Raw genomic sequence first — 144,179 nt, forward strand, 5'->3', positions numbered from 1 at the left:
AATGTGACGGCTGCATTGCAGGCCCTGTTACCCTGCAGCTGAGTCTTATGTAGCTGATATGTACTTCAGTCACTTTGCATTTGGCATCTGATAAGATTTGCAAATACTCTTATAGCTCTCTGCTGCCAACATGTGGTCATCCTGCATATTACTGGACTTTCTCCACTCTCAGAAGCTCCTGTCCTCTCACTGTTTCCTTAAGGAAAGAAAAGCAAAGCATTTTCCCTGCAGGAAATGTTTCATATTCCCTGGAAAGCCTCCGTCATATTAACCCTGTCTGTGTTGAGTCTCTTATAGAAATCGCAGCAGCTTTTAAATGTGTCCAGAGCAGTAGGTGAATAGTTACCATCTATGAATAAGACTCCTGCTACCTGCAACTAGCTTATTCCCTGGGTATTACCAGTGGACCTCTTACATGCCAACATACGGCATGGGAAAATGAGGACACAGTCTCATCTGTGGTCTGTCAGCCATGGACCAATGAGGTATGATAACTGCCAAGTAGGGTTACCACTTCATCCCTTTAATTCTGGACACATATTAATTACACAGGTTCTGTGGCTGACTGACTTCAAGACTCCATTTCACCTGGTTTTAATCAGCTACAGAACCTGTGTAATTAATGTGTCCAGAATTAAAGGGATCATTAGGTGGTAACCCTACTGCCAAGAGATCCGTAGACGTTGTCCATTTTGTCACAAAAATCACGACAGTCGGGGGTTAATTTCCAGGGAAGTAAATGAGGACCTGGTGGTAGACTTCAGCGGTGACCCTGGCTTATCATGTCTAGTGCTGGGCAGTGGAACATAAGGGGGAACTCGTACTCTTTGCCACACTGATTTTTCCACTACCAGTGTAGGCTTCAAGGAAAAGGGCTTGTTACCATATGGGAGAGTCCAAACGTCATTTTTTACTAGTCTTGCAATTTTGAACATAGAAGCCTGCACAGGTCCCTGAGATATATACGGTGCAAGACTTGTTATCAGTGCTGACAATAATATGATGCAAATCTTTGTATGTAGCAAATACAGGCACAGGGATTTTTCTCTGTGACCGGTCAGGATGACCGCAGACCACTATCCTTCATGCTGTAACTGTTCACGGCCCTATCACTACCTAACAGAGGCCCTCATTAAGCCTGGATTGCAAGCAATTGACGGCATCACTGTTCGCATGTGCACAGAGTGAATTGCGCATGCGCGAGCGGATACAGCCACAGCGAACGCATGAAAATAGTAATCGCAAAAGCAGCAAACAGCACCAGTAAAAAGAGGAGTTTCGGGGAGTGACTGAGGTGGGACTGAATTAACATTACAAAAGTGGGCGTTCACGTGGGCGTACACGGGTCCAGTGTGGGCGTGCATACATTAGCAACTGCATATTTAGTCTCAGATGTCCGCGAGAAGAGCAGACAACTGCAATCCATTTTCTGAGTAGCTCCTGGGCCCTCGCAGGCTGTTCTCCATGGTTCCACAATGGCTACTTTTACTGCAACCATCGGTGTTGGAGAAAGATTGCACACCTATTTATACCGGTGATTAGCCTTTCCGATTAATTCAGACAGTTTGCAATGGCCCTCATTCCGAGTTGATCGGTCGCAAGGCGAATTTAGCAGAGTTACACACGCTAAGCCGCCGCCTACTGGGAGTGAATCTTAGCTTCTTAAAATTGCGACCGATGTATTCGCAATATTGCGATTACTAACTACTTAGCAGTTTCAGAGTAGCTCCAGACTTACTCTGCCTGTGCGATCAGTTCAGTGCTTGTCGTTCCTGGTTGACGTCACAAACACACCCAGCGTTCGCCCAGGCACTCCCACCGTTTCCCCGGCCACTCCTGCGTTTTTTCCGGAAACGGTAGCGTTTTCAGCCACACGCCCCTGAAACGCCGTGTTTCCGCCCAGTAACACCCATTTCCTGTCAATCACATTACGATCGCCGGAGCGAAGAAAAAGCCGTGAGTAAAAATACTTTCTTCATAGTAAAGTTACTTGGCGCAGTCGCAGTGCGAACATTGCGCATGCGTACTAAGCGGATTTTCACTGCGATGCGATGAAAAAGAACGAGCGAACAACTCGGAATGAGGGCCAATGTACAGTATATGTTCACTAAAATGGACTTTCCTCAGTGAGGTACACTGGTATTCCACAGAGAATAACATCGGGGTGTAGAGTTGGATCTTGATCCGAGGCACCAACAGGCTAAAGCTTTGACTGTTTCCAGGATACCTTGCACCGCCTCCTCTATAACCCCGCCTCCAGGCACTGGAACTCAGTTTGTAAGTTGGTGCCTGCAGTGCAGGCAGCTAACAGGTGGGGCTCCGCTAGGCAGCCCTGAAAAGAGCTTTTTTAAAGAAGAAAGAAGACTTCAAGGGCCGCAGCACAGGCACTATATGCTATATGTCACACTGACATATGGTGCTGCGCCTCCATCACCTCCCTCAGCGGCGCTGTATACTCCCACACCCTGGTTGCCGCGTACTTACAGCGGAGGCGTTCCAGTTCCATTAAGGCACACATCACCGCTGCTGCTCTATTGGATCGCGTGGCCGCACTTCAGGGAGGAGGTAAGAGGGTCCCCTAGCTGGGACCCGCCAAAATCGCGATTCGGTCGCGGTCCCAGGAGACGGGCCGCGCTGCTGGCGTAGACACTGGCAGTGCAGGGACCCCACTATATCCACCATGGCAGTGAGCATAGGTCGGATTTACGAAAATCCGTTTCACATAGGCTCCATAGTACCCGGTGGTGAAGTCCAGCAGAGGGGATAAGGCGCTGACCTGTAGCCCCTCCCCCAGCTCCAGGCGCCATCTACAGCAGGTTTTCCCGCCCTGGAGCTGCATCTCTCTCTCTCCCTCTCTCCCTGTCAGTGTTTGGGCGCCATTACACAGAGCTGCACTGATCCTGGGACTGCTGGGCTCTGTCTCCTCTGTAAAGCCGCCTGTCTCATCAGCGCTGTGCATTTACAGGATACTTAAGTATTCTGCATTATTATTTTTATCCTTTATTTATATGGAGCCACAAGGGATCCGCAACGCCCATTACACAGTACATAATAAAATGAGCAAATAAGAAAAACGCACTTACAGTACAGGACAATATAGGACAGGTATATAAAACCCGAGGTTAGGTGCCATCAAAGGGAGTATGGAGTATAAGATAGTGTAAGTAAGAGAAGGCACACGAGGAAAGAAGTCCCTGCTCTTGTGATGTCATTTAGACAGCGTTAGTTAAGAACAAGTGCACTCTATATGAATATTTAGTACAAGTATTCTGTGATATACAACCAGTGTTTACTGTGCATTGTTTATATATATATATATATATATATATATGTATATATATATGTATGTATATATAGTATTACTAGTCCAGTGCAGTTTTATTTTTGTGCAGTTTTATTTTTTATATGTAATAATTTCTGCATTGTACATGTGACTATGTGTGCCTATAGCTGCTGTGTGGTTTCTATTTCTGTGTATCACAGATATTGCTATCTCTATATTCTGTACCCTGGGGCTCTAAGTATGTCAGGGTCTCATATACCATATAGTGTTCCACAGGATATACTGTTTAGTATTTTTCACTGTGTGTTTCAGTCACATGATATAGCTTAAATCCTCTGTTGTGCTGTGAATTTGCGGTCACATAATGCAGGTTTTTTTTGTCAGGTATTGTGTTTGTCTGGCTATATTGTACTGCCACGCCCTATGGTTACATTCCCTATAATGTCTGCTATACAAGGCAGGAAATCTGCGGATGCTCCTGCATCATGCAGTGCCGACGTCACGGATTTATCTGAGGAAAAGATTTCTGTTGAGGGTTCAGGTAGAGGGTGTTCTGCTACCCCCCCCCCCCCCCCCCCCCCAATCAGCCCGCAGCACCTGTGGTACATCAAGACCCACCTTGGGCTGCATTTTCCAATATGCTGACTATGCTTGTAACACGGCTTACGCCACATGTGGGACCTCCTGTGCCTTTACAGCCACATATTGTCCCTGTAGTTAACCCACCATGGGCGGATACTCTGTCAACTCAGTTACAGCAATTAAATCAGTCCTTTATTAAACAAAAACCTACCCCTCGCCCTACTGGGACCAAAGGGTCATCTAAGCGGGCCATTTCTTCCTCACAATCTACTAATATTTCGGATTCTTCCGATTCGGATGGGGAATATACTGATCCATCAGACACTGATACAACTGCTTCTGGTGCTGATTCTACATTACAAGTTGATGTCCCTGACCTAGTGGAGGCTATCAAGCTGATTCTTCAGACTGATGATTAGATTGACCCTCCTGACATGTCTAAGAAACCTGATAAGTTCAAACGTCAGAAGGTTACTAAATTAGTTTTACCACATTCTGACCATTTAATTGACATATACGTCAAGATTCCTGGTCTTCTCCAGGAAATACATTTTCCCTGTCTAAAAAGATGCTAGCTCGTTATCCTCTTTCTGCGGAGTTGAGTAATAAGTGGGAAACCCCGCCACCAGTGGACTCGCATGTAGCCCGTCTTGTGGTGTCATCTACTCTGCCTGTCACCACCGTCACCTCTTTGATGGAACCGATGGATAAACGTGTGGAAGGTTGCTTGAAATCATTTTACACCCTTACAGGTGCTGTACATAGACCCACTATGGCAGCCATCTGGGCTGCAAAAGGCATTGAAGCATGGGTTCAAGCTATTGAGGAAGAGCTACCTCTTAATTTTCTCTTACGTCCTAGAGGATGCTGGGGACTCCGTAATGACCATGGGGTATAGACGGGCTCCGCAGGAGACATGGGCACTACAAAGAACTATAGTATGGGTGTGCACTGGCTCCTCCCTCTATGCCCCTCCTCCAGACCCCAGTTAGATCCTGTGCCCAGAGGAGACTGGGTGCATTACAAGGGAGCTCTCCTGAGTTTCTCTGAAAAATACTTTTGTTAGGTTTATTATTTTCAGGGAGCACTGCTGGCAACAGGCTCCCTGCATCGTGGGACTGAGGGGAGAGAAGCAGACCTACTTAAGTGATAGGCTCTGCTTCTTAGGCTACTGGACACCATTAGCTCCAGAGGGAGTCGGAACGCAGGTCTCAGCCTCGCCGTTCGTCCCGGAGCCGCGCCGCCGTCCTCCTCACAGAGCCGGAAGATAGAAGCTGGGTGAGTATGAGAAGATAGAAGACTTCAAAGGCGGCACAAGACTTCTGATCTTCTATGAGGTAACGCGCAGCGGTAACGCTGCACGCCATTGCTCCCAACACACACACACACTGGCGACACTGTATGGGTGCAGGGCGCAGGGGGGGCGCCCTGGGCAGCAATTATTAGCCCTCTGGGGACACTGGCATAGATATATACTGCGGAGGCAGTATATTGCAAAACCCCCCGCCAGTATAAAGATTTGAGCGGGATCGAAGCCCGCCGGTAAGGGGGCGGAGCTTGATTCCTCAGCACTAACCAGCGCCATTTTCTCCACAGCACGCTGCAGAGAAGCTGGATCCCCGGACTCTCCCCTGCTGAACACAAGTACAGAGGGCAAAAAAGAGAGGGGGGGGGCACATTTAATTGGCGCAGTGAGTATATTTATAAAAGCGCTGTACTGACTGTGATTTATTCCAGTGTCCGGTGGCGCTGGGTGTGTGCTGGCATACTCTCTCTCTGTCTCTCCAAAGGGCCTTATTGGGGGACTGTCTCCATATATATATATATATATATATATATATATCCCTGAGTGTGTGGGGGTGTCGGTACGTGTGTGTCGGCATGTCTGAAGCGGAAGGCTCATCTAAGGAGGAGGTGGAGCAGATGATTGTGGTGTCTCCGTCGGCGACGCCGACACCTGATTGGGTGGATATGTGGAATGTTTTAAATGCAAATGTGTCTTTATTACATAAGAGAATGGACAAAGCAGAGTCCAGAGAAAAGACAGGGAGTCAATCCATGGCTTTGGCTGTATCACAGGGCCCTACAGGGTCTCAGAAACGTCCCCTGTCCCAAGTAGCAGACACTGATACCGACACGGATTCTGACTCCAGTGTCGACTACGATGATGCGAGGTTACACCCAAGGGTGGCCAAAAGTATTATATAATTATTGCAATAAAAGATGTTTTGCATATCACAGATGACCCCTCGATCCCTGACACGAGGGTATGCATGTTTAAGGAAAAGAAACCTGAGGTAAACTTTCCCCCATCTCATGAGCTGAACGCGTTATTTGAAAAGGTTTGGGAAACTCCAGACAAGAAACTGCAGATTCCCAAGAGAATTCTTATGGCGTATCCTTTCCCTGCACAGGACAGGTTACGGTGGGAATTCTCGCCCAGGGTGGACAAGGCTTTAACGCGCTTGTCCAAAATGGTGGCGTTACCGTCTCCAGACACGGCAGCCCTCAAGGATCCTGCTGATCGCAGACAGGAGACTACCTTAAAATCAATTTATGCACATACGGGTGCCTTGCTCAGACCGGCAATAGCGTCGGCTTGGGTTTGTAGCGCTGTAGCAGCTTGGGCAGATACCTTGTCATCTGACATTGATACCCTAGATAGGGATAGCATTTTATTGACCTTAGGTCACATTAAAGACGCAGTCTTATATATGAGAGACGCTTCGAGAGACGTTGGGCTGTTAGGTTCGAGAGCCAACGCCATGGCAATTTCTGCTAGGCGAGCCCTGTGGACCCGCCAATGGACGGGTGATGCCGACTCAAAGCGACATATGGAAGTTTTGCCTTACAAGGGTGAGGTTTTATTTGGGGAAGGTCTCGCGGACCTGGTTTCCACAGCTACCGCGGGTAAATCTACTTTTTTACCTTATGTTCCCCCACAGCAAAAGAAAACACCACAATATCAGATGCAGTCCTTTTGGTCGCATAAGTCCAGAAGAGGTCGGAGCTCTTCCTTCCTCGCCAGAGGTAAGGGTAGAGGGAAAAGAATGCCTGCTACGGCTAGTAGTTCCCAGGAGCAGAAGTCCTCCCCGGCTTCTACTAAATCCACCGCAAGACGCTGGGGCTCCTCTGAGGGAGTCCGCGCCGGTGGGGGCACGTCTTCGACTCTTCAGCCACGTCTGGGTTCAGTCAGACGTGGATCCTTGGGCGATGGAAATTGTATCCCAAGGCTACAAGCTGGAATTCGAAGACGTGCCTCCTTGCCGATTTTTAAAATCGGCTTTACCAGCTTCTCCCCCAGAAAGGGAGATAGTTTTAGCTGCAATTCAAAAACTGTGTCAACAACAAGTGATTGTCAAGGTTCCCCTAGTGCAACAGGGGAAGGGGTACTATTCAACCCTGTTTGTGGTCCCGAAACCGGATGGCTCGGTCAGACCCATTCTAAATCTAAAATCCCTAAACCTGTACTTGAAAAAGTTCACATTCAAGATGGAATCGCTCCAGGCAGTTATTTCCAGCCTGGAAGGGGAGGATTTTATGGTGTCACTAGACATAAAGGATGCATACCTTCATGTCCCCATATATCCCCCTCATCAGGCATACGTGAGATTCGCTGTACAGGACTGTCATTACCAGTTTCAGACGTTGCCGTTTGGGCTTTCCACGGCCCCGAGGATTTTCACCAAGGTAATGGCGGAAATGATGGTGCTCCTGCGCAGGCAGGGAGTCACAATTAGCCCGTACTTGAACGATCTCCTGATAAAAGCGAGATCGAGAGATCAATTGCAGAAAAGCGTGTCGCTCTCCCTGAGAGTGCTGCAGCAGCATGGCTGGATTCTAAATCTACCAAAGTCACAGTTGATTCCAACGACTCAGCTATCTTTCTTAGGCATGATTCTGGACACGGAACAAAAGAGGGGTTTTCGCCCGATGGAAAAAGCCCAGGAACTCCAGAACATGGTCAGAAACCTGTCAAAACCGAAAAAAGTGTCAGTCCATTAATGCACTCGAGTACTGGGAAAAATGGTGGCGACCTACGAGGCCATCCCCTCGGCAGGTTCCATGCGAGGACATTTCAGTGGGACCTTCTGGACAAGTGGTCGGGGTCCCATCTACAAATACATCAGAAAATAAGCCTGTCCCCCAGGGCCAGGGTGTCTCTCCTGTGGTGGCTGCAGAGTGCTCACCTTCTCGAAGGTCGCAGGTTCGGAATTCAAGACTGGGTTCTGGTGGCCACGGACGCGAGCCTCCGAGGATGGGGAGCAGTCACACATGAAGAAATTTTCAGGGACTATGGTCAAGCCAGGAGGCTGGTCTACACATCAACGTACTGGAATTGAGGGCCATATACAACGGCCTACAACAAGCGGAGAATCTTCTTCGCGACCTACCGGTTCTGATTCAATCAGACAACGTCACAGCTGTGGCTCATGTAAACCGCCAAGGCGGGACAAGGAGCAGAGTGGCAATGGCGGAAGCCACCAGGATTCTTCGCTGGGCGGAAAATCACGCAAGCGCTCTGTCAGCAGTCTTCATTCCGGGAGTGGACACCTGGGAAGCAGACTTCCTCAGCAGACACGATCTCCATCCAGGAGAGTGGGGACTTCATCAAGAAGTTTTTGCAGAGATAACAAGTCAGTGGGGACTTCCACAAATAGACATGATGGCGTCACGCCTCAACAAGAATCTTTGGAGGTATTGTGCCAGGTCAAGGGACCCTCAGGCAGTAGCGGTGGACGCCCTGGTGACACCATGGGTGTTTCAGTTGGTCTATGTGTTCCCTCCTCTTCCGCTCATCTCAAAATTACTGAGAATCATAAGACGAAAAAGAGTGCAGACAATACTCATTGTTCCGGATTGGCCTCGAAGGGCCTGGTATTCAGATCTTCAGGAAATGCTCACAGAAGATCCGTGGCCTCTTCCTCTCAGGGAAGACCTTTTGCAGCAGGGGCCCTGCGTGTTCCAAGACTTACCGTGGTTACATTTGAAGGCATGGCGGTTGAACACCAAATCCTACCGGGGAAAGGTATTCCGGAGGAAGTCATCCCTACTCTGATTAAGGCTAGGAAGGAGGTGACGGCGAAACATTATCACCGCATCTGGAGGAAGTATGTATCTTGGCATGAAGCCAAGAATGCTCCTACTGAAGATTTCCATCTGGGCCGTTTTCTCCACTTTCTACAGACAGGAGTGGATATGGGCCTAAAGTTAGGCTCCATTAAGGTACAGATTTTGGCCCTATCAATTTTCTTTCAGAAGGAATTGGCTTCTCTCCCAGAAGTCCAGACTTTTGTAAAGGGAGTGCTGCACATCCAGCCTCCTTTTGTGCCCCCAGTGGCACCATGGGACCTTAACGTGGTGTTACTGTTCCTAAAATCTCGCTGGTTTGAGCCTCTTCAAACGGTGGATTTAAAATTTCTCACTTGGAAGGTGGTCATGTTGTTGGCCTTGGCATCTGCAAGGCGGGTGTCCGAATTGGTGGCTTTGTCTCACAAGAGCCCCTATCTGATTTTCCATGTGGATAGAACAGAATTAAGGACTCGTCCTCAATTTTTGCCTAAGGTGGATTCATCTTTTCATATGAACCAACCTATCGTGGTGCCTGTGGCTACGGGGGACTTGGAGGATTACAAGTGCCTTGATGTAGTCAGGGCCTTAAAAATGTATGCAGCCAGGACGGCTCGGGTTAGGAAAACAGAGGCACTGTTTGTCCTGTATGCAGCCAACAAGCTTGGCGCTCCTGCTTCTAAGCAGACTATTGCTCACTGGATCTGTAACACGATTCAGCAGGCTCATTCTACGGCTGGATTGCCGTTACCAAATTCGGTAAAGGCCTATTCCACTAGGAAGGTGAGCTCTTCTTGGGCGGCTGCCCAAGGCGTCTCGGCATTACAGCTTTGTCGAGCGGCGACTTGGTCGGGTTCAAACACTTTTGCTAAATTCTACAAGTTTGATACCTTGGCTGAGGAGGACCTCATGTTTGCTCAATCGGTGCTGCAGAGTCATCCGCACCCTCCCGCCCGGTCTGGAGCTTTGGTATAATCCCCATGGTCCTTACGGAGTCCCCAGCATCCTCTAGGACGTAAGAGAAAATAAGATTTTAAACCTACCGGTAAATCTTTATCTCCTAGTCCGTAGAGGATGCTGGGCGCCCGTCCAAGTGTGGACTAAATTCTGCATGACTTGTATATAGTTATTGCTTACATAAGGGTTATGTTACAGTTTTGATCAGTCTCGGGCTGATGCTGTTTTGTTTCATACTGTTAATGGGTTCGTACGTTCCAAGTTGTACGGTGTGGATGGTGTGGGCTGGTATGTATCTTGCCCTTAGATTAACAAATATCCTTTCCTCGTACTGTCCGTCTCCTCTGGGCACAGTTCTCTAACTGAGGTCTGGAGGAGGGGCATAGAGGGAGGAGCCAGTGCACACCTATCTAAAGTCTTTAGAGTGCCCATGTCTCCTGCGGAGCCCGTCTATACCCCATGGTCCTTACGGAGTCCCCAGCATCCTCTACGGACTAGGAGAAAAAGATTTACCGGTAGGTTTAAAATCTTATTTTTCTGACACTGCCAGACAATATCTGTCATATATTACCACAGCCTTCCATTATATTCAGGCGACTGCGCAAGATTGAGGAGGGCGAATTAGACCAGCTGTCTAATGGTGAAGATTTTGACAGCCCAGGCATTGATAATCTCATCAGAGCTGTGCGTCAGTCTCTGAAGTTTACGGAGACTGAGGAGCCGCTGACAAATGATGAAGTCGTACTTACTAAATGACAAAGATCTCCAATGTGTTTTCCTGTTTCGGAATCTCTTAATAAGATGTTAGTTGAAACACGGTAGAATCCGGATAAACGGTTTTCTATACCTCGCCGATTTAAGTCTAGTTACCCGTTTCCAGAGTCTGTGACATCTACATGGGAGAATCCGCCAATGATGGATTCGTCTGTGTCCAAGCTTACGAAAAAATTAACCATACCAGTACCAACGGCTACTACGCTTAAAGACCCTTCAGACCGGAAAATAGAAGCTATGCTTAAGTCCATGTATATAGCAGCAGGAGTGTTGCTTAGACCTGGGTTGGTTGGCATTTGGTTAACTGAGGCGCTAATGGCATGGATAACTGAACTCAAGTCTGGTCTACATGACGATCACCTTATACTTCTGGCTGATCAAATCTGTGAAGCTGCTGAGTATCTATGTACAGCTTCTACTGACGTCTGTCAGCTCACTTCTCGTATTTCTTCGTCGCTAGTTACAGTACGATGAGCACTCTGGCTGCGTTCTTGGCAAGCGGAGGCAGAGGTCAAAAGAGGTATAGAGGCGTTACCTTACGGTGGTGAGAAATTGTTTGGTCCTGAATTGGACAAATGGATTTCTGAGGCCACGGGAGGAAAATCTGTTTTCCTACCATTGCCTCCAACGGTACCTAGACGGAAATACTCTGGCCCGGCGTTCAAATCCTTTAGACCTCAGCCCTTTCGAGGCCGTGGTAGAGGAACAGCCACGCCTGGTAGACGAGGTCGAGGACGTGTTTTCCACCAAACCAACACCAGTCGGCAGGACGCTAAGGTCACCGACAAGCCAGTGGCATGACGGGCTCCCAGCCCATCTCGGATCTCCAATTGTGGGAGCACGCCTTCAGACGTTCCATTTGGCATGGTTCCAGACATCCACAGATGGGTGGATCCGCAATTTAGTGTTAAAAGGTTACAAAATAGAGTTCCACTGTCTCCCGCCACTGCGGTTTTTCAAGACAGGACTGCCTCTGTCGGACGACAAGAGGGCGGTTCTCCAAATTGCCATTCAGTCCCTGCTGGATTCAGCAGTTTTAATTCCGGTCCCTGCACAACAACAAGGTCAGGGTTATTATTCCAGTCTGTTTGTGGTACCAAAGCCGGATGGCTCCGTCAGGCCAATATTGAACCTAAAGGGTCTCAATCAGTATGTCACTTACTACAGATTCAAGATGGAATCTCTGCGGTCAGTAATTGCAGGTTTAGAGCCACAGGAATTCATGATTGCGCTAGATCTCAAGGATGCGTACTTACACATTCCGATTTGGCCACCTCATCAGAGGTTCTTGCGTTTTGCGATACGGCAGAACCATTACCAGTTTCAGGCTCTACCGTTTGGCCTCTCGTCAGCGCCTCGGGTATTCACCAAAGTGATGTCTGTGATGATAGCTCATCTCAGATCCCTGGGAGTGATAATAGTTCCGTACTTGGACGATCTGCTCATCAAAGCTCCGTCTCAACAGATGCTCCTCCAACATGCGTTGCTAACGTACAATGTACTAGTTCAGCACGGTTGGATTGTCAATTTCAAGAAATCACATCTAATTCCGTCTCAACGACTTCAATTCCTAGGTATGATTCTCGATACGGTTAATCAAAGAATTTACCTACCAGAACAGAAAGTACAGATTATTCGTCATCTGGTACAATTAGTACTCAAGCCACGCACAGACTCGGTACATTTGTGCATTCGCCTCTTAGGCACAATGGTGGCAGCTTTCGAAGCGCTTCAGTTCGGAAGATTTCACTCACGTCCTTTTCAACTGGATGTGCTCGCACAGTGGTCGGGCTCGCATCTGCAGATTCACCACAGGGTGAGGTTGTGGCCACGGGCCAGGGTATCTCTACTCTGGTGGCTCAAAGTACACAATCTAACCGCAGGGAAATGGTTCGGCGCCTGGAATTGGATAATTCTAACGACGGACGCGAGTCTCAGAGGATGGGGAGCTGTAGTCCAAAATTGTCAGCTCCAGGGTCTCTGGGCGGATCACGAAAGATTGCTGTCTATAAATGTCCTGGAACTCCGGGCAATTTACAATGCGCTACGACAAGCAGTGCACATGCTTCGTCTCAGACTGTCCAGGTGCAGTCAGACAACGTGACGGCGGTCGCGTACATCAACAAACAAGGAGGAACGAGAAGCCGCATGGCAATGCGGGAAGTAGCTCGAATCCTCAATTGGGCCGAGCATCACCAAGTGATATTGTCGGCAGTGTTCATTCCGGGAGTGGACAACTGGGAGGCGGATTATCTCAGCCGTCGGGATTTTCATCCAGGAGAATGGGCATTAAATCCCGAAGTGTTTCACATGTTGGTCCAGAGGTGGGGTTACCCTCAAGTGGACCCGATGGCATCTCGCCACAATCACCACACGCCCCAGTATGTGTCCAGAACGCGAGATCCAAAGGCAGTGGCAGTGGATGCTCTCACAATCGCGTGGCCGTACAGCCTCGTATATCTGTTTCCACCGTTTCCGCTGTTCCCTCTGTTGCTAAAACGAATCAAGAGAGAGTCCGCCACAGTCATACTAGTGGCGCCTCATTGGCCTCGGAGAGCTTGGTTCTCGGATCTCCGCGGACTACTCGCAGACGATCCTTGGCCGCTCCCACTTCGTCCGGACCTGTTACAACAGGGTCCGTTCCTTTACCCCGATTTACCGCGGATGCGTTTGATGGGGTGGCTGTTGAGACTGCCCTCTTAAGAAGAGAGGGCATTCCAGACTCGGTTATACCAACCATGTTACGAGCTAGGAAGCCAGTTACGGCAGCTCATTATTACAGAATTTGGCATGCCTATATAGGTTGGTGTGAAGCTCGGAAGTTTCCGACATCATCTTTCAAGTTATCCCGTCTTTTGCTATTTCTACAGATGGGGTTAGATGGAGGACTGCATTTATCTACACTAAAGGTGCAGGTATCTGCTTTGTCAATTTACTTTCAAAGACGATTGGCTCTATTGCCGTCTGTACACACCTTTCTGCAAGGTGTCCTCAGAGTACAGCCTCTTTTCATTCCACCTACAGCGCCATGGGACTTGAATCTGGTTTTAGATTTCTTACAGTCTTCATATTTTGAACCCTTACAACAAGTGGATATTAAGTTTCTCACTTGGAAAACAATTTTTCTCCTAGCCTTAGCTTCAGCAACGCGTGTTTCAGATTTGGGTGCCTTGTCATGCAAGCCACCGTATTTGGTGTTTCATGATGACAGAGCGGAACTTCGGACGAATCCCGCTTTCTTACCAAAGGTAGTGTCATCTTTTCACATCAATCAACCAATAGTAGTTCCTGTGTTAACAGAAGATTCTGGAACTTTGGATGTGGTACGCGCATTACGCGTTTATGTATCCCGAACGTCTACAGTTCGTAAGACGGATATGTTGTTTGTTCTCTATGATGCTGCCAAGATGGGTTGGCCAGCTTCTAAGCAGACCTTATCCAGATGGATAAAACTGACCATACGTCAGGCTTACCTTCATGCTAGGTTACAGCCGCCTACATCAGTAACAGCTCATTCCACACGTTCTGTGGGAACTTCATGGGCAGCTGGTCGTGGGGCTTCTACGACGCAGCTTTGACATGCGGCTACATGGTCATCAGTGCACACGTTTGTGCGCTTTTACAAGTTTGATACGTTTGCGGCATCAGCATCTAGCTTTGGCCGCCTAGTGTTACAGGTGCCAAACAGCTCTCCTGCCCACGGGGGAAGCTTTGGTACGTCCCAAGAGTACTCCAGTGACCCCTAGTGGATGAAAAAGAAAATAGGATTTTGGTACTTACCAGGTAAATCCTTTTCTTTGAATCCATAGGGGGCACTGGACGCCCACCCAGAGCAGTTTTACCTGGTTTGTGGTAAGTTCAGGGGATCTTATGGTAACACATTCTCACCGACTGGTTCAAAGTTTCAAATTCTATCGGTTATGGTGTCAACTGTTTAGTTGTCAGTAACGTTATGTGTCAACTTTATTGTTGTCTGTTATGATATATATGTAATTCTCCATTGTCAACCTCTCTATAAAAACACTGAGGTACTCTGGGATATGGAGGGGTGGAGAGTTCTAAATTTTAATATTCAGTGCCCTGTTCCTGCGGAAGCCGTCCATATCCAAGAGTACTCCAGTGCCCCCTATGGATTCAAAGAAAAGGATTTACCTGGTAAGTACCAAAATCCTATTATTACCACAGCCTCCCATTATATTCAGGTGGTGGCCTCTGATGCAGGCGTTGTGGTGGCTAAGGCATCTACTACGTCAATCCTAGCTCACCGAATTCTGTGGTAACAGTCCTGGTCGGTGGACCTGGACTCTAAGAAGACCTTGGTGGTGCTCCCTTTTAAAGGAGATATACTATTTGGGGAGGATCTGAACAAAATCGTGCCCCACTTGGCATCAGCCAATACTGCATTTCTCACAAGTACTAATCCTTCGGCTCCGAAGGCTAAGAGTACTACTTTTCGTTCCTTTCGCCCACCAGGTAAAGCAAAGGGTCAGGTGCACCCGAGACAGTCTCGACCCTCCAAATCCTCTAAGCTCAAACCTAAACGTTCTTGGGCCACCCGTCAGCCTGCTTCCAAACCAGACAAGCCTGCTGCATGACGGGGCGGGCCTCCCCCTGGGAGACCCCAGGGTGGGAGGCCGTCTTCTGCGGTTCGCCCAGGTATGGTTAAAGACCACTTCGGACGCCTGGATGCAGGAAGTGGTTTCTCACGGGTACGCGATCTCCTTCAGGAGATGTCCCCCTTGCCGGGTTTGCTTGACGATTATTCCTTCGAATCCATTAAAAGCACAAACTTTACATTTGGTTGTACAATCCCTCCTGGATACTTGAGTGATTGTGCCGGTGCCTCTGTCTCAGAGAGGCAGGGGATACTATTCAACGCTGTTTCTGGTTCCAAAGCCGAATGGATCCTCCTGGCCTATACTCAACCTCAAATCTTTGAACAAATTTGTCAGGGCATCCAAATTCCATATGGAAACCCTGCACTCTATTGTACTGGCTTTGGAACACAAGGATTATATGGTATCCCTGGATATACAGGATGCTTACCTACACATACATATTGCCATGTCGCATCAGCAATATCTGCGGTTTGCTATTGGCAACCTACATTATCAATTCCAAGCCTCACCTTTCGGACTGACATCGGCTCCTTGGATCTTCACCAAGGTCATTGCAGTCATGACAGCCCTTCTCCGCCATTAGGGTATCAGGATCCTGCCGTATCTGGACGACTTGTTAATCCTGGCGAACTCCCAAGAGGTTCTTCTCCGTCATCTGGAACTGACGGTCCAATTCCTACAAGCGCACGGGTGGCTTATCAACTTGAAGAAATCCTCCCTGGTCCCTGCTCTGAGTATGGTGCACCTGGGAGCGTTGCTGGACACACACAACAAACGTTTGTTCTTGTCTCCAGAGAAGGTACTGAAACTTCAGGACAGGATCAGATACTTCCTCTCTCGCCAGAGAGTGTCGATACACTCGGCGATGCAAGTACTAGGCCTCATGGTATCGGCTTTCAACATGGTAGAGTACACTCAATTTCATTCCCGCCCTCTTCAGAGGTTAATCCTTTCCAAGTGGGACGGCCTGCCTCACCGGATCAGGTCTCAAATTATCTCCTTGACTCCGGAGGTCCGTCTTTCGCTGAGCTGGTGGCTACAGGACCAACAATTGAGCAGGGGTCGTCCCTTCTGGATCTCCAACTGGGTCCTCCTAACGACCGATGCCAGTCTGCGGGGTTGGGGCACGGTGTTGGAGCAACACTCTCCTAAGGGTCGGTGGACTAGGGAGGAATCTCTCCTCCCTATAAATATTCTGGAATTGCGGGCAGAGTTCAATGCACTAAAACTTGCCTTGCCTCTGGTACAGAACAGTCAGACAACGCCACCACGGTGGCATACATAAATTATTAAGGCGACACTCGAACCCGCAGGGCAATTATGGAAGTGTCATAAATCCTTCAATGGGTGGAACGCCATCTGCCGGACATATCGGCAATGTTCATTCCGGGAGTCCTCAACTGGGAAGCGGACTTCCTCAGTCGCCAGGACGTACACGCCGGAGAGTGGAGTCTTCATCTGGAAGTCTTTCAACTCCTAGTGGACAAGTGGGGCCTACCAGATGTAGACCTGATGGAGTCTCGACACAATCACAAGGTTCTGGTCTTCGGAGCAAGGACAAGGGATCCTCAAGCAGCGTTTGTGGATGCACTGGCAATTCCATGGAACTTTCGGCTGCCATACGTGTTCCCTCTGGTATCTCTTCTGCCCAGTGTGATACAGAAGTTCAATAAAGAAGGAAGAATACTACTTCTAGTCGCTCCAGCGTGGCCCAGACGGCATTGGTTCTCAGACCTGCAGGGTCTCTCGACAGAGCGTCCTCTTCTACTTCCTCAACGACCAGACCTCCTCGTTCAGGGCCCTTGTGTCTACCAGGACCTGGCACGACTGGCTTTGACGGCGTGGCTCTTGAAGCATCACTCCTGAGGGCCAAAGGATTCTCTGAGGCAGTCATTCAAACTATGTTAAAAGCCTGTAAACCTGGTTCGGGTCGGATTTATTATAGGGTCTGGAATTCTTACTTCACCTGGTGTGCTACTAAGATTTATGATGCATACAAGTTCAGCACTGCCAGACTTTTGGCTATTCTTCAACAAGGCCTGGACTTAGGTCTTCGTTTGTTCTCCCTCAAGGTTCATATATCTGCCTTGTCGGTGTGGTTTCAGAGAAAAACTGTGTCTCTTCCTGACGTCCATACTTTCACTTGGGGTGTTTTACGGATTCAGCCTCCTTATGTCCCTCCTGTTGCTCCATGGGATCTGTCTGTTGTTCTGAATGCCCTGCAAGAGTCTCCATTTGAACCTCTTGACTCTGTGGACCTTAAATGCCTTACATTTAAGGTAATTTTTCTGTTGGCTATTGCCTCTGCTAGGAGGTTGTCGGACTTAGGCGCTTTGTCCTGTCGTCCACCCTTTCTGATTTTTCACTGTGGCCGTGCAGTTCTTCGAACTTGCCCTGATTATCTACCCAAGGTGGTGTCATCTTTCCATCTTAACCAAGAGATTGTGGTTCCGACCTTTATCTCTCCTGCTTTGTCTTCCAAAGAGCGGTCTTTGGATGTGGTAGGGCTCTCCATATATATGTGGAGAGAACTGCCTACATCCGGAGGTCAGATTCTCTTTTTGTTCTTTTTGTTTTTCACAAACGTGGCTAGCCTGCAAATAATCAAACTTTGGCCAGATGTATTAGATTGGTGATTGCACAAGCTTATGCGCAGGCTGGGCTCCCAGCTACTGCTGCTATTAAGGCCCATTCTTCTCGGTCTGTTGGACCTTCTTGGGCGGCCCACCATGGCACGTCCCTGGAACAACTTTGCAAGGCGGCTACGTGGTCCTCAGTGAACATGTTCATCAGGTTCTATGCCTTTGATACTTCCGCCTCCCAGGATGCTTCCTTTGGATGCCGGGTTCTTGTACCCGCTACAGTGCGTCCCCTCCCATGAGAAACTGCTTTAGGACATCCCTGATGTTATTCCCTGTGGAATACCAGTGTACCCTGCTGCAGAAAAGGAGATTTATGGTAGACTTACCATGGTTAAATCTCTTTCTGCGAGGTACACTGGATTCCACAGGGCGCCCACCCTGATGCACTTAGCTTCTCTGGGTTTATATGGCATTAGCCGCTGGTACCTTCTCCTGTCATGAAAATGTGGTTCTATGTGGCTAACATCTACCGTCTCTATTTTACCTGCTACTGCATTGGACTGGATAATGAAACGGAGCTACAGTACCTTGAGGCGGGGTTATAGAGGAGGCGGTGCAGTGCATCCTGGGAACAGTCAAAGCTTTAGCCTGTTGGTGCCTCGGATCAAGATCCAGCACTCCACCCCATGGTTATTCCCTGTGGAATCCAGTGTACCTCGCAGAAAGAGATTTAACCATGGTAAGTGTACCATAAATCTCTTTATCTATACAGTATATATAAAAGGCAAATGCCACTGACCCATCACAAAATCTCCTGAACCATAAAGACTAGGAACTTGAAATTTGGACAGTACTGTAGCTGGCTTTTGTGACGTAGGCACCCACTAAGAATGGATTTTTCAAAAATTCCACCCACAAAGGGGTTAAAAGGGGTGAGATGATTATTGGGAATTCCCCGCTCACAGAGGAGAGTTTAGACAGCCTACCCAGCCGGGGCTATAAAGAATGCATGGTGCCGGCGATACCAAGTGGCGGACGCGGGAGAACACAATGCTCTGTTCATGGACTTCCTTGCCAGTGGCAGTTGCAGAGCAGTTCATTATTCAAATATTTCCCTATTTGAATAATGGACAGCTCTGCAACTGCCACTGGCAAGGAAGTCCAGCCTTATGGTTCAGGAGATTTTGTATATAGTGTATTTCAGATATAAGTACTTAACCAACCTATTTTCAGTCAACAGAGGATAGTGTATCAATTATCAGAGGTTAACCTGTCACTTGAACTAAACATTGCTGAACCTTTCAGAGAGCAATAGGATGAAAGGAGATATAGATATTTTGACTCGTAAATGCATCAGAGGAAAGCTTGATAGTCAGGAACTGCTTATCAGCTGTGAACTGACCGCTCTCCCAGTGACCTTAAGTGCGAAAATCTTTACCTTTTTACCTAAAAGGAGGAGCCCTAAGGAGAGCGGGAAGTTAAGCAAGGAGACCTAGGGCCCTTTGTTATAGAGTCAGCCTACCCCTGAAAACCTTATATATTTAACATACAACGGACGGGCCCAGCATTTACAGTACTGGCAGGGCAGCATCAGAGGTGGGACGTGGCAGAGAAGGAGACGGATTATTCTCCTCAGCGCCAGCCTTTTGACAGCATCAATCCGGGCAGGGGTTAAAGTGAGACGGAATGGGGCAGAACTGAGTTCCGTCAGTTCCATTTGGAGACAGAATGCAGTTCCGGCTCACCTAACCTAATGTCAGCCCAGCGCTGAAAGGAAATGCTGGGCGCCTGCTGAGATTGTGTTATCAGCGGGCGCCCGTCTCCTTCCTCACAGCGGCAGCCGGAGGCAGAAGCTCATTACTGAGCTCCTGCTACAGAATCCCACAGCGTACACTATGGGAGAGACATCATGACGTCTCTCCCATAGTTCCGAGGAGCGGGCGCCAGAGCAGACGGAGGGCAGCGGCCGGAGGCAGGAGTGGGGTTTTAGGTATGTATTGTTTTTTTTCTTTTTGTGTGTGTGTGCAAGGGGCAATACTAAAGGGGGCACTACCAAAGGGGCAATACTAAAGGGGGCACTACCAAAGAGGCAATACTAAAGGGGGCACTACCAAACCAAAGGGGCAATACTACAGGGGCACTACCAAGGGGGCAATACTACAGGTGCATTACAAGGGGCAATACTATAGAGGGCATTGCTAGTGGCACTACTACAGGGGGTATTTCTAGGGGCACTACCAAAGGAGCAATCCTTCAGGGGATATTACTAGGGGCACTACCATAGGGGGCATTACTACTGGGAACACTACTACAGGAGGCATTACTACTTGGGGAACTGCATAAGTGGCATCACTCCTGGGGGTATAAGGGGCACTGCATAAGGGGCACCACTGCTATGAGCTCTGCATCAGGGGCACTACCACTGTGTGCATTGCACAAGGGGCACTACTGCTGTGGGTATTATGTGATTAGTGGCACTAATACTGTGAGCATTGTGCATAAGGGGCACTACTGTGTGTCATAACATGAATAATTTGGTGTAGTGTGAATAAGATTGTGCTACTGTGCAGTGTAATGTGAATTGGGGATACTATTGCGTGACCATGCCCCTTTAGTTTTGAGATCACGCCCCTATGGCGTGTGCAGTCTCTTTATTTACTAGGCGCCGGGGAGGGGTGAGTTCCACCACTTCTCTAGGACCACTTTAAGCACTGAATCCGGGGAAAGCCCGCTCAGAGGTGCGGGCTGACAAAGATTGGCAGCGGCGGCCGGAGCATGTCCTGTTGTAAGTTTCATTGCTGGTCTATGATAAACTAACCAGTTAACTTTAGGTATATCCCGTTGTCCAGAAAATAAGACACAGAGACTACAGATTCCCATACGATAAAATCCATTTATTGTTTTAGTGTGTTCTCGGGCAGTTTCATGGAGGACACTTTGATGCTACCAATTCTCAACAACATCCTACCACAAGTGGGCCTATGGAATGTGAACCATAGGTGGTCATTCCGAGTTGATCGCACATAGCAACTTTTTGCTGCTCGTGCGATCAACTAGACGCTGCCTATGGGGGGGGGGGGAGTGTATTTTAGCATAGCAGGGTTGCGATCGCTTGTGCAGCCCTGCTATGCTAAAAAAGTTTCCTGCAAAACAAGACCAGGGTCAGACCTACTTACCCTGTGCGACGGATCCAGCGACGAAGGTCCAGGAATTGACGTCAGACATCCGCCCTCCAAACGCCTGGACACGCCTGCGTTTGGATCTCCACGCCCGGAAAACGGTGAGTAGACCCTCCAGATCGCCTCCTCGCTGTCAATCTTCTTGCGATCGCGCTAGCGATCATTTTCTTCTTTGTTCTAGCCACTGCGGGCAACGCCACGCGTGCATGTTGCTCCCGCCGCGCATGCGCAGTTCCGACCCGTTCGCACCGCAGCGAAGAACCGCTGCTTGTGAACGGGTCGGAATGACCCCCCATGCCCGTCCCCCTCCTTTCATCTCTTTTATACTCAAAGCACAGGTCTTCAGCTAGTAAGATTATATTTGTCACATTCTGGTTTAAGGTTCTCGTTGTAACATTTTATTTTAGTTTTTTCAAAAATTTTTATTGGACATCCACAAAAAGCATACATTACAGTATATAGTAGATTATTGTAACAACAGTGACTCAACATGGTATATTGCAAAAATAAAGGAGGGTGACCTAGGGTAAGCAGTTCAAGATTGTACCAGGTAGTATGTTTTATAGCCTGTCGAAGGGGGATCTTAATGACGTCATCAAGCATCTGCACGTAAGGAAGCCAAATATCAAAGAATTTTTCGATTTTACGTTCTTTATCAATTGACATTTCAAGCCACTCCATATGGAATAAGTATGATAATCTCGGTAACAACAAAGCCAGAGACAATAAATCAGTAGCTATCCATTGTGACAGGATAGTCTTTTTGCCAGCAGCCGCTATTTTAGTCAACAGCATGCGCTGGCCAAGGGACAGTTTAGGTGTGTAAGATTGGCAGTGTATGTCCCAGATAGCCCAATCAGGGGAGGCCACCATGTCGATGTGTAGTTTATTTTTGATAAAGATTTGTACCAAACCCCAGAACTTGCTGACTTCAGGGCAGCTCCATAAACAGTGATATATATCTGCCTCAGGCGCTCCACATTTAAAGCATTTAGAGTCAGGAGCCGTGCCTATTTGGAATCGTAATTTCGGTGTAATATAGGAGCGGTGCAATATTTGGTAGTTCATTTCAGTATATGATGCTGATATGACAGTTTTGTTGATTTTATTAAATGCTGTAAGCAGGACAGAGGTGGTAATAGTTGGGAAGTCCAACGCCCATTTGGCCATTCCTGATTGTGTGTTCTCCCAGTCTATGATTTTTTTGAGAAATGTATAAAGGAAGGCTGTGGAATGGTGAACCCTAGGTGCTGCTGGGTGTGGTATGGTATGCCGGCGGCCGGGCTCCCGGCGACCAGCATACCGGCGCCGGGAGCCCGACCGCCGGCTTACCGACAGTGTGGCGAGCGCAAATAAGCCCCTTGCGGGCTCGCTGCGCTCACCACGCTGCGCTCACCACGCTGCGGGCACGATGGCGTGCTATCACGCTATTTTATTCTCCTTCCAGGGGGGTCGTGGACCCCCACGAGGGAGAATAAGTGTCGGTATGTCGGCTGTCGGGATTCCGGCGCCGGTATACTGTGCGCCGGGATCCCGACAGCTTGCATACTGAAGACCACCCATGTTGCTTGTAGAACGGCATCTAGATTGTTAGACTTGTCTTCCACTGTCATTGTGGCTAATGATTTATGGAGATAGCTACGAATCTGAAAATATACAAATAGTGGGATTGGAAGTTGTGGAAATCTCTTGCAAAGGGTAGTGTATGCGCACATCTGATAGGTGTCTCGATCAATCAGCTGGTACGATAATCTAATGCCTTGGTTTGACAAAGCTACCAACGTGGTGTATATAGTTGTCCTGCGAAAATCTGGATTATGTGATAAGGGGAGAAAGGTGGTGTTATGGCTGGAGACGCCCATCCTAGAACGTCCCTGTCTCCAGGCCATGCATGTTGACATTAGTAGAATATTACTTTGTATCTGAGGAGGAAAGGAGGACGGACGTGCTTGTAGTAAGCTAACTAGTGGGGTCTCAGGACAAAAGGACTGCTCCAAGCCGGTGTTAGCAAAGACTTCCGTCTCATGTATCCAATCAACAGCGTAACGATAAATTGCGGCTAGCATATATCTTCTGAGGCAGGGTAGGTTAACACCGCCTAACGTTTGCGATTGACAAAACTTGAGTAGTGAGATTCTAGGTTTTTTATGTGCCCAGATAAATTCACTAAAGGACATTAAACAATGTGTTTGTTGCAAAGAGGCAACAAAGAGAATGGATTGCTTTTTGGAGCACTCTTTTTTAACAATTTTTATGCAGTTCAATATGATATGATTATAAAAGTTAAAACGTAACCTTTAATCATTACTCCTAAAATAGATAAGGGGGTTGTTAGTCGGTGACATATATTTCGTATGACGGTATCAATCCATGATTACATCAATTTATCTACATCCCCTTATAGACACACATTTTTTTATATTATTTATACATTATTTTATGTTCATCAATGATCCAAGAGTTAATAAAAATCTTTGTGTGGTGAGATATTATTTTGTATTCAACCCTTAAGTTTACTTAAGTTTCTAAATCTCAATTTCATACATGGATTACAGCCAGGAGAGAGATGTTAAAGAACCTACCATGATAAATTTATTCAAATACATGTCTATTATACCAAATCCTATTATGGTCAGATTCCCTGTCATCTGCACCTGTGAGCTCAGAGTCTATGTGACAAAAAGTATCAGTATTGTTCTTTGCCAAGTTCTTAGATACAAGTATAAAATATGTTGCCTTTTTTGCTCTTATCGTTCTCCCTGCAGTTTTTACAGCCTGTGTGTGACACACACTTCATTTCATTTTGGGTAGCCCTAGATTGCATTTCTCACATGGTCATTAAAAATTCCTCTCTATCTTTATGCATAATTGCACATACCAGTGGGTATGAACCTGAACACAGATTCCTGCTATTGGATATTCAGTGGTATACACCAGCCCTATAAGTTAATTGGACTGATGTTAATGTAACCTTTATATCACAGAATGTCACTTCAAATTTGCATGTTCATTATCCCGAATATATCAAGCATGCCAAAAAAAAGGGGGAAGTACAATCCAAGATGCCGTCTTCCTCATCTGCTGCCCATTATCTTCATAGAGCGGATAATGAGTGAGAGTAAGGGTTGTTGCCAGATTGATGGAAAAGATAGATTCGGCGTCACTCTGTTACTCTGTACCTGGTGTTAGGTGGACCCTGATACCTTTTGGCATTGCAAGATCCAGATTCGCCAGCAGAAAAACAGGTGAACGCTAGAAAGTTACAGATAGATAGTGCAGGATGTCTGGTGTGGTTAGAATAAATACCACTGTTTAAATCTCTATGTAAAACATCAAACACATAGCACCTGTGCTATTTCTGTGGTCAATACATTTCTAGTTGGCCTTCTGATGTCAGGTTATAACATGCGGCTGCTGCAATTTTAATGGAGAACTAAATTCAAATGAATGTGAACCAACCACTAAACTTTTAAGGTCCTAATTGACTGCACTATCTATCTGTAACTTTCTAGCGTTCACCTGTTTTTCTGCTGGCGAATCTGGATCTTGCAATGCCAAAAGGTATCAGGGTCCACCTAACACCAGGTACAGAGTAACAGAGTGACGCCGAATCTATCTTTTCCATCAATCTGGCAACAACCCTTACTCTCACTCATTATCCGCTCTATGAAGATAATGGGCAGCAGATGAGGAAGACGGCATCTTGGATTGTACTTCCCCCTTTTTTTTGGCATGCTTGATATATTCGGGATAATGAACATGCAAATTTGAAGTGACATTCTGTGATATAAAGGTTACATTAACATCAGTCCAATTAACTTATAGGGCTGGTGTATACCACTGAATATCCAATAGCAGGAATCTGTGTTCAGGTTCATACCCACTGGTATGTGCAATTATGCATAAAGATAGAGAGGAATTTTTAATGACCATGTGAGAAATGCAATCTAGGGCTACCCAAAATGAAATGAAGTGTGTGTCACACACAGGCTGTAAAAACTGCAGGGAGAACGATAAGAGCAAAAAAGGCAACATATTTTATACTTGTATCTAAGAACCTGGCAAAGAACAATACTGATACTTTTTGTCACATAGACTCTGAGCTCACAGGTGCAGATGACAGGGAATCTGACCATAATAGGATTTGGTATAATAGACATGTATTTGAATAAATTTATCATGGTAGGTTCTTTAACATCTCTCTCCTGGCTGTAATCCATGTATGAAATTGAGATTTAGAAACTTAAGTAAACTTAAGGGTTGAATACAAAATAATATCTCACCACACAAAGATTTTTATTAACTCTTGGATCATTGATGAACATAAAATAATGTATAAATAATATAAAAAAATGTGTGTCTATAAGGGGATGTAGATAAATTGATGTAATCATGGATTGATACCGTCATACGAAATATATGTCACCGACTAACAACCCCCTTATCTATTTTAGGAGTAATGATTAAAGGTTACGTTTTAACTTTTATAATCATATCATATTGAACTGCATAAAAATTGTTAAAAAAGAGTGCTCCAAAAAGCAATCCATTCTCTTTGTTGCCTCTTTGCAACAAACACATTGTTTAATGTTCTGTATACTTTGATTGCAGGAGCACCTCCAGCACTTGAAAGGTGAAACTTAGTAGTAAAAGGTATTATCAGCTGGTTTTTTTTAATATATTATCATTATCACTGTATTTAAATTTTTGAGTCTGGTGCGGGATATATAGTAGAGTAGCCAAATTCACTAAAGGCCCTGTTGAGAGTTTTCAGGTCCGTCTCAGATATAAATAAAGGTAACATTTGAATGGGATATAATAATCTCGGGAAGGTGATCATTTTGATCAATTGACATCTTCCTAGGTAGGAGAGGGGTAGGTGCTTCCATGCCTGGAAGTCAGCTAGGGTGCGTGCAATGACTCGCGGGAAGTTACATCTGTATAGATCAGCTGGTCTAATGGGTATTTGGAGTCCTAGATATGTAATCGTCTGGTTTGCCTATCCAAAAGGGAATTGGTCGTTCCAGTTGTGAGTTGCACGGGGATGTAGGGCTAGAGCTTCAGTTTTTGATTTGTTGATCTTAAACCCGGAAATTGATTAAAAAATTGTCAATAGAGATAATAATCTAGGGAACGCATCCTGGGGGTTCGAAAAGTACAGCAGTAAATCATCGGCATAGGCCGTGACCTTAAGGTCATGATTACCAACTTTGATCCCACTCCAGTTGATATTAAGGTGACAGTGTCTAATGAGTGGGTCTAAAGCAAGGTCAAATAGAAGCGAGAATAGGGGACATCCTTGCCTCGTGCCTCTGTGCAGCATAAAAGTGTCAGTGTTCATTCCATTCACCATCAGCAATGCGTGCTATGCATTGTCTTTAGCGTAGTGTATGAAATTAGTCTCCAAGTAGGTCTTGAATTCAGGAGATGTGTATAAGTAAGAGGGAAATCTCCAGTTAAAGGAAGTTGTTTTGGGAGACTGCAGGTCTAATGTGAACCATGTGTGTGCGTGATCAGAGATGGCAATGTTTTCTACTTTAGAGTCACCCACCCTAGAGAACAGCATATCAGAGAGCATCCAATAATCTATCCGACAGGATGCTGATGTCGCCAAGAGTCAACTAAGTTAAGTGAGGACGATAGAGATTGTAATGCGGCTGGTACAGAATATGTCCGTCCACTAGATGTATCTGATCTGTCTAAAGTCGGATGAAGTGTAGAATTGAAATCTCCCCCAATAATCAGCCTACCCTCAGCCCAGTCCTGAAGTCGGACATAGATATCTGTAAAGAAAGCATTGTGTTCTGAATTAGGTGCATATAGAGTCACAAGGGTATAAAGTTCCCCTTCTAATTGTAGTTTTATAAACAAAAACCAACCTTCTTCGTCAGTACAGGTATCTAATATGGTATATCTGAGAGATTTGTGAAATATAATTACCACACCCCTTTTTTTTTTAAGGTAATGAGGCCGATTTGTAGTCTCGAAACCAATTGTCCCTCAGGACATTAGGGTCCCCTAATTTCCAGTGTGTCTCTTGCAACATCGCAACGTCTGGCCGTAGATGCTTATGGTGTTGTAATATCTTCCTACGCTTAATCGGAGTATTTAAGCCTTCAACGTTCCTAGTGAGGAACTTTAGGCCCGTCTTAGACTCTGTAGATACCGCCATTTCAAACCAAAATCAACCAATGCCTGTCCTGATGGAAACATAAAACATTAACAAAGTAAACCGTGTGGCTCCCCCCATCCCAGCGAGTAGGGAGGCCCAACTATTGAGAAAACTTATAAATCTATACCATGTGATCAGTAGTGAAAACAGTTGTACGCAATATGTAGTAGCGTGTCCATTTTCCAATAACTTTTTTTGAACCCAAAACAGTGGTCCAAAGAACACTTTATGAACTAAACATATTCCTATCCAGATAGAGAGGAGGGGGAAGAAAGGGGGTCAGGGTTAAGAAGAAAGGGAAAGGGGGTAGGAGGAAGGGTTGAGACACCCAGGAACAGTCTATTCCACAAATATACTGGCTGCAATAATCATAATGGTAAAGCAATTTGTAATCAACCATACGTTACCAAACATGAAATCAATAAGAAGGATGATTTATACACTGAGTCCATGGGAAACACGTTATAAGTCCTTATCTCTAGAGGCTGGCGAGGACGGACATCGCAACGATTCCGCAAACGTCTTGGCCGCTGAAGAAGTTTTGAACAGGTACATTTTTCCATTGTGTTGAGCACGGAGCTTTGCTGGATAAAGCAGGGCGAAACGGATTCCCTCTTCAAACAGGATTATGCAAGCTGGGGAGAATTCCCGCCTTCTCATGGCCACATTATCCGAAAAGTCTTGGAACAAAAGCAACTTATCGCCGTCATAGGCGAGGCCCTGTGCCTTGCGGTATGCTTCCATCACCTTGACCTTGTCCGTGTAATTAAGAAATTTAAATATAACTGGCCGGAGTCTGCGGCGATCCGCCTGGAAGTCAGGACCTATTCGGTGTGCTCGCTCAATCATCATGGATTCGCCTTCCATCAAACAACCCAGTTCAGTCGGCAGCCAGGCAGAGACCAAGGACATCAACTCCCGAGGTTTAACAGATTCCGATAGGCCAATCAAACGGAGGTTATTTCGACGATTACGATTTTCTAAGTCCTCAAGCTTTTCCTGTATTGCAGAAATAGCGGACGCTTGAGTGTTGACGACAGAACGGGTCGCTGTCAGATCATCTTCCAGGTCCGAGACACGTTGTTCGGCCTCATCTAGCCTGGAGCTGTGCTCTTTTAGCTGCGTCATGGTGGAATCAATGGCGTCTTTCAGACCAGCGAGTTTCTTATCTAGCAGCGGTGAGAGGATATCAGAGATTTCCTGCGCCCTGGCCACCGCATCCACCGTGTATCTAGAAGGGTCCATCACGCCGTCCAGGACATTGGTGTTAGGTGAGGGAGGTGGAGAACATGTGTGTGTAGAGGCTAAGGCTCTGGTTTCCTTAGTTTTTGCCGGTGCGGATCCGCAACCATCTCGCTGGGACTTCGCCTCGTATTTATCCATGATAATAAAAGGAAAAGGCGTTGCGTCATGATGAGAAAGTAGATGATATCAGTTATCCTGCCCTGCAGGGAGTAGTGGGTCAGTTGAGTTACAAGTGCGCAGCCACAGTAGGTGACAAAACGACACCCCAAGCGATAACCTCCGACAACACCGGTCCCCAGCAGCCCCTGGTGATGGGATTCAGCGGTCTCTTGAGTCACCCTGTCAGCAGAGGCGCCGTCACAGAGAAGGGGTAGCCGCCCTTTGCAGGTGTCCGCATGTATTGAATTGTTTACACCCCAGCAGCAAAGAGGGTTAAGTCAGCGGAGCTGTGGCCCTCTATATATGCCTGTGGCCTATGTAAATGAGCAGAGCAGTCTTCAGGTGGCCGGGCCGAATTATGGGAGCAGTGTATGGCTGGTAATTTAAAGGGCCCCGTCTCCGGCCGTGTCAGGTAGCAGAAGCCCAGCCAGAGGAGCAGGATCCAGCAGAGGCCTCAGATGCTGGAGGGGGAGGGGGGGGAGCCTGCACTCACCCTCTCTTATGCGGCTTTCTCTCTGCAGCCGGAGCTCCGGTCCGTTGCCCGGCGACACCCGCTGGCGCAGGCCGGGGCACGAGAGCGCAAGGAGCCATCTGTGAGCACTGGGTGTCGCCCGTCTTGGGTCTCTGATGAGGCGGAGATGAAGGCGAGCGGGGCGCCCAGCCACTCACAAGATGGCGGCCGCGGGCAGCAGGCGCCACAGTTGGCGCGCGAGATCTGGGAAAGGAGGCGGTGGGGAGCCGGGAAGATAGTAACCTCTTGCCCACCTCTATCTCCGCTGGGCTCCGAGGTATAGTGTGGTCTCAGGGCTCAGTTTACACCACGTTAACAAGCTGTATTATAGCGGGGGGACGGAGAGCTGGTCTAAAACGCGGCCGTGCAGTAGGTCCGCCCACCGGAAGTCGCCACATTTTTTAAATGCCATTTGTTGTTGCTACAATTGTAAAGTGTAAACTGAAAACATTCCAAACACCCATCTGCTTCGTTGTCTGTCCAGTAATTTACTTTCTGATGTTTTTTAAACCATGATTAGACAATATAATGAATATGAAATAAATGATTGCAAGTTCCTTTACTTCATACATCTTAAAAGGCACAATTATCGCTACATATAGGTCATTAATTGACTTTTCTTGATTTTTCAAAAATCAATTTTAATTTTAATCACATTCTGTTCAAACATTTTATTTAGTAATATAAAATAACTGACCCCACAATGACCTTGTTCATGTACATTACCTCGTGTTTTTCTTGCGTAGAAATGGCTTTAAAATAGCTAATTCATTGCATAGACTTATTAGCTTAACCTGGTGCACTACAAGTATTACAACGGCCTGCCTGTGCTAGACTATGGGCCTAATTCAGACCTGATTGCACCCCTGCAAATTTCCAGAGGTCTGCAATCAAATAGTTGCCGCCCAGGCAAAGTGAATAAACGCCCCGTGCAAGTCTGCGTACGCTGTGCGAAAAGCGTTACAAACGCCGGCCAGCTGCAAATCCATTCTCAACTCACCATCAAATAATTTATCCAGGCTGCGTAGCCCAGGACTTACTCCTACAGTGTGATACACACAGGCTGATCGGGGCCGGAGCTGACGTCACACCCCCGCCCTGAAAACGTCTGGGAACGCCTGTGTTCCTGACACTCCCAGAAAACGCCCAGTTACCATCCCTAGACGCCCGCTTCCTGTCAATCAGCCTACGTACGCCTAGCTTTATGAGTTGTTGGTGAACCAGAGGGTTTGGCTTACACATCTAGAGAAAATGAAGGATGCTGTTGCATCTGCTACTTCTGCAGATACACAATCTCCAGCACCCACTCCAATGTGACAACAGTCAGAAGACACATGTAATTAATCAACAGAAGATGACATTGCTGATAGACAACTGCTACACATCACAAAGAGGAAGAATCCAATCCTGAATAAAGAGGCCATGGCAAGATTGCATTCATGGATTCAAGGTCAGGAGTACAGAAAAGAAGGTCAAGATCTGTCAAAAGTTCATAGTGGTGCCCATGCTTTACAGCAGGCTGAGGGCGTAGAGGGGGCAGGCTTGCTACCATCCTTACGCACTTTGGCCAGGGTTGGGAACAGGTGGGCCAGGGTGTGAGGATGGTTGATTTGTGGTGGAGGATTTCTTTTCTAGACTCTCAACAAGCTCCCCCCAGTCTTTGGTTTAGAAGAGAGGTCTTCTTCATCCCCTGTTTGAGATTCCATCTCCAGGAACTTCATTAACTGATTAAGGCGTCTGTTGGTGCCTTCCAGCGCCACCCTGATGGCTGAGATGTTTTTTTCCAGGGTGGCGCTGGAGGAGGCCTGAGAGACTAGTTGGGATTCATCTCCAGCCCTCCTGTTGAGTCCCTGGAGAGGTCAGATTGTTGTCTAAATAATAAAAAAAACACATTTAAAAAAAAATCTATATATCTATATTTCTATTGAAACAACATACATATATATGATCATACACATATTACCAAATTACCACATACATTTCATTTGTAAGTATCAAAATTGTCTTTCATCCTGAATCAGATGTGGAAGCAGTGAAGAAATTGCTCATAACTTTGTAAATTTTACAAACCATGTAGCAGTGCAAGGGATGGAAATACATTTAATAATTACATTTATGTATCTATACATTCATACTAATAAGGCCCTTTGCTACTTACTGTATATTGTCTTCATATTCTGATTATCTGATCCAAGATGCGGGGCTTCAATGGTAGGTGCATTATTTCCAGTCAGGGATTACCCACTCTCACTGTGGCCTCCACTTCCAATTGGCCAACACCTACCACGAACCTCCCTCCCAGGAATCCCATTAAAGCTTCATCTTGTGGGGTCAGTGCCAAAGACTGAGGGATAGACTCTCCACCACTCACCATTGCAAGCTCTGCCCACCTCTTTAATTTTGCACTCCACTTGCTCCATCTGAAATTACAAGTACACATAATCAGATTGATTTTGTTTTTGATATTTTTAAAATACAATTCAAACAATAGTGTGGCATACTGGAATGTTAGGAGACAAGAGATATTGGAAAGTTCCAAAAGCCTTTTGATTCTTATCAGTGAGTGGGGGAGTTTATGGCCCCAACACCAGTTACTTGCAGACCCTGTCACATGTAGTGTGTTAGGACAGGAAGTGTAGGGGGTTTTAGTAGAAGGAACAAAGCACAGGGTAGAATTCAGTGTGAGCTGAGGACTGAGGATGGAGGGCACAGGCTAGTGTCCAGGAGAAACGCAGCCTGGGGACTGTGGAACAAGAATGGCACTCCACAGTCCCTGGCATGATGGAGAGAAGAGCAGCGTGTGGGTGTTGCTATGAAGAGAGGGAGAGCCCATATCTGCAGTGTAACAGGAGAGCCAGCAGCTTCAGTGAGAGATGGAGAGTGCAGTGTGAGAGCCACAGTATGCAGAGTACAGTGGAAGGAACCAGGAACAAAGGACCTTCAGGGGTACCCCAGAAGCAGGACGGGAGGTGTGAGTCTGCGGGAGAGGACCTGGGTGAGTGGTAGGAAACCACGTTTGGCGGTAGGCCCCAGTAATGTGTCCATGAGAGATCCCATTTAGATAGAGCCCCTAGCGAATGGGGGAAAGCACACTGAAATTAATCTCAGTTTGCGGAAGCCGCACTACTGATTCCCAGAGACTGTGCTGGTATGTACTGTACTGTAATGATGTCACATCATTGTTAATGCTGTTATTGCCAGTGAAGCAAATGAAAGGAAATGTAATCTGATGTAACCCATATGAATATTGTGCTGGAGAGAAGAAAAAGAAGTTAAATGTTACTGTCGTGATAACCCTATCTGAACTGTGAATAAACTGCTTGCTTATGTGATGAAATGGCCTGGTGTGCAATGCTTTTTAAAATCACTGATGGACCTGCCGCTGCCCGGCTATCACAACTGGATACGTAAAAATCACTACAATGCAACCCAACATTAGCAGTTTGTTAATAAGGTGAACTTGTCAATCTTTTTCCAGATCATGACCCTCTTGTTTCTACCCGTGATCTGTGAATACCCATGCAATCTTGCCATTGCCTCATATGGCATTTTCCTCTCTTGTGATGTATGCCACACATCTACCAGGGGTATCATCTTCTGTTGAATTATCTGAGGTGTCTTCTAACTGTTCATCATCACTTGGAGTGTGTGCTTAAGGTGGTTTCTCTGAAGCAGCCTGTTGGAGGCCACTTGACTCCCCAACCTCCTCAACATGAGATTATGGCAACTCTCCAACAGTTCATGTAAAAGCAGCTGCAAAAATATTCTCCATTTCCTCTAGATTTGCTGGCTCACTTCTAAGGTTCAGTAACGACTCATCCAGTAAATCGTCTATATCATTGCGTTCTGCCATTTTGAATGCTGCGCACTTCGTGAATACAAATGCAGAATGCTCTTGTGACCCACTACTATTTAAGACCACTCTCAACCCTTTGCCATACTTCTCAGTGTTATGTTTCTATAAAGCTACTTGACTAAACCTGTATAGAGGAAGTAGTGTAATAATCAATGAATACTGGACAGTTATACTGTCAGCCATTTTAATAAAGGCAACCAATCATAAGTCAAGAAACCTTATAAATATTACATAGAAATAGAAAGATGTCATTACCATCATGTGAGTCGTGGCGTTCACTATGTGTGAGCTCCACGTACTCACCGCGGTCATGGACTGGAGACTGGAGCACCCCATGCCTTATGTTTCAAATGTGGTCAAGCTAGATACATACGTGGAGGTCTGCAGGCACCTCTGCGTTCACTTACAGTACATACCAACAGAACCATTGTCCATCTCGAGTGGTGGTAGTCTGACCAGCGGAGGAGGCAACCTGAGTTGCTGTTGCGGTTGTGGGTCGCTATATATTTGCAGCTGCCATTTTTAAGCTTGCATGTTAATTTGCCATGTTGTGTGGAATATGTAGCCACGTATATTACCTAGTACCTAGAAGTCTGTTAAGGCAGGGCTGTAGTCAGCTAAGACAGTATGCATGTTATTCATGTATAAAAAAATAAATAAAGGAAATAACAGTTTTCAATAAAATTGAATATGTATTCTATATATATTTTTTTTTTTAGGCAACGCAAGAAGACAACGTATATGCCGAGGTAGACGGTGGTTCCAGCAACCCCAACTACCTCCAGACTCCAATCGCCCTCCACACCCCCATGCCCCTCCAACACTCCATCCCCTTCAAACGTCCCATCCCCTTCAGCCCCCCCTGCCTGTACCCATCCAACACCCTATCCCCCTCTACCTCCCAATCCCCTTTCAACCTCCCATCCATATCCCCAGGCCAGGCGAATAACTTAGCAAGCAACAAGAGGGAAGAAGGCCAAGAAGCAGCAAATTATACCCAAATGCAATTTAAACTTATACAATTATCTTTGTGCATGGCCATTTGTCATTAGCAAATGTAGTAGAAGGTAAGGACCCAATCCCTGTAACGTGGGAAGAGTGTTGTCCAGGGTTCTGCACACACATTCACAATATTTATACATGTGGCAGCATTGCGTCTCCCACAGAATCCTAGGGGGAATGCAGCTGTGGACGCCATTGGAGGGATTGCAGCAGGTATAGGAGGTACCTACTACTTGTCTTCCTTCTAAAATTGAAGTAATATTTAATGTTTATGGCTTTCCCTCCAAAAAGAGAAATTTGGCGGAACATGACCACAAATATATTTTAATAAATGGACAACACAGTATGTATATTGGTAGAGTTTTTATTTATTTATTCCCCCCCCCCCCAACCCCCAATCTGTAGATGTTGAAGAAGCTGACGGAAATACAGCCAATCAGGAGAAGCTGCAGCTGATTCAGCAAAACCTGCTGCCGTGGCTTCCTCAATTGCAAATCTCATTAATTTGTTTAATTAATTTTTATTTCATTTTTCTAAAAGTTTATTTCTTCTGTTCAATCTATCTATCTATCTATCTATCTATCTATCTATCTATCTATCTGTCTTATATGTAGGAAATCATTCATGTGTACAGAACAATTAAGTCATCAAACAAACAAATTTGTTATGTTTGATGGTTTAATAGCTTGGTTCCACCTAATTAAATAGTTAGAGCGGGTTAAGTAGGTGGTCAGTGGGTTAGAAACAAAGGGGAAATACACATGTAGATGGTACTGATGCTCTGTGTATTGCGTTTGATGTTGCATACGCATCTACGATCACATTTGTTTCACAAAACAACATTTGGGCAGCCCCAGTGACCTCCTCTATTTTGTATTTTTGTGAGCTATTGCATATGATTTTTTTTTGCCATTTGCTGTTGTTTGGTCGCAATTTTGTGATCAATTGCAATTTTTGAGAAACTATTTATATTAGAGATCCTTGCTGAATTAGGTCTTGAGATCTACTCCCTAGTCACCGGCCAGCTTTCCTGGCGTCAGCCCAGATAGTTTCATATACTTTAGACTTCTCCTCCCCCTCCCAGACTGACAGGCAAGCAACACACTCACCCTGCCTTCTTAAGGGAGTTCCTCACAGGTGCTCTGGGTGATCAGTTACATGCTTTCAGCTGCACCAGGCTGCAAGGGAGAATGCAATGTAGGTAAGACACACTTTTCTATAATCCAAATACATGACTTCCCTGGGTGTATCAGCTAAATACGTCTTGTTGCTCCTCTATTGCCAGAGTTCATATTTTGATCAAAACAGTTAAGCTTGCTGCCCCCATCTATTATCTTTAAAGTTTCAATTAGTTTAAAGGTAATACCAGGTTTTGCTTTACACTAATTGCCTCTGTAAATCTGATGAAGATCTTGCTGGATTCAAGTTGGCAAATCACAGTGTATTCTATTTATCCCTATGCCTGCAACCACGTTATCCATCCCATCTGTCTCTGCAGAAGGGAAGAGGTGAAGGAGAGTCCTGGTGTTCCAACTTTCATGGCAAGACTCTGGGCAGTAAGTAGACTGGCCAGGATTGCTTGTTGTAGAACAATGTATCTAAGTTTTCTATGCAAGAGATTAACAAATGGGCTACTATTGTCCATACCATGTTATACAGGTGGCAATTATCAGAGAGACAGAACCTGCCTAGAGGACAGCAGGAAGGAACTGAGATGACCCAATGAAATCCACACAAGAGAAGAAGACAAGAAGGTTTCACAATCTGATGGGGAAATGAATGGTGAGGAAAGAGCAGAAAGAAGGGGAGTAATACAAACAGGTCTCAGCATTAAGGATGAGAGGAGCAATGATTATAGCTCTTACACATACTCTGGGGAAGAGAGAACATGAACGCGCAATTCACAACTGCAGCATCAATTGCTTAAGACATGACTAGGAGCTGAGACTGCAGTAGCTGATTACAGGGACAGTGCAGCCGAGGCAGAGCACAAAGCACAGTAACAGCCGAGGCAGAGCACAAAGCACAGTAACAGCCGAGGCAGAGCACAGAGCACAGTAACAGCCGAGGCAGAGCACAAAGCACAGTAACAGCCGAGGCAGAGCACAAAGCACAGTAACAGCCGAGGCAGAGCACAAAGCACAGTAACAGTCGAGGCAGAGCACAAAGCACAGTAACAGCCGAGGCAGAGCACAAAGCACAGTAACAGCCGAGGCAGAGCACAGAGCACAGTAACAGCCGAGGCAGAGCACAAAGCACAGTAACAGCCGAGGCAGAGCACAAAGCACAGTAACAGCCGAGGCAGAGCACAAAGCACAGTAACAGTCGAGGCAGAGCACAAAGCACAGTAACAGCCGAGGCAGAGCACAAAGCACAGTAACAGCCGAGGCAGAGCACAAAGCACAGTAACAGCCGAGGCAGAGCACAAAGCACAGTTACAGCCGAGGCAGAGCACAAAGCACAGTAACAGCCGAGGCAGAGCACAAAGCACAGTTACAGCCGAGGCAGAGCACAAAGCACAGTAACAGCAATAGTTATATGCATCTGCAACTCTACAGATATATGGGGTCTATTCAGACCCAAATGCAGCCGCGCGCTTGTACGCAGCAGCTTTATTCAGAGGGTCTGCGCACGCGCCCCGGCTGCAGTGCATGTGTGTGACCCTTCACCATGCATCTGCATCTTGGAAGGATGTGGCCGCAAGGTGATTGACAGTGGTGGCCGTCAGGGGGGCGGCGACATGGCGTTGTGGGGGCGTGGTGGGCAAAACGGGGGCGTGATGAGAGAGGTAGATTTGGCTGGGGTGTGTCCAAACAGATCTAAATTGCAGCGTAAAAAAGAAATTAAAAATAAACATCTGTGGGCCGCTACATGTAAAGGCAGACTGTATTTACCCTGCACAGAAACATGTAAATGCATTTCCTCCCCTTGCATGGCAAAATGGTTTGTTCCAGATACAAACTTACGTGCTTTTGCTGCCTTGCTTCCAAATCCGAATTGGGCCCATCATGCTTAATTCATGATTGTAAGGAACTGCATAGCGGCAAGGCAGCATCTGTGTATGTAAATACAATTCTGATATAGCAGGAGGAGTCTGTAGGAGGTAGACGCCTCCTGTTGGTATTTGCGAGATCCGAGTGCTGCGTCTAAGGATGTAGCCTCGGCTCACCATCAGGTTTTCAGATTAGTATCTTTGTTGCTAAGGAATTGGTATAAAGCCCCAGAATCAGCACAACAATGTGTGGCACAAGGCATGGCGCTGGTTACTCGTGTTGGACCTACATCTTTTCCTCTGCTTCACAAGTTAGCGGCTGAGTCACACACAGACGCTACATGAAATGTACGCGCTATTATCCGTGCATTGTGATTTTGTTGCATAAGTGATGCCAATAAGATGCATATTTTTGTGACCCTTCCCCGACAGAATCCTCTGTAAACTCCTCACGCTCAGATACAAGGCCCTCGCTAACTCGGCAGAGTTTGGGATTGGCGTCAAACTTGTTTGGTGTGGCCAACTGAAGACAAGATGCATGAGCATTGGTGAATGCTGAGTGAGCTGGAACAACTGGAGCAGGACTAGGAGCTGTATTTAAGGATGACTGGATAATGGGCCTAATTCAGACCTGATCGTAGCCGTGCAAAATTTTGCACGGCTATGATCAGATACTCAGACATGCGGGGGGACGCCCAGCACAGGGCTACTCTGCCCCGCATGTCAGGCCCTAACCCCCCCGCACAAGTACAAAATCATCACACAGCGGCGATGCTTTTGTACTTTTGGAGTAACTCACTGCCAGCGCAGCTCCTGCGTGCTGGCAGGGAGCTACTTGTCGCTGTGAGGGTCGCAGCGGCTTCTTGTGACATCATGCAGCCGCCGCGGCCCACCTCCCCACACGGTCCGGGCATGCCTGCGTTACTGAATGGCGGCCAGCCCGCCCCCTCCCGCCCAGCAGCCGCCTCTGCCTGTCAATCAGGCAGAGGCGATCGCAGGGCTGAGACGACCGCCAGCTGTCTGGCATGCGCCGGCGCACTGCGGTGCCGGCATATGCGCAGTTCAGACCTGATCGGCTACTGTCCGAAAACGCACAGCAACAATCAGGTCTGAATTAGGCCCCATGTGCACTGCAGGTGGGGCAGATATAACATGTGCAGAGAGAGTTAGATTTGGGTGGGTTATATTGTTTCTGTGCAGGGTAAATACTGGCTGCTTTATTTTTACACTGCAATTTAGATTTCAGTTTGAACACGCCACACCCATATCTAACTCTCTCTGCACATGTTACATCTGCCCTCCTGCAGTGCACATGGGGGCTAATTCAGACCTGTTCGCTCGCTAGGGTGTTTTTTGCAGTCCTGCGTTCGAATAGTCGCCGCCCATAGGGGAGTGTATTTGAGCTGTGCAAGTGTGCGATCGCATGTGTAGCAGAGCTGTACAAACAGATTATATGCAGTCTCTGCGCAGCCCAGGACTTACTCAGCCGCTGCGAACACTTCAGCCTGTCCGGGACCAGAATTGGCATCAGGAACCCTCCCTGCAAACGCATGGACACGCCAGCGTTTTTCCAACCACTCCCAGAAAACGGTCAGTTGCCACCCACATAACGCCTTCTTCCTGTCAATCTCCTTGCGAACGCCCGTACGAATGGATCCTTCGCACAAACCCATCGCTGAGTGGCGATCCGCTTTGTACATGTGCGATGCGCCTGCGCATTACGGTGAATACGCATGTGCAGTTTAGATCTGTATGAAAATGCAGCCTAGCGATCAGGTCTGAATTATGCTAATTGTCTAAACCTGATAAGACCTCTTGCAACCACTAGCCACTGAGATGACTCCTGACCTTCAAGCCTGGATATGAGACTTTGAAGAGCCCCTGGACCACAACTTTGATCTTCACCCGAATCCATGGGGCCAGAAAAAACTGTCAGAACTCTGTTGTTTTGTGAATTTGAGTTAGATTCTGGAGCTGGTTCAGTAGGGAGCACTCTGAGCAGGAAGATAGTTGGGCAGAGGTAACTCTTGCACATGAAGTATTCAATGCTTGGAGTAGTTAAATGAACTCAGGGGGACTATCAGTACAATATAGGTATGATAAGATTGAGACTAGAACTGTGTTTCTCTAACTGGACTGGAAACGGTGGACACTGGAACAGCAGTAAATGTGGGAATGGATTTGTACTGGATTACTGAAACTGGACTGGAACCAGTGGATTGGAAAAGGAGCCAGTATGGGAACTGACATGTACTGGTTAACTGGATCCTTTCTGGAACTGGTGGACTGGAGTCAGTCTAGAAAGTGACCAGGAAGCAAGTTGTCCACAATAAGAAAACTGGATGGAGAAAGCTGGATGCTGGAATCACAGTGCTGGAGATACTGGCTGAATGCTGGTACAGATCTCTGGAGTATCGCTGGAGAGAGAGCAGAACTACTGGAACTGATATAGAACACGGAAGTCTGTGGCTTAGCCGCAGTTGAGATAGCGACGTTGTGCGGGTATGGCAGCCGGAATGCCACCTGCGGGAAACTTGGAGCCGGACTAGGCTGCGCACTGGTAAGACAGTAGGTGCAGATCTCTGGTGCCACACACCCTACTCACTTCATATCCAACCTCCTCTCCCTACATACACCCTCCTGCCCTCTCCGGTCACCAATGACCATTGCCTCTCTTTTACCCTGGCCACTGCATCTAATGCTTGAATCCAAGATTTTGTCCATGTGGCCCCCCTTTCACTGAAATGAGCTCCGTCACACTATCAGACACTTCCTAACCTTGCAAAGCTTCAATTTGGTGCTAAAAATCCACCTGCTCATCAAAGCATACCCTTTCACCGCATGACCAAGTTTTGAGGCTGGTCACCCCACCCTCCTGCCTTATGCTTCAGCCAGTTCTACCTTTCCTACCCCTGCCCTCAGGCCCACTTGCTCATGCCTTATGTCATCTGTCTTTCTCCCCTCTTCCCTAAGGTTGTAAGTTCCTAGGAGCAGGGCCCTCCTTCCTCCTGTTCTCACTGCCCTCTTCTCTTGCACTTCAGTTACAGTGTTCACCTACTCAGCGGCCATTTATTCTGGATCTCCTCCTGCTCATAGATGTTCATCTCTTTCCGTGGCTGCAGTCCCCTAGTAGTGCTGTCGCTATGGAAGACAGGTTCTGTAGTGCCCATGCTTATATCGGACTGGGCATGATAAAAATGTGTATTATTCTGATTGATGTATCGATGTAACAATGTATTGTACCAGTTGAATGTCTTTGCATGTCAAATGGTAGAAAGTTAATTGATCTGCTGGTATTTCATTACAGCCACAGAACTTTAGAGACAAGATGCTAATCAGCCTTAAGATCCTGTGTATGGGACAGGAATCTGTGAATAAACACAGCAGGGGTCCACCCTGCAACCTATTAGAGACACACTGTCTACCCAGGTGTGAATTTCTTCCTGACCAGAACTAGTTTGAATACTCTGGAACCAGAGCTATGGCCAGAAAGGTGTGACCTGCTCTCCCTGAGACTGTCAGCAGCGGCGGTTTGCGTTGGCTCCCGGCCGCTGCTAGGCAACGGGGCCGGCGCGTCACTTCCGCCGCTGTCTCCCTGTCCCCGGTCGGTTGCCTAGCAACTGGAGACGCTGGATGGCCACCCTGCACTTCAGTCCCGGCTATTACTAAGCAGCCGGGATGCCAGTCACTGCACGCCAGCTGACAGCTGCACTAATCAGGATCCGGGGGCTGGGCTGCCTAATTATTGGTCTGCAGGGCTTTTTATGGGATCCAGAATAGGACAGCCTCGCCGGTGATAGCTTCCTGTGGAACCTGTCTTCCATGCACCTTTAAGGTGGGAGACAAGGTGTGGTTGTCAACCCGTAACATCAAACTCCAAAAACCTTTGGCTAAATTGGGACCCAGATTCATCGGACCATTTCTTATTGCCAAAAAGGTCAATCCGGTTGCTTTTCAGCTGCAATTGCCGAAATCACTTAAAATTTCCAACATCTTTCATTGTTCTCTGCTCAAGCCTTGTGTCCTTTCCAGGAAATTTCCTCAGAAAATTATCCGGGGTAGACCTCCTGTGGAAGTTCAGGGCCAACAGGAATTCCTGGTAGAAAAAATTTTGGATTCTAAATTTTCCCGTGGTCTGTTGTATTTTCTGGTCCATTGGAAGGGGTACGGCCCTGAGGAGAGATCTTGGGTCCGGGACAAGGATTTGCATGCCCCTAAACTAAAAAAGATGTTTTTTCGTGAATTTCCTCATAAACCTGGGATTAGGGGTTCCTTAACCCCTCCTCAAGGGGGGGGTACTGTCAGCAGCAGCGCAATGGGGACGGGGCCCCACTTCTGCCGCTGACTCCCTGTCCCCGACCGGTTGCCTAGCAACCAGAGATGCTGGGCGGCTGCCCTGCACTTAAGTCCCAGCTGTTACTAAGAAGCCGGGACGCCGGGCGCTGCACGCCAGCTGACAGCTGCACTAATCAGGATCTGGGGGCTGGGCTGCCTGATCATTGGTCTGCATGGGAGCCAGAATAGGACAGCCCCGCCAGTGATAACTTCCTGTGGAGCCTGTCTTCCTGCCTCTGGTGTGTTCCTGCATCCAGCTTGTGTACTCCAATGTCCTGTGTCCAGTTTCCGGAGTCCTGTCCAAGGGATCGTTTCCTGCTGTCCTCCAAGTTGCCTTCCAGTAGAGTGGTCTGGTATCCAAAGCCTCTGGGTTCCGGTCATTTCCTGCGCACACCTTTCTTGGTGTCGTGAGTAGTGGCTCTGCCGCACTTTATGGCTGAAGCCGTATTTTCTTTATCTATTTTTGGTTTCCGCAATGCTGTCCTTGCCTTATTACGACGGGTTCGTATTTGGCAGTTACGCTGCATTACTTGATTTGCTGTTGTTCCAGGTGGCCGCGCCGCACATAAACTACTTTGTTATTTTTTGAATCCTTCTCTGTTTTAGTAGTGTCAGTCATAGTTAGTTTTCCCCTTGTTCTCCTTGGTCTCGGTTAACGCCTTGTCTCCTATTAAGACCGGGGGGCATCGGAGTCTGGGCGGACCCAATTCACCCAAACGCGGCTGCCGTGGGCACAAGAAACCATAGTCTTGCAGGCGTTAATCGATCACTGGGAAGGACAACGGAGTCAGGGATTTTTGTTAGGGGAAGCTGCGTATCTCAGTTCTATTGCAGCTTTACGTATCTGTACTCGGAACCCTTCTATTGCCACCCAATCTCTTGGGTTCCAAGTACGTTGAACATAACATTATCACCGTCCCAAAAAGACAGGGCGGCATTGAATTTTTTCCCTCATGAATCCTTCAGTGCAAGGTCAGAACCCCAGCCAAATATTGGCTACTCAGATCCAGAACCTCACTCAAATGGTGCAGGATCTTACTCTGCGGGTTAGGTCTCGGGAGGTTCTCTTATGAACTTCCCCGAGTGAAGCTCCATAACCCAAGATGAATCTTCCCGACCGCTTTTCGTATAACCGAAAATACTTTTTACATTTTTGAGAGAATTGTAAACTTTACGTTCGTTTAAGGCCCCGGTCCTCAGGTTCAGAATCTCAGCAGGTGGACATACTTATGTCTTTACTTCAGGGGGACCCACAAACTTGGGCTTTTGGGCTAAATCCCGATGATGCAGCGTTACTTACTGTTGATGCCTTTTTTAAATCTTTAGGTCTGTTGTATGATGACCCTGATAGAAAAGCATCTGCAGAGAGCCATTTATGTGCGTTAAAACAGGGTAAAAATCCAGCTGAGGCATATTGTACTGAGTCTCGCCGTTGGTTGGAATGATCCTGCTTTGTGCCATCAGTTTTGCCTCGGCTGTCGGAAGTGATCAAGGATAGTCTCATTCAGTACCCGGTTCCGGAGACTTTGGATAAGCTCATGGAGCTAGGCATGTTTACATTGGAGAAAGAGGACACTAAGAGGGGACATGATCAACATCTACAAATATATAACGGGACAATACACAGATCTTACGCAGGACCTGTTTTTGGTTTGATCAACACAGAGAACTCATGGACACTTGCTCAGGTTAGAGGAGAGGAGATTCCGCACAATACGGCGTAAAGGCTTTTTCACGGTAAGGACGATATGTGTTTGGAATTCCCTGCCTGAGGGAGTTGTAATGGTGGACTCAGTCAACACCTTTAAGAATGGATTAGATAAATTCCTAATGGATAAGGATATCCAGGGTTATGGTGCATAGTCACGCACTATAGTTATTATAAAAAAAGAGGGATAAAATGTAACGACAGACATCAGCATCAGTCAAAATTTTATACCAAATAATCCTGCATAGGAGACCACAAATAGGTTGAACTCTATGGACAAATTGTCTTTTTTCAACCTTAGATACTATGGACTGAAAAGAGGGGCTAGTTTTAGGCCCAGTCCATGTATGTTTGCTCACCCTGAGGACGTTGAGGAACCCATGCAAGTGGGTTTGTCCTGACTTTCCTCTGAAGAGAGAACCAGGAGGTTAAATTTAGGGCTCTGCTTATACTGTAGCGGCAGGGGACATATTGCATGCAATTTCACGCAGTTGCCCAAATAAGCAGGGAATGTCCTGACCAAGTGAAAGTTGAGGGGGTTCACTTAGGTCTTTAGCTAGTCTCCTCACATGATTCTCTGTTAGTTCCTGATGAAGTTTCTTCAGGGAATCAGAGTTCTTTTGTTTCTGCATTTATTGATAGCGGAGCTGCTGGGAACTTCATGGATCTTACTTGGGCTCAAACTCTTGGAATTCCGCAGCTACAGCTCAGTAGACCTATTACCTATTACCATGCGTGGTCTGGATGGTGGCCCTCTCTCTAACGGGGTAATTACTCATCAGACTCCCCCATTGCATTTGACTGTGGGTGCATTACATTCTGAGAGGATTGAATTCTTCCTCACCCATTGTCTGACCGTGCCTCTAGTCTTGGTTCACCCCTGGCTTGCCATCCATAATCCAACCATTGATTGGCAATCTGGGGAGATTTCACGGTGGGGTTCCAACTGCTCTAAGAGGTGTATTACTCGCCCGGTATGGGTCGCTGTCATTTCCTCAGAACCTATTCCATCAGTTTACCAGGACTATGCAGATGTGTTTTCCAAGGGTAATGCGGACGTCTTTCCACCCCATCGTTCTTATGATTGCATTATTGACCTCATTCCTGGTGCTACCTTGCCTAAAGGGAGACTATGCACTGTCTGGCCCAGAGACTATGGCCATGGAGGACTATGTGCAGGAAAGTCTAAAAAAGGGGTTTATTAGGCCCTCCAAGTCCCCTTTGAGTGCGGGTTTTATTTGTGCTATAAAAAAAAAAAAAGACGGATCTCATAGGCCATGCATTGACTACCAGGGCCTGAATAAGATTTCTGACAAAAACACTTACCCCTTACCTCTCATTTCTGTGTTGTTTGATCAACTCCGCACCGTGGTAATTTTTTCAAAAATTGACGTTAGAGGAGCGTATAACCTCATCCGAATAAGATCTGGGGATGAGTGGAAGACGGCTTTTAGTAAACAGTCCGGACACTATGAGTATCTTGTGTTGCCGTTTGGTCTGTCTAACGCTCCTGCGGTGTTTCAGGATCTTATAAACTATGTCCTCCGTGACTTCCTGAGGAAATTCGTGGTAGTTTATTTGGACGACATCTTAATTTATTCTGAGTCTCCAAAACAGCATTTTCTCCATGTTCGGCAAGTGCTTCAAAGATTGCGGGAGAATCACTTATATGCCAAATTGGTGAAATGTGATTTTCACATTACAGAGGTGCCCTTTTTAGGATATATTATTTCTCTGGAAGGGTTTTTTTATGGAACCTAAAAAATTCCAGGCAGTCTTGAATTGGGCTCAACCCACTAACTTGAAGGCTAATCAGAGGTTTTTGGGTTTTGCTAATTATTATAGACGTTTTATTCACGCTTTCTCCGAGTTAGTTGCCCCTATTGTGGCTTTGACTAAAAAGGGTGCTGATCCTTCTAAGTGGTCGCCTCAAGCCAAGCGTGCCTTCCAGGCTTTAAAACAGGCCTTTGTCTCTGCTCCTGTCCTTAGACACCCCAACCCTGATCTTCCTTTCATCGTTGAGGTGGATGCCTCTGAGGTTGGGGTGGGAGCGGTTCTGTCTCAAGAGGACCCCGAGTCTTCTGGATTTCAGGTGATCTGGGTGGTGGTGGTGGATCGATTTAGCAAAATGGCCCATTTCATTTCTTTGCCTTGATTACCATCCACTCAGGGTCTGGCAGTCTTGTTCCTTCACCATTTCTTCAGGCTCCATGGACTACCTTCTGATATTGTCTTGGACCGGTGACCGCAGAGCAGTGCCCTTTTCTGGAAACTCTTTTGTGCCTCGTTAAACATGAGACTCAGTTGGGGCGTGGCTTGACACAGCATGGTGTAGGCAGCTTCCTGCCAGAGCTCCTGCTAATATCCTGATCTATCTCCTGTTTCTCTGGTGTGCTGTGGCTGAAAATGTATGCAGGAGTGCAATACCCCCCACTGCTCCTGCAGTGTGAATTTGGGGATCCTAGGTGCCAAGAGTCCTAACTTACTGGCTGGTGAAGTCTGTGACTGGATCCTGAGACAGACTCTGCTCTCAGTGTGGCTGTTTCTCCTGCTGCAGCTCTGCCCTCACTCAGCTGCTGGGGCCAGTGTGCTCTGCAGAGGTTTTGGTGGCAGTATCCAGTGGATTTCTGTGCCCTGTTTCCAGCTTTGTCATAATGTGTGAATTCTACCACAACTCTGTAGCTGGTTAGCAGGATGGCTTTGCTTCTATGTCCTTTTATCCTGATTCAGTGCAGCAGCTCTCAGGATCCCTTAGTGAGACTTTATCTGCAACACTTACTATTACACTACATCAGGTGCTTACCGCCGTTGGTTCTTCCGAGCAACGAATTACTAATAGACTGGAGGAGCTGAGGGATGACCTTACGCATATTCACAGTGAACTACGGCTGGTGATGGCGCGTGTGGATCCTCCAGCGGTCTCCGTTTCTTTAGTGGTGATTCCATGGTCCCGCGTGAAGATTCAATCTGCAGTCACACAGAGTCACTTATCCGATGAAGAGGGTGAATGGCGACGTAACATCCTCCAGTTTGCTGGCAGTCCGCGAGAGGGAATGGCTTTCTGCTCTAATATTTATTTGGAACAGCGGTTCGGTGTAACCCGCGGATGGAGGTTTTTGTCCCTAATCCGGTTTTCTTCAGCTGCCACTTGTCCCTATACGTTTATTTTGACACAGATGTGTGTGACGGCTGATGGCACAGTTTATCCTTCTGCCCACTCTCGAGGGACTGTCATTTGACTGGATTACTTTGTTGCAGGGTGGACTCATCCTCCGGACTGATTTTGCTCACCTTGGGACTGGGAACTATTTCAATGGCTGCTGAGACCCTGACTGTGCTCTGTTCTGTATACGGATTCTCGTTAGCTACTGCGTAATTTCATATTGTTTGTACATCCTTTCAAAGCTCCAGTTGTGTTATTCTGTTATTCTTACGCTCATTCTAGATATTTGCATACAACTAATTATTTTCCAGGAGAATTCTGCTCTTATGTTTAAGGCCATTTATTTAGTGGTATTGTCACTTATATAATTATTTGTTTGTTTTCCGGCTCAGTGCATCTAAACCTACTGTATGTGCATTTTCACTATTTTGCAGGAGCAACTTCCCATATATAGGTTGTGGTCATTTATTTTAATGCCGCAGCCACTTCTCTTTATATTATGTCTGTTCTTTAGACTCAGTTATCTTGGTATTTGCATTATACTTTACTATTCTATGGGTATAACCTGCTCTATTTAGTTTATGGTCTTTTATTTAATTGCCCCTTTTATTTACAGTATATTGTGTGCTTATCCTGTAGCTACAGTTTTGTTGTTCTGCTATCTTCATGCTCATTATAGCTAAATATTTGAGTCTAACACTTACTTTCCAAGAGAATCCTGGGGGTCATTCCGAGTTGTTCGCTCGTTCGCAATGGAGCGATTAGTCGCTAATGTGCATGCGCAATGTCCGCAGTGCGACTGCGCCAAGTAAATTTGCTATGCAGTTAGGTATTTTACTCACGGCATTACAAGGTTTTTTCTTCGTTCTGGTGATCGTAATGTGATTGACAGGAAGTGGGTATTTCTGGGCGGAAACTGACCGTTTTATGGGAGTGTTTGAAAAAACACTACCGTTTCTGGGAAAAACGCGGGAGTGGCTGGAGAAACGGAGGAGTGTCTGGGCGAACGCTGGGTGTGTTTGTGACGTCAAACCAGGAACGACAAGCACTGAACTGATCGCACTGGCAGAGTAAGTCTGGAGCTACTCAGAAACTGCACAGAGAAGTCTTTTCGCAATATTGCGAATCTTTCGTTCACAATTTTGATAAGCTAAGATTCACTCCCAGTAGGCGGCAGCTTAGCGTGTGCAAAGCTGCTAAAAGCAGCTTGCGAGCGAACAACTTGGAATGAGGGCCCCTGTTCTAATTGGTGTATGGCCCCTTTATATAGTGTTACATCAGTATTATGTCGTTTTTCCAGCTCCTTGTATCTAAGAACGTGTGCACTTTTTTCCATTTTGTCGGAGAAGCTTGACATACTTAGTCTATGGTCGCTTGTTTTAGTTCCACAGCCATTTATATTTATATTCTGTCTTTAAGCTCAGCTAACTCCATTTTTGCATACTACTTTACTATTCTGTGGGTGTAACCTGCTCCACTTAGTTTATGGCCATTTATTTTAGCTGCCCCTGTCAATTATACGGTATACTTATCCTGTGTTATGGGGTTGGGGGGTGGGGGGATGTTAGGCATTTAGGTGTAGTGTAGTTAGGGATGGGGTTCTTATGGGGATCCAAGTATGCCTAGGTTGGGGTTAGGTTATACAGGGTGGGGGGTTCTTGGGAGGTTTGCTTTGGGAGTCTTTATTTTATTTTGTGTATTTGTTTTGTTTGTAGGTTAGGGTATATGAGGTGTGGGGGAATGTGAGGCTTTTTGTTTTGATATTCTGATGGATGTGAGTTATTTATATTTTCATTTATGGTATGTCACCTATGCCCCACTATAAATCTGGTTCTTTCATGTGTACACCGAATGGTGCCTTTGGGTGGCGATTAAGTTGTCAGTGTTTGATTTGGGGTATTCTGTATGTCATTGTTTTTACTATATCCTGCTATTGTTCCATTTCTCATGTCCGATGGCTTGGTGGCTAATCTTTATTTTGTCATTTATACACTGTTTATGCCCTCCTGTATTATTCCTCATGTTTGCCTTACAATTCATATGCCTCTTTAATGTCTGGGTGTAACTTTTGAAATTCCCAATAAAAATTACACAATTAAAAAAAACCCATGAAACTTAGTTTAACCTTTGGATACCATCCACAGTCGAACGGGCAGACTGAGCGTTTTACCAATCGCTGAAGCAGTATCTGCGTCTTTATGCTGCCAAGTTTCAGAATGATTGGTCGGAATATTTTCCCCTGGCCGAGTTTGCTTACAATAACGCCTGTCATTCGTCCACCAAGTTGTCTCCGTTCTTTTCAGTCCTTGGCTTTCATCCCAGAGCCAATTCCTTTACTCCCAATTGTCCATCTTCGTCCTTCGCCTTGACTTCCCGCCTCAGAACTATTTGGAAGAAGGTACACCTTGCTCTCAGGAAAGCTGCCTTCTGGGAGATTTTTTTTCGGATTTCCATGCACCTTTAAGGTGGGAGACAAGGTGTGGTTGTCAACCCGTAACATCAAACTCCAAAAACCTTTGGCTAAATTGGGACCCAGATTCATCGACCATTTCTTATTACCAAAAAGGTCAATCCGGTTGCTTTTCGGCTGCAATTGCCGATATCACTTAAAATTTCCAACACCTTCCATTGTTCTCTGCTCAAGCCATGTGTCCTTTCCAGGAAATTTCCTCGGAAAATGATCCGGGGTAGACCTCCTGTGGATGATCAGGGCCAACAGGAATTCCTGGTAGAAAAGGTTTTGGATTCTAAATTTTCCCGTGGTCTGTTGTATTTTCTTGTCCATTGGAAGGGGTACGGTCCTGAGGAGAGATCTTGGATCCGGGACAAGGATTTGCATGCCCCTAAACTAAAAATATGTTTTTTTCATGAATTTCCTCATAAACCTGGGTTTAGGGATTCCTTAACCCCTCCTCAAGGGGAGGGGGGTACTGTCAGCAGCGGCCGTTTGCGCCAGCTCCCAGCCATTGCTAGGCAATGGGGGCCCCACTAACGCCGCTGACTCCCTGTCACTGGCCAGTTGCCTAGCAATTGGAGATGCTGGGCGGCTGCCCTGCATTACAGTCCCGGCTGTTATTAAGAAGCCGGGACGCCGGGCGCTGCACGCCAGCTGATAGCTGCACTAATCAGGATCCGGGGGCTCGGCTACATGATTATTGGTTTGCAGGGCTTTTTATGGGAGCCACAATAGGACAGCCCCACCGGGGATAGCTTCCTGTGGAGCCTGTCTTCCTGCCTCTGGTGTGTTCCTGCATCCAGCTTGTGTACTCCAGTGTCCTGCGTCCAGTTTCCTGAGTCCTGTCTGAGGGATCGTTTCCTGCTGTCCTCTGAGTTGCCTTCCAGTAGAGTGGTCTGGTATCCGAAGTCTCTGGGTTCCGGTCGTTTCCTGCGCACACCTTTCGTGGTGTCGTGAGTAGCCCACAGTGCAAGCGGAGACTCACTACACTTTGGTTGGCAGGGTTAAAGGAATCCCAAGGGAAGGGGGGGGGGACAGGGGTGAGCTGCAGCATGTGTGTAAATGCAAAAAGATTGTCATTATCATGAGGTGGCATCCAGTGAGATATTAGAGCCTATAATGTCCAGGATGCAGATAGACCACACTCATCCAGCGTTAGACTCTACAGGTGATCTGAGCGATGGCTCTTTTTCTTTCCTTATTTTTATTTCTTGAGATTGTAAATGTGTGACTATTTAAAGTAACTGTTATATTATTGTAACTTTCTTTTTTCTGTAACAATAAGCTTTGAAGTTTTGACTTGGATTAAATATCTAATTCTTAGTTTTGGAATTAGTATTTTCACACCAAAACCTTGAGAGGCTCATGTTACCTAATGTTTTACGTATTAATATTTATATCTGCGGGTGATAGCAGAAGCTCACTTGGGGTGTTGTCCCTCAAATATCGCTTAGCCTGGCTGGCTCAGTGACCGGTACTTCTGCTGGTGGCAGTTACCTCGTGGATTTAACACACTCGCTGAGGGTAATCAGTAAGGTGTCACGGGCAGCGTACTCAGATTGGCATATCTGGGGAATCACCGCGCCCGAAATTGTGACAGGTTCCACTCTTTGCTGATTACTCCCTTGCTCGACTTATATGCAAGTTGTATTGTGTACTGAGAATTGTGGTGCTAGTTGTTACTTGTGCTCTGTTTATGGTTTCAATTACAAATAATGTAATGTTCTGTTTCCCCTTAAATGTCCTACTGTTTGCCATATGTACAGCGTTGCGGAACCCTTGTGGCGCCATATCAATAAAATGTATTAATAATAATAATAATAACAATAATACTGTAAAGTGGATTTTTTACAAGTTACCATGGTGCCACCAATGGTATTACTGCATCATGGGCGGCGACAGTGGGCCTCACAGTCCTTCTATGTTCAGCAGCGCAAATGTATATACAAAAGAAAGAGTAGGTATCCACTTTTGCATACAGTTGCAGATGTGAAACCACCTATAGATGCTGCTGTGGGAGTTTCTGCTCTGGCATACAGTCATACATTAGATAATCACAGAATGGGCAATGTACATTATACTGGTACTACCTACATGGGAATTATTGTGGTGATTGTCCCTTGTATTAGACAACATGGGATCCTGCGTAGGAATAACCTATACTATAGTGGCCGGCAACCAGCCATTTCTCACAGTGATGTACTGTAGTGGGGAAACGTACAAGGAACACTCCAGCACCAGAGAGGCACGAGGCACAGCCCATTTACATCTTCACAATAATACAATGCTAAGTTTATACTTTTACACAAAGTAGTTACCAAACTTTCCTCAGTTTCCCCTTAGTGATATTATTGGTATCTGTTATCTGGCCACAAATGAGTGACTGCTGCTCTGGGTCCTCATGGTGTCACCTGGGGACTGTCTCTTAATAATCCATAGAGGACAATTACATTAATGCATGTGGCTAAGAATAAGTCTGACTGTTGTAATAATTAATCTCTTAAGAGCAGTTTCTCCCTGTGAAATTATGTATAAAAGCCCTTCAGAAAGGAAAAGATGGAAAGACTGCGCTGAAGAGCTCATACGGTATTATATATACGTTTCTCCCTTATGGGCATACTTATTAACATTATTATTATTTTCACCCTTTCACATTATTTTAGCAGTACTGAAATGTATTAGAGGGATTTGGAGCAATTTTCATGAAAAACTGCTGCAAACCTTTTAATTCACATTTTTTAGTAATCAGATCTCATTTCCTATACTTATAATGGGATGTGCAATCTCTCCGAATTTACTAAAAAAAAAAAAGTGAAAAAACACCATCGTGATCCGTGTGATAATAACGCTATCTTCAGATAACGTAATCGCAGGGCTCACTGCGGTATCCAGCCTCCTGCACAGCTTTCTCCGGCCAGTATGATCAGCTACTGTATGAGTGTCTGATGGACACACAATCTGATCACAGTGGAAAAAAAAACAACTTACCAGCACCAGGGACAGGTGACCAGTGCTCCGGCGAGGGCTGCCAGTCATCAGGACTCTATGATCCTGCTGTGACCCCTGGTGCAGCACTGGGGGTCACAGCAGGAAGACAGGATCTGATGACCGGCTGTCCTCCCAGATCATCGATCACCGGCCCCTGGGTCTGATGGTATAATAATCAGTGGTGGACGGGGGGTACCCGGCTGTGGCGGAGATGTCGCTGCAGTGGCGAATGAGCAGCATATACTTGGGGTTTACAGAGTGCATCACAGGGAGCTTTCTCACACACTCTCCCTGCATGTGATAATTGATACATCCATGTGATATATTCAGTTATCGCATTGCATATTGGGGAAATGTAATCACATGACATCCTCATCCTTAGATGTGGAGTGTGATAAATCTGCCCCTTTATGTATAATCATACTTATGTGACAAATGGTGAGTACAGCAGAGGATGCAGCACAGTAATAGGTATAGACATATATAAGGAAGGAAATGACTGTATGACGTGACGCAGTACAGTGGTATGGAGATCAGAATACGCTGCGCTCAGCCTCTCCCTGTATTGTATAGGGGACCGGCCGCATGGCAATGTAAATGCTCTATATGAGTACATACAGTATAATTGTTTATGTTCTATGTCGGCTATTACTAATGCTGCATGTCCTGGCTGCTGTTTATAGTTTATACACATGTCACAGTGGGCCTGATTCAGACTTGCAAGCAAAGCCTAAAAGCACACAACTGGGCAAAACCATGCTGCACTTCAGACGGAGCAGATGTAACATGTGCAGAGAATTTTAGGTTTTGGTGGGTATATTGTTTCTGTGCAGGGTAAATACTGTCTGCTTTTGCATGTAGCCCATAAATGTTAGACAGGTTTATTTAGATTTCAGTTTGACTACTACATGCCACCCAAATCTAACTCTCTCGGAACATGTTACATCTCCCCCACCTGCAGTGCAGCATGGTTCTGCCCAGTTACTTGCTTTTTGGCTTTACTTGTAAACATGAATCAGCTCCAGTGTCGCCTCCTACGCAGTCAGGTGAGTGCATCTGATGTTACCTGTGAGTGCAGGAGCCACATAATATGACCATCATTGGGTTAAGACGGTTTCTTCAAAAAATGGTCCGATTCCTCCTGTGTCTGCTGCTAGATATGAGATTTGTACTGTAATGATGATGGCATATAACATTTATATTAGTAACATGGTTTGGGCTGGTACTGTTATCCTACATGTAATGCAGCGTGCATTATACAGACACAGAGTCATACTGTATGTCATAGGGTCCAAGTTTGGAAAATTGCAGATTTTTTCACAGATTTTGACACATGGGTGGTCATTCCGAGTTGTTCGCTCGCTAGCTGCTTTTAGCAGCATTGCACACGCTAGGCCGCCGCCCTCCGGGAGTGTATCTTAGCTTATCAAAATTGCGAATAGAAAATTCTTAGCAGTTTCTGAGTAGCTCCAGACTTACTCCTACACTGCGATCAGTTCAGGCCGTTTCGTTCCTGGTTTGACGTCACAAACACGCCCTGCGTTCGGACAGCCGCTCCCCCGTTTCTCCAGACACTCCCGCATTTTATCCTGGCACGCCTGCGTTTTTCCGCACACTCCCTGAAAACGGTCAGTTTCCGCCCAGAAGCACCCACTTCCTGTCAGTCACACTCCGATCACTTCAACGATGAAAATTCTTCGTTCTACCGTGAGTAAATCTACTAAGTTTTGAGCTAAAATACTTAGCGCATGCGCACTGCGTACCATGCGCATGCGCATTTTCGCATTAATCACTCAGTTGCGAAAATGGGCAACGAGCGAACAACTCGGAATGACCCCCATGATCCAAAGCAGCAATTTCTGCTGTAAAGGCGATACTAACTTGTACTAATGTGTACTAACTTGTACTAATGTATACTAAGTTGTACTAACTTATACTAATGTTTATGAAGTTGTACTAATATATACTCACTTGTACTAATGTATACTAATGCGTACTCACTAGAGATGAGCGGGATCGGTTCTTCGAGATCCGAACCCCCCCGAACTTCACGTGGTTTACACGGGTCCGAGGCAGCCTCAGATTTTCCCGCCTTGCTCAGTTAACCCGAACGAGGCTGAACGTCATCATCCCGCTGTCGGATTCTCGCGAGATTCGTATTCCATATAAAGAACCGCGCGTCGCCGCCATTTTCACTCGTGCATTGTAGATTGAGCGGAGAGGACGTGGCTACGTTCTCTGCCTGAAAAGCTCAATATCTGTGCTCAGTGTGCTGCATTGTGGTGACCACCAGTATATTATAGTAGTACAGTACAGTAGGCCATTGCTGTATCTTGCAGCTCCGTGTCAGACTCAGTTCTAGTATCCTGATCAGCGCTTAATATCTGCTGCATTGTTGTTTGACCAGTATATACTATATAGTAGTACAGTGCAGCATTTTGGTGACCACCAGTATATAGTAGTACAGTAGGCCATTGCTGTACCTTGCAGCTCTGTGTCTCTTCAAGTATCCATATCTGTGCTGCATTGTTGTGAGCAGTATATAGTAGTACAGTGCAGCATTTTGGTGACCACCAGTATATAATAGTACAGTACAGTAGACCATTGCTGTATCTTGCAGCTCCATGTCTCTTCAAGTATCCATATCTGTGCTGCATTGTTGTGAGCAGTATATAGTAGTACAGTGCAGCATTTTGGTGACCACCAGTATATAGTAGTACAGTACAGTAGGCCATTGCTGTATCTTGCAGCTCTGTGTCTCTTCAAGTATCCATATCTGTGCTGCATTGTTGTGAGCAGTATATAGTAGTACAGTGCAGCATTTTGGTGACCACCAGTATATAGTAGTATAGTACAGTAGCCCATTGCTGTATCTTGCAGCTCCGTGTCTCTTCAAGTATCCATATCTGTGCTGCATTGTTGTGAGCAGTATATAGTAGTACAGTGCAGCATTTTGGTGACCACCAGTATATAGTAGTACAGTACAGTAGGCCATTGCTGTATCTTGCAGCTCCGTGTCTCTTCAAGTATCCATATCTGTGCTGCATTGTTGTGAGCAGTATATAGTAATACAGTGCAGCATTTTGGTGACCACCAGTATATAGTAGTACAGTACAGTAGGCCATTGCTGTATCTTGCAGCTCCGTGTCTCTTCAGGTATCCATATCTGTGCTGCATTGTTGTGAGCAGTATATAGTAGTACAGTGCAGCATTTTGGTGACCACCAGTATATAGTAGTACAGTAGGCCATTGCTGTATCTTGCAGCTCCGTGTCTCTTCAAGTATCCATATCTGTGCTGCATTGTTGTGAGCAGTATATAGTAATACAGTGCAGCATTTTGGTGACCACCAGTATATAGTAGTACAGTACAGTAGGCCATTGCTGTATCTTGCAGCTCTGTGTCTCTTCAAGTATCCATATCTGTGCTGCATTGTTGTGAGCAGTATATAGTAGTACAGTGCAACATTTTGGTGACCACTAGTGTATAGTAGTACAGTACAGTAGGCCATTGCTGTATCTTGCAGCTCCGTGTCACTTCTAGTATCCTGAACAGTGCTCAGTATCACTGGTCAGTGTCATGTCAGAACAAAATGTTTTGGAGGTTGTGGAGGTGTCTTCCTCAGAGGAGTCTGTACCAGGTACTCAGGATTGCCTTGAGTGGTTTCATCCCATTAGGATGGAGACAGAAAGGCTGGATAGCCTAGGAAATAAGATTCCTCAGAGTTCATTAGGGCATACTCTATTAAGTTGCTGGAAAAAAGCTACGAAGAATGCTCTAGATATGGATCAGTCCATTTCATCTAGGACCCCCTCAGCTCCTGATACACAGGTCTTGCAGGCCAACGTATACATTGATGCCGACACAGGGATCGACACAGAAGTTAGAGGGGGGCACTATGATAGATTGGAATATAAAATTCAGCAATTTATCAATGCCATTAGGGATGTGTTAGAAATACCTATACAAATAGAGGAAAATGTTTGTATGCTAACTGCAAAATCATTAGTGACATTCCCGGGTTTCGGAAGAGTTGAATACCCTATTTGAAAGATCCTGGTTAAACCCAGAAGAGGTTTTTCACATCCCCAATAAAGTACTTTAGATATATCCCTTTCCTGAGGAGGATAGAAGGAGATGGGAGATTCCTCCCATAATGGACATTTCGGTGTCCAGGCCATCAGGGGTAATTACATTACCTGTACCAGGCTCGGCCTCGTTAAAGGAGCCGACTGACCGCAAGATAGAGACGACTCTAAAATCCATTTACACGGCTACTGAAGCCGCCCTTAGGCCCACTATTGCATGCACTTGGGTAGCTAGGGCTATGTTAATATGGTCAGACAATTTAATAGAAGACCTTGATACAATCCATAGGGACGATGTTGTCTTGATTCTAGGTCACATAAAGGATTCGGCTAAATTCATGGTGAAAGCCATGAGGGACATTGGGCTGATGAATTCTAGAGCATCCTCCATGGCAGTAGCGGCTCGCAGAGGTCTCTGGATCCGCCAATGGAAATCAGACGCCGAATCCCAGAGGTACCTCCCCTTCGCAGGTGAGACACAGCTTGGGGATACTCTGAATACAAATCCTTCCGCAGCACCACCTGTGAGAAGACATAACTCTGCTTCTCTGATGCAGTCCCCTTGGGCTGCCAGATCGAGAAAAATTCGGGAGGGCCTACATCTGCACGAGGCTAGGCCATAGAAAGAGCAGAAAGTCTGCACCCTCTACAGGTGCACGGGTTCAGAGGTTGGATTCTACTCCCGTAGCGTCCTCAGCGTGACATGGAAGGACTCCCATGTGGGGGTCCACTGGGGGGGGGGGGGGGGGTAGGATCTCATCTACATCACTACAGGGGAGCCTTAGTGATTATAATTATATCCCAGGTAATAAGAATTATTACCCAGGGTTACAAATTGGATTCAGGAGTTTCCCCCTGGCTGTCTGTTTAATCAGCCCTGCCAATTGTTAGGACAGTGGGTTTGTCCCTGTCATATAACAAAAAGTTTTTTTTTAAAGTGCCATCATGTCTGACACTTCCGTATATGTCCAGTGGTACTGCCATTTGATATAATTCCCGACATTACTGCTATTTAATTCCAGTGATTTTGTCATTTTCTTCCAGTGATTTGGACCAATAATACCATTGATTAGAACAAATAATTCATAGAAACATAGAAACATAGAATTTGTCGGCAGATAAGAACCACTTAGCCCATCTAGTCTGCCCCTTTTTTTTTTACATTATTTTTATCTCTAACCTTAATTGATCCTTATTTCTTTGTAAGGATATCCTTATGTCTATCCCATGCATGTTTAAATTGCTCTACTGTCTTAGCCTCTACCACCTCCGATGGGAGGCTATTCCACTTGTCCACTACACTTTCTGTGAAGTCATTTTTCCGCAAATTTCCCCTGAACCTCCCTTCCTCCAGTCTCAGTACATGTCCTCGTGTCCTATTACTTCTCTTCATTTGGAGAATGTTTCCCTCCTGTACCTTGGTAATACCCCTGATATATGTGACAGTCTCTATCATGTCCCCCCTTTCCCTTCTCTGCCCCACACTATACATAGTGAGATTTGTTAGTCTTTCCGGGTAAGTTGTGTGATGTAGGACATGCACCATTTTAGTTGCCCTTCTTTGTACAGTCTCTAATGTATTAATATCCTTTTGAAGATATGGCCTCCAGAATTGAACACAGTATTCTAGATGAGGCCGTACCAATGACTTATACAGTGGCATTATTACTTCTTTCTTTCTGCTGCTGATTCCTCTCCCAATGCAGCCAAGCATCTGACTAGCCTTCCTCATTGCTGTGTTACATTGCTTACCTGCCTTTAAGTCATCTGAAATAGTGACTCCTAGATCCCTTTCCTCCTCAGTAGTTTCCAGTATAGTGCCAGTAATACTATATTTATCCTTTATGTCATCTAAAATAGTGATTCCTAGATCCCTTTCCTCCTCAGTAGTTTCCAGTATAGTGCCATTAATACTATATTTATCCTTTATGTCACCTGAGATAGTGACTCCTAGATCCCTTTCCTCCTCAGTAGTTTCCTGTATAGCGCCATTAATACTATATTTATCCTTTATGTCACCTGAGATAGTGACTCCTAGATCCCTCTCCTCCTCAGTAGTTCCCAGTATAGCACCAGTAATACTATATTTATCCTTTATGTCACCTGAAATAGTGACTCCTAGATCCCGTTCCTCCTCAGTAGTTTCCAGTATAGTGCCATTAATACTATATTTAGCCTTTGGATTTTTGAGACCCAAGTGCATAATTTTGCATTTTTTCGCATTAAACTGTAATTGCCACACTCTTGACCATTTCTCAATCATTTGTTTTACCCCACCTGGTGTGTCTACCCTCAGTGGCAAACGCAGGATTTGCATGGGGGGGTTTCCAGAACTGGGCGGAGCCAAGCACAGGGGTGGGGACTGAGGTGACCCAGTATATACACACACACACACACACACACACATATATATACCGTATATACACCTCTCTCTCTCTCTATATATATATATATATATATATATATATATATATATATATAAATATATATACACACATATACACATAGCATATTAAACATGCATACATATATATATATATACATACAGTACACATATATACGCCTGTATATATATCATATGTGTGTGTGCATGTGTGTGTGTGTTTATATGTATGTATTTACATGCGTATATATGTATGCACATGGATATATATGTACTATAGTTAAAATAAAGTAAACTTTTATTAAGCACTTGCAAGTGCCACCAGGAAGACAGCAGGGTGCAGAGGACGCTAGACGGCCATTAATAATACTCGTGCAGCAGAAAAAAAAAATTGGTGGAGGGGGGTTTCTGGGTGCTCGGAAACCCCCCTGGGTGCACCACTGACCATGTTGCATACCTTTGTGTCATCTGCAAAAAGGCATACTTTCCCTTTAATGCCATTTGCAATGTCACCAATAAAGATATTAAAAAGCACTGGTCCAAGTACAGATCCCTGGGGTACTCCACTGGTAACAATTCCCTCCTGTGAATGCACTCCATTTACCACAACTCTCTGTTTTCTATCCTTCAACCAAGATCTTATCCATTCAATAATCCTAATATCCAATCCCAAACTTTCAAGTTTATTTAGCAGTCTGCGATGTGGAACTGTGTCAAAAGCCTTACTAAAGTCTAGATAAGCTATATCCATGGCTCCACCTTTATCCATCACTTTAGTCACACAATCAAAAAAGTCAATAAGATTTGTTTGACATGATCTCCCCCCAGTGAATCCATGCTGTTTGGGATCCAGTAAATTGCCGGATTTGAGATAATCTACAACTCTTTCTTTTAAGAGTGTTTCCATCAATTTCCCTACTACTGATGTAAGACTCACTGGTCTGTAGTTGTTTGCCTCTTTCTTGCTTCCACTTTTGTGCAGTGGGACTACGTTTGCTCTTTTCCAGTCCCCTGGAATTACTCCTGTAGCTTATGACTGGTTGAATAATTCTGTCAATGGTGCTACCAGCACCTCTTTAAGTTCTTTTAGTATCCTTGGATGTATCCCATCTGGCCCCATAGATTTGTCCACTTTCAGCTTTGAGAGTTCTGTTAGGACCTTCTCCTCTGTAAATGTACTTGTTTCATTTTCCTGAATATCCCTGCAACTTAACTGTGGCCCCTTCCCCTCTCTTTCAGTAGTAAATACTGAGCAAAAATAATCATTAAGATGATCTGCTATTAAATTGTCTCCTTCAACAAGACTCCCAGTGTCCATCTTTAGTTTTATTATTCCGCCTTTTGTTTTTCTCCTTTCGCTTATATACCTAAAAAAAGTTTTGCCTCCTTTACCCACTGACTGGGCCATTTTCTCCTCAGCTTGTGCCTTTGCACATCTGATTACCTTCTTAGTCTCCTTCTGTTTAACAAGATATATCCCTTTGTCTTCATTATTTTGTGTCTGCTGATATTTCCTAAAAGCCATCTATTTTGCTTTCACAATATTTGCTACTTCTTTTGCAAACCACACTGGCTTCCTTTTCCTTGTATTTTTCCTAACACTTTTGATACAAAGGTCTGTTGCCTTTAATATTGCACTTTTTAATGTTTCCCACCTCTCCTGCACGGCTTCCAAGTTCCTCCACTCTGCCAAAGAATCGCTTACACATTTTCCCATCCCTACAAAATCAGCCTTCCTAAAATCCAACACCTTTGTTTTTGTATGGGATGAGTCAGTCTCTGTCTTTATGCTGAACCATACTGCTTGATGATCACTGGATCCCAGATTTTCACCCACTTTTACGTCCGATATTCTGTCTCCATTTGTAAGTATTAAGTCTAATATAGCGTCTTTCCGAGTGGGCTCTCTCACCAATTGGTGGAGGGATGCTCCCTGAAGGGAATTTAAAATGTACCTACTTCTAGTGGAACTAGCAACAGACACTTCACAGTTTACATCAGGAAGATTAAAGTCTCCCATGATTATTACCTCTCCTTTTAATGCCATTTTAGTTATGTCCTGCAATAGGTACTTGTCGAGTTCCTCTTCCTGACCTGGTGGCCTGTATATCACGCCAATACAAATAATCGACTTTTCCCCTGCTTATATGGTCACCCAAAGGGCCTCAGTTTTTTCTTCAATACTTTGTATTAATGTAGTATTTATGCATTTTTTTTACATACATTGCTACCCCTCCTCCGATTTTTCCAATTCTGTCCTTCCTAAATAAAGTATTTCCCGGTATAGCTATGTCCCAGTCATGATTTTCATTGTACCATGACTCTGTAATTGCCACAATGTCTAGATCATCCCTTGTCATTATTGCAATTAGTTCTGGGATTTTATTTCCTAAGCTCCTAGCATTTGCACACATAGCTTTTAGAGTTTTGTTTGTGCTTTTTCTGTTCCTAGCTATGTTCTTCTCTCTGCCTATTTTTATTTGGTTTTGATCTGAATTATCTTCTGTTGCTGTGGATATGCTTCCTATTCCCTTTGCCTACAGAAACAATACCTCTGTTTTGGGGGAGAAGATTTCTTTATTCTTGTTTGGTTCACTGCCCCCCTCTGTTAGTTTAAATAGTTCTTGATGAATCATCCAAACTGTTCAGTTAGTATTCTCGTTCACCTTGAAGATGGGTGCAGGCCGTCACTTTTGTATAAGCTCCTATCTTGCCAGATGGTGTGACTGTGGCCTATAAATCCAAATCTCTCCTCATTGCACCATGTCCTTAGTCAAACATTGAAGTTTCTGATGCGATGAGTTCTGTCTTCCCCTCTGTTAACTGGCAATACGTCTGAAAAAGAAAAAGTGGTTGCCACCTGCTTCAGAGCAGTCCCTAACTTCCTAAATTCATCTTTTACGGCCATGAGTTCAGCATTTGCCAGGTCATTTGTCCCTAGGTGGACAATGACATCCACCTCCCCATCTTTTCTTGCTGCCTTTACAATTCTTAGCATGCGCTCTTTATCCCTTGGAGCTGTGGCTCCAGGTAAGCACCTTACTTGTTTTTCTACTTCATTTGCATTTCCCAGATGTATTCCTCTAATAATGGAATCTCCCAAGAGAAGTGCAGTCCTTTTGGGGATGCAATTTTTCTGTTCCATTTCCTGTTCCTATAGTTGGTAGAAGTCCCCATATCCTCCTGTTCTGTAGTGCCTCTATTAGTTGTATCTTCCAGCCCTGCAAGAGTAGCATACGAGTTTTGCAGTGTCACCGCTTGCGGGAGGTGTCTGTGTCCCTCTGGAAATCTCTGCCCTTGAGAGCCCACAGTAGTCCAGGCAGAATGTCTTCTGGTGGCTCTCTGAGGCAGTGGAGGCTTCAAAGACACAGACATCCTACAAATCTCAGCCTGCAGTTTTGCTATCTCCTCTTTCATCAGAGAAAATTGCTCACAGATTGGACAGCAGCCGAGTCTCCACGCTGCCTCTTTCCAAACAAATGCTTTACATCCATTGCATTGCACAAGGCCAAACATTGGCCCTCATTCCGAGTTGTTCGCTCGCAAGTGAATTTTAGCAGATTTGCTCATGCTAAGCCGCCGCCTACTGGGAGTGAATCTTAGCATCTTAAAATTGCGAACGATGTATTCGCAATATTGCGATTACACACCTCGTAGCAGTTTCTGAGTAGCTTCAGACTTACTCGGCATCTGCGATCAGTTCAGTGCTTGTCGTTCCTGGTTTGACGTCACAAACACACCCAGCGTTCGCCCAGACACTCCTGCGTTTTTTCCGGAAACGGTAGCGTTTTTTCCCACACGCCCATAAAACGGCCTGTTTCCGCCCAGTAACACCCATTTCCTGTCAATCACATTACGATCGCCAGAACGATGAAAAATCCGTGAGTAAAATTACTAAGTGCATAGCAAATTTACTTGGCGCAGTCGCAGTGCGGACATTGCGCATGCGCATTAAGCGGAAAATCGCTGCGATGCGAAGATTTTTACCGAGCGAACAACTCGGAATGAGGGCCATTGTATCAGATGTTAATGGTATTGCAAATCTTTGTGTCACTTTTTGTGTATTCTAAAACTCACCTTTTTCTGTATTCTAACTCACCTGTTGCTGTTTCAAACTCACTTAATAAGCCAAGCCTCACTTTAGAATGCAAGCCCCTCACAGCCTCCTGTGATATTGAGGTGTTTGTGTCGCTTAGCTTAGCCATCCAGCGACCTTGGTGCACCTCTTTTTTTCTTTGCATCATGTGCTGTTTGGGGACTATTTTTTAAAGTGCCATCCTGTCTGACACTGCAGTGCCACTCCTAGATGGGCCAGGTGTTTGGGCCGGCCACTTGGGTCGCTTAGCTTAGCCATCCAGCGGCCGCCATCCAGCGACCTTGGTGCACCTCTTTTTTTTCTTTGCATCATGTGCTGTTTGGGGGCTATTTTTTAAAGTGCCATCCTGTCTGACACTGCAGTGCCACTCCTAGATGGGCCAGGTGTTTGTGTCGGCCACTTGGGTCGCTTAGCTTAGTCATCCAGCGACCTTGGTGCAAATTTTAGGACTAAAAATAATATTGTGAGGTGTGAGGTGTTCAGAATAGACTGGAAATGAGTGGAAATTATGGTTATTGAGGTTAATAATACTATAGGATCAAAATTACTCCCAAATTCTATGATTTAAGCTGTTTTTGAGGTTTTTTTTTTCAAAAAACGCCCAAATCCAAAACACACCCGAATCCGACAAAAATTCTTAAGGGAGGTTTTGCCAAAACGCGCCCGAATCCAAAACACGGCCGCGGAACCGAATCCAAAACCAAAACACAAAACCCGAAAAATGTCCGGTGCACATCTCTAGTACTAACGTATACTAATGTGTACTAACATATACTAATGTGTACTATCTTGTACTAGCGTGTACTATCATATACTAATTAGAGATGAGCGGGTTCGGTTCTCAGTGAACCGAACCCCCCCGAACCTAGGGGATCCGGGGCCATCCGAGCCACAGCTCGGATGTCCCTGCCTGCCTCGGTTCCCCAATCGAGGCAAAACCTCAGGATTCCACTGTCAGATCCTGAGGTTTTGCCTCGGACGCTGATCTCCATAGTAACCTATGGAAGGCCACGGATTGGCTGAGAGAACTGTCTGTCACGGCTCTCAGACAATCAGCGTTTCCCCATAGGCTACAATGGCCCCAAGATGGATGCCCCCACAGCGCTAATAGCGCCGCCGCCCGCACTGCCGAAACCACCGCCCACACTGCCGCCACCATCGCCTGCACTGCCGACACCACCGCCCGCACTGCCGACACTCCCGCACTGCTGACACTGCCGGCACCCCTGCACTGAGGACACTTCCAGCACTCCCATACTGCTGACACTGCCGACACCACTGAACTCCTGCACTGAGGACGCTTCCAGCACTCCCGCATTGCCGACACTGCCGGCACCCCTCCACTGAGGACTCTTCCGGCACTCCTGCACTGAGGACATCTCTGGTACTCCCGCATTGCCTACACTGCCGGCACCCCTGCACTGAGGACACTGCCAGCACTCCCACGCTGCCGACACTGCCAACACCCTGCACTGGGGACACTGCCAGCACTCCTGCACTGAGGACACCTCCCACACTGCCGACACTGCAGGCACCCCTGCACCGGGGGCACTTCCGGCACTCCCACACTGCCGACACTGCCGGCACCCCTGAATTCCTGCACTGAGGACACCTCCAGCACTCCCGCATTGCCAACACTGCTGGCACACCTGCACTGAGGACTCTGCCAGCACTCAAGCACTGAGGACAACTCCAGCACTCCCACATTGCCGACACTGCCGGCACCCCTGTACTGTGGACACTGCCGGCACTCCTGCACTGAGGACACCTCCAGCACTCCCGCAATTGCCGACACTGCAGGCATTCCTGCAGTGCCGACACTGCAGGCACCACCACACTGAAAACACCGCTGACAACCCCGCACTGAGGATCCTCTGTCACAGTAAGTGCACTATTGGTGTATCTAACCTGCACTGTATCTGACCTGCACTATAACCCATGCTGTATCTGAACAACACTGTATCTGACCCACATTGTATTTGACCTGCACTGAAACCCGTGCTGTATCCGACCTACACTGCACCTGACCCGCATTGTATTCGACCCGCACTGTATCCAACCAACACCGTATTTGACCTGCGCTGTATCCAACCCACACTGTATTCAACCTGCGCTGTATCCAACCCACACTGAGTCTGACCTGCGCTGTATCCAACCCACACTGTATTTGATCCGCACTGTAACCTGCACTTTATCCGGCCCACGCTGTATCTGACCCACAATATATACAACTCACAATGTATGTGACCCATACTGTATCTGACCTGCTCTTTATCTCGCACTGTATCCGACGTGCACTGTATCTGACCTTGCACTGTAGCCAACCCTCACTGTATGCAACACACACTGTATCCAACCCACACACTGTATCCAACCCACACTCTGACCTGCACTGTATCCGACCTGTACTGTATCTTGCACTGTATCCGACATTGCGCTGTAGCCAACGCGCACTATATCCAACCCGCACTCTGACCTGCACTGTATCCGGCTTGTATTGTGTGCGATCTGCACTATATACAACCCGCAATGAATTCCATCTACACTGTATCCAACCTGCCTTGTTTCCACCTGCACTGTATCTGACCGACACTGTAACCTGCATTGTATCCAACCTGCACTGTATCCGACCTGCCTTGTATCCACCTGCACTGTATCTGACAGACACTGTAACCTGCATTGTACCCGACCCGCTTTGTATCCACCTGCACTGTGTCTGACCCGCACTGTATCCGACCAGCACTGTAACCTGCACTGTGTCTGACCCGCACTGTATCCAACCAGCACTGTAACCTGGTCAATATTTAACTGTCTCCCAAAATATCCCGCACTGTCCTATGTAGGTACAGAATGCTGTTTTTTGTGATTAGGGAGAATTTGGGGAGCTGCTCGACAAAATGGCTGATTGGGGATTTACATGGGCATAGAGTGCCAGTCATCAGTGACCCAGGGCCCCCAGGAGGGAGGTACAGACTGGGCACTGAGAATAGGCATGTGCTGGGGGCATGTGTACCTGTGTAGGGGGCATCATTGTCCACTGTTGCTATTTTACACGTGGTTTAGGTTTTTTTTTTTATTTGCTGTTTGGCAAATACTTCAGAGCAGTAATATTGTACACACGATTCTGACGAAATTTCTGTGTTGGATTGTTTTCTATTGGTTTGATTGGATATTGTTAATACAGTACTAATTTGTAAAACATTTTTTAACAGAAATGACTGCCGTGTGTTTGTGCAGCTGCTCTGTTGCTTAGTTTAGCCGGCCAGGCTTCGGCCTATGTTGGTGAACAATATTGTGAGGTGTGAGGTGGTCAAAATTGACTGGAAATGAGTGGAAATGAATGTTATTGAGGTTAATAATACTGTAGGGTCAAAATTACCCCCAAATTCTGTGATTTTAGCTGTTTTTATGTTTTTTTAAAAATCATCCAGATCCAAAACCAAAACGCGAAAGGGTGGTTTTGTCAAAACCAACCCAAAACCAAAACACGAGCGGGGAATTAGAACCAAAACCAAAACACAAAAAGTGCCCGCCGCAAATCTCTAATACTAATGTGTATTAACATGTACTAATGTGTACTAACTTGTACTAATGTATACTAAGTTGTACTGACTTAAACTAATACTAAGTTGTACTAACGCATACTAATTTATACCAATGTGTACTAACATATACTAACTTGTACTAATATATACTAAGTTGTACTAACTTATAATAATTTATATTACTGTATACTAACTTGTACTAATATATACTAAGTTGTACTAGTTGTAACACTGTAGGGGTGCAAGGCGCCTTTTCCTGGGGAATATGGCCGCACGCAGCAGCTGAGGAACAACACAAGTCCAGTTTCTGGTACAACTGACCCCGGCCAGTTTTATTGAAACAGAAAATAAAACAAACCCCAAAATAAAAATACCTTGCCTGTCCGGCACTAACTAAACATAAGATGTTCCTAACTGTCACTAAACAAAACACAGAGTTCTTCAGTACATACTGTATAGCTTACTTGCATCAGAAAGCGTGTCTCTCACACACAGATCCTGCAGCCTTCCCAGGCAGTCTGCCCATACTAATCAGGTTAGAAGCACTATATCACTCTTACACAGCTGAAACCCTGATTAGCCCTCTGTGAGGCCAAAGACCCGAACTGGGCCCAATGTCTAGAACTCGCCTTATCTCTCTCTCAGAGCCTTTACCCAGCTTTTACAGCAAACTGAAAAGGTTCAGACAAAACAAAAAGCATTTTTCCTAGAAGTTAACATTTTCTAAAACATGTAAGACAAGAACCTGGGACAAATATACCTGCCCTCAAACACTATCCCAGTGTTCTTGTCACATATCCCCCTCCCCTGTTTCGACCTAGGGGCCGGAACACTTGTAGCCCCCAAACAGAAGATGCGAGACAATGCATCTGCGTTGGCCAATTGTGTTCCCGGTCTATGTTCGACAGTAAACTTAAAGTCCTGCAACGCTAGAAACCATCTAGTTACACGAGCATTCTTGCCTCTATTTACATACATCCATTTTAAAGGGGCATGGTCTGTCACTAGTCTGAATTGTCTACCCAAGAGGTAATATCTCAAGGTATCTAGTGCCCACTTAATGGCCAAAGCCTCCTTTTCCACAATGGCATACCTTTTTTCATGCTCATTGAGTTTCCTACTCAAATAAATGATAGGGTGTTCGTCCCCATCTCTGGTTTGGGACAGCACAGCACCTATCCCTACCTCTGAGGCATCTGTCTGTACCACAAATTCTTTTGAAAAATCTGGTGTTATCAACACCGGTTGTGAACACAAAGCCACTTTTAACGCTTGGAACGCCTTTTCTGCATCAGGGTTCCATTTCACCACATTTTACTGCTTCCCTTTGGTAAGGTCTGACAACGGCACCGCTGTGGTCGCAAAATTAGGAATAAACCGTCTATAGTACCCAGTAATTCCCAAAAAAGCCCTTACCTGTTTTTTATTCACTGGACGAGGCCAGTTTTGAATAGCATCAACTTTATTCAATTGGGCCTAATCAGACCTCTGCCTATGGTGAAGCCCAAGTATTTGACCTCCTCCATTGCCAGGCAGCACTTCTTTGGGTTAGCAGTTAACCCTGCCTCTCTGATTGAGTCCAGTACTGCTTGTACTTTAACCAAATGTGACCCCCAGTCTGTACTGTGAATTACCACATCATCCAAATAGGCAGCTGCATATTTTCTATGGGGCCTCAAAATTTTATCCATCGCCCGTTGAAAGGTTGCTGGAGCCCCATGCAACCCAAAGGGTAACATCTTATACTGGTACAGCCCCTCCGGAACCGAAAAGGCTGTTTTTTCTTTGGCGCTATCAGATAAAGGTATTTGCCAGTAACCTTTGGTCAGGTCCAATGTGGTGAGAAACCTGGCTGTTCCCAGCCTTTCTACAAGCTCATCCACACGGGGCATGGGGTATGCGTCAAACTTGGACACCTCATTTAACTTACGAAAGTCATTACAGAAGCGTATGCTACCGTCGGGCTTCGGGATGAGCACTATGGGACTGGACCACTCACTGTTAGACTCCTCTATGACTCCAAGTTCTAACATGGTTTTAACTTCCTTAGAAATAGCTTCTCGCTGAGCTTCAGGAATCCTATATGGCTTTAAATGAACTCTGACCCCTGGTTCTGTGACAATGTCATGTTTTATTATGGTCGTTCGGCCAGGCAGCTCTGAAAATACCTCCCTATTTTGGATGAGAAATTCTTTAACCTGATTGTTCTGATCAGCTGATAATGTCTCTGACACCTTCACTGCGGGAAGCAACCGGGGTGAAGACACCGAAGGGCAAGGCTCCGCTGACAGAGACAACCTATCTTTCCAGGGTTTGATTAAGTTAACATGGTAGATCTGTTCGGGTTTTCTCTTTCCCGGCTGGTATACTTTGTAATTAACCTCATTCACTTTTTCCCTAATCTCAAATGGACCCTGCCATTTAGCTAGGAATTTGCTTTCCACAGTGGGTACCAAAACAAGAACTCTATCTCCAGGAGCAAATTCCCGTATCTTGGCACTCCGGTTATAGACCCTCTGTTGAGCACTTTGGGCCTGTTCCATGTGCTCTCTGACAACAGGTACCACGGCTGCAATCCTATCCTGCATTTGTGTTACATGCTCAATAACGCTTCTATAAGGAGTGGGCTGTCCTTCCCACGTCTCTTTGGCAACATCCAACAGCCCTCTGGGGTGTCTACCATACAACAAATCAAATGGAGAAAACCCCGTAGAGGACTGAGGAACTTCTCTGATGGCCATTAACAAGTAGGGCAACAAACAATCCCAGTTTTTCCCATCTCTCTCAACAACCTTTTTTAACATACTTTTTAATGTTTTATTAAACCTTTCCACCAACCCGTCAGTTTGGGGATGGTAGATGGACGTCCTGAGGTGAGTGACCTTAAATAACTTGCACAATTCTTTCATGATCCTTGACATAAATGGAGTACCTTGGTCAGTCAAAATTTCTTTTGGTATTCCCACTCTACTAAATACCTGCACCAGCTCCCTAGCTATCGCCTTGGTTGTGATAGTGCGTAAAGGGACAGCCTCAGGATATCGAGTGGCATAGTCCATAATTACCAGGATATACTGATGGCCCCGAGCAGACTTTAACAAGGGCCCCACGAGATCCATGGCTATTCTGTCCAACGGGACCTCTATAATAGGCATGGGAACTAGTGGGCTCCTGAAATGGGGTCTAGGGGCATGATACTGGCATTCAGGACAGGAAGAACAATATTCAGACACTTCTTTATAAACCCCTGGCCAAAAGAACCTTTGTAAAACTCTTTCAGTGTTTTTTTCTGCCCCTAAATGTCCTGCGGTAACGTGACTATGAGCTAAATCTAGTACCGTTCTCCGATAAGGCTGGGGAACTACCAGCTGTTCCACCACATCCTCACCCCTTTTGACAATGTGGTACAAGAGCTCATTACAGATGGCCATGTGGGGATACGTAACCCTGTCACCTGGTACCACAGGTTCCCCATTAACAATCTTAACATTCTCTCTAGCCTTTATTAAGGTAGGATCCTTTAACTGTTCAGACGCAAACAGATCCTTCTTTACCTCCAGGTCAGGCACGCTTTCAGTTCTAACTACTATGTCTCTGTTCCCGGCAAGAGGGTCCTCACTGGACTCCCCATCTGTCACTTCCCCAGCCAAACTAGCAAAAGGCAAAGGGCCAGAAAGTTCCGAAGACCCACGTACATCCAAAAAATCACCGGTATTATCAACTGGCTTTTTACTTCTCACATCTGTTGATAACCGTGATTCCCACAGTTTCCAAAAATGAGGAAAATCCCTCCCTATTATGGCCTCATGCACCAAGGTAGGGACCAGTCCCACTTTAACCATTGCTGACCCACAACAAGTTTCTATATTCACCTCAGCAGTGGCATAATATTGGGTATCCCCATGTATGCAAGTTACCCCAATAGGTATTTGCTGGACCTTTAAGGGGTTCACTAACCCAGCTTTCACGAGGGTAACTAAACTTCCTGAATCTAGCAAGGCCTCTACCCGGTTACCTTCTAAGAACACATCACACATTTGTTTTTCCAGCTCAGGTGAAGGTACCACAGTACAGGCTAACCTAGCAAAGAAAGACATTCTGCGACATTCAAAGGCAGCATCACATTGCATGGGTTCTTGCGTGACTGGGCAATTGGCAATAACATGACCTGGCATACCACACCTAAAACATTTAACCACACGATTACCAACCCATTTGGGCAGCATAGACCGTTCTAGCCCCATTGGCCTGTTTCCAGGGCCAGTGTTTACAGTCTCTCCAGCCTTGCGTTCTCTTAACCGCCCAGCAACGTTTTCCCACGGAACAGTCTTACCAGTCTTTACTGAAGGGCGCTGTCGAGGATCTATGGGTTGCTGGGTGGTCATCAGTAGTTCCTCTGCTGCCAAATACCTCTCTACCATGTCCACTAATTGGTCAGCAGTACCCGGGTTTCCATGGCTCACCCACTTGCGCAGGACCATGGGCAAAGATCTCAAGTAGCGGTCCATGACGACTCTTTCCACCATCTGGGGACCAGTTAATGTCTCTGGCTGCAGCCATTTTTTTGTTAGCTGAATAAGGTCGTGCATCTGGGAGCGCGGAGGCTTCTCCATGGCGTACAGCCAACGGTGCACCCGTTGCGCTCGTACTGACAGCGTGACTCCCAGGCGGGTCAGGATCTCAGTCTTTAGTTTATCATAGTCCCGAGCCTCAGCAGGGCTTAAATCAAAGTAAGCTTTTTGGGGCTCACCTGACAGGAAAGGTGCCAGCAGACTGGCCCACTGTGCTTTCGGCCAGTTCTCACGCTCGGCAGTCCTTTCAAACGTGGTCAGATAGGCCTCCACATCATCAGCCTCTGTCATTTTCTGCAGGAAGTGACTGGCCCGTATAGAACTAGAGCTGGTTGGAGCACTGACGGCCACATCTCCAACCCGAGCTGCAAGTCTCTGCACCACTTCTGCTAAGGCCTCTCTATCCTGACGCTGTAGTCTCCAATTTTCCTCCATTGCCACCTGCTGCTGTCGGTTGGCCTCCTGCTGAGCCGCTGTAGCTTGCAGCAAGGCTTTAAGCAGATCCTCCATGTCAACAGATTTTTCAGGCGGCTTTGCAGCTGCTTTCACCCAGGACATATATCAAACCCTCAGGGGTGAGTCTCAGTAACTTCACACTGGGCTGTATCTGCATAAACCACCGTTTTCTGCAGGCCTCACAAAGCTGCTGCTTTCACTTATGCGCAGAACGGCCTGCTCGCATTCTCCACCAAGTTGTAACACTGTAGGGGTGCAAGGCGCCTTTTCCTGGGGAATATGGCCGCACGCAGCAGCTGAGGAACAACACAAGTCCAGTTTCTGGTACAACTGACCCCGGCCAGTTTTATTGAAACAGAAAATAAAACAAACCCCAAAATAAAAATACCTTGCCTGTCCGGCACTAACTAAACATAAGATGTTCCTAACTGTCACTAAACAAAACACAGAGTTCTTCAGTACATACTGTATAGCTTACTTGCATCAGAAAGCGTGTCTCTCACACACAGATCCTGCAGCCTTCCCAGGCAGTCTGCCCATACTAATCAGGTTAGAAGCACTATATCACTCTTACACAGCTGAAACCCTGATTAGCCCTCTGTGAGGCCAAAGACCCGAACTGGGCCCAATGTCTAGAACTCGCCTTATCTCTCTCTCAGAGCCTTTACCCAGCTTTTACAGCAAACTGAAAAGGTTCAGACAAAACAAAAAGCATTTTTCCTAGAAGTTAACATTTTCTAAAACATGTAAGACAAGAACCTGGGACAAATATACCTGCCCTCAAACACTATCCCAGTGTTCTTGTCACATAACTTATAATAATTTATATTACTGTATACTAACATGTACTAACCTATACTAATGTGTACTAACTTGTACTAATGTATACGAAGTTGTACTGACTTATACTAATGTATACTAAGTTGTACTAACATACTAATTTATAGTAACGTGTACTAACTTGTACTAATGTATACTAAGTTGTACTGACTTATACTAGTATACTATATACTAGTGATGAGCAGGTTCGGTTTCCGAGAAACCGAACCCCCCCGAGCTTTACCTTTTTTACACGGGTCCGAGCCATACTCTGATTCTCCCGTATGGCTCGGTTAACCCGAGCGCGCCCGAACGTCATCATCCCGCTGTCGGATTCTCATGAGATTCGGATTCTATAAGCAGCCGCGCGTCGCCGCCATTTTCACACGTGCATTGGAGATGATAGGGAGAGGACGTGGCTGGCGTCCTCTCCGTTTAGTAGAAGACAGTTGATTTGATTGCTTGTGCTTGTTTATTACTATAATTGTGGGGAGGATTGGGGAGCAGCTGTTAGGAGGAGTACAGTGCAGAGTTTAGTTTTTATCCGTTCTCTGCCTGAAAAAAACGCTCCATACCATATATCTGTGCTCAGTGTGCTGCATGATATATCTGTGCTGAGTGCTCACACTGCTTAATTGTGGGGACTGGGGAGCAGCTATAGCAGGAGTACAGTGCAGAGTTTTGCTGACAGTGACCACCAGTATACGTTTGTCTGCCTGAAAAACACTCCATATCTGTGCTCACAGTGTGCTGCTTTATTGTGGGGACTGGGGACCACCAGTATAATTAATATTATATAGGAGGAGTACAGTGCAGAGTGCACTGCTGTACCTACCTCTGTGTCGTCATCCATACTATCCATCTACATTCCTATACTTGTGGTGCATTTTAGTTTAGCAGTTTGCTGACAGTGTCCACCAGGTCCAGTATACTGTATATAGCAGTACGTAGGCCACTGCTGTACCTACCTCTGTGTCGTCACTCGTCATCCATTAAGTATACTATCCATCCATCTACATTGTATACCTGTGGTGCCTTTTTTTTAGACTAGTTTAGCAGTTTGCTGACAGTGTCCACCAGGTCCAGTATACTGTATATAGCAGTACGTAGGCCACTGCTGTACCTACCTCTGTGTCGTCACTCGTCATCCACTAAGTATACTATCCATCCATCTACATTGTATACCTGTGGTGCCTTTTTTTTAGACTTGTTTAGCAGTTTGCTGACAGTGTCCACCAGGTCCAGTATACTGTATATAGCAGTACGGTAGGCCACTGCTGTGTACCTACCTCTGTGTCGTCACTTGTCATCCATTAAGTATACTATCCATCCATCTACATTGTATACCTGTGGTGCCTTTTTCTTAGACTAGTTTAGCAGTTTGCTGACAGTGTCCACCAGGTCCAGTATACTGTATATAGCAGTACGGTAGGCCACTGCTGTGTACCTACCTCTGTGTCGTCACTCGTCATCCATTAAGTATACTATCCATCCATCTACATTGTATACCTGTGGTGCCTTTTTCTTAGACTAGTTTAGCAGTTTGCTGACAGTGTCCACCAGGTCCAGTATACTGTATATAGCAGTACGGTAGGCCACTGCTGTGTACCTACCTCTGTGTCGTCACTCGTCATCCATTAAGTATACTATCCATCCATCTACATTGTATACCTGTGGTGCCTTTTTCTTAGACTAGTTTAGCAGTTTGCTGACAGTGTCCACCAGGTCCAGTATACTGTATATAGTAGTACGGTAGGCCACTGCTGTGTACCTACCTCTGTGTCGTCACTCGTCATCCATTAAGTATACTATCCATCCATCTACATTGTATACCTGTGGTGCCTTTTTCTTAGACTAGTTTAGCAGTTTGCTGACAGTGTCCACCAGGTCCAGTATACTGTATATAGCAGTACGGTAGGCCACTGCTGTGTACCTACCTCTGTGTCGTCACTCGTCATCCATTAAGTATACTATCCATCCATCTACATTGTATACCTGTGGTGCCTTTTTCTTAGACTAGTTTAGCAGTTTGCTGACAGTGTCCACCAGGTCCAGTATACTGTATATAGCAGTACGGTAGGCCACTGCTGTGTACCTACCTCTGTGTCGTCACTCGTCATCCATTAAGTATACTATCCATCCATATACATTGTATACCTGTGGTGCCTTTTTCTTAGACTAGTTTAGCAGTTTGCTGACAGTGTCCACCAGGTCCAGTATACTGTATATAGCAGTACGGTAAGCCACTGCTGTGTACCTACCTCTGTGTCATCACTCGCCATCCATTAAGTATACTATCCATCCATCTACATTGTATACCTGTGGTGCCTTTTTCTTAGACTAGTTTAGCAGTTTGCTGACAGTGTCCCCAAGGTCCAGTATACTGTATATAGCAGTACGGTAGGCCACTGCTGTGTACCTACCTCTGTGTCATCACTCGTCATCCATTAAGTATACTATCCATCCATCTACATTGTATACCTGTGGTGCCTTTTTCTTAGACTAGTTTAGCAGTTTGCTGACAGTGTCCACCAGGTCCAGTATACTGTATATAGTAGTACGGTAGGCCACTGCTGTGTACCTACCTCTGTGTCGTCACTCGTCATCCATTAAGTATACTATCCATCCATCTACATTGTATACCTGTGGTGCCTTTTTCTTAGACTAGTTTAGCAGTTTGCTGACAGTGTCCACCAGGTCCAGTATACTGTATATAGCAGTACGATAGGCCACTGCTGTGTACCTACCTCTGTGTCGTCACTCGTCATCCATTAAGTATACTATCCATCCATCTACATTGTATACCTGTGGTGCCTTTTTCTTAGACTAGTTTAGCAGTTTGCTGACAGTGTCCACCAGGTCCAGTATACTGTATATAGCAGTACGGTAGGCCACTGCTGTGTACCTACCTCTGTGTCGTCACTCGTCATCCATTAAGTATACTATCCATCCATCTACATTGTATACCTGTGGTGCCTTTTTCTTAGACTAGTTTAGCAGTTTGCTGACAGTGTCCACCAGGTCCAGTATACTGTATATAGTAGTACGGTAGGCCACTGCTGTGTACCTACCTCTGTGTCGTCACTCGTCATCCATTAAGTATACTATCCATCCATCTACATTGTATACCTGTGGTGCCTTTTTCTTAGACTAGTTTAGCAGTTTGCTGACAGTGTCCACCAGGTCCAGTATACTGTATATAGCAGTACGGTAGGCCACTGCTGTGTACCTACCTCTGTGTCGTCACTCGTCATCCATTAAGTATACTATCCATCCATCTACATTGTATACCTGTGGTGCCTTTTTCTTAGACTAGTTTAGCAGTTTGCTGACAGTGTCCACCAGGTCCAGTATACTGTATATAGCAGTACGGTAGGCCACTGCTGTGTACCTACCTCTGTGTCGTCACTCGTCATCCATTAAGTATACTATCCATCCATATACATTGTATACCTGTGGTGCCTTTTTCTTAGACTAGTTTAGCAGTTTGCTGACAGTGTCCACCAGGTCCAGTATACTGTATATAGCAGTACGGTAAGCCACTGCTGTGTACCTACCTCTGTGTCATCACTCGTCATCCATTAAGTATACTATCCATCCATCTACATTGTATACCTGTGGTGCCTTTTTCTTAGACTAGTTTAGCAGTTTGCTGACAGTGTCCCCAAGGTCCAGTATACTGTATATAGCAGTACGGTAGGCCACTGCTGTGTACCTACCTCTGTGTCATCACTCGTCATCCATTAAGTATACTATCCATCCATCTACATTGTATACCTGTGGTGCCTTTTTCTTAGACTAGTTTAGCAGTTTGCTGACAGTGTCCACCAGGTCCAGTATACTGTATATAGTAGTACGGTAGGCCACTGCTGTGTACCTACCTCTGTGTCGTCACTCGTCATCCATTAAGTATACTATCCATCCATCTACATTGTATACCTGTGGTGCCTTTTTCTTAGACTAGTTTAGCAGTTTGCTGACAGTGTCCACCAGGTCCAGTATACTGTATATAGCAGTACGGTAGGCCACTGCTGTGTACCTACCTCTGTGTCGTCACTCGTCATCCATTAAGTATACTATCCATCCATCTACATTGTATACCTGTGGTGCCTTTTTCTTAGACTAGTTTAGCAGTTTGCTGACAGTGTCCACCAGGTCCAGTATACTGTATATAGCAGTACGGTAGGACACTGCTGTGTACCTACCTCTGTGTCGTCACTCGTCATCCATTAAGTATACTATCCATCCATCTACATTGTATACCTGTGGTGCCTTTTTCTTAGACTAGTTTAGCAGTTTGCTGACAGTGTCCACCAGGTCCAGTATACTGTATATAGTAGTACGGTAGGCCACTGCTGTGTACCTACCTCTGTGTCGTCACTCGTCATCCATTAAGTATACTATCCATCCATCTACATTGTATACCTGTGGTGCCTTTTTCTTAGACTAGTTTAGCAGTTTGCTGACAGTGTCCACCAGGTCCAGTATACTGTATATAGCAGTACGGTAGGCCACTGCTGTGTACCTACCTCTGTGTCGTCACTCGTCATCCATTAAGTATACTATCCATCCATCTACATTGTATACCTGTGGTGCCTTTTTCTTAGACTAGTTTAGCAGTTTGCTGACAGTGTCCACCAGGTCCAGTATACTGTATATAGCAGTACGGTAGGCCACTGCTGTGTACCTACCTCTGTGTCGTCACTCGTCATCCATTAAGTATACTATCCATCCATATACATTGTATACCTGTGGTGCCTTTTTCTTAGACTAGTTTAGCAGTTTGCTGACAGTGTCCACCAGGTCCAGTATACTGTATATAGCAGTACGGTAAGCCACTGCTGTGTACCTACCTCTGTGTCATCACTCGTCATCCATTAAGTATACTATCCATCCATCTACATTGTATACCTGTGGTGCCTTTTTCTTAGACTAGTTTAGCAGTTTGCTGACAGTGTCCCCAAGGTCCAGTATACTGTATATAGCAGTACGGTAGGCCACTGCTGTGTACCTACCTCTGTGTCGTCACTCGTCATCCATTAAGTATACTATCCATCCATCTACATTGTATACCTGTGGTGCCTTTTTCTTAGACTAGTTTAGCAGTTTGCTGACAGTGTCCACCAGGTCCAGTATACTGTATATAGCAGTACGGTAGGCCACTGCTGTGTACCTACCTCTGTGTCGTCACTCGTCATCCATTAAGTATACTATCCATCCATCTACATTGTATACCTGTGGTGCCTTTTTCTTAGACTAGTTTAGCAGTTTGCTGACAGTGTCCACCAGGTCCAGTATACTGTATATAGCAGTACGGTAGGCCACTGCTGTGTACCTACCTCTGTGTCGTCACTCGTCATCCATTAAGTATACTATCCATCCATATACATTGTATACCTGTGGTGCCTTTTTCTTAGACTAGTTTAGCAGTTTGCTGACAGTGTCCACCAGGTCCAGTATACTGTATATAGCAGTACGGTAAGCCACTGCTGTGTACCTACCTCTGTGTCATCACTCGTCATCCATTAAGTATACTATCCATCCATCTACATTGTATACCTGTGGTGCCTTTTTCTTAGACTAGTTTAGCAGTTTGCTGACAGTGTCCCCAAGGTCCAGTATACTGTATATAGCAGTACGGTAGGCCACTGCTGTGTACCTACCTCTGTGTCATCACTCGTCATCCATTAAGTATACTATCCATCCATCTACATTGTATACCTGTGGTGCCTTTTTCTTAGACTAGTTTAGCAGTTTGCTGACAGTGTCCACCAGGTCCAGTATACTGTATATAGTAGTACGGTAGGCCACTGCTGTGTACCTACCTCTGTGTCGTCACTCGTCATCCATTAAGTATACTATCCATCCATCTACATTGTATACCTGTGGTGCCTTTTTCTTAGACTAGTTTAGCAGTTTGCTGACAGTGTCCACCAGGTCCAGTATACTGTATATAGCAGTACGGTAGGCCACTGCTGTGTACCTACCTCTGTGTCGTTACTCGTCATCCATTAAGTATACTATCCATCCATCTACATTGTATACCTGTGGTGCCTTTTTCTTAGACTAGTTTAGCAGTTTGCTGACAGTGTCCACCAGGTCCAGTATACTGTATATAGTAGTACGGTAGGCCACTGCTGTGTACCTACCTCTGTGTCGTCACTCGTCATCCATTAAGTATACTATCCATCCATCTACATTGTATACCTGTGGTGCCTTTTTCTTAGACTAGTTTAGCAGTTTGCTGACAGTGTCCACCAGGTCCAGTATACTGTATATAGCAGTACGGTAGGCCACTGCTGTGTACCTACCTCTGTGTCGTCACTCGTCATCCATTAAGTATACTATCCATCCATCTACATTGTATACCTGTGGTGCCTTTTTCTTAGACTAGTTTAGCAGTTTGCTGACAGTGTCCACCAGGTCCAGTATACTGTATATAGCAGTACGGTAGGCCACTGCTGTGTACCTACCTCTGTGTCGTCACTCGTCATCCATTAAGTATACTATCCATCCATCTACATTGTATACCTGTGGTGCCTTTTTCTTAGACTAGTTTAGCAGTTTGCTGACAGTGTCCACCAGGTCCAGTGCCTTTTAGTTGTGCGCAGTAAATATAGTAGTAGGCCATTGCTATTGATACTGGCATATAATTCCACACATTAAAAAATGGAGAACAAAAATGTGGAGGTTAAAGGGAAAGATCAAGATCCACTTCCACCTCGTGCTGAAGCTGCTGCCACTAGTCATGGCCGAGACGATGAAATGCCATCAACGTCGTCTGCCAAGGCCGATGCCCAATGTCATAGTAGAGAGCATGTAAAATCCAAAACACAAAAGTTCAGTAAAATGACCCAAAAATCAAAATTAAAAGCGTCTGAGGAGAAGCGTAAACTTGCCAATATGCCATTTACGACACGGAGTGTCAAGGAACGGCTGAGGCCCTGGCCTATGTTCATGGCTAGTGGTTCAGCTTCAAATGAGGATGGAGGCACTCATCCTCTCGCTAGAAAAAAGAAAAGACTTAAGCTGGCAAAAGCACAGCACAGAACTGTGCGTTCTTCAAAATCACAAATCCCCAAGGAGAGTCCAATTGTGTCGGTTGCGATGCCTGACCTTCCCAACACTGGACGGGAAGAGCTTGCGCCTTCCACCATTTGCACGCCCCCTGCAAGTGCTGGAAGGAGCACCCACAGTCCAGTTCCTGATAGTCAAATTGAAGATGTCACTGTTGAAGTACACCAGGATGAGGATATGGGTGTTGCTGGCGCTGGGGAGGAAATTGACAAGGAGGATTCTGATGGTGAGGTGGTTTGTTTAAGTCAGGCACCCGGTGAGACACCTGTTGTCCGTGGGAGGAATATGGCCATTGACATGCCTGGTCAAAATACTAAAAAAATCAGCTCTTCGGTGTGGAATTATTTCAACACAAATGCGGACAACAGGTGTCAAGCCGTGTGTTGCCTTTGTCAAGCTGTAATAAGTAGGGGTAAGGACGTTAACCACCTCGGAACATCCTCCCTTATACGTCACCTGCAGCGCATTCATCATAAGTCAGTGACAAGTTCAAAAAGTTTGGCTGACAGCGGAAGCAGTCCACTGACCACTAAATCCCTTCCTCTTGTAACCAAGCTCCTGCAAACCACACCACCAACTCCCTCAGTGTCAATTTCCTCCTTACCCAGGAAAGCCAATAGTCCTGCAGGCCATGTCACTGTCAAGTCTGACGAGTCCTCTCCTGCCTGGGATTCCTCCGATGCATCCTTGAGTGTAACGCCTACTGCTGCTGGCGCTGCTGTTGTTGCTGCTGGGAGCCGATCGTCATCCCAGAGGGGAAGTCGGAAGACCACTTGTACTACTTCCAGTAAGCAATTGACTGTCCAACAGTCCTTTGCGAGGAAGATGAAATATCACAGCAGTCATCCTGCTGCAAAGCGGATAACTGAGGCCTTGGCAGCCTGGGCGGTGAGAAACGTGGTTCCGGTATCCATCGTTAATTCAGAGCCAACTAGAGACTTGATTGAGGTACTGTGTCCCCGGTACCAAATACCATCTAGGTTCCATTTCTCTAGGCAGGCGATACCGAAAATGTACACAGACCTCAGAAAAAGACTCACCAGTGTCCTAAAAAATGCAGTTGTACCCAATGTCCACTTAACCACGGACATGTGTACAAGTGGAGCAGGGCAGACTCAGGACTATATGACTGTGACAGCCCACTGGGTAGATGTATTGCCTCCCGCAGCAAGAACGGCAGCGGCGGCACCAGTAGCATCATCTCGCAAACGCCAACTCCTTCCTAGGCAGGCTACGCTTTGTATCACCGCTTTCCAGAATAGCCACACAGCTGAAAACCTCTTACGGCAACTGAGGAAGATCATCGCAGAATGGCTTACCCCAATTGGACTCTCCTGGGGATTTGTGAAATCGGACAACGCCAGCAATATTGTGCGTGCATTACATCTGGGCAAATTCCATCACGTCCCATGTTTTGCATATACCTTGAATTTGGTGGTGCAGAATTATTTAAAAAACGACAGGGGCGTGCAAGAGATGCTGTCGGTGGCCCGAAGAATTGCGGGCCACTTTCGGCGTTCAGGCACCGCGTGCCGAAGACTGGAGCACCACCAAACATTCCTGAACCTGCCCTGCCATCATCTGAAGCAAGAGATGGTAACGAGGTGGAATTCAACCCTCTATATGCTTCAGAGGATGGAGGAGCAGCAAAAGGCCATTCAAGCCTATACATCTGGCCACGATATAGGCAAAGGAGGTGGAATGCACCTGACTCAAGCGCAGTGGAGAATGATTTCAACGTTGTGCAAGGTTCTGCAACCCTTTGAACTTGCCACACGTGAAGTCATTCAGACACTGCCAGCCTGAGTCAGGTCATTCCCCTCATCAGGTTTTGCAGAAGAAGCTGGAGACATTTAAGGAGGAGCGAAAACTGAGCGATTCCGCTAGGCATGTGGGACTTGTGGATGGAGCCCTTAATTCGCTTAACCAGGATTCACGGGTGGTCAATCTGTTGAAATCAGAGCACTACATTTTGGCCATTGTGCTCGATCCTAGATTTAAAACCTACGTTTTATCTCTCTTTCCGGCAGACACAAGTCTGCAGAGGTTTAAAGACCTGCTGGTGAGAAAATTGTCAAGTCAAGCGGAACGTGACCCGTCAACAGCTCCTCCTTCACATTCTACCGCTACTGAGGCTGCGAGGAAAAGGCTACGAATTCCAAGCCCACCCGCTGGTTTTGATGCTGGGCAGTCTGGAGCGAGTGCTGACATCTGGTCCGGACTGAAGGACCTGCCAACGATTACTGACATGTCGTCTACTGTCACTGCATATGATTCTCTCACCATTGAAAGAATGGTGGAGGATTATATGAGTGACCGCATCCAAGTAGGCACGTCAGACAGTCCGTACGTATACTGGCAGGAAAAAGAGGCAATTTGGAGGCCCTTGCAGAAACTGGCTTTATTCTACCTAAGTTGCCCTCCCTCCAGTGTGTACTCCAAAAGAGTGTTTGGTGCAGCCGCTCACCTTGTCAGCAATCGGCGTACGAGGTTACTTCCAGAAAATGTGGAAAAGATGATGTTCATTAAAATTAATTATAATCAATTCCTCCGTGGACACATTCACCAGCAGCAATTGCCTCCAGAAAGTACACGGGGACCTGAGATCGTGGATTCCAGTGGGGACGAATTAATAATCTGTGAGGAGAGGGATGTACACAGTGAAAGGGGTGAGGAATCGGAGGATGATGATGAGGTGGACATCTTGCCTCTGTAGAGCCAGTTTGTGCAAGGAGAGATTGATTGCTTCTTTTTTGGTGGGGGCCCAAACCAACCAGTCATTTCAGTCAGTCGTGTGACAGACCCTGCCGCTGAAATGATGGGTTCGTTAAAGTGTGCATGTCCTGTTTATACAACATAAGGGTGGGTGGGAGGGCCCAAGGACAATTCCATCTTGCACCTCTTTTTTCTTTCATTTTTATTTGCATCATGTGCTGTTTGGGGACAATTTTTTGGAAGGGCCATCCTGTCTTGATTGACACTGCAGTGCCACTCCTAGATGGGCCAGGTGTTTGTGTCGGCCACTTGTGTCGCTTAGCTTAGTCACACAGCCACCTTGGTGCGCCTCTTTTTTCTTTGCATCATGTGCTGTTTGGGGAGTATTTTTTTGAAGGGCCATCCTGCCTCACACTGCAGTGCCACTCCTAGATGGGCCAGGTGTTTGTGTCGGCCACTTGTGTCGCTTAGCTTAGTCACACAGCCACCTTGGTGCGCCTCTTTTTTTCTTTAAATCATGTGCTGTTTGGGGACAATTTTTTGGAAGGGCCATCCTGTCTTGATTGACACTGCAGTGCCACTCCTAGATGGGCCAGGTGTTTGTGTCGGCCACTTGTGTCGCTTAGCTTAGTCACACAGCCACCTTAGTGCGCCTTTTTTTTTCTTTGCATCATGTGCTGTTTGGGGAGTATTTTTTTGAAGGGCCATCCTGCCTGACACTGCAGTGCCACTCCTAGGTGGGCCAGGTGTTTGTGTCGGCCACTTGTGTCGCTTAGCTTAGTCACACAGCCACCTTGGTGCGCCTCTTTTTTTCTTTGCATCATGTGCTGTTTGGGGAATATTTTTTTGAAGTGTCATCCTGTCTGACACTGCAGTGCCACTCCTAGATGGGCCAGGTGTTTGTGTCGGCCACTTGGGTCGCTTAGCTTAGTCACACAGCGACCTTGGTGCGCCTCTTTTTTTTCTTTGCATCATGTGCTGTTTGGGGAGTATTTTTTGGAAGGGCCATCCTGTCTTGATTGACACTGCAGTGCCACTCCTAGATGGGCCAGGTGTTTGTGTCGGCCACTTGGGTCGCTTAGCTTAGCCATCCAGCGACCTCGGGGCAAATTTTAGGACTAAAAATAATATTGTGAGGTGTTCAGAATAGACTGGAAATGAGTGGAAATTATGGTTATTGAGGTTAATAATACTATGGGATCAAAATGACCCCCAAATTCTATGATTTAAGCTGTTTTTTAGGGTTTTTTGAAAAAAAACACCCGAATCCAAAACACACCCGAATCCGACAAAAAAATTTCGGTAAGGTTTTGCCAAAACGCGTCCGAATCCAAAACACGGCCGCGGAACCGAACCCAAAACCAAAACACAAAACCCGAAAAATTTCCGGTTCACATCACTACTATATACTAAGTTGTACTAACTTATAATCATTTATACTACTGTATACTAACGTGTACTAACTTATACTAATGTGTACCAACTTATACAAATGTATACTAACTTGTACTAGTGTGTACTAACTTGTACTAACTTGTACTAACTGGTACCAACTTGTACTAACTTATACTAACTTGTTTTTGCATTTAAATAGAACACTGCTTTAGATACTGCAGAAAAATCAGCAAAAGATCTGCAATGTTTGAATCCTGGACCCTATTACATTAGGCCCATAAGGGTAAGAGAACTTTCTTCATAATGGAACCCCTACCCCTCAAGCCACCTGACTCAGTAGCATCCTTGATGTTGCACTGTTCTTTATTTCCTATATGTAGGGCTCAGTTTATTAAAATCTGCAATTTGAGTGCAGTTATTAAGTGAAAATAACGCCTGAGTTCCCGGTGTAATTAGAGTTATCACAGAGCTTGCACTAAAGCCCTGTCCCAGCGATTCCCTTTCCCCGCTGTAACACTAATCTGTTCTCATTTTCGATAGTCTGCTGCTGCGCACACGTCTCTTCTTTGATGTTCTTTTGACCTGACACATAGAGATATGCCTGACGCTGTGCAAGACAGCCAGGAAGTCCGAGCAGTGCAGGCTCAGGGCAGGGGGCATTACTCTGTATGGGGTGCACAGGATGGCGCAGGCTGCTGTCTCACAACCCCAGCCGTCGGCTCCCATGTCCTCCCTTTGCACTTCCTACCTGCCAGCTCCAGGCGGCCGGCGTCTCACTCATCACATCTGCCCCGTAAGCGTGCAATCTGCTTTCTAAAAACAAATGTTATAATTAGGATTTGGAGGAGAATTTTGTGAAACTAAAATATTGTGAGCAGGGTGTGAAAATTCACTGTCACAATATTTTAGTAAACATAATGCTAATAAATAGACCTAGCTTCTCCACTTGTGGCTCCGATAGTGGCTACAGACGGAACATAGACTTCATTTTGTTCTTAAATTCTGTCAATGTGTTCCCTACAGAACCTCAAGCATCTCCACTCCATAGCTGGAGCTAGCCCATAGAATCTCGGACATCTCCACTATACATTGGGAGCCATGGGGTCCCGCAGTAATAGGGCAATGTAATTGAATTTATAATGACCATGGTTGGGCTGGTGGGGTGCAGTGAAAAATGGCCGATTTTAGAAATCTAAAATGCTTGGGTATGGAAAATGTTCTACCCCATGGTTGAAGGTTTGTCATCCTAGGTGAATATAACTACAGTTCCCTTAATTGCCTCAAAGGTTCAAAATTTGGTCTGGATAGGCAATCCCGCAATACACGTATTACAGGACCTGCGAGTCACACTGTGCCGCACATCTTGTCTCACATAGCGTGGAAAGCATTTCTGGACACAAAAACATTACACATTTGATGTTGCTACGCATGTGAAGACTCTAAAAATCACGTCAATTTGACCATAATATTGCAGAATTCTGGTAATATTAGTCTGCAGCTCTTATTTATTTTCTAAAGAGATTTTCCTAAAATATCCAGAACTATTTGTGAGGAGATGGCTGCAGTTTGGGTACCACCCCCTGCCCAACCCAACCCACCAACCAACCAACCAAATATGGAGCAAGAGATAATGTTTGTGCATGTAGTACATGTGTTGTATCATCTATACATGAAGAGATGGTAAGTTATTTTGTAGCATATTTGTAAATACATTTTTTTGCAAATTTTGCCATTTCCTCCCTTGATTTTATGGTATTTCTGATCATGCCGTCTTTTGCTCTAAATCTATATACAGACACTGCGGATGTGGTAACCAGCTTCACAGTCCGCTCACTGGCCAGTGTGTGGCACGGAAACTGCCATATACCCCGTGATGCAAATGAGCCTGGGTCCGTGACTGACATCATCAGTTCTTCCTCAGACATGTGTCTGAGAAGCGGAGGTGGAGTCACTGTAGTTGTTTCCCAGCCAGTTACCTCTTTGGCTCTGAAATTTAGTGAAGGAATTTGGAACTGTCTCACACTTTGTGCATCTTCCTGAGTCTAGCATTCACAATTCTTTTCACAGCCGAACATTTGATATCTGACCACTCATTGAGCAGCATACTGACCAGTAAATTTTCTGGATGCAAAAAGTAAGCATTAGCCTGGATGACCTCACTGACTTTTCGTCATGAGGGATCAGGTAAGTATCATGAGTATTGTATAGCGTTCCAGGTATGTATGCATGCGTGTCTTATTTGAAGTCAATTTGACTATAATTTTGTGGAATTCTGGTAATATTGGCCTTCCTGAAAAGATTGGCTCAAAGTATAACAGGTGACTTATCGTAGAGGAGCATATTTCACTGGTTCAGGAACTTGGAGGAAAATACATTGGGCACATTACTCCTGAGTCAGGCAATAGCCACAGGAATCCTCGCTCACCTTAAAGATGAAGGGAAGGAAGAATTCTTGACAATGTGCGTGTCATCGGGAGCGATGGCATGAACTCAAATACTGGTCATCTGGGAGGTGTCATGACACTGATAGAATATCACTTGCAAGAAATCTGCAATGGGGGTCATTCCGAGTTGATCGCTAGCTGCCGTTGTTCGCAGTGCAGCGATGAGGCTAAAAAAAATCGGCATTTCTGCGCATGCGTATGGACCGCAATGCGCACGCGCGATGTACGGATACAATGTCCATTGTGGTTTTGCATAGGTTTTAGTGACGTTTTCATTCGCACTGGCAGCTGCAAGAAGATTGACAGGAAAGGGGCGTTTCTGGGTGTCAACTGACCGTTTACAGGGAGTGCTTAGAAAAAACGCAGGCGTGGCTGGGCGAACGCTGGGCGGGTGTGTGACGTCAAAAGCCAACCCTCCAACGTTAGAATCAATGCACACGAAGAGTAAGTACAGGGCTGGTCTTGTTTTGCATAAAATGTTTTTGCAGGCGCTCTGCTGCACAGGCGTTCGCACTTCTGAAAAGCTGAAATACACTCCCCAGTGGGCGGCAGCAAAGCGTTTGCAGTGCTGCTAAAAGTAGCTAGCGAGCGATCAACTCGGTATGACCCCCAATATGCCTTCTTCATTTCGATGGAGGAAGAACTGATGTCAGTCATGGACCCAGTCGCATTTGCATCACGGGATATATGGCAGTTTCCGTGCCACACACAGGCCGTTGAGAGGACTGTGAAGCTTGTTTCGAAGACCGCCGCGTCTGTGTGGATTTAGGGCCTTCAGCCCTGATCGCAGTGCACATGGTTTTGCCCATTAGAGAACAGTTTTGCTGCTGTGAACAGGTCTTAATTAGGCCCTTGGAGCAAGAGACGGCATGATTAGAAATGCTCTAAAATCAAGGGAGGAAATGCCAAAATTTGCCAACATGTGATGAGATCCGCAGAAGTCAATAATTAATCTGCATATATTTGTTGGTGATAATATTTAGAATCAAGATGCACCTATAATTGCTGGTATCATCCCTTAGAAAAAAAAGGGGGGGGGGGAGTATATCCCAAATGATATATGAGTCCTTTTGACTCAGTCTAAATATTCCCCTGCATTTCCAAATGCCTGTGATCTTATATACTTCGGTATTGCATTTTATAATAAGATATATACAGAAATTAGGCAATATGCATGAATTCATTAGCAGTTGTGCTGCAGAATAAGATTATGCTGACCCTGCTTATTGCGGCTATCTGCTGTTCAGCATAGCCATACGTCATAAATAATACGTGGACAGTTAACAGATTTTGGTGTGCGTGCACAGCCAGGCTTCCTATAATTGAGTCTCCTTCATATACTATACGGTATCAGGGTATACAGTGCAAGTAAGTGACTATTAGACTAAAACATTAGACAAGCATTGGCGGCACACGGCTAACCAATGCGCATTTTGCTCTATGATAGAGCTTCCTCCTCCCTGCGTAGAGTGCAGTAATACATTTACACGCTAAATGTGGGCTGGTTCCCTGCGTAGAGTGCAGTAATACAGTTACACGCTGAATATGGTCTGGTTCCCTGCGTAGAGTGCAGTAATACAGTTGCACACTGAATATGGGCTGGTTCCCTGCATAGAGTGCAGTAATACAGTTACACACTGAATGTGGGCTGGTTCCCTGCGTAGAGTGCAGTAATACAGTTACACGCTGAATGTGGGCTGGTTCCCTGCATGGAGTCCAGTAATACAGTTACACACTGAATATGGGCTGGTTCCCTGCATATAGTGCAGTAATACAGTTACACGCTGAATATGGGCTGGTTCCCTGGATAGAGTGCAGTAATTCAGTTACACGGTGAATACGAGCTGGTTCCCTGTTACTGCAGTGCAAAGTGTAAAGGAGAGAAAGACTAGGGCCAATATTTACTAATATTCGTGTTTGAGTCGGTTTGTGTAGTGTTTAAACCCGTTTTGTATCAGGTGCATTTTCATGCAACTTTTTGAAACTACAGTATATACGCAAAGTTACGAAGCAGTCGACTTTATGGTTTTCGTGTTTTCCGATGTCGATGCCAGTCGTGTTTTTTTTGGCACATTTTCGGCCGTCATTGTCATTTTCGTACGTGTTTTTGTTGTTTGTTCCGGGTTTTTTTCTAAGTTAAACGCGGCAGGGTTTTTTTAAAACCCCGGCCGCATTTTCACTTTTAGTTTCGTTTTTCATCCCCGTTCGTGATTGGTTGTGTTTCAGATGTAGGGGTGTCTGTGCACAACCATATAAATACGCCCCAAACCGTCCGCACCTCGTGGGTTTAGTTAGTGGTGAGGAGAGAGGTTGTGCTGTGGAGGTAGGTGAATTTGTGGTTTGGTGAGGAGTGTTGGTAGTGATTTCTGAGTGTAGTATTGTGTTTGAAAGTAGTCTTGTCATTCTTGTAGTCTTGTATTTTGTGGTTTTGTCTAATTTTTTGTCCAAGTTTTTTTTTCTTTATAGTCCCTTGTCAGTGTGTGTGTGTGTGTGTGTGTGTGTGTGTGTGTGTGTGTGTGTGTGTGAGTTGTGCAGTGGTAGTGGAGGAGTGTGTTGTTTGTCTTTTTTTTTTTCTGTGTTAAGTGTTTAGACACACAATTATGTGCGACTCAGAGGTGGGTGAGGTGGAGGGTGTGAGTGAGGGGGAGGAGGTCGGTCAGGTGAGTGCGAGTGAGGTTAGTGAGGTGGAGGAGGTGGGTGAGGTTGCTGCAGCAGCCTCAAGTGACAGTGATAGTGACAGTCAGACAGCTCCGCAGCCTCACACCACTACTAAGACTGGGCAGAATGTCATGTTTAGTTATGCAGAAAATGTGGCATTGGTGCGGGAGCTGATGAAGTATCAGTGGCAGCTATTTGGGCCTAAGTCCGCCAAGGTGCCAACACGGAAGAAGACGTGTTGTGGGCGAAAGTTGTTGCTGCTGTAAATAGTGAGGGGGTGGTCAAGCGGACGGAAGACACGTGCCGCAAACGGTACTATGACATAAAGCGACGTGTCAAGTCCAAAATGGCCAAGGAGGCGAAGTCGGCTCGCAAAACCGGTGGTGGGCAGCCCTATATTGCCAGATATCTGGACTATGAGGAGCCCATGCGGAGTGTAATACCTCCTGAAGTAGTCTCTGCAACCCATGTCCGGGATTCAGATAGGCCCAGGAAGAATGGTGAGCATGTGTATTTGCATTAACATTCTATGACATTACTTCTGGTTTTTATATTTGTAAAATGTGTGTCATGTGATGTTGCATATTCCACCCAACTTCAAGTGTGTGTCAGCAAATACATTGTTTTGGGTAATGTTTTCTACAAAAGCCAATGTAACATCTTACTTTATTGTATGTCACGTGTTTTTTTTTTTCAGTATATTTTCCATGTGTAGTTTGGACTTGGTGTGTCATTGAATTGTCCAGCAATAATGTTTTCCTTTGGTACATTTTTAAGATTTCAATTTGGAATATGTTTTATATTTAGGTTATCCATGTGCAATGTGGCAAAAACAGTGGTTGTCATGTTAGAGGCTGGAGTAGTGGAAAGTGGTTTGGAAACCACTTACATGTGTAATGTCATTAGTAGTGAATGTAATTTTTTGTAAGACAAACCCACTATTTGTTTGTTATTTTTGAGTCTGTATTTGTACCCTGACACAACACTGCACTTTTTTTGTATTTTTTGTATTTTTTTGTATTTTTTTGTTTTTGTTTGGCTCATATTGTGGTAATGTGTGTTTGGAGTGCCACATCACAGAGCAATTTCTATATTGCATCTGCACATTTTTTCCTTGCATGACAAAATGAAGATGTGTGTGTTTTGGCTTGTTAGTGTATGTATTTGGAATTGTGTCCTATGTGTGTGTCCTGTACATGTTTTCCTGTGTTGCACTTTCCATAGTGCATATGGCTATTGGACAATGTTTATTGTTTTATGTAGTGGTTTTTTGGCTTACGGTCCTTATGTTTTTGTGTTTTAAAAAACAAAGCATTTTAAAAAAAAGTAAAGTTTATAAGCATAATGGGTGGATGTATCAACAATAGCATGAATACATGAGTTATGTTTTTGTTTTACAGTGTTGCAAAAAACTAGTACTGTTCGTCCTACAGTAACTCCCATGACCTCTGATGATGATGATGATGATGATGATGATGACGCTGCGGAAGCAGGTAAAGTGTCCATTGTAGTATAGGTTATGTTTGTAAAGGAATGGACATAACAAAATTAAACTTTCAATACTAGGTCCATCAAAAGAAGTCTTGAGCAGCAGAAGGCGGACTTCTGTAACACACCACAAAAAAATAACATGTGGAAGCAAAGAAAGCAAGGTCTGATGTCCACGGCCAACCACAGCAGGCTACGCCGCCACGAAGATTATCGACAGTATGTTCGGTCCCCCCACTCCAAATTTTGGACACACCTCCAAGACGCCAACCACACTCCCCTCATCTTGATTGTGAGTATCAAACTGAAATAACTATTTAAAATTTCAGATCGTAATAATACATTTACTTAAACGCATTAAGGGCCTTATTCTGAGTTGATTGCAGCAGCCATTTTTTTAGCAGTTGGGCAAAACCATGTGCACTGCAGGGGGGACAGATATAACATGTGCAGAGAGAGTTAGATTTGGGTGGGGTGTATTCAAACTGAAATCTAAATTGCAGTGTAAAAATAAAGCAGCCAGTATTTACCCTGCACAGAAACAAAATAACCCACCCAAATCTAACTCTCTCAGCTATTGTTATATCTGCCCCCCCTGCAGTGCACATGGTTTTGCCCAATTGCTAACAAACTTGCTGCTGCGCTCAACTCAGAATTACCCCCTAAGTCAAAACCCTACAAAAGCTGATATACTTAACGAAGTCAGTAAAACCTAAAATGGAATCCTAGCAAAATGCCCTTGTCCACATCCAGTAAAGATATGTATGTCCACTTCAGCCATACAGTAGCACATTGTGTGGAAGATGCTGCAACAGAAACTCATGTGTAATTTTTAACAATAGTAAGGTTGTTTAACACATTTTCACATGTGTGTTTGACCTAACATTGCCAAATACATGTAAAAACATTACTATGTTTGTTTTTGAACATCTATAAGGTAACACATTATAGATTACAATGTTTTTTATGGTGGAGTATGTCTGATCTCCAATAAAACTCATGTGTTTGCTTTCACAATGAAGTAACCAGACACATTTGCCACAAACAGGCATATGTATGTATTTAAGTTATGAGTGATGATGTTGGTAGGCAGGATACCTGAAAGCAACAGTCAATGACATGTGTTCCATGTGTAGTGATTTGTTATAATTTCACAAACATATGGATAACTAAAGGATATTTTTTTTATAATTTCAGCTTCTAGTCCTGGTAACAGCATCCCTCCGCAACAACAGCACCACAGTGACATGGATGAGACAATCCTGGTAGAAATGCAGCCATTAAGCCAAGGAATCAGCCCCCCAGCACCTGTGAGTACACCACCACAGCAAAGCACACCACCACCACAACACAGCCCAACAACACCAGTAACACAAGGCCCTGATCAAGTGTTTTGGAACATTTGGGCTAGACAGCAGGCCACTAATGAAGATTGCCTGCGTAGGCAGACACAAATGTTTGCAAGCCTACCATGTCACCTCAGAAGAATGACCCGAAATATGAGTTGACAAAATGAACAAACCACGAGAATTGGCAATACCATGGAACTCATGCGTGCAGACATTACACAGGTCATGGGCAACTTACAGCGCATAATGGAAGAACAGCACAGACTAATGGAAGAACAGCACAGGCAACGGTAAAACTATATCCACATTTTTCAAAACAATCAAAAGATCAATGAATCTTTATTCCAAAATGCTGCTACACGTGAACTCAATGCCACCCTCACTAACCTAAATGAAACACTCAGATTCATGCACCAACAGCAAACAAGCAGCAGTTCTGCTACAACTACTCCAAATATCACGCCAATGTCATCACCACCAAGACGTTCCACCAGAGCATGCCAACATGACAGTGGTAAAGGCAAAGGGCAGGACAAGCAGCCACCCAAAAAAATTAACAAATAAACCTCACATCTTTAATTTCAGAGAAGTAAATCAAAATACTTAGTAAGTGTATGTTTGGCATAATAGATATAACACTTAGCTCCTTGACAATTTGTACAACATCATTAATTATAAGTGGTACAAACAACAGGAAATTTGTACGCACATTTCTTCTTTACCATCTTTGCATTTTTTTGGAGGAGGGAAATGTTGTTTGAGCTGCACATAGATGTTAGCAGGAAGTAACCAGACCACTTGATTTTTTTCTAATCATTACTCTTTCTAGATTCCAATCATTCTCAGATCCTGCAGACAGACTAATTGGCAGCCAGGCAGAATGTCTTAAGCAGGAAGTAACCAGACCACTTGATTTTTTTTCTAATCATTACTCTTTCTAGATTCCAATCATTCTCAGATCCTGCAGACACAATAATTGGTAGCCAGGCAGAATATGTTTAGCAGGCACAAAGCAGACCACTTGATTTTTTTCTAATCATTACTCTTTCTAGATTCCAATCATTCTCAGATCCTGCAGACACAATACTTGGCAGCCAGGAAGATTCATCCATGACCAATGCAACTTACAATGTGAATTAAAACTGTTTTACATTTCTTCTGTAGAGGACTTTACAAGAAAAACACAATAGAGTTGTGTAAAAGTGTCCTAATATGTTTGTGTCAATTGTAAAAAATGAATACACAAAATGAATGACATTGTTGTGGCATGTTTGTGTTTGTTCAAAATGAGTAATCATATTTAAAAACCTGAGGCAGAACCCACAAAATGTAAACTATTTTAACTTTTAACAGTAATGTGTGTAATAATGGATATATGTTGAAAAATGTGTATTGACTTTTAAATCTCCAAATTTACTCCAGAAAACATAAGGCAATAAAATATTTTGGATGAGACAAGTTTGTGTCCCTTTTCTATGCATGATAAGTCCGGTGTGAATGATTTTTAAGTGTCAACACATGTAAACACGGCTGAAAAAAGCAGGGCCAATATTTACTAAAAATTTGAGTTTGTCCGATTTGTGTTTTTTTTTCTAAGTCCCAACACGGGAATTCACTAAGCACAAATCTCGGCAGTGTTTTGACTATTCGTAATGGTTTGAATGACAAACTTCAGAAATACGAATGAATAGACCATCGGTCAAACACGGCTGTTATTTCATAGAACACGGGTATTCACTATTCATTCGTATTTGGGTGTTAGTCTCTGAGTGCTCAATTGCGGTTGTATTATTTTGCGAATCGTAAAAAACATCAGCAAAAAAATAGACCTGCTTTTTTCAGCCGTGTTTACACTCCAAAATTTGGAGTGAGTGTACAGAACATACTGTCGATAATCTTCGTGGCCGGTAGCCTGCTGTGGTTGGCCCTGGATATCAGACCTTGCTTTCTTTGCTTCCACATGTTTTTTTTTGTGGTGTGTTACAGAAGTCCGCCTTCTGCTGCTCAAGACTTATTTTGATGGACCTAGTATTGAAAGTTTAATTTTGTTATGTCCATTCCTTTACAAACATAACCTATACTACAATGGACACTTTACCTGCTTCCGCAGCGTCATCATCATCAGAGGTCATGGGAGTTACTGTAGGACGAACAGTACTGGTTTTTTGCAACACTGTAAAACAAAAACATAACTCATGTATTCATGCTATTGTTGATACATTATGCTTATAAACCTTACTTTTTTTTAAAATGCTTTGATTTTTAAAACACAAAAACATAAGGACGGTAAACCAAAAAACCACTACATAAAACAATAAACATTGTCCAATAGCCATATGCACTATGGAAAGTGCAACACAGGAAAATATGTACAGGACACACACATAGGACACAATTCCAAATACATACACTAACAAGCCAAAACACACACATCTTCATTTTGTCATGCAAGGAAAAAATCTGCAGATGCAATATAGAAATTGCTCTGTGATGTGGCACTCCAAACACACATTACCACAATATGAGCCAAACAAAAACAAAAACCAAAAATAAAAAAGTCTGCAGTGTTGTGTCAGGGTACAAATACAGACTCAAAAATAACAAACAAATAGTGGGTTTGTCTTACAAAAAATTACATTCAGTACTAATGACATTACACATGAAAGTGGTTTCCAAACCACTTTCCACTACTCCAGCCTCTAACATGACAACCACTGTTTTTGCCACATTGCACATGGATAACCTAAATATAAAACATAGTCCAAATTTAAATCTTAAAAATGTACCAAAGGAAAACATTATTGCTGGACAATTCAATGACACACCAAGTCCAAACTACACATGCAAAATATACTGGGGGAAAAAACATGACATACAATAAAGTAAGATGTTACATTGGCTTTTGTAGAAAACATTACCAAAACAAATGTATTTGCTGACACACACTTGAAGTTGGGTGGAATATGCAACGTCACATGACACACATTTTACAAATATAAAAACCAGAAGTAATGTCATAGAATGTTAATGCAAATACACATGCTCACCATTCTTCCTGGGCCTATCTGAATCCCGGACATGGGTTGCAGAGACTACTTCAGGAGGTATTACACTCCGCATGGGCTCCTCATAGTCCAGATATCTGGCAATATAGGGCTGCCCACCACCGGTTTTGCGAGCTGACTTCGCCTCCTTGGCCATTTTGGACTTGACACGTCGCTTTATGTCATAGTACCGTTTGCGGCACGTGTCCTCCGTCCGCTTGACCACCCCCTCACTATTTACAGCAGCAACAACTTTCGCCCACAACACCGTCTTCTTCCGTGTTGGCAACTTGGCGGACTCAGGCCCAAATAGCTGCCGCTGATACTTCATCAGCTCACGCACCAATTCCACATTTTCTGCATAACTAAACTCGACACCCAGTCTTAGTAGTGGTGTGAGGCTGCGGAGCTGTTTGACTGTCACTATCACTGTCACTTTAGGCTGCTGCAGCAACCTCACCCACCTCCTCCACCTCACTAACCTCACTCACTCACCTTCTCCACCTGACCGACCCCCTCCACCTCACCCACCTCTGAGTCACACATAATTGTGTGTCTAAACACTTAAACACAGAAAAAAAGACAAACAACACACTCCTCCACTACCACTGCACAACACACACACACACACACACACACACACACACACACACACACACACTGACAAGGGACTATAAAGAAAAAAAACTTGGACAAAAAATTAGACAAAACCAAAAAAAACAAGACTACAAGAATGACAAGACTACTTTCAAACACAATACTACACTCAGAAATCGCTACCAACACTCCTCACCAAACCACAAATTCACCTACCTCCACAGCACAACCTCTCTCCTCACCACTAACTAAACCCACGAGGTGCGGACGGTTTGGGGCGTATTTATATGGTTGCGCACAGACACTCCTACATCTGAAACACAACCAATCACGAACGGGTATAAAAACGAAACTAAAAGTAAAAATGCGGCCGGGGTTTTAAAAAAACCCTGCCGCGTTTAACTTAGAAAAAAAAACGGAACAAACAACAAAAACACGTACGAAAATGACAATGACGGCTGAAAATGTGCCAAAAAAAACGACTGGCATCGACATCGGAAAACACGAAAACCATAAAGTCGACTGCTTCGTAACTTTGCGTATATAGTTTCAAAAAGTTTCATGAAAATGCACCTGATACAAAACGATTTTAAACACTACACAAACCGACTCAAACACGAATATTAGTAAATATTGGCCCACGTCTATTGTTTTTGCTGATTTTTTTTTACAATTCGCAAAATAATACGACCGCAATTGAGCACTCAAAGACTAACACCCAAATACGAATGAATAGTGATTACCCGTGTACTATGAAATAACAGCCGTGTTTGACCGATGGTCTATTCATTCGTATTTCTGAAGTTTGTCATTCAAACCATTACGCATAGTCCAAACACTGCCGAGATTTGTGCTTAGTGAATTCCCGTGTTGGGACTTAGAAAAAAACAACACAAATCGGACAAACTCGAATTTTTAGTAAATATTGGCCTAGGTCTCTGCAGTGACTGCTAGGTGTATTTCACACCCTACTCACAATATTTTAGTTTCATCAAAATGTACTAAAGAGGAATTGCAGGAGAACTCACAAAATTCTCCTCCAAATCTTTATTATCACATTTTTTTTAGAAAGCAGATCGCATTTCCCACAACCGTAATGAGAAATGTGATCTGCTCAAATTTATTAACCTCCAATTGTACAATAACTGTCGGAAGTGAGCCTAGTGACAATTTATTTATTTATTAACAGTTTCTTATATAGCGCAGCAAATTCCGTTGCGCTTTACAATTTGAAATAACAATAACAAACTGGGTGATAACAGTCATAGAGGTAGGAAGGCCCTGCTCGCAAGCTTACAATCTATAGGGAAATAGCACCTTTCCTTGTGTACATATGCCTATCTATTGCATAGAATGAGAAGACATGTGAGGATATGTGTGGACTGCACAGAGTGGATGCAATTTGATAGGAAGGTTTATGAAAGTTATGTGGGCGGTTCTGGAATTTGATACGCTTGCCTAAAGACGTGAGTTTTCAGGGAACGCTTGAAAGTTTGGAGACTAGAGGAGAGTCTTATTGTGCGTGGTAGGGCATTCCACAGAGTGGGTGCAGCCGGTTGAAAGTCCTGCAGTCGTGAGTGGGAGCAAGTAATGAGTGTGGATGAGAGACGCAGGTCTTGTGAAGAGCGAAGAGGTCGGGTTGGGAGATATTTTGTGATAAGCGAAGTGATGTACGTTGGTGTAGTTTGGTTAATGGCCTTGTGTGTGAGTAAAAGTATTTTATATTGAATGCGGTAGAATACAGGTAACCAATGGAGGGACTGACAGAGTGGATCTGCAGACGATGAACGTCTAGCGAGGAAGATTAGCCTCGACGCAGCATTCTGAATGGATTGTAGTGGTGAGACTCTCGTTTTGGGAAGACCAGTTAGGAGACTATTGCAATAATCAATGCGGGAGATAATGAGAGCATGGATTAGAGTTTTTGCAGTGTCTTGTGTAAGGTATGGTCGTATTTTGGATATGTTTTTTAGATGCATGTAACATGATCTTGAGACAGATTGAATGTGGTGATAAAGGACAGATCAGAGTCAAGGATGACACCTAGTCAGGGAGCTTGTGGGGTAGGGTAGATAGTCGAGTTCTCAACAGTGATAGAGATATAAGGTTGGTACCTACTATCGGCCGGTGGAAATATAATTAACTCTGTCTTTGAAATATTAAGTTTGAGATGGCGAGATGTCATCCAGGATGAGATGGCAGAAAGGCCATGACAATGGTGGTAATTCTGAGTTAATCGCAGCAGGAACTTTGTGAGCAGTTGGGCAAAACCATGTGCACTGCAGGGGAGGCAGATGTAACATGTGCAGAGAGAGTTAGATTTGGGTGGGTTATTTTGTTTCTGTGCAGGGTAAATACTGGCTGCTTTATTTTTACACTGCAATTTAGATTGCAGATTGAACACACCACACCCAAATCTAACTCTCTCTGCACATGTTATATCTGCCTCCCCTGCAGTGCACATGGTTTTGCCCAACTGCTAACAAAGTTCCTGCTGTGATCAACTCAGAATTACCCCCAATAACGCAATTTCTACACAGCATTATCCAGGCTCAATTCTGTCTGTACTTGCAAGAAGGCTGTTTTTTACTTCAGGGAGATATGGAGAGAACTCTGCAGCTCCCCCCCTCCTGTCTATCCCCGTACTCCCTCCCGTCTGTGTGTACTCAGCAGAGGCCGCAAGAGAACCCCTCCTTGGTCACAGCAAAGACTGTACAGCATCAAAGAAAAGATTAATGATCCATTTAAAAAAAATAGTAATTCCTTTTATTCCTGCTGGTTGTTTTCTCTGTAACCATGCTGCCGGCTCCCATTCCCTTCCCTCTGCCCTAGTGTAGCAGCACACACTCACCGGGCAGATGTGATGAGGGAGACGCCGGCTGCCCGGAACTGGCAGGTAGGAAGTACACGGGGAGGACATGTGAGCGGCTGCCCCGGACCATCTGTCTGCAGCACCGGAGAAGACAGCAGCCTGCGCCATCTTGGTCACCCCATCATAGGCGTGCGCAGGGGGGGGGGTGCCTGGTGCGCACAGGCACCTCCTAATGTCTGTCACCCTCTCACACACACCTGCTGCTGCAGTATCGGCGATCGCCGAGTGTGCTCATTTCTGTCCTCCCGCCCATTGCGCCCGCCACCCCCTCCGCTCAGTCTGGCTGTCATTCATTTGTATGTCATCACTGACGTAATCCTACTCCCAGTTCCTCTAACCTGTGGGATGTGTCGTGATGATGTCATGCTGCGTGCATGCCCGCTCATGCTCCCACCCACGCTCTCTCTCTCCTTATCATGTGCCAACGCCACAGAATACAGCGTTCCTCTTGGAGGAGGACAAGTTCAAATTCAGTATCAATATATATTTTGAGAGATTAGGATATAATCTATGGTAATAAAATATACAAATGTAACATATATTAAACAGATTTTATATATATATATATATATATATATATATATATATATATATATATATATATACACACATACATACACACACACACACATCAATTCTCTATATTATTTAGTTTGCATTGAGTGCCAATATGTGGTGGTAGACAAGCCTGATAGGTGGCGCTAGACATGCCCATTAGGTGGTGTTAGACATGCCCAATAGGCGGTGCTAAACACACCCTTCTAATCGTGCACCCCCTAATAAAATGTCCTGCGCACGCCTATGCACCCCATACAGCGTAATGCCCCCTGCCCTGAGCCTGCTCTGCGCGGAGCTCCTGGCTGTCTTGCATACCGTCCAGCATCAGGCATATCTCTATGTATCAGGTCAGAAGAACATCGAAGAAGAGATGCGGCATGCAGGGCCGGATTAAGCATTGGGGGGGCCCGGGGGCACTTTAGACAGGGGGTCCCCGGTGGAAGGAGGTCCCCGGTGGAAGGAGGTGGGGGGGCTGTATATAAGATTGTGCATACCTCCCAACATGACGTGTTCCAGGAGGGACAAAATGCTCTTTACATTGACTTCCCCTCTATATGGTTATAGTCACCTGTGTTTAACTATTTAATTGATAAGAAAGGTATTTCATTTTCAACACAGGTGATTGCAATCATAACTTAAAAGGGAAGTCCAGGCAGAGAGCATGTTGTCCCTCCTCGAATGGGTCATGTTTAGCCCAATGGTGTATATTAGATTTAAACTAAACACCTAATTGAAAGACAATTATTTTATAAAAATGTTCTTGTAGTGGAATAAAGACAACTTAAACAACCTTAAAATACACATAGAAAAATAAAATCTATAATTTATCTTGTCATATGCAAAAATAGCAGCAGCTTCTGTACTACTTACACACTGGGACAGGACTCAGGAGGACTGTGTGTGTGTCTCTCTCTAGACCCTCGTTAGATAATAAGTTACACATGACTCAGGCACCCAGGTGTGGAGAGATCTGTAAGTGACACAGAGATCCCACCCTGTGTCACAGCTCTCCACCCTCCTGGTTGGCCCGGTTGATAGTTCATGAAATCTGATACTCCTGTGTCTCTGGCTGTACTGCATACTGTCCTGCTGGCATTCTGGCTGTCTTGTTCTGCTGCTGCATCAGGGGGAAAGCTAGTGATGTCAGTGTGCTCTGGCCGGGGGGCCCTCTGACAGAGGGGGGCCCGGGGTACAGTGTGCCCTGCATCCCCCCCCTTAATCTGGCTATGGCGGCATGTCTTCTTTGATGTTCTTTGAAGCTAGTAACATAGTAACATAGTTTCTGAGGTTGAAAAAAGGCAATTTGTCCATAGAGTTCAACCTGTTAGTGATCTCCTACACTGTAATATTTTTAAGACTATTTTTAACTGTGGTGAATGTTTATTATGTCAATTCCTCTTTTTTTTTATTTTTTTTATTTATTACTATACTGCATGATTTACCCACCATAACCCTGTATATACTTATCCATTAGGAATTTATGTAGCCCATCCTTAAAAGTAATGACTGAGATTGCGATTACTACTCTCTCAGGCAGGGAATTCCAAATACGTATAGTCCTTACTGTGAAGAAACCTTTCCGTCTCTGTGTGCAAAATCTCCTCTCCTCTAACCTAAGCGGTGTTCACGTGTCCTCTGTGATGATCTTACCAAAAATAAATCCCAGGCTAGCTCTGTGTATTAATCCCTTATATATTTGTAAATGTTAATCATGTCACCTCTTAATCTCCTTTTTTCCAACGTAAACATGCCTATTTTAGCAAGCCTTTCCTCGTATTCTAGAGTCTCCATCCCCTTAATCAATTTGGTTGCACGTCTCTGAACCTTTTCTAGTTCCAGGATATCCTTTTTGTAGTGTGGTGCCCATAATTGTGCACAGTATTCGAGATGTGGCCTCACTAGTGATTTATATAGTGGGAGTATAACACTCTCATCCCTTGCATCAATTCCCCGCTTTATGCATGCTAATACCTTGTTTGCATTTTTGCTGGGTACTACTGCTAATACCGCTTTCAGATCGCAAATGCCGGATCCCACCCGGTAAGAGAAACGTGTCCTTACCGGATGGGATCCGGCGTTTGCTCTCCTTTGCTGGCTTTCCGACCCGGCAATATACCGGGTCGGTTGCCATAGCAACGGGGGGGGGGGGGGAGCAGCATCAGTAGGGGCGGTGGTGGAGGCGGCGCTGGGAGATGAGCTCATCTCCTGCGCCGCCTCTCACTATGCTGTGAATGGGAGCCGTGTCGCATCGACGCGGCTCCCATTCACACTGCACCTGACCCGGTATTCAACCCGGGTATAATCCTTCTTTTATACCGGGTTGAATTACCGGGTCAGATGACCCGCTAATTCACGCAAAGTGCTTTCACATCGCACACTGACCAGTGTCGACACGGCAATATGCCGTGTCGATACCGGGTTATTTGTGCGATGTGAAAGGGGTATTAGTTTGTTATCTACTGTATGTGAACACCTAAATCTTTTTCCAGTACAGAATCCCCTAGTTTTTCCCCATTTAGTGTGTAGGAAGTATATTTGTTCTTGCTACCAAAGTGCATTACCTTACATTTGTCTATATTGAACCTCATTCTCCATTTTGCTGCCCATGTTTCCAGTTTAAATAAGTCGTTCTGAAGAGACTCAGCATCCCCCTCCGAATTTATAACCTTACACAGTTTGTTATCGTCTGCAAAAATTGACACTGTGCTCTCTAGACCTAGTTATAGATCATTATGATCCCAATAGTAGTCCAAGGGTCTAATTCAGATCTGATCACAGCAGCACATTTGTTAGCTAATAGGCAAAACCATGTGCACTGCAGGGGGAAGTGTGTTGGGGGGGGGGGGGGCAGATATAACATGTGCAGAGAGAGTTAAGGGGGGTACTCACGGAGCGATCGCTGCTTAAAATCTAAGCAATCTGACTAGATTGCTTAGATTTTAAGCAGCGATCACTCTGTGTGTACCCCTCACAGCGTATGCGATGCGCAGCCCCGCGCATCGCTATCGCTGGTGCTAGATTGACCTGCATGCAGGCCAATCTAGCAGGTCACTCACTTCACCCGCTGGGTGAAATGAGCGGCCCCCCGTCTCCCTCCGCACGCTCAGCACACATCGCGCTGTGCTGAGCGGGGGGAGAGATGTGTGCTGAGCGGTTCGCTCAGCACACATCTCTCCCCAAATCGGGCCGTGAATATGGCCCTTTAGATTTGGGTGAGGTGTGTTCAAACTGAAATCTAAATTGCAGTGTAAAAATAAAGCAGCCAGTATTTACCCTGCACAGAAACAAAATAACCCACCCAAATCTAACTCTCTCTGCACATGTTATATCTGCCCCCCCCACGCTGTGCACATGGGGCCTAATTCAGACCTGCATGGCAATGATCAGATACTCAGACATGCGGGGGGACGCCCTGCACAGGGCTAGTCCACCCCGCATGTCAGGCCCTACCCCCCCCCGCACAAGTACAAAAGCATTGCACAGCAGCAATGCTTTTGTAATTGAAGAGTAGCTCCCTACCAGCACAGCTCCTGCATGCTGGCAGGGAGCTACTCGTCGCTGTCCGGGTCGCAGCGGCCCGCACGGTCTGGGCACGCCTGCGTTGCCCGGACCGTGCCCACAAAATGGCGGCCCAACGCCGCTGGCCCGCCCCATCCCGCCCAGCGACCACCTCTGCCTGTCAATCAGGCAGAGGCAATCGCAAGGCTGAGATAGCCGTCAGCTGTCTGGCATTCTGATATTTGGCAATAAACTGGTTGATCATCATTGGCAAGTCAAGGAGGTACTCACTCGTCTCAGAACTAATCGTCTTTACTGCAAGCTCGAAAAATGTGTATTTGAAGTAAAGTCAATTCCCTTCCTGGGATATATGATCTCAGGTTCAGGACTTTTCGACCATCATAGCGCCCATTACCACTCTCACTCAGAAGGGTGCCAAAATATCTCGCTGGTCAGATGAGGCAAAAAGAAAAGCTTTTCAAATATTTAATCAAAAGTTCATCACTGCTCCTGTATTACGCCCACCTGACATCTCCCAACCATTTATTCTGAAAGTAGACGCTTCCTCTGTTGGTGTTGGCGCAGTACTCCCACAGTGATCTTAAGATGGTCCTCTTCACCCTTGTGGTTTTTGCTCCCGCAAGTTTCTACCATCAGAGTGTACCTACTTTATCAGAGACCAGGAATTGCTCGCAGTAAAGTTGGCTACGGAAGAATGGCGCTACTTACTAGAAGGAGCTATTCCTCCTATTTCCATTCTGAACAATCATAAGAATCTATTATACTGTACCTGAAGTCAGTTTACTGTTTAAACCCAAGGCAAGCCAGATAAGCCCTCTTCTCACATTTTCATTTCAAGATGTCTTTTCGTCCTGGGGTACAGAATCGAAAAACTGACACTTGCTGCATGGAACAAAGGCAGTGTCGGACAGGAGCATGAAGGGCCCACCGAGGGAATGCAGTGATAGGGGCCCATACTTAGGGGTGTGACCAGCCTACAAAGGGGGTGTGGTCAGCCTCCACAGAGGCTTGAAATACACAGTAGACTTGTGCAGTGTAATGCAACATATCTACCATGTATAATACAAGTGCACAGTCTGGAACCTGATTCCTAGAGGAAGGAGTGGGCCCTCAGGCAGTGGGGCCCACCGGTGGTTTCCCCTGTACCCCTGTGGGCCAGTCCAACCCTGAACAGAGGCTGTCTCCACTGAGAAACACTTAATCATTGATCCTGTGGTGTTTTCTGCAGTCAGAGTAGTTCACACACCTCCTGCAGGGAAAACTTTTGTCAAGCCTGCGTTACACAAAAAATTGTTACATTGGGCTCACTCTTCACATTTTGCAGGCCATACAGGAGTGCAGAAGAGTACGGAGTTCATTGCCAGGTCCTACTGGTGGCCCTCTTTAAAAAAAATACTTTGCTTCTACATTTTCCAAGTTTGCCCAGTACAACATTAATCGTAAACTCCTGCTGGGTAGGTAATACCTTTGTCAATACCACATCAACCATGGTCTCATTTATCAATGGACTTTATCACAGACTTGCCTCTCTCGAACAAATTCAACACCATTGTTGGCTGGTTCCCCCAGATGGCCCACTTTGTTCCTCTCAGCAGCCTTCTTTCAGCATCCAAACTTGCTCAACGTTTTATTCAAGAAATCTTTTGTCTTCATGGTCTTCCAGTGGAAATCGTCTCTGACCGGGGAGTCCAATTTGTTGCCAAGTTCAGGTACTCCTTATGTACTGCTTTTCAAATCCAGCTCAAATTTTCCTCAGCGTACCATCCTCAAACCAATGGTCAAATAGAAAGAGTCAACCAGGATTTGGAATCACTTCTTTGCTTGTATGGATCTTCTTCTCAAGACAACTGGGCTGAATTGCTTCCTTGGGAAGAATTCTGTGACATCAATCAATATCATTCATCTTCAGGCACTACACCCTTCTTTGCCATCTCTGGGCTTCGTCCCAGAGTTCCAGATTTCCAGCCTGTTGCACATCTCAAATTCCAGTGTTGCATTAGTTTATAAAATTCTGAAAAGATGTTCGCTCTTTTCTTCTCAAAGCTTCTGTCATGTATAAAAAAAATGCTGACAAGAAGAGACGAGCAATCCCTAGTCTCAAGTCTGGTGACCGAGTATGGCTCTCTACATGGAATTTAAGGTTTGAAGATCCATTGATGAAGTTTGCACCTCTTTATAACAGGCCTTTTCCTATTGAATGAATCATCAACCCAGTCTCATACAGGCTCAAGTTTCTAAAGATTTCCAATGCATTACACATCTCGTTACTCAAGCCCTTAGGTCCAAACCCAATGTGGCATCGAATATGAGATTTCCAAAATTCTGGTCTCTAATTAGTTTTGGGAAACTCTAATATCTGCTTTATTGGAAGAGTTATGGTCCAGAAGAATGCTCTTGGACAAATGCTACAGATATTCATGCACAAAAGTTGATCAAGGACTTCCATGCCGTGGTATTAAAACTTTCTTACCTTTGAAATGTCTGGGGTCTGCTGATGTGATTCTCAGGTGAGCGGCACTGCACTGTGTCTGCTGTCACTGCCCGCTGTCTCAGCATTATTATCCATGATGTCTGCTTCCTGGTGTTTGGGCCTAATTCAAAACTGGACCTGGGTGCTGCCATCTTGGATTGCATCAGCTGATCTTCCATTGTCCAATCCTGTACAACAGTCTCTTCTCAGGAAGTAACAACTCTGTGCTGAGCTCTTACTTATTCAGTGTTTACTCTGATCCATTTACAGCCTGGTGATTGTCAAGTCCAAGTATATATGCATCTCTCTAGGGATTTCCAGTATTATCATTCCGGATCCAGTCCGTCAGTACCCCAGTCCATTCCTGTTCCATTCCAGTCTCCATACTCTGCAAGTACATCTACATCTCTCAAGGACTTTTCAGTGTCATCATTCTGGATTCAGCCCTGTCAGCACTTCAGGCCATTCCGTTTCCATTCCTGCCAGCATTCCAGTTGCAATCTGGTCACCTATCCGTTCTCATTATAGTCTGCATTCTCGTTCACCAATCCAGTTTCATCCAATTCTTCTTACAGAATCAGCAGTGATCCACAGTTATTGCTAATGTCATATCTACCTTCAGGCTTATCACTGCTAGAAAACCAATGTTTCTTCTAAGTGTATATCTTCAGAATCTGCCTTAAATCAGGTTCCATGCGCAAAACCTGGTTAAAGCCTCCTCACTTCACTCACACTCCCTCCAAGTATGCTTCACCCAACCTTCAATGTAACACAAATTGCTTTTCCTAATTTCCTTCCTTGGAGATATTACTAGGGCTATAACATAATTCACCTGCCCTTCATCACACCCCTCTGTCGATATTGCCTCCTGACTTCTTCACTTCCCTCTTATCACTTATGAACTTTAGCCCAAGTAAATCTGATGAACATGTTATTACCAGACCTGATGAATATGCACTAATATCTTTGCAAGGTGTTTGCTACCTGCAGGAAATTTCACAATGGCAAAAGAAGGCTGTTTTGCAGATACCCAAGGCCATTAGTGGAGTAAAGAAGGAAACCAGTAATGCCAATGTTCTTATTTTCCTCACTAGTTTTCTTGTGGTTTACCACATGTATAAAAGTGAGCATGACTAATTAGATATGCCTAGATATGCTAGCAATGCAGAGGAGGTTGGTTGAAACTCAATCGATCCTGTGGGGGTGCCCATTGATGTTCCTGTCCCTAGTGGTTTGCCAACATGCAGTGAGTATGAGTGGCCATGCTGACCTCTCTGTGACTGTTCCGAACAGTCCTAACCTAGATTCCCCTGTACAATGTCCCCACTAAGGAGAAAATGAGGGCTGCAGACAGATGTTTAGGGAAGCTCAGCTCTCTGACCCATCCTTGGAAGGCATGAGGCACCAAGCAGGCAGCAGCCTGTCCAAGATGGGGCAGGGAGTGTTACCTGTGAGGAAGGGTTAATGTACAGGGTAGCCAGAAAGATAGAAGGGGATAGACCAGACAGGGTACATGTCCTACTGGTGTCTCCAGGTAGCTTTCATGTGCAACTGGTGTCAGTTGCCCATGAAACCCCTTTGGACAGTCACCCAGGGATGGACCGTACACTGAAGTGCCTGACACAGAGCTGGAATGTCAGATGATGCCAAGACCAACTGTAAGTTCTGTGACTTCTGTTGGCAACTTGGGTGCTTCAGTGCTCATGTTCCCTCCTGGTCTGTGCCCATAGTTGAGCCCTTACAGCAAGTGGCTGTGGACATAGTAGCTCTCCTACATGTGCCCAGTAGATTGGGGAAGACATGCTGCCATCCCATGGTGTATGCCACATGGGATCCAGAGGCTGGTGCTCTGTCTGCCATCATAGTTTCTGTGTTGAAGTGCTCCATATGCATATTATCAAATGACCTATTATTAAATAATTAACTTTGGAGTGGTCATTCATAAGTGGATAATTGGGTCAAAAGATATTTCCATATCAGTGGTGTGAAGAAAAGGGAAGAATCAATGAGGATATCCAGGCATCAGAGTTCAGGAAACGTAGAGTTGTCAATGGTGAATGAAAAGTGAGAGGTATAGAGGTAGAGAGGATTGGTATTGCGTTACTTGCCACAGGTTCTTTTCCCACTCTATGGGTGTCGTAGACACCCAGGAGTGGAAATAGTACCTGTTAGTCGGCATGCCGACTGCCAGGATTGTGAGGGGGGATTGTAGGTGCCGGTATTGTGACCAGCGGTCTCCTGCCTGCTGGTCACATAACTACAGTCATCCCGGGAGAGAAGATGAAGAGTACCATATTGGACATGTTGAGTTTGATTGCAGCTTGGGAAATATCAGGATGTAAGTAACGTAGTGATGGTATTAGAGGCGACTGAGAGCTGTAAAATGAAAAGAGTATAGGGACCATGAGTTATACTTTTGGGGAGAGGCGGGGAAAAGGAGCTGGAGGTAGAAGTAAAGAAGGAGCAGTTAGAGACATAGGAGGTGGACCAGTATATGATGGTGTAATGATGGCCAATGGATTGAAGGGTGTGCAGGAGGAAAATGTGGTACACAGTGTCAAACTCAACAATGCGGTCTAGCAGGATGGACAAGTAACCCTTAGACATGACAGAAAGGAAAGTGCTTGTGACCTTATTAAGCGAGTAATGTCTGAGAATTGGAGTGGGTTGAAGCCAGACTGGAGTGTGCTCTGAAAGGAAGGAAGTTAGAGGTGGCTGATAAGGCAATTATAGATGAGCCACTTGTCTAATCTGAAGGCAAAAAGGAAGAGAGAGATTGGGTGGTTGTTAGTAAGTGAGAACTGATCTGCAGTAAAAATCATCTTATTTTGATAACAAAAGAATCTATTACTGTTGTTGTTTTCACAGGGACATGCACTGTACCTCTAATAGTGATTTGTAAAATGAAATTTGAGAACCAAACTGTCTGGACAGAATTAATCCTGACTGGATTTCCACAGAATTTCCAGATTTGTGTTCTACTTTTTGTCTTTTTGTTACTAGCGTATACACTGACCATATTGGGGAATAGTTTTCTGATATTTACGATTATCACCAGTCCTCAGTTGCACACGCCTATGTACTATTTTCTTTGCAATTTAGCCTTTCTTGATTTGTGTTACTCATCCAGCTCTCTTCCGAAAGTGTTACTAGATGTATTTTCTAATCAAAGGAGAATTTCCATCATTGGGTGCCTGGTGCAGATGAACATTATTTTGTTCCTAGGAAGTACCGAGGGTATACTACTGGCAGTGATGGCGTATGACCGGTATATTGCCATACGTTTCCCTTTACATTATACCATAAATATGAATTGGAGGACATGTAAATCAATTACAGTTATTATGTGGTCAGGGTGTTTCATTGCATCAACTGTCCCCAACTTCAAGCCTCTTGTGTTCTGCAGAGAAAACACATTGGACCATTTTGTCTGTGAGGTATTGGCCGTTCTAGATCTGGCGTGTGGTGATCTCAGCTTTCATAAAACAGTTTTATTATTTGGAAGTTTATTTACACTGATATCACCATTTGTTTTCATCGTGGTCTCCTACATCTGTATCATTATATCTATATTAAAGATCCGCTCAGCAGGTGGAAGAGCTAAAGCATTTTCAACATGTGCTTCCCACCTGACAGTGGTGCTTATGTTTTATGGGACTACTATGACCATATACACAGGACAATCCAAGAATTTGTCATCCAGCACGAAGTACATTACAGCAGTATATGGTGTTATGACACCGGTGTTAAATCCTTTGATCTACAGCCTGAGGAACAATGAGGTAAAAGAAGCTTTTCAAAAAATATTGACCAAGTATTCTGCAACACGGACAGTATCATTATTTCAACTACAGCACTAACAAATATTAAATTCACTTACACACTGTAGAATTATTGCACACAGTAGAAAAATAATTAACTGTGAACATTAAATAATTTACATCTACTCTATAAACTGCAACATCTCCCATGGCCTTTTTATAGTAGAAATGTCAGCATTTTGAAACCCAAGGAATGACCAGGATGAGTGTGGTGGGTGTCAGGATAGCCTGGATCCTTCTGATATAAAGTTTAATAGTCTAAACCAGTGGTTCTCAAATTGTGTGCCGTGGCACCCTGGGATTCCTCAGGACACTTGCAGGGGTGCCCTGGGTTGGTGGTCCAGGACCAATCAAAATTATTTATGATCAATGTAACAGGCAAAACCACTGCTGGTGGTTGTCAACTAAAAATTATATGGACAAGCAGAAGCAAATCCTGTCCCTCATTACACAATTAAACCTAAGGATAACATATAAACACAATTTGCTTAATTTAATATTTCTTTCAAAATTTCTCAATAAGAAACTTTTGGCCTCGGGGTGCCGTGAAAACAAAATTCTGATACTCTAAGGCGCTGTGATTCAAAAACGTCTGAGAACCACCGATCTAAACTCATACCCTTTGTATATTAACTGTAATGATATTGTTATTTTTTATTGTTAAGGTACCACAAAGTTTCTGCAGTACCGCACAAGAAATGTACAAAGTAACAGTGTAACGTGATGTGTAATACTGTGTCACACCACAATTGGAAATGTAGTAACTTCCTAGCTCACATACCTTTCTGTACCGAGGTGGGAACCTCTCTTTAGCTCTTCAAAGAGGCTGATTTCTAGATCACATTTAGATGTATGGGAAATGCGTTCTAATTACTAAAAAAAAATGAGAATTACAGGGTGCTCCATAAGCCCATTTATACATTGAGGTGATACTGATATAATATAAACTCCCTTTATCACAATATTTTCATAAAAATAAAATCACAATATAACATTTGTCTATTTTCTGTTGTATCAACAATTAGCCTCTACACCTAATAAAATGAATTTACCTTACACAATTATTGCCTACGCTATATTAACCTGCTTTTATAAACAAATGTAAACTTTCTGCTCTAAGGTGCCCATACACTGGATGCACTGGCGTATTTAGAATGGGTGCAGTGTGGGGTGCAGTGTGTGCGGTGTACGAGGGCCCCCGGGGCATCTAGGGTGGCCCACACTGCACACCCTGTACCCATTAATTTTAATACTTACCTTCCAGAGTCCCACGGCACAGCATTTTTAATACTTACTCTCCGGAGTCCCCCGGTGCAGCATTTTCCCAGTGACTCGCGCATGCACAGTAAGCAAATCACTTGGAAAATGTCCGCCGTTCCATTTTCCCGGAGATTCACGCATGTGCTCTAGGCTCTGGGACAGATTCACCCTAGTGCCCAGAGCTGTACAGTGCTGCTGGCTACAGAGGAGAGGGCCTCTGTAGAAATGCCCCTGACTGGACGACTTGTAAATGATGCAATCTCATTAACGATTTCCCTTTGAACTCCCCGGCAGTCCTGGACAAACTATTTTCTGCATACACATAAGATATATCTTAAGGTCTGAGAAGTGGCCACATCCAGGGGCATGCTCTCGTTCACAGTAGCTTCAGATCTTCAAAGCAGCATGGAAGAACTGAAGATACATCAAATGACCTGCAGGACCGCACATCAGATCGTTATCTTTCCTAGACACTGAACGATCTGCACTATTAGGAACGATTTGTTGTTACGATCTGTCGGAAATGGCCAAATCGCTCATAATATCGTCAAGTGTATGAGCACCTTAACTATTTTACTTTACATAATTAAATATTCTCCTCCAATATTCTAAAAATGTTATTGAGTCCAACACAGTTCTCCCTTGTGAAGATTGATAGGACAGGCCATTGTTAGTGCACTTATATTACTTAAAATCTTTGAAACCAATATCCTGTATCCTATGCTGGCTTGAAAAGTCCCTGGTAGGTTATGCCTTTCATGAGGAACCTCCTATATGCACACGGGCTATTGGGTCCTAGGAGATCTAAGAAAAGCCTTTGCTAACTTTCTCTGTATTCTGAGGTACCTGTAATTATATTTGAATTACGAATAATGTTAACTGTATAGATATAAGTAAATCAGTCTTTTTCCTTTCGCCTGTTCGACAGACTTTCTAGGCTCACAGTTTATTATTGTTATCTCTTAGTTGATAATGTAGTCCCTTCTGGCTAATTGCTGTAATGGGGGTGCATTTAGTGAGTGATGCCAGAATCCCAATACCACTCGGGAGACCGGCACTGGAACACCAGCAGCCAACATCCTGAAGGTAAGTATTGGGGTACCTGTTAGGGTTAGGGCCGGGGGGGGTTAAGTGTTAGGCAATAGGGGGTTAGGGTTAGGCACTAGGAAAGTTAGCCCTAGCCGCCACCCTCCGAGAATTAGCACTAGCCACCATCCCCGAAGGGTTAGCCCTAGCTGCCACTCCTGTAGGGTTAGGGTAGGGGAAGGGGGGTGGGGTGGGAGTAAAAATACTTTCCCCTTCCGACATTGGGATGTTCATTGTCAGGATGCCGCTGTTAGTCATGTGACTGCTGGCATTCCAAGAGTAGTTCGTACTGAACCCCTCCAATATATGAGTTTAATGTTGAATCCTTTTAAATAGATTCCCTCTTTTATGGCAGATTTGTCAAAGCTTGGAGAGAGATAAAGTACCAACCAATCAGCTGATTGTCTGGTGCATTATTACCTGTCTCTTTATCACTTCTCCAGGCTTAATACTGTACATCTGCTCAAAAGTACCAGCCAATCAGCTCCTCACTGTATGTTACAGGCTGTGTATGAAACATGGCAGGAGTGGATTGGTTGGTACTTTATCTCTCTCCAAGGGTTAATATATTCCCCCCAGATCATTAGAGACAAGCAGCTCTTTCTCGGGTATAATGAGGTGTAGGTGTTGCGTCTCTTTCTCGTGTACAGTGAGGTGTAGGTGTTGCATCTCTTTCTCGGGTATAATGAGGTGTAGGTGTTGCGTCTCTTTCTCGGGTATAATGAGGGTAGGTGTTACGTCTCTTTCTCGTGTATAGTGAGGTGTAGGTGTTGCGTCTCTTTCTCGTGTATAGTGAGGTGTTGCGTCTCTTTCTCGTGTATAGTGAGGTGTAGGTGTTGCGTCTCTTTCTCGGGTATAGTGAGGTGTAGGCGTTGCGTCTCTTTCTCGGGTATAGTGAGGTGTAAGTGTTGCGTCTCTTTCTCGGGTATAGTGAGATGTAGGTGTTGCGTCTCTTTCTCGGGTATAGTGAGGTGTAAGTGTTGCGTCTCTTTCTCGGGAATAGGGAGGTGTAGGTGTTGCGTCTATTTCTCGGGAATAGGGAGGTGTAGGTGTTGCGTCTCTTTCTCGGGTATAGTAAGGTGTAGGTGTTGCGTCTGTAGTCTGTAATAAATACAGAACATCTCTGTCCGATACCTTCAGATTATACACTGCTCCACATTGTGTCCCTTTAGGCGGGAACTATATGATCGCAGAAACTGAATTTTAGCAGAAACTGCAATCATTACTGAATGTGGTCCTATACTATAAGAAATTTCTTATACCATTATGCAGAAGTGCAAAACTTTATCAAATGGTCATGTCTATCCAATTACCACAAGGGGCAATCATGTACGAGGCATGGTTTAGAACATGATTGCTCCTTTTAAAAAACATCCAGGTTCGGTCAGCAACCCGCACGACCACCGAACTCAGACTTCTTTACATCCTGGCCTATATACAGTATGAAATAAAGTTTGACATCACCTCCCATCAGATCCCCTGTTAGTAAGAGATCTAGACCAAATACATACAATACACAAATGTTGTTATATATTGATATGTATTGACATATTCCAAATACAAAGTGCTATAACCATAGAATCCCACTTCAAATGAGCTGAAGAGATGCAAAGTCCTTGTGCAAAGTCTCAAATACAGATTGGAATCTCCTCCTAAAAACAATATCTGCCCTGTGAGAATTATCAAATGATGGAAGTCCTTAAAATTGCAACCTTTATTTTTTTGGACTTAGCTGCACCAGACCCTCTGCCCAGGTTCCCTTGCACATATGCTGGTGATCTCAGGAGAGTAGCTAGCAGAATGTAATCAAGCATAGTCGTCAAGCCGGGTTGTGACGAAGATGTGCCATTTACACGCAGCATGCAATATCAGAATTGTCTCACGTACTGTAAGTGTATGAACATAGGTGTGCGCAGGGGGGGTGCCTGGTGTCTGGCACCCCGATCTCACATGCCTGATGCAGCGATAGCCAAGCAGGCTGATTACTGTCCACTCTGCGCTGCACCCTGCCAGGAATGCATTACTGACCGGACGCCTGGGTTAATCAAGGGTGCCACTGCCACCGGCTTTCAAACTCCCCGCTCCACCTCCATGTACAAAAACAGCGTGATGTGATTACATCATGCTGTTCGCACGCCCACCCGCCACATGCCCACCTCTCTCCTTCTATGCTATGCCAACGCCAGCCACTGATGAGGATCAGCATGCAGCCAGCGTTCCTCTTAGGAAGACAAATTCAATACTGGCAGGCGGTCAGCAGCAACATAGACACGTCACTCGTTTTTCCAGCAGCAGCAGTAGTAGTCTGCGACTGTCAGTGTCAGTGAGTGACTGACTTGTAAGTAAGCTGCTGCAACTTGCAGGGGAAAGAGAGGGGGAGCCAGACCAGGCTGAGGAGGAGCAGTGTAATTGCAGTGAGTGCCATCAGTGGTGTTTGTTTGGTGCACACCACAACATCTGACAATGTATCTGCTTTATTAGGATTGGTACAAGGGTGGATATTTTATATTGCGTTGGCCATCAATAGATGGTGCTAGATACGCCCAAAAGGCGGTGCTAGACACACCCCTCCAACGGTGCACCCCCTAATAAAATGTGCTGCGCACGCCTATGTGTATGAATGATCCTAGCATGGAACAACATGGCTGCTGAGCTGTGTCCTGAAGTTGATCTAAATTTATCAAGGGAAACAGCGGAAGGAAAAATTTATGTTCAAGGAAAAGATAGCGATCTCTTATCTTATACCAGTGATAAATGTTTGGGGGTGGAAAATGGCATCCTTCATCCTCAAACCTCCAGATCTGGTCGTGCTGGGCCAGGAATAATTGATAAAGTACAATGTCTGTGTCCCATCTGGGATAACTCCCCCTCCCTGACATGTCCAGTGTCCAGCAGTGAGCTAGTTAAAAAATGCAAAGGTGGGGATGAAGAGTGGAGCTTCAAACAGGAATCACTAGACTCCTCCCTCAAGGGTCAATGTTCATTTCTTAGGGACTCAGCCATGTGTTGGAGATGAATCTTGGAACTCGACTGTGCAATCTCTCACATCAAAAATCCTGAGTGCTATCTGTAAGTGTTAGGCTTCTGCATTACCATACCCTGTTTATTATTCTGAGATTTATATGTACTGTATTTCCTGCCAATATTTGTAATAATATTTTTTTTTAAATAATCATACCTTGGACTATTTTGTTTGAATTAAAAGATAATTAATTCTATCATATTCTCCATGTTTCTTGGTGAATCTACGAGCCTGTGCAGCCAAAGAAGTGTAAGTGAGTTTGCAATTAATAATTCTAAATACAGATAGCTGCAAAAGGCTGTCTGGGGTCCATACAGTCATGTTTTTGGGTTCTTTTGCAGGTGGCAGTTACTGGGTTTTCATTTACCACACGTGCTAAGGTAGACATAAGTCACTGGTGGTGATTCTCATATTAACGTATCTGGAGAATCGGCTGTCTGGTCGTGACACAGATCAGAACCAAATAGATAGCGAAGTACCAGGGAGAAAGCAGAATCAGGTCACCAGAAAGCCGACATAAAACCAGGAATCACCAAATGCAGTTCTAAGGGATCATGTGGAGATGGGTCTCTAGAAATAGCTGAGGTCAGTTACAGGTAGACAATAGCACAAGGTCAGATATAAGCCTATACTCTGGCAAAGGAGTATTCCCAGGATCTTCTTTATATAGAATTTGAATTTGGGCACCAAATTGAAGTACAGTTTTTAGTGTAGCTAGCCCTTTAAATCTTGCATAGAGGCAGGCACACATCCCTATGGGAGCTGACACCCAGAATCTTCAGGCAGAGGGCAAAAAGCCAGAAGAGGAGAGCACAGCAGTGGGCGCCGTTACTCCCTACCTGCAGCCCATTGCCAGGCAAGACCCCTGCGTTGCCAGACCCAGTGATAGCCTAGTTCAACCGTGTTGTAAGATTGCCCCCACCATAGAGGTGGGCACCAAATACTCCACAAAATGTCTGCCAGGGAACTTTTGATGAAACATCCAGAGGAGTTGTGGTGCATGAATATCCATACCTTGACCCAACAACTTTCCTCTGGAACATATCCTTTCCAGTCCACCAGGAATTCTACTGTATGTTAAGTTCCTGGTGCTCAGAACTAGAGAGATGTTGCGTAGTGAGTCCAGAGCACCAGGACGTGACGCTGAAATAAGGTGTGGTACGGTGATAGCCCCTAGCACCCTACCTCCATTGTTTCACCCGTGTGGTCAGTTCACGCCTGAGTGACTATGGTTTCTTGGGCCCACGGCAGCCGCGTTTGAAGGGCGGATTAGGTCTGCCCAACTCCGATGCCCCCAGGTCTTAGAGTGAGACAAGGCGTGAACCGAGACAGGATAATAACAAGGGGACCTCTAACTAAAGCAAACAGAAAGCTAGGGGCTACTAACAACCCTAAAACTAAATATATGTGCGGCACGCCGCCAAAGGAAAAGAACAACAAAAGATACCACTGTCTACGCCCCCACATGGCACCGTCGTGTACCGGGGAGGACAGTGAAAAGCGGAAACCTCCGCAAAACCACCAGTACAAAATAAACACAAGGACTAAGCAGCCTAGGCCGCAACACGCGGCAGAAGCCGCTACTCACAAAACCGGGAGAGAACCCCAATAAGCGAGAACCCCCAGATGACTGCAACAGGTTCACTTGGACTGGAAGGATTCCCAGGACCGGCTTCAGAACTCCAGGACTCAGGAGCACAGGGAGCAGGATCGACCAGATACAGCTGACCAGGAACAAATGTTGCAAGGCAGGAACAGCTGTAGTGTGCTGGCTCCCATAAAAAGGCCCTGCTGGCCAATGACAGGAAGGCCAGCAAGACCAGCCCCCAGACCCTAATTACTAGTTGCCGTGCAGCTGCCCTGCTGCACAAAACTAATCAATCTCATCTGGCAACGGGGAACGCGGTTCGCCAATGGCGTCCCCGTTGCCATGGACCCAGCGGCTGTGGACGCCCGGCGTCCTAGCGTTGCCAGGGGCCCGGCGGCTACAGTACGCACGGCATCCTTGCGTTGCTAGGCGCCGGGCGGGCAGGGAGGGAGGTGCGGCGGCCGTGAGCGTCGCTCGGAAGCAGACCGAGTGGCGCCGCGGACCGCGGCACCTAACACTGTACCTCTGGACATTCTGGAGTCCAGAATCTATTTAACTGCTTATTCCTCTTGACAATCCATACTGATAGCCGAAGGAGGGTGGCAGGATGCTTAAAGCAGATTAAGAACCAATGGTTTCAGAAGGGAGATATTGAAGACATTCAGATATTCTGAGTGTTTAAGGAAATTTCAGGTGATGTGCCACTGGGTTAATCACTTGGAGAATCTGGAATGGCCCAAATGAACCTGTGAGTAAACTTCAACGTGGGCACCTTTAGTCACAGGTGTTTGGTTGACAACCAGACTCTGTAACTGACACTCAATAATGGAACCTTCTTCCTCTTTCTGTCTGCAAACATCTTGTACCTAGAAGATTCTCTGCACAGAATCTTCTTTACCTCTCTCCAGATTTTGAGGAACCGATTTGCTGTATCACGGATCACTGGAAGTGATACCGACTGGAGAGCTGGCAATTTTGGTAATGCAGCATTCTGACAGTATTGAATAAAAAACTGAGAGTGGACCAATGTCTCATGAAATAAATTATTGTGAGCAAACTCAGCCCATGGCAACAAGGAGACCCAGTCATCTTGACTTGCTGACACATACATTCAAATGAATTGTTCCAAGTTCTCGTTGAGCTGCTCTGTCTGACCAATACTCTGGGGATGTACGCTGATGAGAAGCTCAGGTTAATCCCAAAGAACTTACATAATGCTCTCCAGAATTTGGATGTAAATTGCCTCCCATGGTCTGAGACGATGTCCTTGGGAAATCCGTACAATCTGAAGATTTCTCTTATGAAAACCTTTACTGGCTTTGGGGCTAAAGGTAGACCTTTGAGTGGAATGAAGTGAGTTACCTTGGAGAATATATCTTGTACCACCCAGATAGTATTGAAGCCTTGTGAGGACAGTAAGTCAGTGACAAAATCCATGGCAATATGGGTCCATGGACGATCATACACAGGCAACGGATGCAAGGAACCCAAGGGAGAATGTAGTGGAACCTAATCTTGAGCACAAGTAGGACAGGCTGCAACAAAGTCCTTGACATCTTGCTAGACCGTTGTCTACGAGTAATTCCTAAGGACTAGCTCCAGGGTCCTTTTTACACCTGCATGACCGGTGAAGGATGAAGCATGAACACATTGCAGTAGTTTTGCCCAGAGTTCATGTGCTACAAATGTCTTTCCCAGAGGGATCTTGACCTTGGTGGTGACTGCTACATAGCTGGCTGGATTAAGAATAGGCTTAACCCGCAGACCTTAAGTCCTGGATTTTATTAATAAATGAGACCTCGGCACATGAAAAATTTGTTTAAATTGCTAGGAAGACAAGAGATAAATATTATATGTTATGGGGTAATTGGCTAAACTCACCATATGCTGCTTGATTTGTTCCTGGTTCGGGGAGTATAGCTAAAGCACTGTAGAGGTGACCTGGGGCCAGCCACATATTATGCCACATATTATACCATACACTATACTATATTAGTATATAATACAATATATCATGTTAAGATTGAATATGTAGATAAAATCTAGCTATATTTGAGATCTTTGCAAGGCATGATATTGTTTTATGCTATTATTCTTTTATATTGTTATTTGGTTCTCTCTCTTGAATATATATTGGATATTGTGTACACCCGGATGGTACCTTTGACACTCTGATGCTTTTGATGCCTAGACAAAAGGTGATCACCAGATTGAAATGAACAAAAAACAGCGACCATCTGGATTGATGATAGTTCAGACAGTGAGCGGACTTGAGGAAACTCTTTTATTGTACTGTATACAACAGTATGGTTTCTTCAATTTCCTGATTTGACTCTCTCCGTCTGACCGCTGGTCTGTGTGTATAACATTACAGTTGTCACTGGCCATTTGCCAGGGCTTGCTAAGAGTACACCATTACAGTACAATTACGGATGGTGTAATGGTTCGCATTACTGCCTCACAGCACTGAGGTCATGGGTTCCATTCCCACCATGGCCCTAACTGTGCGGAGTTTGTATATTCTCCCCGTACTTGCGTGGGTTTCCTCCGGGTACTCCGGTTTCCTCCCACAATCCAAAAATATACTGGTAGGTTAATTGGCTCCCAACAAAATTAATACTAGCGTGAATGTGTCTGTCTACATGTGTGTTACGCACACCAGTGCTTACAGGAGTATACCGGTGTATGAACAGGGAAGAGAAGCAAACGAACTCACAGACAGTATAACATAACATACACAGGAGGTGATGGAATAACTAATAAACACAAAGTGAACGGAGAAGCCCAAAGGCTCAGGAATTGGGTGTCTCCCTAGTGTCAGGAATACTCAGATGGAATAGAGCGGACAATGAAGCGAGGTGTAGTGATTTAACATGTGGAGCACCTGAAATGATGTTGCTAAGAGCAACAGAAAAAACCCCAAAGGGTTACCAACGGGTGTGGGAATAAACTCCTTGGTCAGAGATAGAAATATAGACACAAGGAGAGTATCCACAATCCTAACCCCCACTTGCAGGGCACAGGTTCAGCTTACTGCCACTAAACACACCTGGACGCCCTGCACAGTGAGGGAGGATTAAGCAAGCAGGTCTGAGAGTACAGCCGCAAACCTGCTGGGTTCACAGAATAGCAAAAGAAACCCAGCAGGTTAAACAACTGACTCCAGTCTTACTGCTAGGTCCGGATTGGCAGAATGAAGTACCGAATCCCAAGGCCTATTCGCAGTAAGCAACAAGTAAATACAAAGTCACACAGTACTAGCTAACTCTCTGGAACTGACTAACAAACAAAGATTCAGCAGCATTTGCCTAGCCTGAGAGGATGGTTTATATAGCAGGTGCTGTCCACGCCCCACTCAGACCTCACAGACTGTGAGCACAAAACCAGCGCCGGATTCCCTGCCGTGCACAGAGCCTGTAACCACTACACAGTAAAAACCCGGACCAGAGTATCAGCTGCGCTCAGGTTACTTCGCTAACACTTGCCTCCCGGTTGCCATGGCGACGTGGCAGTACAGAACAGGAGATCCTAACAATGTGATAGGGAATATAGAGTGTAAGCTCCACTGGGGCAGGGACTGATATGAATGGGCAAATATTCTCTGTACAGCGCTGCGGAATATGTGTGCGCTATATAAATAACTGGTAATAAATAAATAAATTACTGTATATCCATCTGCCGTTATTCGCTCTACAGTACTGGATTATTGGAGCATTAGCCACCCAGTGATGAAGATGTGTATTGCATGCTGTGTATGTTGTCGCACCTTTCCGCACAACATCTCAACAACCTGAGGTATAGCTAAGGCGCGACAAATTCTCCGATTAGGCGCAGAAAGTGCTCCATCTGTATCTGATTGACTATGCAGCATTGAAACAGTACACACTATGTTTTTGCCTTGCTTTTATTTTTCATGTACCATGCAACTCTTGATGGTCTTATGACCAAAGACAACTTATTGAATTTAAGTTAAATACATCATTATTGCCTTATCTTTTTAAAACACATCTCTTTCACTAAAAATGTATCCCTTGAATACTGTCGCACTGGCCACTCAAACTGCAAAGCATCACAATTAACAACAGTTCTGGCTTCCAAGCCACATAGAGAAGTGAATAATTCTGTTATGATGCAAAATTTATGCCATTTAAGGGCTGGCTTGCCCACTTACATAGTTAGCTGCTGTTATAGACCTCAGACTCAATTTAATCCTGGGTCCTTTGCTGCATAGTAGCGTCCAGCAGTGTGGTCCCTGTTCTGGTGCCAAATGTGACAAGGATCACATACACCGGGATAAAATTCAAACAGCAGGTTTATTCTCCCTCCAGCAGTTAGATCACTCACAAGGTGGTAACAGCAGTTTGCAGGTTACAGGTCTCAGCATAATATTCCACGTGACAATCACAATGATACAGTCTCCCATGGCTCCTAGCGTAACCCCAAATACCCAGCCTATCACCTGGCTAACTAGTCCAGCATAAGGAATCAGGGGCATTGTACGCATGTACAGACATCATTCTTAAAGGCAGCTAACTGGTGCTAGTAATCAGCTTGGCTGCAGTTCATTCCTGACCTAAACCTGGATTGGATCCATGTTCTACTGCTGTTATATGCTAAGACAGGGAAATCCAGATTTGTGCCTCGAGACAATTCCTTTGAATTCATGCTGGGTTTGTGATCAGACATGCACTGTCAAGTGTGGGACCTTATATAGACAGGTTTGTGTCTTTCCAAATCATGTCCAATCAACTGAATTTACCACAGGTGGACTCCAATTAAGGTGTAGGAACATTTCAAGGATGATCAGAGAAAACAGGATACACCTGAGCTCAATTTTGAGCTTCATGTCAAAGGCTGTGAATACTTATGTAGATGTGATTTCTTGGTTTTTTATTTTCAATAAATTTGCAAAAATCACAAAAAAACTTTTTTCACGTTGACATTATATATATCTGAAAAAAGAGAAACCAGCACTGACTGTTAGAGAAGGAAAAAACAATTGTTTATTCTTTATAAAGATTCCATTGCATATAGACTGACAGCTGCAGCCATATATATATATACATATATATATATATGTATGTATGTATGTATGTGACAATAAATTCATATATACAGTATGTGTACAGCTATGTCATATAGTGTGTGTGTAGAGTAAAAACCGTTGGCGCTACAGGATGGTGATTCAAATGAAAAGTATGCGTGAATGAATATATAAATGTATTTATTTTGTATAGAGGTAGCAGGATGTATTATAAGCAACTGGTTTTATAGACAAATTGTATATACAGTCTAGTAATGATAATGAAACAAAAGAAAAAGGGGAAAAGAAAAGAAAAACAGTTATGCTAAAAAGAGCAAATGTTGCTTATGAGTGGGACACAAAGAAAAAATTGAATATAAGAGAGCCACAAAAATATTTTAAATGAGGGGGATCAGTCCTCTTTATAAAACTGCAAGTTAGTTTTTCTCTTTAAGCTGCAGTTTTTTTTGCAATTCAATATTTTCATCTAATTATTAATTTTTAAAAATGCAATTCAACAATTTCAAGTTGAATAGTTTCTTGGTTTCCATCTTTGCGAAGATATTCTTCATGTATTCACAAAAACGTGTAGGTGCATCAATTCACAATATGCATAAAAGATAGAAAATACGGCAAAATAAAAGCGCCTGTTCGGAGTATTAAACATTTATTCAATATAGTAAAATATGAGTCTAAATGTAATGCACAGACATTGATATGGATGGCGTGCAAAGTTCCAATGGGTTTTATTCGAGCAAGAATTGGCGCTTGTAGCTCTTGCGTTTGTGTACTTGCTCAGGGCAGTCTGCCATCATATTCTTGTCCCTTTGCCCCTGATATCGCTGTTCCATTGTCTGCAGGTCTTGATGGAAGCGCCAGGGCCGGCTCCAGCCATGTTCCAATAGAGCGGCCACGCAGGGCGCCATCCTTAATGGGCGCCGCATGCTGGCACCGCCATATTGGAGCCTGGAGCCTGGTCCTGTGTCTGTGTGTGCCTCCAGGCTCCAGCAGCATCCATCCGTCCCCGACCCGCCTCCGAGTCCTACTCCCAGCCAGCAGTCAGTGGCTGCCTCTGTGCTGTGGGCGAGACTATACAAAACTACTCAGGGCGAACTATGGCCCTCATTCCGAGTTGATCGGTCGCAAGGCGAATTTAGCAGAGTTACACACGCTAAGCCGCCGCCTACTGGGAGTGTATCGTAGCATCTTAAAATTGCGACCGATGTATTCGCAATATTGCGATCACAAACTACTTAGCAGTTTTAGAGTAGCTCCACACTTACTCTGCCTGTGCGATCAGTTCAGTGCTTGTCGTTCCTGGTTTGACGTCACAAACACACCCAGCGTTCGCCCAACCACTCCCCCGTTTCTCCGGCCACTCCTGCGTTTTTTCCGGAAACGGTAGCGTTTTCAGCCACACGCCCATAAAACGCCGTGTTTCCGCCCAGTAACACCCATTTCCTGTCAATCACATTACGATCGCCGGAGCGATGAAAAAGCCGTGAGTAAAAATACTATCTTCATAGCAAAGATACTTGGCGCAGTCCCAGTGCGAATATTGCGCATGCGCACTAAGCGGAATTTCACTGCGATGTGATGAAAAATACCGAGCGAACGACTCGGAATGAGGGCCTATGTGCACTGTGTGACGTCAGATGCTGGCACCGCACAGCGCTCATAGCATGCACTGAGTTACGAGTACTTGTTTAGTTTAGTGCGCCCACCCGCCGGAGACTGAGGGGAAGGAGAGGAGCCCTCACACACAGCAGCAGCAGCCGCCTCCCCGCCCAAGAGAACCATCGGCAGTAGCAGCGCGGTGAGCAGCACTTGGGGGGGGGGGGGGGGACACTGTGTGGGGACATGTGTATCTGGGACTGGGGGCATATCTGCCACTGTGGGTCATGTGTATCTGGGACTGGGGTCATATCTGGCACTGTGGGTCATTTGTATCTGGCACTGGGGGCATATCTGGCACTGTGGGGCATGTGTATTTGGCACTGTGGGGCATGTGTATCTGGCACTGGGGGCATATCATGTGTATCTGGCACTGGGGGCATATCATGTCTATCTGGCACTGCTGGGGGGCATGTCATGTCTATCTGGCACAGCTGGGGGGCATATCACGTGTATCTGGCACTGCACTACTGGGGTCATTATGTGTATCTGGCACTGCTGGGGGCATATCATGTGTATCTGGCACTGCTGTGGGGCATATCATGTCTATCTGGCACTGCTGTGGGGCATATCATGTCTATCTGGCACTGCACTACTGGGGTCATTATGTGTATCTGGCACTATACTGGAGACATTATGTGTAAGGAACGCTACTCTGGGCGTTATGTGTAAGGCTGCTAATTGTGTGCGTAGAGGTGGTGTGAAAATATATTTATTTGTAGTTTGACAATATGCAGTTGCGAGGTCATGCCCACTTTTCCAGGAGCGCTCGTGGGGGAGGGGGGGGGGGCACTTTGACATTTTCTCGCTCAGGGTGCTAGTAGGCCTGGAGCCGGCCCTGGGAAGCGCTCTCCCTGCTAACCTTGGGAAATTGACCGGTATGACTGTACAGAGAATGTATCTTTATACCCATGTTGCACCCAAGATCGCGGAAAGCCAACATCATTCTTTTAACCAAAACCTCATAGTTGCCACATTTTTGTTACCAAGAAAGTTTTGTATAACTTCTAGAAAAGATAGCCGTGCCGCCTTCTCCATGTTATTCATCTTCCTCACACGTACAACGACACAAACTGAGTGAAAACAAATCACAAGGTGGCTTTTCGGCAAAAATCAAAAGTTGCAGATTGCATGATAACTATAACATGTACAGGAAAACAGATTTCAGATTTGAAATCACGGTTGAAAAAATACATAGAAACAGTTCAAAAATATCATGCAACAGAAAATGAGATAAAATGTGTTCCCCAGTGTTATCACTCATTCCCCCATTTTCCTTTTCTCTGTATTTTGACAAGTTAAACAGATCTGGAGCAGCAGATGTTTAAAACAGAAAACAGTTTGTTCCTTCAATGCACTCCAATTCTCGGGCAGTAGATGTCAAATTTTAATTAAACACAATTTTGCTGGCAATTCCCGTTTAGCTCAGCTTTGAGGCAAATTAAGGGCCTAATTCAGACCTGATCACCTGATTCTATCGCAGTGTAGGAGTAGGTCCTGGGATACGCACAGTATTACTAACCTCAATAACATTAATTTCCATTCATTTCCAGTCTATTCTAAACACCTCACACCTCACAATATTGTTTTCAGGCCAAAAGGTTGCACCAAGGTGGCTGTGTGACTAAGCTAAGCGACACAAGTGGGCGGCACAAACACCTGGCCCATCTAGGAGTGGCACTGCAGTGTCAGACAGGATGGCAGTTTTAAAAAATAGGCCCCAAACAGCACATGATGCAAAGAAGAAAAAGAAGTGCACCGAGGTTACTGTATGACTAAGCTAAGCGACACAAGTGGGCGGCAGAAACACCTGGCCCATCTAGGAGTGGCACTGCAGAGGCAGACAGGATGGCAGTTTTAAAAACTAGTCCCCAAACAGGACATAATGCAAAGAAAAAAAAGAGGTGCAAGATGTAATTGTCCTTGGGCCCTCCCACTCACCCATATGTTGTTTAAACAGGACATGCACAGTTTAATAAACCCATCATTTCAGCGACAGGTGGTCCCCCTGGAAAAAGTTTGCCCTGTCCAAAGATTCATAGCTAGCTACAAACATACCACCTCCATGTTTGATGACTTTTCACATTATGAGAAGAGGCAAGAGGAAGAGGACAGTGTCAAAAAGGTGATTAAAATGAGAGAAGCACACGCAATCAGGAACAACACACAGGCTTTCACCTCCACTCCTATATTGGTGTGAAACAGAAAGGGCTTTAACCAAGCAAATATATAATTACCACATTACTGGACAAACTGAAAAACTAGTGGCCAAAGCCTCAGAAATTGTACCCCATTCTCCATTTTCAGGGATTACGATAATCTCGGATTCAGTGCTGGGATGTAAATAAACTGGTGTATACCACAGGATCAAGATTGGATATTTTCCACTCCACGGGGTCTGGAGACTTATTTTGTGAAAATCTCATGGGTTTCTTTTTTGAATTTTTTTTTATTTGCATTTTTATTTACATATTTTGTGGCAGATGCCTTATTTTCATTTTTCACAGCTCGCAGCTACATGCATGTGAGCATACCTGTGTGTCCCAGTTACACGCATGTGAGCATACCTGTGTGTGTTTATTTTAATTATATTTTATTTGTAAATAAAGCAGCCCCTTAGATGTTATAGCAGCCCCTCCTGAACCCCCACAGCAGCCCTGGATCAGGCAAGTTGAGTTCGGGTGGGTTTGGTACAGTGCTAAACAGGACTGTACAGTGAATTTTTTGTTAATGAGCCCCTGTCCCAGTGGAGTTTACCACTCTAGTCCAAACTCATTTCATATTACAAGTAGGACTGTGGGAGGAAGCAGTGCTAACCTCTGTACCACCAGCATGCCTCAGCCTGGCAAGCCAGACATCTTCCTGGCTGTAAGCCACTATGAGACTCCATACTGGGACCTTATTCAGTAACTGTTTGTGCCTCACAGGAGCTCATGGCCCATCTAGTGCTGCAGTGCAATGGAAAGCTGATGCAATGCAAGATCACTGAAACTCTGTTCTTCTGACACCGCAAGGTCTTGCGATAACCCTACGCAGCCCTTACATTGTCCAATTATTAAGGAGAAAACATTTACAAAATAAAGGAAAAGAACCCTGTACAACAAGTGAGCATCATATAAATAATACCAAAATGTAGAACATTAATAAATCAAACTTAACGTTGACTTATCGGAGCAATTCATTTGAGTCCCTAACATTAAATATTTAAGAAGAACCTCTCTCTAATTCTAGGTACACAGTGCACACTAGAAGATATATCTACCAGAGATGAGCGGGTTCAGACAGAGCACCCCTGGAATTATACAGCAGCACCTCTGGATTTATACAGAAGTTAGGCAGCACCCCTGGACTTATACAGCAGATAGGCAACACCCATGGACTTATACAGCCTAGGCAATGCCCCTGGAGAATTACACAGCACAGCAGACAGGCAGCAGCCCCCCTGGACTTAAACGGCAGTAGGACAGCACCCCTGGACTGATAGGGCAGAGGGGCAGCACCCCATATAGGGCAGCACACCTGGAATGATGTGGCAGACAAAGAAAACATGTGCAAGATGGATTTGTCCTTGGGCCCTCCTACCCACCCTTATATTGTATAAACAGGACATGCACTCTTTAACAAACCAATCATTTCAGCGACAGGGTCTGCCACATGACTGTTTCTGAAATGATTGGTTTGTTTGGGCCCTCACCAAAAAAGAAGCAATTAATCTCTCCTTGCACAAACTGGCTCTACAGAGGCAAGATATCGTCCTCATCTTTTGATCCCTCACCCTCTTCATTGTTTACATCCTCATCCTCACAGAGAAATAATTCTACATCGAAGAGGTGGACTTTTTGGTATTTTTCACAACCATGACAATGGGCTTTTTCATCCCATGACCAACAACTGTCTCCACTGGTGCCTTATTCAAACAAACCACATCACCATCAGTATCCTCATCGTCAACTTCCTCCTCAGCGCCAGCTACACAAATATTCTCCACATCTTGGTGTACTTCTACAGTGACATTCTCTATCTCAATATCAGCAACTGGTCTGGTGGTTCCCCATCTTAGCACTTGCAGAGGGCGTGCAAATGGTGGTATGAGCCTTTTCTTTCCATAAAGTCTTGGGAAGGTCAGGCCTGTGATATCTCTGTATGCACAGTTTTTTTCCTGTGCTTTAACAAGCTTTATTTTTTAAATTATTTGAGAGGGAGGAGGGCTTCCATCTTCATGAGGAGCTGAACCACCAGGAGCTGAACCACCAGCCTTAGCCTTTCCTTGCCACCTCGTGTCATGAATGGCATATTGCCAATTTTACGTTTCTCATCAAATAATTTCTCTTTTTTTTGTTATTAATTTTTGCTACTTGGATTTTACATGCCCTGTATGACATTGGGCATCGGCCTTAGCAGACGACGTTGATGGAATTGCATCGTCAATCATCACTGGTGGCAGCAGCAGCTTCAGCACTACTACTAGGAACTGGAAGTGGTTCCTGATCTTTCACTATTTTTTACTCCAAATTTTTGTTCTCCATTTCACAGAGCAGCGCCCCTTTATTTTTACAGCAAACAGAACAGTGCCTCTTTATATTTACAGCACCCCTGTATTTTTACAGCATACAGGACAGGGCCACAGCACCCCTGTATTTTCACAGCGCCCCTGTATTTTTACAATACCCTGTGTTTTTACAGCATACAGGACAGGACCAGTGTTCCTTTATTTTAACAACACCCCTGTATTTTTACAGCATACAAGATAGGGACACAGCACCCCTATATTTTTACAGCATACAGGACAGGACCAGTGTTCCTTTATTTTAACAATGCTGCTTTTGTTTACAGCATACAGGACAGGGACACAGCACACCTGTATTTTTACAGCATACAGGACAGGGACACAGCACCAATGTATTTTCACAGCACCCCTGTATTTTCCCAAAAGCCCTGTATTTTTACTGCATACAGGACAGGGCCAGCACCCCTGTATTTTTACAACACTGCTATATTTTTACAGCATACAGGACAGGGCCAGTGTTCTTTTATTTTTACAACACCTCTGTATTTTTACAGCATACAGGACAGGGCCAGTGTTCCTTTATTTTAACAACACCCCTGCATTTTTACAGCATACAGGACATGGACACAGCACCATTGTATTTTCACAGCACCCTTGTATTTTCCCAACACCCCTGTATTTTTACAGCATACATGACAGGGCCAGCACCCCTGTATTTTTACAACACTGCTATATTTTTACAGCATACAGGACAAGGCCAGTGTTCTTTTATTTTTACAACACCTCTGTATTTTTACAGCATACAGGACAGGGCCAGTGTTCCTTTATTTTTACAACACCCCTGCATTTTTACAGCATACAGGACAGGGACACAGCACCAATGTATTTTCACAGCACCCCTGTATTTTCCCAACACCCCTGTATTTTTACAGCATACAGGACAGGGCTAGCACCCCTGTATTTTTACAACACTGTTATATATTTTTACAGCATACAGCACAGGGCCAGTGTTCCTTTATTTTTACAACACCCCTGCATTTTTACAGCATACAGGACAGGGATACAGCACCCCTGTATTTTCACAACATTCCTGTATTTTTACAGCACCCCTGTATTTTGATGACATCCCTGTAATTTTACAGCATATAGGACATGGTCAGCACTCCTATATTTTTACAACACCCCTGTATTTTTACAGCATACAGGACAGAGACAGTGTTCATTTATTTACCAACACCCTTGTATTTTTACAGTATACAAGACAGGGACAGAGCACCCCTGTATTTTCACAGCACCACTGTATTTTTACAACACCTCTCTATTTTTACAGCATACAGGACAGGGTCAGTGTTCATTTATTTGTACAAAACCCCTGTATTTTTACAGTATACAGGACAGGGACACAGCACCCCTGTATTTTACCAACACCCCTGTATTTTTACAGCATACAGAACAGAGCCAGTGTTCCCTTATTTTTACAAAACTCCAGTATTTTTACAGCACACAGAACAGTGCCCCGTCTTAGCGGCAGGAGGCGTGCCTCCCTGCCATTGCTTAGGACCTGGGACGCCACACCTCCTGCTGACCCCTGCCCAGCACCTAGCAACAGGCTGGGAGCCACTGGATTCCTAGCAATGGGAATGCCAGAGGCAGATGGCATTCTCCATTGCTGGGTAATTAGTAACTCAGCTGGCAATTCTGGGACGTGCAGCAAGGCAGTTGCATGGTATTGCTAATTAGATTCTCAGCAGGGATTGGGTGAGATTTCTGACATATCCTCTTCCTGTGATTGACTCAGACACTGGTGATAGTTTCCTGTTTCCTGCTACATGGTGAACCTGAACTCCTGAGATTCAGACACCTAGCCTTGTTCACTTTCCTTATTGGAACCAGCACCTAGAGTTCAGGTTTTATGTGGAATTCCACACAGATTCTTGCTTTGCATTTATTCATTATTAATATCATCCTATGCATTGTTGCATGTATTTACAGTCTTATTGCTAATAACATCCTGTGCATTGTTGCATGTACATATTGCTTGTGTTAAGATTATATTTCAACCTGTGCATTTTTGCACTTACGTGCATTCTGTTATTACTCTCTGCCTGTGTGAACTGAAGCAGTATCTATGTAGGGTTCAGTGAACATCTCACCATACTGCAACCTACTTTTGTCCAGCCTCCAATAGCTGCCTGGGCACATCTGAGTATGGGGTGGACCTAATTCACCCTTGAAAGGTGGCAGCTATAGGCTGCAGGAGGCTGAAAGACTGTTGGGCAAGGGTAATTGCATGAGCATCACAAAGAACCATCAGATAGCCCATAGCACACTGTAGTTCTCATAACACCCTGCCCAGCACAGGACAGCAACACCCGTGTACAGCACCCATAAAAGCACAGGACACCCCCCCTGTAGAGCTCAGGACAGCAATACCCCTGTACAGCACCACAAACAGCACAGGACACCCCAGGACAGCAACCCTGTACAGTATATATATATATATATATATATATATATAGAGTCCTTTTTCAAACAGCAGCGGCACTCAGAAGGATTTGAAACAAGGCAAAAGTGTATTTCACATCAAAACGATTCCCAACATTTCGGGGCTCACACGCCCCTTTGTCAAGGTGTGACAACATACCGTATATACTCGAGTATAAGCCGACTTTTTCAGCACTTTTTTTTGTGCTGAAAAAGCCACCTCGGCTTATACTCGAGTCAGTGCACAGTGACAGGGGCAGCAGTGTGAAGGAGGGACACGAGCGCACAGCGCGCGGCTCTCCTGTGTCCCTCCTGCATCTCCGGCGGCAGCAGCGGCGGTTCTATTACAGGAAGTACCCGTTCGTGACCTCTGATCACGAACTGGTACTTCCTTTAATAGACTCGCCGCGGCCGCCGGAGATGCAGGAGGGACACAGGAGAGGCGCGTGCTGTGCGCGCTCCGTGTCCCTCCAGAAGACAGCGCGGGATCGATGGAGGGGTAAGTAACAACACTGTGGGGCATACCTGGCAGCACTGTGGGGGCATATCTGGCAGCACTGTGGAGCATACCTGGCAGCACTGTGGGGGCATATCTGGCAGCACTGTGGGGCATACCTGGCAGCACTGTGGGGGCATATCTGGCAGCACTGTGGGGGCATACCTGGCAGCACTGTGGGGGCATACCTGGCAGCACTGTGGGGGCATACCTGGCAGCACTGTGGGGCATACCTGGCAGCACTGTGGGGCATACCTGGCAGCACTGTGGGGGCATATCTGGCAGCACTGTGGGGGCATATCTGGCAGCACTGTGGGGGCATATCTGGCAGCACTGTGGGGGCATATCTGGCAGCACTGTGGGGGCATAACTGGCAGCACTGTGGGGGCATAACTGGCAGCACTGTGGGGGCATATCTGGCAGCACTGTGGGGGCATATCTGGCAGCACTGTGGGGGCATATCTGGCAGCACTGTGGGGGCATATCTGGCAGCACTGTGGGGGCATAACTGGCAGCACTGTGGGGGCATAACTGGCAGCACTGTGGGGGCATAACTGGCAGCACTGTGGGGGCATATCTGGCAGCACTGTGGGGGCATATCTGGCAGCACTGTGGGGGCATATCTGGCAGCACTGTGGGGGCATATCTGGCAGCACTGTGGGGGCATATCTGGCAGCACTGTGGGGGCATAACTGGCAGCACTGTGGGGGCATAACTAGCAGCACTGTGGGGGCATATCTGGCAGCACTGTGGGGGCATATCTGGCAGCACTGTGGGGGCATATCTGGCAGCACTGTGGGGGCATAACTGGCAGCACTGTGGGGGCATAACTGGCAGCACTGTGGGGGCATAACTGGCAGCACTGTGGGGGCATATCTGGCAGCACTGTGGGGGCATATCTGGCAGCACTGTGGGGGCATATCTGGCAGCACTGTGGGGGCATATCTGGCAGCACTGTGGGGGCATATCTGGCACTATGAGGGCATATCTGGCACTGAGGGCTGTGTACGGCTAGAGCTGCATTTCCCACCCTAGGCTTATACTCGAGTCAATAAGTTTTCCCAGGTTTTTGTGGTAGAATTAGGTGCCTCGGCTTATATTCGGGTCGACTTATACTCGAGTATATACGGTATATATTTTTTCTCTATGGGTGTGCAATATATGTATATTTATATAAAAACTTATATTTATATACAGACAGTAATTTTGGCCTTGAGGGCCTGCACGTGTGTCAAGCATCTGCTTTTTTCTTTATTGCTCCTCTCCCTGATGTCACATCGAGATCATACATATTATTATTACCAGTTATTGATATAGTGCTCACATATTCCGCAGCGCTTTACAGCAAATGTTTGGTCATTCACATCAGTCCCTGCCCCAGTGGAGCTTACAATCTATATTCCCTACCATATGTACTCGCACACACATTCATGCTAGGGGTAATTTTGTTGGGATCCAATTAACCTACCAATATATTTTTGGATTGTGGGAGGAAACCCACGCAAGTACAAGGAGAATATACAAACTCCACACAGTTAGGGACATAGTGGGAATCGAACCCATGACCTTAGTGCTGTGAGGTAGTAATGCTAACCATTACACCATCCGTACTGCCCATTCTGTACCTCAGTTTCTTTCTAGGTCACTAAACTCTACAAATTCATCCATTAGTTTTTATGTGATGCCGGAACAAACACACAGGCAAAAATTCAGAATTTCGATTTTTCATAGATTATAAACAGTTCCTAGCAGTATATTTCTCACAATAAAATTCTATGTACAGACACAGCCCTTATTATATGTGTATATAAATAAGAAATTATTGCAAGGGTTTGACACCTTACTCATTTTTAATCCATATCTAAGAAAGGTGATATTTTATTTACTTCTTAAGATGTACAGTATTTATCCGTAGTGTTTTTTTCTTTGGTCTGAGGTCAGGAGTACAGCACATCAGCAGTGCCAGGGGGTAAGTCCATTGACAGATGGAAGCGAGTGGCAGTTGGTCATGCAGAGAGGAGGCAACTATCCTGGAGAACAGAGCTATGCTGTGATGGGTATGCAGTTAGCATACCACTCATCAGGATCCCGGCTGTCACAATACAGACGCCGGGATTCCAACGGAGGCACCGTACTGCCACCGATATACCAGCGACACCCAGAGAGGGAGAATAGAACCTGTGGTGAGTGAAGCTCGCCTCCGAGCCCACAAGGGGCTTAATTGCTCTCTTTCCCCTGCCGGCATTCTACCTCTCGGAATGCCAATGTCGGTATACTGAAAAATCGCAAGACAAATCTCACAGAATTAGAGATGAGCGGGTTCGGTTCTCAGAGAACCGAACCCTACCAGACTTTGCCTTCCGAGTCCGGATCCGAGCCTGGCTCAGGTTTTCCCGCCTGACTCGGAAACCCGAACGCGGCAAAACGTCATCATCCCGCTGTCGGATTCTCGCGGGATTTTGATTCCATATAAGGAGCCGCGCGTCGCGGCCATTTTCACTCCAGTCTCGGAGAGTGTATAGAGAGGACGTGTCCTCAGTGTTCAGTGTCTGTGTGTTGGGGCGGGAAAGTGGGGTGGCAAGTGTTGTCCAGTCCAGTGTAGTCAGTGTATTGTGCTGCATCAGTCCAGCCAGTCACAGTGTTGGTGTTCTCTGCTGCCATATATCCAGGGTAGCTGTATAAAGTGGTGCTGTGTTGTGCAGACCAGTGGTAGTGTCCTTTGTCATCAGTAATTCCAGTGACGATATACGCTGCTGCTATATGTCCACTGCTGCAGTATAACAATTATAACAACAACCTGTTGTACTGCATTAGACCAGTGGTAGTGTCCTGTGTCATCAGTAATTCCAGTGACGATATACGCTGCTGCTATATGTCCACCGCTGCAGTATAACAATTATAACAACAACAACCTGTTGGGCTGCATCAGACCAGTGGTAGTGTCCTGTGTCATCAGTAATTCCTGTCATTTCTGTGACGCATATTGGGGGTCATTCCGAGTTGATCGCTAGCTGCCGTTGTTCGCAGTGCAGTGATCAGGCTAAAATTTGGCATTTCTGCGCATGCATATGGGGTGCAGTGCGCACGCACAAAGTACTTTCACAAAAAACTATGAAGTTGCACACAAGGCCGAGCGACTCTTTTCAGTAACTCTGTTGAGTCGGTGAGTGATTGACAGGAAGTGGGTGTTTCTGGGAGGTAACTGACCGTTTTCTGGTAGTGTGCTAAAAAACGCAGGCGTGTCAGATAAAAACGCAGGCGTGTCAGATAAAAACACAGGTGTGCCTGGGGAAACAGGGGAGTGGCTGGCCGGACGGCAGCTAGCGATCAACTCTGAATGACCCCCTAAATAGACTGAAGTGATCGCAAGGTAGGAGTACCAAAAAAAGAAATTTAAATCATCTGAGGAGAAACGTAAACTTGCCAATATGCCATTTACGACACGGAGTGGCAAGTAACGGCTGAGGCCCTGGCCATTGTTCATGGCTAGTGGTTCAGCTTCACATGACGATGGAAGCCCTCATCCTCCTGCTAGAAAAATTAAAAGAGTTAAGCTGGAAAGAGCACAGAAAAGATGTCACGATCCGGGTAATTCATCACCATTTCTTACCTTCCAAGTGTCTCCTGAGACTGGCCCAGCACTCCAAGCCTGGATTCCACCTGCGCTGTCTGCGTGCAGCACGCTGTGTAACATGGCCTCAGTCTCTCACATGCTAAAGTTCAAACAGACTTTCCCTCCAGATTCAAACAAGGGCGCAGCCATGTTTGGATTCATCACATGTTGCTTTACAGCCTATCAGCTGCACTCTGGACTCTGACTGATTACCCAGCAGCTGTACTCTGGACTCTGTCTGATTACCCAGCCAATACCTGCTTCCCAGCTGGTATAAATATCCTGCATCAAGGCTGCCTAATCGTCAGTGCTTTGGTTGTCAAACCTTGTACACATGTCTCTCCTGTCTGTGGAATCTACAGTTCGAGTCTCCAGGTATTCCAGCTCCAGTGTTCAACTCATGTGATTCAGCTCCACTTAGCGAGACCCGCACTGGTTACCAGCTTGCGGTGCAGCCTGACTTCTGCAGGGTTCCAACTCTGCTTCTTGGTTAGCTGCTGTGATACCTACATCGGCTTTCAGCTTTCAGCGTTGGACTCTGCTCCGCTTCCAGCTTCCAGCAGTGTTCTGGTATCTCTCCACTCCCGTTGTTTGCAGCTCTGCCTAGCTCCATCGGTGTTCCGCCATCGATCTTCAGCTTCATCGGGTTTCCACCATCAATACTCATCACCATCGGTACTCACCATCGGACTCTAACATCATCTGTGAGTTCTGCTACACCTTCCCGTCTGGTCCGGTTCCATCCGGCTGTTACGCACACCAGTGCTAACAGGAGTATACCGGTGTATGAACAGAGAGGGAAGCGAAGCAAATGAACTCACAGACAGTATAACATAACATACACAGGAGGTGATGGAATAACTAATAAACACAAAGTGAACGGAGAAGCCCAAAGGCTCAGGAATTGGGTGTCTCCCTAGTGTCAGGAATGCTCAGATGGAATAGAGCGGACAATGAAGCGATGTGTAGTGATTTAACATGTGGAGCACCTGAAATGATGTTGCTAAGAGCAACAGAAAAACCCCCAAAGGGTTACCAACGGGTGTGGGAATAAACTCCTTGGTCAGAGATAGAAATATAGACACAAGGAGAGTATCCACAATCCTAACCCCCACTTGCAGGGCACAGGTTCAGCTTACTGCCACTAAACTGACACCTGGACGCCCTGCACAGTGAGGGAGGATTAAGCAAGCAGGTCTGAGAGTACAGCCGCAAACCTGCTGGGTTCACAGAATAGCAAAAGAACCCCAGCAGGTCAAACAACTGACTCCAGTCTTACGGCTAGGTCCGGATTGGCAGAATGAAGTACCGAATCCCAAGGCCTATTCGCAGTAAGCAACACGTAAATACAAAGTCACACAGTACTAGCTAACTCTCTGGAACTGACTAACAAACAAAGAATCAGCAGCATTTTCCTAGCCTGAGAGGATGGTTTATATAGCAGGTGCTGTCCACGCCCCACTCAGACCTCACAGACTGTGAGCACAAAACCAGCGCCGGATTCCCTGCCGTGCACAGAGCCTGTAACCACTACACAGTAAAAACCCGGACCGGACTATCAGCTGCGCTCAGGTTACTTCGCTAACACTTGCCTCCCGGTTGCCATGGCGACGTGGCAGCACAGAGCAGGAGATCCTAACAGTACCCCCCCTCTGACGAGGGGTCAAAGAACCCCTACCACCGGGTTTATCGGGGAACTGCGAGAAGAAAGAGCGTATCAGTCTGGGGGCATGAAGATCACAACTGCGCACCCACGACCGCTCCTCCGGGCCATACCCCTTCCAGTGCACCAAAAATGACAGCCGACCTCGAACCATCTTGGAGTCAAGAACCCTTTCAACCACAAACTCCCTCTGACCCTGTATCAGAAGAGGAGAAGGTCTTCCACTGGAAGAAGGATTACTAACCGCCAGTTTTAAAAGGGAACAATGAAATGTTTTATTGATACCCAATGAACGGGGCAGATCTAACTGAAATGCCACCGGATTGATAACCCTGGTGATCTTATAAGGGCCGATGAACCGGGGGCCAAACTTATGAGATGGCTGTCTCAACTTCAAATTCTTGGTGGACAACCAGACGAAGTCTCCTAATTTGAAGCTGCAGGGTCTTCTCCATTTATCAAAAACCCTTTTGGTCACTAATGACACAGACACAAGGGCTTTCTTCACTTTCCTCCAAATACCCCTAAGGACCGAAACAACAGAGGAACCACCAGACGTGGAATCCAGGGGGTCAAAAGAATTGGCCTTAGGATGATGCCCATACACACAAAGGAAGGGAGAGATCCCTGTAGCAGAGTGAGCCGCGTTGTTATAGGCAAACTCCGCCATGGACAGATGAGCAACCCAGTCAGTATGACACTTGGAGACATAACACCTGAGGAACTGCTCCAAGGACTGGTTCACCCTCTCAGTCTGCCCATTAGACTGTGGATGGTAGCCTGACGACAAGCTCACAGAAATCTGGAGATCAGAACAAAATGCCCTCCAGAATTTGGCCACAAACTGGGATCCACGGTCAGAGACCACATCAAGTGGCAACCCGTGGAGGCGCACAACATGCTGCATAAATAACTCAGACAGGCGTCTGGCCGATGGCAACCCAACCAGTGGAACGAAATGCGCCATCTTCGAAAACCTGTCAACGACAACCCAAATGGCTGTCATCCCCGAGGATTTGGGCAAGTCCACCACAAAATCCATGGAAATGTGGGTCCATGGCTTAGATGGAATAGAGAGTGGATGTAATGGGCCGACAGGAACCCCTCTAGGAGTTTTATTTCGGGCACAAACGTCACATGCCCGAAGCCACTGATCCACATCCCTAGTCACCGAGGGCCACCACACCGCCCTAGACAGCAACTCCCGAGTTCTGGCAATACCCGGATACCCTGCCGACCTCTTGGCATGGAATTCCAGGAACACTCGCTGTCTTAACCTAGGAGGCACAAACAAGAGACCTACCGGAAGGTCTGGAGGAGCCTGCTCCTGTGCTCTAAGGACTAATGACAAGAGGTCCTGGGTAATGCCCACTTTAATACATTATGGGGACACAATGGGCAATGGCTCCTCGGTGGTCTCTTGAACTGGAGCAAAACTCCGCGAGAGCGCATCAGCCTTGATGTTTTTTGACCCAGGGCGATATGTTATCAAAAATTTAAAGCGAGCAAAAAACAAAGCCCATCGTGCCTGCCTGGCATTGAGCCGCTTCGCTGACTCTAAATATGCCAGATTCTTATGGTCGGTGAGAATTGAGACCAAACTTAGCCCCCTCAAGCCAGTGTCTCCACTCCCCGAGTGCATCCTTTATAGCCAACAATTCCCGGTTACCCACATCATAATTCATCTCGGCAGACGAAAATTTACGGGAAAAGTAAGCACTGGGATGAAGGCGATTATCAGACACCCTCATCTGAGAGAGCACTGCCCCAATACCTATCTCAGAGGCATCCACTTCTACCACAAAAGGACGCTCTGGATCTGGGTGTCGCTGCACCTTGGCCGAGACAAATGCCCTTTTGAGACGGGCAAAGGCCGCTTTGGCCTCACAAGACCAGTGAGCAACATCCGCCCCTTTCTTAGTGAGTGCAACCAAGGAGGCCACTATAGACGAAAATCCAGCGATAAACCGTCTATAAAAATTCGCAAAGCCCAGAAAACGCTGAAGCGCCTTCAAACTAGTGGGCTGCACCCAATCCAGGACTGCCTGTACCTTAGAACCCTCCATTTGGAAACCTTCTGGGGAGATAATATACCCTAGAAATGCGATTTGCTGGACTTCAAACTCGCACTTCTCCAGCTTCGCCCCAAGCTGGTGGTCTCTGAGTTTCTGGAGGACTAAGCGTACATGCTTCCGATGTTCCTCCAGGGAATGAGAGAAGATTAGGATGTCATCTAGATAAACAACTAAGAATCTATCCAAATATTCCCTGAGCACATCGTTCATGAATTCCTGGAAGACTGCCGGGGCATTAGAGAGCCCAAAAGGCATCACCAAATATTCATAATGCCCTGAGTGGGTATTAAAGGCAGTCTTCCATTCATCCCCCTCTCTTATTCGGATTAGATTGTAAGCACCGCGTAGGTCAATCTTAGAAAAAATGGTGGCAGTACGAAGCTGTTCAAACAAAACCGAAATGAGAGGCAGTGGGTATGAGTTTTTAATCGTGATACGGTTCAATTCCCTGAAGTCGATGCAGGGTCGCAACGAACCGTCCTTTTTACCCACGAAAAAGAACCCCGACCCAACTGGGGACTGTGAGGGTCTGATAAATCCCTTAGCCAAGTTCTCCTGAATGTACTCTGACATAGCCTGAGTCTCAGGACGTGACAGGGAGTACAACCTGCTCTTGGGAAGCTTAGCATCCGGCAACAAATCAATGGCACAGTCATAGGGGCGATGGGGAGGTAGTACCTCCGCAACTTTTTTGGAGAACACATCCGCAAAATCTGCATAACATCCTGGCAATCCTGGCAAACTTAGCTGCGAGAGCCTGACTGGAAGGCTCAAGCAACTCCTGAAACAATCACTGCCCCAACTAAGAATCTCCCCAGAGACCCAGTCAAATTGAGGGTTATGGTCCCTTAACCAGGGTAACCCCAAAACCAATGGGGCAAAAGAACAGACAGTCACATAAAAAGACAATTTTTCAGAGTGTGTGGCTCCAATAAACAAAGGAATTTGGCTGGTGCAGGAGGTAATTTTACCCTGGGACAATGGTTCCCCGTTTAACCCACAGATCTCAATCTCTTATGCCAAAGGTACTGAGGGAACAGAGTGTTCCAGGGCGAATTGACGGTCCATGAAAACCCCATCAGCCCCACTGTCAACAAAGGCCTCAGTCTTGACAGTTTGACCGAGGATCTCCAAAGTCACTGGAATGAGAAAAGTCTTTTTAGGAAATTCTGACTTCTGGCCTGACAGGATATTTCCCATCACCCTCAGGCCCTGAAGTTTTCCGTTTTTTCTGGGCATGATACTACAACATGACCTTTATTCCCACAGTACAAACACAAACCCTGCTGTCTCCTCCGCGTCTTCTCACGCGAGGAGAGGCGGGTAGCCCCAATCTGCATAGCCTGCTCGGAATATTCCTCAGAGTCTGAGGTTCCCTTGGGAAAAAAGGAAACTGCGGTCTCCCTTTCAAGCCTACGCTCTCTCAGCCGTCTATCCACCCGGATGGATAAATGCATGAGCTGATCTAAGCTATCAGGCGAGGGATATTGTACCAGTTGGTCCTTTATCTGGTCAGAAAGGCCCCTTCGGTACTGGTTTCTCAGGGCTGGGTCATTCCACTTGGTATCATGAGCCAACCTCCGAAACTCCGTACTATAAACCTCAGCTGGCCGTCGCCCTTGCTTAAGAACCGTAATCTGAGCCTCGGCTGAAGCCATCTTGTCAGGGTCATCATACAAATGCCCAGTGCCGTAAAAAAAGCATCAACACTTTTAAGCGACGGACAGTCAGGCTGTAACCCATATGCCCAGACCTGTGGGTCTCCTTGTAGCAAGAAAATCACCATACCCACCCGCTGAATCTCCGACCCAGAAGACTGGGGCCTTAGCCTGAAATATAGCTTACAGCTCTCCTTGAAACAAAAGAACTGCGAGCGATCTCCAGAAAAACGATCCGGGAGATTTACTTTCGGCTCCTTAACCCCTGAACTTGCCGCTGCTGCTGCGGGAGCTTTGCTAGCGGCCTGCGGGGTGTTCATTTTAATGGACATCTCATTAAATTGTTGAGTCAGGACCTGCACCTGATCGACCACCTGTTGCAAAGTATTTTGAGGGGTATGCTCCATATTCCCACAAAATTTCAACAGGAGTAGGGCTGCTGAATATGTTACGCACACCAGTGCTAACAGGAGTATACCGGTGTATGAACAGAGAGGGAAGCGAAGCAAACGAACTCACAGACAGTATAACATAACATACACAGGAGGTGATGGAATAACTAATAAACACAAAGTGAACGGAGAAGCCCAAAGGCTCAGGAATTGGGTGTCTCCCTAGTGTCAGGAATGCTCAGATGGAATAGAGCGGACAATGAAGCGATGTGTAGTGATGTAACATGTGGAGCACCTGAAATGATGTTGCTAAGAGCAACAGAAAAAACCCCAAAGGGTTATCAACGGGTGTGGGAATAAACTCCTTGGTCAGAGATAGAAATATAGACACAAGGAGAGTATCCACAATCCTAACCCCCACTTGCAGGGCACAGGTTCAGCTTACTGCCACTAAACTGACACCTGGACGCCCTGCACAGTGAGGGAGGATTAAGCAAGCAGGTCTGAGAGTACAGCCGCAAACCTGCTGGGTTCACAGAATAGCAAAAGAACCCCAGCAGGTCAAACAACTGACTCCAGTCTTACTGCTAGGTCCAGATTGGCAGAATGAAGTACCGAATCCCAAGGCCTATTCGTAGTAAGCAACAAGTAAATACAAAGTCACACAGTACTAGCTAACTCTCTGGAACTGACTAACAAACAAAGATTCAGCAGCATTTGCCTAGCCTGAGAGGATGGTTTATATAGCAGGTGCTGTCCACGCCCCACTCAGACCTCACAGACTGTGAGCACAAAACCAGCGCCGGATTCCCTGCCGTGCACAGAGCCTGTAACCACTACACAGTAAAAACCCGGACCGGAGTATCAGCTGCGCTCAGGTTACTTCGCTAACACTTGCCTCCCGGTTGCCATGGCGACGTGGCAGCACAGAGCAGGAGATCCTAACACCGGCATCCCCGACAGTTCTCCTGTGTTCTTCTCAACCTCTGTGCATCTACAGTATCTCGACTCCAGCTCTCAGAGTATAACCTGCTGGTCAGTACCTGCTTGTTTCCCTCTACAGTGGTTAGATGTGGCCAACGGACATTACATTCTATATTGCCACGGTATTTTTCTACCACTGTGCAAAAGGAACTGTACTGTTGTTTTCAATGCACAATCTACCATTGAATTTCCTGAACTGCCTAGGTGTATCAGAACTGTGTGTTTAGGAAACAGACTTTATTTTACCACGTTGTATTCGTCACGCCTTCGGGCTTCAGTGCCTAATCCTCTGCATGTCTAAGAACCCTATCCAACCATCCCGGTTCGCTTACACTCCAGCCCCTGCAACTGAGGCCTCCGCAGGTCAGCCTCAGCCCTCAGTTGTGACAAAAGAACTGTGCGCTCTGAGATGGTATCACAAATCCCCAAGGAGAGTCCAAGTGTGTCGGTGGTTGCGATGCCTGACCTTCCCAAAACTGGACGGGAAGAGGTGGCTCCTTCCACCATTTGCATGCCCCCTGCAAGTGCTGGAAGGAGCACCCACAGTCCAGTTCCTGATATTCAAATTGAAGATGTCACTGTTGAAGTACACCAGGATGAGGATATGGGTGTTGTTGGCGCTGAGGAGGAAGTTGACGAGGATTCTGATGGTGATGTGGTTCGTTTAAGTCAGGCACCTGGGGATACACCTATTGTCCTTGGGACGAAGAAGCCCATTGTGATGCCTGGGCAAGCTACCAAAAAAGCCACCTCTTCGGTGTGGAATTATTTCTCCACAAATCCGGAAAACAGGTGTCAAGCTATCTGTTGCCTTTGTCAATCTGTAATAAGTAGGGGTAAGGATGTTAACCACCTAGGACAGTGGTTCCCAAACTTTTGTGAGTCACGGCACCCTGGAGTGTCAGATTTTTTTTTCACGGCACCCCTAGGCCACAAGTTTCTTATTGAGAAATGTAGAAAAAAATATTAGATTAAGTAAATTATTTTTATATGTCATCCTTAGGGTCAGTTGTGTGGTGAGGGACAAGATTTGCTTCTGTATGTCCACATATTTTATAATTGGCAGCCACCAGCACTGGTTTTGCCTATTAAATTGACAATAAATAGTTTGAATTGGTCCTTGACCACCAACCTGAGGCACCCCTGCAAGTGTCCCGCGGCACCCCAGGGTGCCACGGCACACAGTTTGGGAACCACTGACCTAGGAACATCCTCCCTTATACGTCACCTGCTGCGCATTCATCAGAAGTCACTGTCAAGTTCAGAAACTTTGGGTAAGAGCGTAAGCAGTCCACTAACACCTAAATCCCTTCTTCCTCCTGTACCCAAGCTCCTGCTAGCCACACCACCAAATAAGTTATTATTGGGGATATGCTACAGGCCGCCTGGTATTAATGTATCTGATGAGACATTGTTACTGAATTAAATTGAAAGAGCAGCAGGAGTAGGAGACATAGTTGTGATGGGAGACTTTAACTATCCCGAGATAAACTGGAAAATCAAATCATGTGATAATGCTAGGGGCAATATGTTTTTAAACACGCTAAATGATAATTACTTAGTTCAATTAATCGAGGAATCAACTAGGTACAATGCAATCTTAGACCTGGTATTAACTAATAATGGGGAATTGGTATCAAATATTGAAGTAGGAGAGCCCATAGGTAACAGCGACCACAATATGGTCACATTCAATATCAGTTTTCATAAGCAGTCCTATACTGGCTCAACTAGGACTCTAAATTTTAGCAAAGCCAAGTTTGATATGATGAAGGAAGCGTTAAGGGACATTGAATGGGAAATTCTGTTTAAGGAAAAAATACTACAGAGAAATGGGATGTATTAAAATCACTGCTAATTAATAATACTCGTAAATTTATTCCCACCAGCAGCAAAAAAAGGAATAAAAATCCCAAACCAATGTGGTTTAACAAAAATATAAAGGACTTAATGACAAAAAAGACGAGCATTTAAAAAATACAAATCAGAGGGGGATGCGGAGTCATTCTAGCACTATAAGGACTGTAACAAAATATGCAAAAAAGGAATAAGAGCGGCTACAGTAGAAACTGAAAAACTAGTATCAAAGGAAAGCAAAGCGAATCCCCCAAATTTTTTTAAGTACACCAACAGCAAGAGACTAAAGAAGGAGAGTATAGGCCTCTTAAAGGACAAGAGGGGAGTCTTAATACAAAATGATAATGATATAGCAAACAAACTAAACAAGTTTTTTCAGCGGTATTTACCAGAGAGGACCAAATGCTGGCTCTAACACAAAATCTCAGCAAAGAAAATGTCCCACTGCTAAATGCTTATTTATGTGAGGAGGTAGTCTGTGACTGATTAAAAAAGTTAAAGATTAATAAGTCACCTGGTCCAGATGGAATTCACCCGAGAGTTCTTATCGAGTTGCACGCTGAACTAGCAAAACCTCTATTTTTGATCTTCATGGATTCGGTTAAATCGGGTATGGTTCTCGAAGACTGGCGTATAGCGGAGGTAGTGCCGATATTCAAAAAGGGGACCAAAGCTGAACCAGGTAATTATAGACCAGTTAGTCTTACATCTATAGTGGGGAAAGTATTGGAAGGTATTCTAAGGGACAGTATTCAAAAGTTCCTTGAAGCTAATAAGGTAATTAAAAGGAACCAACAAGGATTTGTGAAGGACAGATCATGTTACTTGGCTTTTATGAAACAGTAAGTGCGAACCTTGATCAGGGTAAGGAGGTGGATGTAATCTTTTCAGACTTTGCCAAAGCTTTTGAAACTGTACCACACATGCGTCTTATCTATAAGCTACAAGAAATAGGGCTAGGGAGCACAATATGCACTTGGGTCAGTAATTGGTTAGATAATAGGGAGCAGCACGTTGTGGTCAATGGATCATTTTCAAATTGGACTAAAGTACTAAGTGGTGTGCCACAAGGGTCTGTACTTGGACCACTTTTGTTCAACATTTTCATCAACGACCTAACAGTAGGTCTAGAGAGCATGGTGTCAATTTTCGCAGACGATACCAAATTGTGTAAGGTTATAAATACGGAGGGGGATGCTGAGTCTCTTCAGAACGACTTAACTAAACTGGAAGCATGGGCACCAAAATGGAGAATGAGATTCAACACAGACAAGTGTAAGGTAATGCACTGTGGGGGCAAGACCAAAAATTACACCTACATACTAAATGGGGTAATACTAGGGGATTCTGTACTGGAAAAAGACTTAGGGGTTCACATAGATAACAAATTAAGCAGCAGTACCCAAAGTAGGAGTGCAGCAAAGAAGGCTAATAAAATATTAGCAGGCATAAAATGGGGAATTGATGCTAGGGACGAGAGTATTATACTCCCGTTATATAAATCACTAGTGAGGCCACATCTTGAATACTGTGTGCAATTTTGGGCACCATATTACAAAAAGGATATCCTGGAGCTAGAAAAGGTTCAGAGGTGGGCGACCAAATTAATCAAGGGCATGGAGACGCTGGAATACGAGGTAAGGCTTGCAAGGCAAATATATAAGGGGTCAATACACAGAGCTTGGGAGGGACCTGTTTTCTATAAGATCAGCACAGAGGACACGTGGTCACTCGCTTAGGTTAGAGGAGAGGAGTTTCCACACATTGAGGCGAAAAGGTTTTTTCACAGTAAGGAAAATACGTGTTTGGACTTCCCTGCCTGAGAGATTAGTAATGGACTCAGTCAACACAATGGGTTAGATAAATTCCTATTGGATAAAGATATTCAGGGTTATGGTGCGTAGTCATGCATTATAGTTAATATAACTAGTCCTAACATAAAAATAACTAGTCCTATAATAAGACTGCATAGGAGACCACAAATAGGTTGAACTCGATGGACAATTGTCTTTTTTTCAACCTTAGTTACTATGTTACTAATATATTAGGTGTTGATACAACAGAAAACAGAATAATGTTATATTGTGAACATGTGTTACTGTTATCCACTTGCCTGGCATGATGGCATCAGATGCGACCAGTCAGATAGACAGCGTGTGCGGCTACAGGGAAGGGAAACTTCCTGCAGCTGTAGCTCTCAGAGACTGGAAGGTCCCTCGGCCTCCCTGCACCCTTCCCCAGTGTTTGCCGTGCTGCCGATTACTGCTGATCGGTCAGCGCGGCAGGACCCCCACCCAGCGGCTACAGACAATAGCAGCCGCTGGGGGGGGCAAAAAAAAATGTTTTAACTAAAATCATTTTGGATAAGGTTAAATATATGTTCTTCACCTAATTCACTCATAGAAATCCCTGACAATTTCTGAGCGTTTTTTAGAAAGAAAAAAAATCCAGGTAAGTGATTGATGTCAATGACCTGGGTTGAGGTGTTAGATAAAACTCTTCTATGAAGAATCGTTTCAGCGATGACCATTTTACATTTACATAACCCCCCCCCAAAAAAACAAAAATCACCCACCCCTGTCTATTGAAGTAAGGAAACAAAGTTATGAATTCCAAGGAAGACCGCTAGAAATCAGCCTATTTGAGAAGATAACGAGAGGTTCCCACCTCAGTCCAGAAAGATACATGAAATAGGAAGTTACTGCATTTGTCATTGCGGGATGTCACCATATGAATCATCACATTACACTGTTACTTTGTACTTTCCTTGTGCGGTACTGCAGAAACTTTGTGGCACCTTAACAATAAACCATAATAATATCATTACAGTTAATATATAAAGAATATCAGTTTAGACTATAAAACTTTGTATCAGGTGGGTCCAGGCTATCCTGACACCCACCACACTCAGCATGGTCATTCCTTGTGTATTAATATGTTGACATTTCTGCTATAAAATGGTCATGGAGGATGTCACAGTTCATGATGTAGATAAAATAATTTAATGTTCACAGATTATTATTTTTCCACGTTTTCTGTAATTGATTTTAATATCTACAGTATTAGCGCTGTAATTAAAATACTGATACTGTCCGTGTTGCTGAATACTTGGTCAATATTTTTTTAAATGCTTCTTTCACCTCGTTGTTCCTCAGGCTGTAGATCATAGGATTTAACACCGGTGTCATAACACCATATATC

At 45.4% G+C, this 144,179-nt stretch overlaps 1 long non-coding RNA gene across 3 annotated transcripts; it reads right to left on the minus strand.

Moving 5' to 3' along the window:
* Nucleotides 1–29,754: 29,754 nt before the first annotated feature.
* Nucleotides 29,755–119,213, minus strand: LOC134911082 (uncharacterized). Of its 3 annotated transcripts, XR_010176307.1 has the most exons (5): nt 118,724–119,213; nt 108,378–108,469; nt 35,101–35,169; nt 31,292–31,553; nt 29,755–31,004 (listed from the first exon to the last, which is right to left on the minus strand). It is a non-coding gene; the product is annotated as an uncharacterized LOC134911082 (long non-coding RNA). The 3 variants fall into 3 exon arrangements; XR_010176306.1 differs by lacking the exon at nt 35,101–35,169; XR_010176308.1 differs by lacking the exons at nt 35,101–35,169; nt 108,378–108,469.
* Between the last annotated feature and the right edge of the window lie 24,966 nt (nt 119,214–144,179).

Source organism: Pseudophryne corroboree, chromosome 4 (assembly GCF_028390025.1).
Source record: "Pseudophryne corroboree isolate aPseCor3 chromosome 4, aPseCor3.hap2, whole genome shotgun sequence".
NCBI classification, from domain to species: Eukaryota; Metazoa; Chordata; class Amphibia; order Anura; family Myobatrachidae; genus Pseudophryne; species Pseudophryne corroboree.